Source organism: Oryctolagus cuniculus, chromosome 17 (assembly GCF_964237555.1).
Source record: "Oryctolagus cuniculus chromosome 17, mOryCun1.1, whole genome shotgun sequence".
NCBI classification, from domain to species: domain Eukaryota; kingdom Metazoa; phylum Chordata; class Mammalia; order Lagomorpha; family Leporidae; genus Oryctolagus; species Oryctolagus cuniculus.
The window spans coordinates 21500090-21621985 of record NC_091448.1 but is presented as its reverse complement, the minus strand read 5'-3'; the positions used below and the strand labels follow the sequence as shown (position 1 = coordinate 21621985).

At 45.0% G+C, this 121896-nt stretch overlaps 14 protein-coding genes across 14 annotated transcripts in view; all 14 read right to left on the bottom strand.

Annotated features, from left to right (window-relative positions):
• Positions 1 to 7778: 7778 nt before the first annotated feature.
• On the bottom strand, positions 7779 to 12858 carry KRT40 (keratin 40). Its single transcript, XM_002719141.5, has 7 exons — positions 12346 to 12858; positions 11587 to 11669; positions 11171 to 11327; positions 10360 to 10521; positions 10156 to 10281; positions 8801 to 9021; positions 7779 to 8321 (listed from the first exon to the last, which is right to left on the bottom strand). Exons 1-7 carry the CDS (start codon positions 12790 to 12792, stop codon positions 8222 to 8224), a joined length of 1296 nt encoding a protein of 431 aa, XP_002719187.2. The 5' UTR covers positions 12793 to 12858; the 3' UTR covers positions 7779 to 8221.
• Positions 12859 to 21956: 9098 nt separating this feature from the next.
• LOC100358719 (keratin-associated protein 3-2-like) lies at positions 21957 to 22732 on the bottom strand. Its single transcript, XM_002719142.5, has one exon. It carries the CDS (start codon positions 22654 to 22656, stop codon positions 22357 to 22359), a length of 300 nt encoding a protein of 99 aa, XP_002719188.1. The 5' UTR covers positions 22657 to 22732; the 3' UTR covers positions 21957 to 22356.
• Positions 22733 to 31735: 9003 nt separating this feature from the next.
• On the bottom strand, positions 31736 to 32585 carry LOC100358979 (keratin-associated protein 3-2). Its single transcript, XM_002719143.5, has one exon. It carries the CDS (start codon positions 32508 to 32510, stop codon positions 32211 to 32213), a length of 300 nt encoding a protein of 99 aa, XP_002719189.1. The 5' UTR covers positions 32511 to 32585; the 3' UTR covers positions 31736 to 32210.
• A 4925-nt stretch (positions 32586 to 37510) lies between these two features.
• Positions 37511 to 37810, bottom strand: LOC138846134 (keratin-associated protein 3-1-like). Its single transcript, XM_070060900.1, has one exon. The coding sequence runs from the start codon at positions 37808 to 37810 to the stop codon at positions 37511 to 37513; it is 300 nt and encodes a 99-aa protein (XP_069917001.1).
• A 6029-nt stretch (positions 37811 to 43839) lies between these two features.
• LOC100340949 (keratin-associated protein 3-1) lies at positions 43840 to 44482 on the bottom strand. The gene has a single exon (XM_002719368.4). The coding sequence runs from the start codon at positions 44409 to 44411 to the stop codon at positions 44115 to 44117; it is 297 nt and encodes a 98-aa protein (XP_002719414.1). The 5' UTR covers positions 44412 to 44482; the 3' UTR covers positions 43840 to 44114.
• A 13518-nt stretch (positions 44483 to 58000) lies between these two features.
• Positions 58001 to 59058, bottom strand: LOC100341207 (keratin-associated protein 9-3-like). Its single transcript, XM_017349329.3, has one exon. It carries the CDS (start codon positions 58988 to 58990, stop codon positions 58610 to 58612), a length of 381 nt encoding a protein of 126 aa, XP_017204818.1. The 5' UTR covers positions 58991 to 59058; the 3' UTR covers positions 58001 to 58609.
• Positions 59059 to 60856: 1798 nt separating this feature from the next.
• Positions 60857 to 61688, bottom strand: LOC103351567 (keratin-associated protein 1-3-like). The gene has a single exon (XM_070060720.1). It carries the CDS (start codon positions 61616 to 61618, stop codon positions 61187 to 61189), a length of 432 nt encoding a protein of 143 aa, XP_069916821.1. The 5' UTR covers positions 61619 to 61688; the 3' UTR covers positions 60857 to 61186.
• A 5965-nt stretch (positions 61689 to 67653) lies between these two features.
• Positions 67654 to 68736, bottom strand: LOC103351626 (keratin-associated protein 9-3-like). The gene has a single exon (XM_008271789.4). It carries the CDS (start codon positions 68665 to 68667, stop codon positions 68080 to 68082), a length of 588 nt encoding a protein of 195 aa, XP_008270011.2. The 5' UTR covers positions 68668 to 68736; the 3' UTR covers positions 67654 to 68079.
• Positions 68737 to 73791: 5055 nt separating this feature from the next.
• On the bottom strand, positions 73792 to 74618 carry LOC100341641 (keratin-associated protein 1-3). The gene has a single exon (XM_002719371.3). The coding sequence runs from the start codon at positions 74538 to 74540 to the stop codon at positions 74109 to 74111; it is 432 nt and encodes a 143-aa protein (XP_002719417.2). The 5' UTR covers positions 74541 to 74618; the 3' UTR covers positions 73792 to 74108.
• A 4530-nt stretch (positions 74619 to 79148) lies between these two features.
• Positions 79149 to 79875, bottom strand: LOC100337833 (keratin-associated protein 2-1-like). The gene has a single exon (XM_002719145.4). It carries the CDS (start codon positions 79793 to 79795, stop codon positions 79400 to 79402), a length of 396 nt encoding a protein of 131 aa, XP_002719191.2. The 5' UTR covers positions 79796 to 79875; the 3' UTR covers positions 79149 to 79399.
• Positions 79876 to 83841: 3966 nt separating this feature from the next.
• Positions 83842 to 84481, bottom strand: LOC100338086 (keratin-associated protein 2-1-like). Its single transcript, XM_002719146.4, has one exon. The coding sequence runs from the start codon at positions 84395 to 84397 to the stop codon at positions 84002 to 84004; it is 396 nt and encodes a 131-aa protein (XP_002719192.1). The 5' UTR covers positions 84398 to 84481; the 3' UTR covers positions 83842 to 84001.
• Positions 84482 to 91627: 7146 nt separating this feature from the next.
• On the bottom strand, positions 91628 to 92505 carry LOC100338342 (keratin-associated protein 2-1). Its single transcript, XM_002719147.5, has one exon. The coding sequence runs from the start codon at positions 92420 to 92422 to the stop codon at positions 92027 to 92029; it is 396 nt and encodes a 131-aa protein (XP_002719193.2). The 5' UTR covers positions 92423 to 92505; the 3' UTR covers positions 91628 to 92026.
• Positions 92506 to 97118: 4613 nt separating this feature from the next.
• LOC100338592 (keratin-associated protein 2-1-like) lies at positions 97119 to 97932 on the bottom strand. The gene has a single exon (XM_002719148.5). The coding sequence runs from the start codon at positions 97845 to 97847 to the stop codon at positions 97452 to 97454; it is 396 nt and encodes a 131-aa protein (XP_002719194.1). The 5' UTR covers positions 97848 to 97932; the 3' UTR covers positions 97119 to 97451.
• Positions 97933 to 116933: 19001 nt separating this feature from the next.
• LOC108175391 (keratin-associated protein 4-12-like) overlaps positions 116934 to 121896 on the bottom strand; it is a 7703-nt gene continuing 2740 nt past the window's right edge. The window contains exons 2-3 of the mRNA XM_070060719.1: positions 119644 to 119648; positions 116934 to 117861 (exon numbers count right to left, since the gene is read on the bottom strand). Of these exons, the coding sequence (XP_069916820.1) occupies positions 117385 to 117861; positions 119644 to 119648 (482 nt within the window). The 3' untranslated portion in view covers positions 116934 to 117384. The remainder of the gene's footprint in view (positions 117862 to 119643; positions 119649 to 121896) is intronic.

Here is a 121896-nt window from a genome sequence, read left to right as displayed (position 1 = left end):
TGTCCCGTGGCCCTCATATCCACCACACACATTCCAGCCAAACTGCCCCCTTTGCTACTCTGCAAGCTCTGCATACCTACCTGGTCCCTCCAATGTGTGTTTACTGCTGGGGTCCCTCTATGTGGCGGAGACTCTAGGGCTCACACCTGTCCAGCTCTCTCCTTTTGGGCACAAGGGAATGTACACTCCCTGGTCCCTTTGCAGTTAGGCAGGGTGTTAATCAGCCTTTAATTTCGGGTTCAAGACCCTCAGTCTGTCTCTTTTCTTGCCTTAGGGACCAGGGAGGCAGCATGTTCCAGATACTGTGTTATGCCTGCTTTTCTGTTTTTGTTGGTGTGTCATTTTGGGGCATCTTAGCTGGACAAACTTAAATTCACACTCTCTCCCAGAAGGACAAGTCTGGAGGTAATAGATGGGAGTTCTCTCTACAAATTTTCTTAGACAACAGAAGCTTCTGGGAAGGGGCCATGCAGGACAGAGGAAGGCTTTGGAGAGAGCTTGAGACCAATAGCTGAGGGACAGGAGCGAACACTTGCCAATGCAGAGCCAAGAATACATGAATTGCAAATACAGTCATACACAGAATGGTGATGTTTTGGCTAACAGTGGACTGCGAGCATGATGATGATCCATAAAATTATATTGGAGCGGAGATTCCCATGGCTGAGTGAAGCCAGAGTGATCGTAATGTTGTTTTACAGCACATTACTCATGTGCTGTAGTGATGCTGGTGTCAACAGACCTGCTGTGCTGCCAGCGACATACGAGGTTAGCACATACAATTATGTACCATACATAATCCTTGATCATGACCCTCAACAGCTGTTACTATTTCACCTAGTATACTGTTTATCGTTAATTTAGTTTACTCCCATATATGTAAGTATACATTTCCATATACATATGTGTATATATCAACAGTGTATTGTAAACAGCATGCCATATTATACTAGAAGAGCCTTGTACATCTTGTGTTCACTATGTCCCTTGACTATGTTGAAAGGCTACTTCAGGCGACTGGTCAGTACCCTCTAGGTTTGTATAAGTATGCACTCAGGTGTTCACACCAGGACCAACTTGCCTTATCATGCATTTTCAGCACATGGTCCTGTTGTCAAACGACACGTGACTGTACTAAAAGTACACTGTGAGGGGCTTGAGTCCCCAAGTCACGAATGCTTGTAGGTGAGCCTTGAGGCCAGTTTTCATGAAGTCCCTCATGGTGGGTTGTATAAAAAAAAATCTAGAATGCAAGAATTTTTTTTGTTGTTATTTCTTACAGATGAATCATGGTTTTAACTCTTTGTAATACTATAGGCTGAAGTTATTGGCATCTTGTCAAGTGAACTATTAAACGCACTCAAATATTAGATTCTTAGCCAAAAGTTAGGACTTTCCAAGATTTTACTGAGGAAGTTCTTATAATAAGGAGTTTAAAAAGTTCTGCTTTTTATTTATTTATTGATCTCTTTGAGGTAGAGAACAGAATAGTGATCACCAGAAGCTAGGAAGAGTAGGGAGAGGGGGTTAAAGAGAGATTGGGTAACAGGTACCAAAATACTTATGTTAGAAAGGAAGGTTCAGTTCTTGTGGTCTGCAGTGTGGTAGTTAACTACAGTCTACATAATTTGTTACATATTTCCAAATATCTAGAAGAGTTCAGAGATTCCCAACACATTTAGATAATAAATATTTGAGGGGATGTAAATGCTAATTACCATGATCTGATCACTGCACATTACATACATGTGTTGGTTCACCCCCCAAATGGCCGCTACAGCTGGCGCCTGCACCAATCCGAAGCCGGGAGCCAGGTGCTTCTTCCTGGTCTCCCATGCGGGTGCAGGGCCCAAGGACCTGGGCCATCCTCCACTGCCTTCCCTGGCCACAGCAGAGAGCTGGACTAGAAGAGGAGTAACTGGGACAGAATTCGGCGCCCCAACCGGGACTAGAACCCAGGATGCCAGCACCACAGGTGGAGGATTAGCCAAGTGAGCCGTGGTGCCGGCCCCTCTCTGACTTTCAAAATAAATAAATAAATAAACAAATAAATCTTTTTTTTTTATTAAAGTGCAATTGCCATTTCAGTGCTCGACAACTCAGGGAAATGCCTACTGCATGTATTCACGTGGAAAGGGCTAGAATTCCTCTCATGACATTGGGTAACGCTGGGTAAGATTTGTGCTTCCGAATCACTTGGCTTTGTGAGAAGTTCCTGACACTCTCACAGCCTGCCTGTGATTTTGATCCCTTATTCTTTCTTAAGCACATGGTTACCTCTTTTATTTAACTTTCTGTCTTGCTGTCGGCCATTTCTACTGGTTGGCTGTGCATGTCCCAGGTACCCTGCACCCTTTGCTGACACCACCCACACTGTTTCCCTCATCCTGTTGCCTGCAGCAGATCTCTCTTTAGTTGATGAGATTGTGTTTATCTCTGCTTATCCTGAGTGCTGTGCCATTGTGTGCCTTTGAAGTCTTTCCTCCTTCTTGTCCCGTGCTCTCTAAATAGTGATGGCGCCAAGCTGTGCTCAACACTCACCCTATAGAATGTTTCCTTAGGACTTTGCAGAAAACACCAAATCAAGATGCCAGTTGCAAAGATGTGTATCTTTTTTTTAAGATGTACACTCCGCAGGAGAGGGGACAGTGTTTCTGCATGTCTTATGGTGCATTCTTCTCTATAAATGCTCAGAGATATTGATGAGTGGATCTTGGTGATGGGGTGAGCAACTGAAACCCCAGACATTGTTTTGTTCCTTGTGGTAACTCAGATTAAATTGAGAAATACTGACTTTTTTTCACAATTGTCCCAAATATTGCCTTCATATAAAAGAGAGAGGGAGAGAAAAACAAGTTGGAATATCTGCAGTTTGGAGGAGGGCTTCTCAGAACTGCTCTGCAATCTCAGACCTGTAATGGCTGAAATTCTTGTTCTTTGTGTATATTGTACTCTTGCCTACCAGTGTAAATTACTCTGCTGCGGGATGCCTGACTGGAGAATACACAGTGATTCAGAATCATAGGAATAATTTTGGCCTACAATTTTCTAAAAACCAGACTTATAAATACCCATGAGTTAGTATTCAAATATAAATATATTGCATCACTGCTAAAGTAGCTGTATACCTGATGCCCCTAGATTTTAGAAACGTTTAATCTATGTTGGATGGTAGAAAGGAAAGGTCGTTTGGGCTGCACAAATGAATTACGGTCAAAAAAGCTTGAGCCGCCTGTCCCCCTCACCCCAGCCATTTGTACAGAGGTGGATCATCCAAGAAAAGCTCAGATCCAGGACTAACCTTTATCTGTGATGCATGTTGGGTAAAATACCACACAAAAGCAGATGTGGAGTGCCAAGAGTAAACGAGGGCTCCCAAATGGTCATCTTTTTATTATAAGGGTTTTTTTTTTTTTTAAACTTGGGTTTCATTTTGACTTTACATAAGGCTGAGAATATTCCTAACTCCTCAAATACCAGTAGGTTAATTGACTCACGAAAAAATGTCATATCTAAGAGGAGGTAGTCATGTGTATCTTTCTGATGGGAAACTCAGATATAGTTCAGATATAGTTACAGATGCTGAGAAAATGATTAAACCAAGGCATATTTTGCCACAATCTTAATCAAGGTAGAAAAGAAGACGTGGCAAAGGTTGAGGACAGGTGGGTGACAGGCAGACAGTTAATGAGATGTACGCGATGGAACCTTCCAGATGGCTGGGATTTGTGGTGCTATAGAACTATACCGTTACATTTATTCCCAATTCATTGTCAGAGGGGTAAATGGCATTTGAACAATATTTCATGGATCTGTTTATCTGGGAAATTTTTATTTTGAACAGTTTCACTCTTTCTAAATATTAAATAGAAAATGTGCTATATAAAGATACCAAGTATAACATTTTATATCTGATATTTCAGTTTTCATTAACTATTATTATTATGTGCTTTGTTTCTGAGTTTGCAAAAGAAAAAAAATAGGGATGTGAAGAGAGAACTTTTCTATAGCTTTGTATTTTTCTAAACTTAAATTTTTGAATAATTATAGATCCACAGGAATTTTGCTAAGAAGGAATGGTGAGGTCCTTTGTACCCTAGTTTCTTCTAATAGTTGCATCTAACTCAATGATGAGACTTTTGTCAAATCAGGAAGTTGACGCTGGAACACTGTGTAGGTTTAGTTGTCTATAAACTTGTTTTGTGCATATAGATTCATGTAGCCACACCTGCAATAAAGATGCAGGACTGTTGTCATCACAGAGGTCTCTCACACTATACCTAATTTGTCCTCCATCTCTGTAATCTTGGCATTTTAAGAATACAAGTAATATATGACCCTTCGAGTTGGCTGTTTTTCACTTAGCAAATTGACCCTTTAGATCTCGAGGACATTTTGGTTGTTTCTGGCTATTGATTCTTATTTATGGTGACAAATCTGCCATCATTCAAGTGTTTTTCTCTTATTAGTGAAGTGTCATTTCTTCTCCCTGGTTTCATGGTTTTTCTTTTTTGTCTTAAGTTTTAAAAAGTTTTGACTTTGAGGTGACTTCATGTAGATCTCTATGCATTTATCATTTTTAGGGTTTGCTGCTTCTTGTACTTATAATTTTTTTTTTGACAGGCAGAGTTAGACAGTGAGAGAGAGACAGAGAGAAAGGTCTTCCTTTCCGTTGGGTCACCCACCAAATGGCCACTACAGCTGGCGCACTGCGCCAATCTGAAGCCAGGAGCCAGGTGCTTCCTCCTGGTCTCCCATGCAGGTGCAGGGCCCAAGCACTTGGGCCATCCTCCACTGCCTTCCTGGGCTACAGCAGAGAGCTGGACTGGAAGAGGAGCAACCGGGACAGAATCCTGTGCCCCAACTGGGACTAGAACCTGGGGTGCTGGCGCCGCAGGTGGAGGATTAGCCAAGTGAGTCGTGGTGCCGGCCTACTTATAGGTTTTTGTCTTTTGTAAAATTTGGAAAAAAATTTTCAGCCTTTATTTTTTCAAATACATTTTGGGTTCCACTCTCTCTCTCTTCCTGTTATAGGACTACGATGACTGTTGGTTATTTTGACATAGATACAGAGTTCCCTGAGGCTCTGTTGACGGTTTTTGTCAGATTTTATTCCCTCTGGCTTTCTGATTAGGGGATAGCTTTTGTCTCATTAGTAAGGTCACTGGTCTCCTCCCCTTCTGGTCTGTCTGTCCTTCTGCTTAGCCCATCCATTCACATTTGTGTTGGGTTTTCTTTTTTCAATTCTGAAATTCCCATTTGATTATTCTTTGCTGAGATTTTTCCCTATGATTTCATTTGTTAGAACGGTTCATTGAAGCTTTGCATTTTGGAGCATTTTTGAACATTTTTAAGAAGGCTGTTTCAAAATCCTTGTCAGATAATTCTAACGTCTTTGTCATCATTGTGTTGGACTCTGTTGGTTTTCTTGTTTAAGATAAGGTTTCTTTGGGCCGGTGCTGTGGTGTAGTGGGCGAGGCCAACTCCTGCAGCACTGGAATCCCATGTGGGCACCAGTTTGTTGGCTGCTCCTCTTCTGACCCAGCTCTCTGCTATGGCCTGGGAAAGCAGTAGAAGATGACCCAAGTCCTTGGGCCCCTGCATCCATGTAGGAAACCCAGAGGAAGCTCCTGGCTCCTGGCTCCTGGCTTCAGATTGGCCCAACTCTGGCCATTGTGTCCATTTGGGGGAAATGAACCAGGGGATGGAAGACATTTCTCTCTGTCTCTGCCTCTCTATCCTTGTAAGTCTACCTCTTAAATAAATGAATGAAATCTTTTTTAAAAAATGAGGTTTCTTGATTCTTGGTATGGAGAGTGATTTTTGTGGAAACTTGGACATTGGGGGATTCTGAGATTCTGGATATTGTATTCCTTCTGGTTGTGCAGGTCTCCCCTGAGACTGCCTGGTAGGGGCAGGGATTGCTGCCTGGTTACTGCCAGGTAGGAGTGGAAGTCCAGGTTCTCCACTTCCCCTCCATTGCCATCCGAGGGGAGTCTTCCCCCTCACGGCTGGAGGGGCGGGATTCCAGGCTTCTCACTTGGCCTCCACCAGCACCACCATGACTGGGAGGGCCAGGAGCACCTCATTACTGCCTCCCTTGAGGCTTCTGCTGGCCCTGATGGGGTGGCCTTGCTGACTCTCCAGTAGTCCCCCTTAGACACTACCAGAGAGGAGAGAGAAGTGCCTCCCTTGCGGCCAGGTGCAGTTAATCCCAGGTTCCCCGAGTGGTCTTCACTGAGTCTGTGCTGATGGCAGCAGGGCCTAGTGTCTCACCACGGGCATGGAGACGCTGGGTTCCTGCCCCATCTTCTCAGCCTCTAGTGAGGGAGTTTGGCTGCCTTGCTGCAGCTTTGGGAGGATAGAAGTCTCCGAGACTTCGCACTTGGCCTTTCCTGCTGGGGATGGGTGGGCAAAACCATTCTTTTTTTCCTGTGGTGTTTGGTTAAGTGGTTATTGTCTGAGGGTTTTCTGTCTTTCTAGGCTGTGTCTTCTCTGGTTCTTTGGCTAGAGAGAGCAAGCTCTTGGGCTTGCTGCTGTGTCTGCCTCTGCTGGCGTTTCTGGGTTGTCAGTCTTTGCAGCTTTTACTCTGGGACAAATGAGGTGAAAAGAAAACCTAAGGAGCCCACCACAGCATCGTTCCTCAGGCCCCAAATCTCTACTTAGCCTGTTTTATTCTTTTACTTTTCAGAGTCTTCTTATATTTGTTTTATATGTAACTTCCAGGATTTTTAGCTATACAGAGGAGGAAGAATAAGGAACTGTGCACCCAGTTAATATTTTTTTGGAAGGTGAAATTCTTTACTTTGCTTTTTAAAGGTGAGACTAATTATTCTTATTACCTAAATGTCCAGTGACAGCTCCATGTGCCTGTGGTATATTATGCAACCACTAAAATGATGGTCATGAGATAATCATGTTATTTATTAGGACTGAAAATGCTTAGATGACATAGTGAAAAAGGGAAAGATTACACAACTGTTTATCTGCAAATGTGATTGTATCTAGGTGGAAAAACCTGTTTTAAAAAGGCTAACAATGATTGCTGGGTGGGGGATGGGAGGAAATTATGCAAGAATTTTCTCCCTTTAATGTGTTAATGTTTTAAAAAGTTAACTTAGTACTTTCCTAATAAAAATAAAACATGTTGTATTATGTTTTTTAATGTTTAAAATATTTGAGAAAAAGAGGGCCAGGGAGCAGTGCTGTGGTGCACTGGGTTGAAAGCCCTGGCCTGTAGTGCCAGTGTCCCATATGGGTACTGGTTCAAGTCCTGGCTGCTCTACTTCCAATCCAATTCCCTGCTGATGTGCCTAGGAAAACAGGAGGATGCCCAAGTCCCTGGGCCCCTGCACCCACAAGAGAGACCTGGAAGAAGCTCCTGGCTCCTGGCTTCCAATCAGCCCAGCTTTGGCCATTGCAACCATTTGGGGCGTGAACCAGTGGAGGGAAGACCTCTCTTTCACTCTTGGTCTCTACGTCTCTCTGCAATTCTGTCTTTCAAATAAATAATATAAATATTTAAGAGAGAGAGACAGACAGTGAATGAGCAGGTATGTCATTTGCTGGCTCATTCCCCAAGTGCTGGGAGCTGGGAACTCAATCCAGTTTCCCATAGCGACAACAGAGACCAAACACTTGAATACCCACTGCTGCCTCCCAGTGTGCACTTTAGTAGGAAACCGGAATTAGTGTCAGACCTGGAACTTGGACCCAGACACTTGGATATGTGATGTGGGTGTCACAAGTAGAGTTGTAACAATTGCACCGAATGCCTTTCCCAGTTTATTATACTTTATTTATAAGTTTTCTCTCAAAAAGATGCATACAAGTATCTTCCATGGTAGGTGACATTTTGCATGGATTTAATGTATTTGTATTTGAGGAGTTAGAGAATATTTGCAAATTCAAACTATGGTCATGGGTTTAAACAACTGCTTTGCCATCAGGCGGCTTTTATATTAAGAACAAGAAGTCACAGAGCTGTATTTACCATGCTAAAGCAATGAAACACATTGTATTTGGAGATTTGCAAGAAAGCTCTACTGGCTCCTAGAATACCAAAATGAGCTGAAAGGAGAGAAAATGATAAAGCAGAAATATCTAAGGATACTTGGAGGACAATTGAAGCTCTACAAGCCCTCCAGAGTTGCGTTTCTGGTTTTGACGTCCGTCATTGAAGCCCGTCTCCTGGCCTGCTGACATGCTGAGTGTTTAAGGATCACAAGTGGCAGTTTTCAATTGTGCAGAGAACGTAGGCTGAGCATGGCTCACAAGTGCTGTTTGATGTGCACGCTGTAGAACAGGGATTACAGGAAAGCCTGGGGAAAATTAAGGTGGATCCAAGCTGAACCAGGGAATCTTGATAACATGTCCAAGTTCAAGTTCACCCTACACATTGCATTCTGGAGAAAACTCCTTGTCAAACAGCCTTGCAGGGAAGCCTGTTTCAGCTGTGGACCCAGAGTGTTACATGGTGCTCCCTGCAGCAGTGGCTGCTGAATAATATGTTGGGGGTGTTTTCTTCATTTTGTAGTATACTGTCTTAGGCGTGTTCCTGATTAGTGGAAAAGAGGTGCGTGAAGAAGCCCCCAGCTTGGTCCTTGTTCTGCTCTGGGGCTTCAGAATATGCTAGGACTTTTCTATTGGTGTGTGCTTAGCCTCAGCTAGGTTTTCATCAGTCTTTCAAAAAGATCCCTCGATGCACTGGGGAGGTTTGACCTTGGCCCTACGGGGGAAACAGGATTCTTCACATCAGCCACTTTGACTGGGGGATTCCACGAGTCACTGGGGAACTCACCTGCAGTCCTCACTGTCCAGCAGGCCCCGGTACGTGCTGATCTCTGACTCCAGCCGGGCCTTGGTGTCCAGCAGCACCTGGTACTCCTGGTTCTGCCGCTCCAGGTCGCAGCGGATCTCAGCCAGCTGGTTCTCCACATTATCAATCAGGCATTGCATCTGGGCCAGCTGGGTGCCGTACTGGGCCTCGGTTTCTGCCACAGTGCATTCCAGGGATTCTATCTGCAGGAGGAAGACATTGTCCAAAGACTAGCACAGTCTCTGGGGCCAGACAACTTGTGTTCAAATTCTTGCTCTACCCTTTTCCAGCTATGTGACCTCGGGAAAGTTCCTTAGGTTCTCTGAACCTCAGTTTTGTTCTCTGTAGAATGGAGAATGCAAAGTCCCTATCTCATGGGAAGGCTGTAAGGATCAACCAAGTTGATATATGCCAGTGCTCGGAGAAGTGTCTGGAAGAATTTTAAGGGCTGTGGAAACGTTAGCTATTGCACCTGTGATTACTGCAACCGATGGGGTGTTTGTGTATCTTACGGAGTATCCGTAGCATTTGAGAAGAACTCTGAATTTGGGGTCCTGGTAGGAGGAGTGGGATAGTGTGGTTTACAGGAGGAGCTCCGGGTTGAACCACTTGGATTCAGCTTCCACTTCTGCATGACCTTCTGCAGATTTCTTAATTTGAATATCAGTTTTCCTTGTCATTGTTATGGGGTTAATAAAGGTTTCTATCCCATAAAGTTATGGTCAGGCTTGAATTAGCATGATGCCTCTCACAAGAAGAGTGCTCAGCTATTCTTCATCTAGAAATTCTGCAGGACCCCACACAGTCCACACTGCAGTGCTGGACTGGAACTGGCTAGTGTAATCTTGCCTGCGTGGTAGCCTTGCTGCCTGCGTGGGCTGGGTGGCGTGCAGTGAAGGATCAGGGTGAAGTGTGGATCCTGAGAAGTGTTATGATCATTGTAGGGTGAAAAGTTTAAAGTCTTTGTTTTAGTATAATGGTGATCTTGGCATATTGGCCTGATCAAAAGAGACTTAAAATCCTCTGGACTGCCTACGTGCTATGCTGCTGTGGCCTCTCCACTCCTGCCTGTCTCTGGGGGGTGCCGCAGGATCGCACTCAGGCCTGCGGGGAAGGTTAGAACACCCTGGTGGGCCGGTGCAAGCTGTTGACCTGTCACTTCTGCCTCTAGCTGGGTAAGCATGGTGGTTGGAAAGGCAAGGAAGCGGAATCCTTGCAACTTGGAAATCCAGACCTGCCACACGAACTGGGGATCTCTGCCTTGGGTTGTGGGAAAGGGTGTTTGTCAGAGCCCGATTTATCAGTGACAAGGCGGACACCTTCTTTGCCATACGCACCAGGCTTTGCTGTGCCTGAAGTTCAATTTCCAGCGTGTTGGCTGTGCGTTTCAGCTCCAGCATCTCCGTCTGGCAGCCCTGCAGCTGCTCTGCACTGGACAGCTGCTGCTGATTCAGCTCCTCTGTCTGAAACACAGGCATGGTTAGAGAACCCTGCCGAGGCACATGCGGGGAGTCCTGCTCCCATGTTGCTTCGGGCCTGACCTGAGCAGCGAACCACTCCTCCACGTCTCTGCGGTTGTTGGCGAGCAACGTCTCATACTGACAGCGCATCTCATCCAGGACCTCGTTGAGGTCGATGGTGGGGGCGGTGTCCAGCTCCACACTGAGTCGGTCACCGAGCTGGCCACGGAGCAAGTTGACCTCCTGAAAGTGGGAAGGGAGTGAAGAATGTCACAGAGCAGTAGGGCAAAATCCATCCGACACACAGTGGCATCCCATTCCCGAGTTGTGAAATACTGAGTAAAAGTGTAGGATTTTAATTCTGATGCCCTGGGCTAATTCTCTTTCCCCCCCCTTACAAGTGCCCAGTTTCTTCTGCAAAATTGGCATAGTAATTTTATTTTGTTCTGGGGGATTATTGTGAGATATGGAAGAGTTAATATGTGCATACATATAAAGAATTTAGGAAGTTGCTTCAAAGAGGATGTTCTCAGTAAATGTGAACTGTTGTCATCATCCACAAATGCCCAAAGAGAAAACACATCTATTACATGATTCTGCACTTCATTTTCTGGTTCATCAAAACGAGATCAACACTTTCGTATTTTATGATTTTAAAAAGTTCATAGAAATGGGATATTTAAAACTGGTCTGGATACCAGAGGCGTCTTCATGCCCTATCTGAGGTGGACGTCACAGTGGAGTGGTCAGGCTGAGCGCAGTAGAGCCTCGAGGAGTGTTAGTTCAGCTTCAGCAGCGTTCTCCCAGGTTCAGTTTGCACACATCAACTTGAACTCTACCAGTGTAACGTTTCCACTCTTAGACTCCTTCTGGGTTGCTGCCTCTTTCTCACCTCTTTATGGCTTTTCTTAAGGCAAAGGAGATCATCCTTCAGAGACTCCACTTGGGCTTCCAGATCAGATTTGCACAGGGTCAGCTCACCCAGGATCCCACGCAGGCCACTGATGTCATTCTCCACCAGCTGACGCAGGGACAGTTCACTGTCGTACCTTACACAGCAAGAGAGATACATGCAATGCTGCTTTCCCACACACCGTGTAAGTGCTGGGTGCACTGGGGGATTGACACACAGGCTCAAGGAAGCCGCATGCTGTCGTTTATTTTGTGTATGAAATAATTACAAATTTGAGCTTTTAGAATATTTTAGCTTGAAAAAATTATATAGAGAATATTCTGTGTGTGTGTGTCTGTGTGTAAGAGACACAGAAAGAAAACCACAAATTATATTCAAATTGCAGGTAAACTTACTTTGTCCGAAAGTCCTCAGCAGCCAGTTTGCAGTTGTCGAGCTGTACAGCAAGTCTAGAATTCTCTGCTTTCGTGCACAAGATCTGAGAAGCAAGTTATTAGGTAAAGTAAATGGTTCTTGGAAAGAAACCTGAACACCTGTACCCTTCATGGCTCTGCCATTAGTTGTCTGTGAGGGGATGTAAGAAAGAATCAAGCTGCTTTCAGCCTGCTTGCTTGTTAACTTTGTGACTTACTGAAGAGAAAAGGCAGTGCCAACTTAGAATCAAAGCACAGACATGAAAAGGGCTCAGGACATTTCCCAATATTGCTTGGCAGTTGAATGCTGTTCAGGTCTTCTGCATCAGTAGTTTGTATTAGAACTGTATCCCCACCAACAGTAATAGAAATTCATCCGTAAGAGAAGAAAATGATTTCTAGGTGAAATTGTATGATATAACAATGGCATTTCAATTCTGGTGTAAAAATTGATATAAATGTGCAGGGATGCATATGGAAGTGCCACACACACACTCTATAGGAGATACAGCTGAAGACCACCAGCCCCTGTCCCCATCATAGCCCCTTGGTGAACAGGGGCAGCTGTGGGGCTGCTGCTGACTCCTAACCTTCAGTCCTGTGCCCTCTCTTTCATATCTCATGAACTCACAGATTTCGCCTTTCCTTTGGTTTCTTTCCGCAAGAATGCCTCTTCTAAGGTAAAGGTAAAGCCAATCGTAGATTAGGAAGGTGGAACATTAAGGTGACGAGACACGGAACCTTTTGCTGGAGATCTTCAATGATGTTGAAGTAGCACTGACAGTCAGGGCACGGCAGTGGGATACTCTCTTGACACTGTTCTCGGATCTTGCACTCCAGCTCGGCGTTGGTCTCCTCCAGGCTGCGCACCTTCTCCAGATAGCTGGCGAGTCTGTCATTCAGGAGCTGCATGGTCTCTTTCTCGTTGCTGTTGAGCATCCCATCCTCACACCACGCGCAGCTCCCTGCCAAGCATGGACTGTCACAACTCCCAACCAAGTAGCATGGCGTGAGGCAACGGGTGGACAAGCAAGACCTGGAGAGGAAGCCGGGGCTCCGACATCTGCCTGCAGAGCCGTCACTGGGGAGACAAGTCCTTTCCAGGGAGTGGGCGGAAGCAGGTGCACAGCCAGAGGCTCTGGCACAGGACTCAGAAGAGCAGTGTGTGTGGGAAGCTTCGGAAGTCATTCTTGAAGTGATGAGCAGAGAGTGTCTGCAAAACTCCTTTGCTTTGACTCAAAAAGTCTCCTTCCTTCCTGAGACTTTTATATAGCACTTCCCTGCCCTGGGTATTTACCGGGGCACCAGATGTTTTCTGTACCCTGTCGGTACCAGTTTCCATACAAACGTTTCATTAGTGTTGTTTATTTATGGAGGAAGAGTTTCATGCCTCATAAAAGAGGGCTAACTTTAGGTTACTAAATCAGGCCCTACACTATTTCCACAGGTCAGTAGAACAAAATTCTTATTTCAAAAAATCATCATAGAAAGTATTGTCCTTTTGACAGAAAGAAAAAATTCAGCCAAGCAATAATGACAGGTACAACCCATCACCAGGAGGAAAACTACATGGCCCCAGAGTTTGATTCTGTGCACTGATCCTTGTGTCTACTTTCGAAAGCTAACCTGTAAGACCTGTGCCTGTTTATGGGGCACGGCGCAATATTTCAACACATGTACATGGTGTAAACAGCTCCCTTCAGCATTTCCACTTCCTTATCTTTGCTTTAAGTTTGGAGCCTATGGACTCCCCTCTTCTACTTTTAAAATGAGCACTACAACTCAGTAACGTTTATTTGTTTGTGTTACCGCCATAAAAATGGTGAGTGTGATGGGTAATATTGCCCTGCTTTTTGCGAACAGTGAGATGTGTATGGCTTTTAGTGTGTGTGCTGTGCACATGTGTGCCATCTCCCTGTATAGCAATAGAAGAATGCTGTGCACTGCTGATGGGAGCAAGTTGTTCCTGGCAGAAAAAAACATAAATTGGTCATCAAGACCTGGAATTGGATCTTTGATTTTCTGAAACTTACCTCCTCTGTGTTTCCTGCACATCATTTTTGATCAGTTATGCTATTTTTTAAACTTGTATTTTTTTTTTTTTTTTTAACAGGCAGAGTGGACAGTGAGAGAGAGAGACAGAGAGAAAGGTCTTCCTTTTGCCGTTGGTTCACCCTCCAATGGCCGCCGCGGCCGGTGTGCTGCGGCCGGCGCACCGCGCTGATCCGATGGCAGGAGCCAGGTACTTATCCTGGTCTCCCATGGGGTGCAGGGCCCAAGCACTTGGGCCATCCTCCACTGCACTCCCAGGCCACAGCAGAGAGCTGGCCTGGAAGAGGGGCAACCGGGACAGAATCCAGTGCCCCGACCGGGACTAGAACCCAGTGTGCCAGCGCCGCAAGGTGGAGGATTAGCCTAGTGAGCCGCGGCGCCGGCCCTAAACTTGTATTTTAATAAGACTGAAATGGAAGTTCTAAGTTACAGTCTTTCTTTCTTGGGAAATCCTCCTTGATTACACTTCAGGGTAGGGGAAAAGAAATCATGGAAGTCTTTTTTCTAGATATTGAATCTATTTTTAAAATTTAATCAAGTCCTAAATTCTGTGAAAATTAAAACTCCTGGAATTTGGAGAATAAAATTCTATCATATTGGTCCCAAACCAGCAGTTTCATTGGGAGAAGTCTCTGCTGCAAGAGTGGATGGACAGGGACTTGAGATGTAGCTTTGTTCATTGTCTCTTGGATTTAACTTCTATTATGAAGCATAATCTATTTCTTGGCTTTAATTGCATGTATTTCATTTTCAAAGATGCATAGAAAAGATTGACTTTAGAAACTTTAACATCTTTATAGAACAAAACCCTAAGAACCATACAAAGTTAAAAACTTTATGATCCAGAATAATCTGAATTTGTTTCCCTAACTGTGAGCTCTGCTTCCTAGGTAGCTGCACAGGAGGTAAAACTGGAAGAAATGTCTATAAATGGATTAAGAAAGACTCTTAGGATTTATTATTCACTGGGAAAATTTGCAGTTGAATTTAATGATTCCCTTTACATTTGAACACCTACGTTAAAGTTCCTAGAGTGTGTCTTGGTGTATGGATGCTGTTTTGCAAAGGGCATCAGTTCAAGTATTCAGAAATACATTTGAGAGTCAAAAATCTCTGAAAGAAAATTATAGCCCACAGTAACCCAGTGAGTCAAAAGAAGAAATATCTTGGGAGAGAACCCATGTCTTGGTTGTCCATCACAGGTTCCAGTTAATTAAAATATAGCACGTAATAGGTCATTATTTTAAAATCACTGTAGGTAAAATGAATACTTCCTTCTGTTTAGAGCTAGTTGTAAAATGTTGCTTCCTTGTCATTGATGTTTGTACAGGGTAGGACTACATACTTCGGTTTGATTAGTTGGGTAAGGTTGTATAACAACCTATAGCCGTAGTTCTCATCTTGGAACATGGAAATTGCCCAGAATTCATTTATTATCATATCATTCTGATAAGAAGGGAACATTGGGAACAGAGGGAAATGAATAGAGGCCATAGAAAGGTCACGACAGAAGCCATAATTATATACAAATATATATATGTAAATATGCTCCTATCAATACCAGTTTTTGTATAATTCAAGTCTTTTTTTTTTTGTCATGCTCTACTTTAGAAGTCCACACTTTCTGCCTGGAAAACACAACTTAATCTCTTGGCCCGTCTCCTGAAGTACTTCTCACAAACCTCAAGCGTTGTCGGGGCTGATCGGCTGCCATCCCTGTCCTGTGTGAACTTGCATGTTAGGGCTCGGCTGAGATGTTACTCAGCCACCTCACGTTGAGACAGGGGCTCTTCCCAGAGCATTCCACACATACCTCCACCAGAGTGCTGGCACTTTGCTTTTAAGGCTTGTTAGATAAGTTTAAGTTTATTGGTCCTTCTTGAACAATGTTCCTTTTAAAACAGGTGTTCTCTTCTTCTCCCTAGCACATGGGACATAATACAATAGGATCTTAATAAATGTCTGCTCAAAATAAATACACTTGCCTTACTGGAGGTTTCTGGTTTGGTAGATGACTCCTTAGGAGAAAGATCCTGTACTGAAGGACAAGGAAGCTCGAAGGAGGACAGAGGAGGCCCGGCAGCCATAATGTTTGCATTCTGGGTTCACCACTGCTACTTACTAGCTGTAGTTTTTGAAGTCATGAGGCCCCTTTGGACTTTACTTAGTCCATCCATGAAAGGGGAGTAATAGTATCTGTGTACAACTGTCAAATAATAAGCCATATGGATATCTTTGACTTTATGAAGAGTGAGATGTAAGACCATTTAAAGGTTTTCAGTTGATCCCTGTTGCTCATGTTCTTGTTCTGCTTGCACATGTTTTTTAAAAATGGCAACAACCAACCCCACTTACTGAGGTTCTGTTTTCCAGACTGGTTCATTTCTTCCTCATAGTCAGCCAGTGAGTGGGTATTATCTCTGTTGTACAGAGAGGATCACTGAGGCTCAGGAAGTTGATTTGCTTTCTGAAACCGAGTTAGTAAGTTTGTGTTTGTGTTTCCATTGAGATAAAAATGTGCAAATGGTTAAATGCAGTTTTGCCAACTGCACATAACTGTATAACTGTCACTCCAGTCAATATGTCAGAATTTCCATCACGTTTTCCTGTGCTCCTTTCACTCAGCGCTCTTCTTGGAAAGCTGTGACATGGACTCCTGTCACTGTAGATTGATAGTCTCTACTCTTGAATTTCACGTGTGAAGTCACACAGCATGCATATTTCTGTGTCTGGCTGCTTTCACTCAGTGCCAGTTTTTTTTTTTTAATCTTAAATTAAAGTTAATTTAATATTAATTTAATTTGATTTAAGTTTAATTTTTAATTTTAATCTTTAATCCATTCTGTCTTCATTAATTGTGGAGGAGTATTTCATTGCGTGCATGTACCACAACTTGTCTGTTGTTCTATGGGTGAACATTTGCGTTCTTTCTTGTTTGAGGCGATTATGAATGAAAGTCCTATGGACATTCTTTGCTGAATAGTTTTGTGGATACATGTTTTCATTCTGTTGGATCACTAGCTATGGGGTAGAACTGTTGATTCATAGGGTGGGTATGTATTTCTCTTTGTAAGAAACTATCATACTTTCCCCCCGAGTAGTTAGAGCATTTTATACTCTGACCAATAATGAAAGATTTAACCACTCCATATCTTCACCAACATTTGATGTCGTCAGACCTTTTAATTTTAGACATATTAGTCTTTGTGAGATGTAGACTTTAATTCACATTTCTGTGATGACAAATCATATTGAGCACCTTTTAAAGTATTTACTGGCCTTGTAGAGATCTTCTTTAATAAAACAATCACTCAGGTCTTTGCTTATTGTTCATTGGTTGTTTACCTTTTTATTACTGATTTTTCAAAAAGCTTTTTATATGTTGAGTGCAAGTCCATTTTAGATACATGTATTTTAAGTATTTTTCTCTGATAATGGCTTATATTTTTATTTTTGTAATGATGGGCGTAGATTTTAATCGTGAGAAGGTCCTGGTTATAATTTCTCCTGGTTAGGACTCTTTGTGACCTAAGAAATATTCCTGTTTTAGAAGTGATTTCTTGGCCGGCACCGCGGCTCACTAGGCTAATCCTCCACCTAGTGGCACCGGCACACCGGGTTCTACTCCTGGTCAGGGTGCCGGATTCTGTCCCGGTTGCCCCTCTTCCAGGCCAGCTCTCTGCTGTGGCCCGGGAAAGCAGTGGAGGATGGCCCAAGTGGTTGGGCCCTGCACCCCATGGGAGACCAGGAGAAGCACCTGGCTTCTGGCTTCGGATCAGCGCAGTGCACTGGCCACAGCGCGCCAGCCGTGGCAGCCATTGGAGGGTGAACCAACAGCAAAAGGAAGACCTTTCTCTCTGTCTCTCTCTCTCTCTCACTATCCACTCTGCCTGTCAAAAAAAAAAAAAAAAAAAAAAAAAAAAAAAAAAAAAAGAAGTGATTTCTTAGTTTATAGTTTGCTATCTTAATTCTTCTAGTATCTTTATAATTCTAGCTTTTATGTTTAAGTCTGTGAAAATCTTAATTTGTGGGTGTGATGCAGAGTTGAAGTTTTTTATTCCATTCAGTTGATCCAGCATCATTGACTGAAGTGACTCTTCATCAAAAATATATTGACTGTGCCTGTGTAGGTTCTGTTCATTTTTCTCCAAATCTTTTTTTCCTTTTATTTCTTATGTTTTGATATATCTTAAGATCATTTTGCTCTGTCCTAATAATTCACTGACCTCATCCCTAATTGGCAGTATGCAATTGCCTATTAAATCTGTCTTTTATATTCTTTATTTTTGATATTATACAACCTAATTTTAGAACTTTCATTTGCTTCTTTCTTAATTTAAATAATTTCAGTTTAACTTTTAATCTATTAAAGTTTAAAATTCTACTTTTCTTGTGAGGGTCTTTATCTTTTTAATAAATATTTTTATAAGTTTTTATTTATTTGAAAGAGTTACACAGAGAGAGAGAGGGAGAAACAGAGAGAAAGAGATCGTCCATCCACTGATTCATTCCACAAATGGCTTTAACAGCTGGGTCTGGGCCTGGCCAAAGCCAGGAGCCAGGAGCTTCATCTGAGTCTCCCACATGGATGCAGGCACATTAGCAGGGAGCTGGATTGGAACTGGAGCAGGCAGAACTCGAACTGATGCCCATATGGCATGTCAGCTTCGCAGGCTGTGGCTTAACCTGTCACTCCACAATGCTGGCCCCAAGATCTCTTATTTTGTCTATTCTTTTTGTTTAACATCTTGTACACTTTTTCCTTTAAATCCATGAAAACATTTTAACAACTGTTTTTCATCTTTTTGTACTAATTCCAGTATCTGCCTCTCTGGAATGGTTTTTATTGGCACTTTTTCTCTTCATGGTGAATGACATTTACCTGCTTCTTCACATGTCTGATAATTTTTGTTGTATGCTGTTCATTTTGCGTGATATATTTTAGGAAATCTTGATAATTGTAGATCTGAGCATTAACTTTTTGCTATGACAGGAAATATGCTCTGGCAGCTTCTCTTTTTATAAGCTTTAAAATTTGACACACAATAAATACACATGTTCGCAAGGTACAGTGTGTATAATGATCAGATCAGGGTGATCAGCATCTTTCTTTCCTACACTTATCATTTCTTTATGTTGAGAAGCTTCAAACTCCTCTCTCCTAGTTATTTATAAAATATGCTACACATTGTGAACTACCATTACCCTGCTGTGCTATAGACCATTAGAATCATTGCTCTGTGTAGCTGTGTTTTGGCACACATGAGGTCAAATCTCATTCCCCCTCCCTCTCCCTTCCTTCCCCTCCCATATATGAGTGAGAATGTGTGGTACTTGTTTGTCTGTGCCTGGTTATTTTGCTTAACATATCTTCCATTTCCATCTAAGATGCTGCAGATGACAGAACTTCACTCTTTTTCATGGCTGAATAATATTCCCTTGCGTACATTTTCCTTTTCTACTCATCCATTGAAGAATACCTCAGTTGACTCTGTATCTTGGCTATTTTGTTTAGTGCTACAATAAACATAGGAGTGCAAGTATCTCTTTGATATGCTGACTTCATTTCCATTGGGTATGTTCCTAGTGGTGGTATATGTAATGGATCATATGGCATTTCTATTTTTAGTTTTTTGAGGAGCCCCAATACTGTTTTCCATAAAGGCTGTATTAACTTACATGCCCACTAACTGTGTAAGAGTTCTCCTTTTCTGCATCCTCACCGGCATTTGTTGTTTTTCGCTTTTCTGATTAGAGTCATTCTAACTGGAGTGAGGTCATATCTCTTTGTGGTTCTGACTTGCCATTTCCCTGATGAGTGATGATACTGAGTAGTTTTTCATATACTCATCGGCTGTTTGTATATCTTCTTTTGATAAATATCAGTTAAATCATTTGCCCACTTAAAAATCAGGTTAATTTTTTGGTTGAGATTTTCAGTTCTTTGTATATTTGAGTGTTACTCTCTTGCCAGATAAATATTTTTGCAAATATTTTCTCCTATTATGCAAGTTGTCTGTTCTCTCCATTGACTGTTTCCTTTGCTGTGCAAAAGCCTCTTAGTTTGATATAATCCTGTTTGTCTAATTTTGCTTTTGTTGCCTGTACTTTCAGGGCCCTATCCAAAAAATCGTTGCCTGTATCAATGTCTCAAAATGTGTCCCTTGTGTTTTCTTCTAGTAGTTTCATAGTTGCAGGTCTTACATGTAGGTCCTTGATCCACTTTGAGTTGACTCAAATATGGTGATAGATAGGGGTCTAGTTTCATTCCTTATATGGATATCCAGCTGTCGCACACCATTTCTTGAAGGAACTGTCCCTTCTCCAGCGTATGGTTTTGGTGCCTGGATGCATGGATTTATTTCTGGATTCTCTATTCAGTTTCTTTAGTATATATCAATTTTTATGTAATACCATGCTGTTTGATAACTATAGTTTTGTACTATTTTTAAAAGATTTATTTATTTATGCATGTATGTATGTATGTATGAGATTGATTTCCCTCTGCTGGCTTACTTCCTAAATGACAGCAACAGCCAGGTCTGGGCAAGGAACTCCAAACACTTGGGCTATCATCCGCTGCCTTTCCAAGCACATTACCAGGGAGCTATGTTGGAAGTGGAGTAGCCAGGACTCAAATTGGCACTCTGATATGCAATGCCAGCATTACTAGCCATGGCTTCATCCACTGACACATTACTGGCCCCTATAGTATGTTTTGAGGTCAGGTATTATAATGTCGCCTGCCTTGTTCTTTTTGCTCAAGATTTCTTTGGTAATTTGGGGTCTTATGTGGTTTCAAATGAATTTTAATATTTTTTTTCTATTTATGTGATGAATGCCATTGATAGTTTGATGGGAATTGCATAGACTCTGCAAACCAGAGTAGTATGGACATTTTAACAGTGTCTTCCAATCCACGAACGTGTGGTTCTTTCCTTTTTTTTTTTTTTTCAATTTCTTTCATCAGCATTTTGCAGTTTTCATTGTAGATATCATTCATTTTTCTTGGTTAAATTTACTCCTAGGTGTTTTTTGAGATAGCTAATGTGAATGGGATTGTTTTCTTCATTTTTTCTCATCAAGTTCATGATTAATGTATAAAATTATCATTGATTTTGTATGTTGATTTCATATCCTGAAATTGTACTGGATTGATTAATCAGTTCTAAGAGTTTTAGGGTGGAGTATTCAGATTTATACACACACACACACACACATACATACACACACATACACACACATATAAATTTCCTTCAACAGATCCTCTTCATCTCTGGACCCTTTCAAGAGCTTGGTTTTAGACTTTGGGTGGGTGGGTATAATTCAGTATGTTGTCTACTCAACACTGTGATTCTTACTCTCTTGATGTGTCCTTTCTAGAACATCAGCTGAATACCAAGGTACCCAGAGAGCTTTTTCCACTCTCATAGGGCTGTAGCTTCCATGTGTGTTAGTGGCAAAGGGCCTCTGAAATCTCCATTCAACTTCTAGTCCTCTGGCAGCCACTCCCTGTTAGGCCTCAGGGAATTCCATCCTGCCTACATGCAACCCAGCCCTGTGAAGGACTTGAGAGGAACTTTCTTACAGACTTCTGCACCTGTCCACCCGCATCTTCTTCCTCTCCAGGACAGCTGTCCAAACTCCACGTAGACAGCCATTTGTGTCTAGAGCGGAATGGAGTTTTTTTTTCCTCTTGAATTTCCTCCTCCTTCTCACTTCCTTGCTCAGGAGGTGACATATTCCCACTATCTACTCTATCTCTAATACCACCTTCTCCCCCAGCTCCTTTTTACCACAAGCTGCAGCCAATTTGTCTTTGTGTCTTCTCTTTATCCTCATGCAACCACATTAATTGTTCTCAATGTTATGGTCCCTAACGCATCAGGACTAGTAAAACGCAGGACACATAATAGATATTTACTAAATGTTTGTTGAGTGAATAATGACATTCTTATATAATGAGATGTTTTTCTTATCCAGATCAGGTCACTTGGACTAGCTGATATTATTTGTTGTATTTGGTCTTTGGGTCATGTTCAGTATGGCCCAGCCTATATTAAACCCTTCTTGGGGTAAGACAATTCAAAGTAAGTCTACTTTTAACTATGCCAATATACTGGACCATCTCATAAGCAAGGATACCTAGTTTTGTAAGAACAGCCAAAGCAACAAATATTTCTATACTGCCACTATTTTCAGTTTTACTGATAACCCAAGTTTTTCTTAAGGTGCTGTCATTAGAAATTAAGAAACACAGTTAATGAATTAACAGAAATAAGCAAAAGTAGTCATAAACATTTGTGCTATGCCAGAGACACAAAATTTATTAGAATGATGATGAAGTTCTTCAGTTTCCAGAAATATACCACCTAGAACTGGAAACAGAATTCCCAAAGCACCCAAAGAATGATACCCTTTAATATGAAGGAATCCAACAAGTTTGGGAAGTCCATGGCCGTCGGCTACACAAACTACGCTTGATTACATGGTTACAGAGAACAGCTACATGGGCATTGAAGGTCTCTTGGTTTCTCTATTTTTTTAGGGAGTAGGGTGGGGAGGTTATCATTGATCCAGCATTTATGTTCCATCTTCTAAGACGGAGTAAATTAGTCACAGGTGCTGAGACAGGTGACCACTAAGACTTCTTCTGGGTTGACGTCTTCAGTATCAGGCACTGAGCAGAGCTGCCGTCCATCAGCAGTTTCTTGGGATGCAGGGATCACAGGAGTTGCTCTGGACATAGGTTGTGAGGTTGAGGGTCTCCAGGCTTGGGGTTGGCTGGGGGGAGTTGAGCAGGAAGCAGGAGGGCACACAGGGCTGAGGAATGTGGCAGGGTGGGGGGCAGTTGTCACAGCAGGTTGGCTCCAGCTGCCAAACCGTGTGGGGGCAGGTGCTGGGCAGGCAGACTCCGCAGCGGCAGCATTTGTCAGAGGTGCAGATGGTGGTGGCGGGGCCGGTGGGGACGCTGCAGCAGCGGGCAATACAGCAAGCCATGGTGTGGGGAGTCGGGTTTGCCTTTGGTTCCTAAGGACGGTGAGGTTTCTGAGGTGCACATGTCTCCTGCAGCCTTGGGCTTTATATACCCTTCCCAGTGGGCGTGGGTCCAACCAGAAGGCTTCTTTCCTGGTTCTTGTTCATGTTAGTGCGCCCATTATCCTGTAATTGTTTTAACATTTAGATGTCTGTCAAGAGTCTCTATTCTCCTAATTAACTTTTATTTGAGTTCTTTGCTAAATGGGAACTGCTGGCTCTTGCTATGGGTCACCGGAGCAGCTTTGTGATGAATCACCAAAGGCTCCTGCTGTGAGAACTCCAGCACCAGCCCTGCTGAGGAGCTGTGCCCGGCAGCCTGGTCCCGGCTGCTCAGCGCCCACTCCCTTTGCGTCCTCTGTGTCAGTTGGTCTGGTGAAGTGTTCGTGTTTTGATGCATTTGATTTTGGTTACCTTCTTTTAGATTTGAGCTTTTGGAAAACAAAATTACACTAATGTGGAAAAATATGCTACTGAGAAAACTGGGATGTTAAAAATATTATTTCTAGCTTCTTACTATAAAATATATTTATTTTAAAAATAGGTAATTGTAGAAAAGTCTAAAGGGAGCAACTCATCCATAACCCTGTCATCAGGAGAAATTCCTGGGGAAGGTGATATTTGGTGCAGCAATTCAGATGCCACTTGGAACGCCAGCATCCCATATTGGAGTGCCTCTGTTCACATCCCACTCTGCTTCCAATACAGCTTCCTGCTAATGTGCACCGGGGAGACAGCAGGTGAGGTCTCAAGTAGTTGCAACTCTGCCACCTGTATGGGACACCCAGATGGAGATCAGGCTCATAGTTTCCACCTGACCCAGCCCAGGCTGTTGTGGGCATTTGAGGAATGAACATGCAAATGGAATATATGTCTCGCACTCTCACTCTGCCTTTCAAATAACTAAAACACAGGTAGGCATTGTGGTACGGTGAATTAAGTTGCTGCTTGGACCCCCCCCCCCATTCCATATTGGAGTTCTGGTTCAACTCCTGGTTGTTCCTCTTCTGATCCAGCTTCCTGCTCGTGCACTTGGGAAGCAGTGGATGGTGACCCAAGTACAAGTACAGGCAATGGAAGCAAAATTAGACAGCTGAGATTATATCCAACTCAGAGCTTCTGCACAGCAAAGGAAGCTATTAACAGAGTGAAGAGACAACCTACAGAGTGGGAGAAACATTAGCAAACTATGCATCTGATAAAGTTAATATTCAGAATATACAAGGAGCACAAGAATCTCAACTATAGCAGAACAAACAATTCAGTTAAGAAATAGGCAAAAGATCTGAGTAGACTTCCTTCCTTCCCTCCTTCCTCCCTTCCTCCTTTCCTTCCCTCCCTTCCTCCCTCCTTCCTTCCCTCCTTCCCTCCTTCCTTCCCTTCCTCCTTCCTTCCCTCCCTCCTTCCTTCCCTCCTTCCTTCCCTCCCTCCTTCCCTCCCTCCTTCCCTCCTTCCTTCTCTCCTTCCCTCCTTCCTTCCCTCCCTCCCTCCTTCCTTCCTTCCCTCCCTCCTTCCTTCCCTCCCTCCCTCCTTCCTTCCCTCCCTCCTTCCTTCCCTCCCTCCTTCCTTCCCTCCCTCCTTCCTTCCCTCCTTCCTTCCTTCCCTCCCTCCTTCCTTCCCTCCCTCCTTCCTTCCCTCCCTCCTTCCTTCCCTCCCTGCTTCCTTCCCTCCCTCCTTCCTTCCCTCCCTCCTTCCTTCCTTCCCTCCTTCCTTCCCTCCCTCCTTCCCTCCTTCCTTCCCTCCTTCCTTCCCTCCCTCCTTCCTTCCCTCCCTCCTTCCTTCCCTCCCTTCCTCCCTCCTTCCTTCCCTCCTTCCTTCCTTCCCTCCCTCCTTCCTTCCCTCCCTCCTTCCTTCCCTCCTTCCCTCCTTCCTTCCCTCCCTCCTTCCTTCCTTCCCTCCTTCCCTCCTTCCTTCCCTCCCTCCTTCCTTCCCTCCTTCCCTCCTTCCTTCCCTCCCTCCTTTCTTCCCTCCCTCCCTCCTTCCTTCCCTCCCTCCTTCCTTCCCTCCTTCCCTCCTTCCTTCCCTCCCTCCTTCCTTCCCTCCCTCCTTCCTTCCCTCCCTCCCTCCCTCCTTCCCTCCCTCCCTCCTTCCTTCCCTCCTTCCTTCTCTCCCTTCCTTCCTTCCTTCCTTCCCTCCTTCCTTCTCTCCCTCCCTCCCTCCTTCGTTCCCTCCCTCCCTCCTTCCTTCCCTCCTTCCTTCCCTCCCTCCTTCATTCCCTCCTTCCTTCCTTCCTTCCTTCCTTCCTTCCTTCCTTCCTTCCTTCCCTCCTTCCTTCTCTCCCTCCCTCCCTTCCTTCCTTCCTTCCTTCCTTCCTTCCTTCCTTCCTTCCTTCCTTCCTTCCTTCTTTCCTTTCTCCTTCCCTCCCTCCCTACCCCCCTCCACCATTTCTTTTGTAGAGTTACAGAGAAGGAGGGAGAGAGGGAGAGAGAGAGAGAGAGAGAGGTCTTCCATCCACTGGTTCACTCTCCAAATGGTTGGAATGGCTGGAACCAGGTCGATACGAAATCAGGAGCTTCTTCCTCATCTCCAATGTGGGTACAGGGGTCCAAGCACTTGGGCCATCTTCCACTGCTTTCCTAGGCCATAGCACAGAGCTGTATCAGAAAAGGAGCAGCCTAGTAACAAACTGGTGCCTATATAGGAAGCTGGTACCACAGGCAGAGACTTAGCCCATCATGTCATAGCACTGGCCCCCTGAGTAGACATTTTTGAAATACAGATGGCCAACAAACACATGAAAGAAGTAAAAAAAAAATGCTGGCAAGGATGTGGAGAAATAAGAACCCTAATACACTGTTGCTGGGAATGCAAGTTAGTACAGCCATTATGGAAAACATTATGCAGATTCATCAAGAATATGATTTACCATTTAGTAGATTTACCATATGACCCAGCTATGCCACTTCCAGGGATATATCCAAAGGAAATGAAGTCAGTGTTTAAAAGAGATGCCTGTTTATTGCAGCCCAATTCACAATAACAGAGATACAGAACCAACCTAGACATCCATTAACTGGTGACTAGATAAAGAAAAAACACATATACCTACATACATACGTGTGTACACATACACATGCATACACACATAGAAACATACACACACACACACACACACACACACGATGGACTCTTAGTCAACCATAACAAAGAATGAAATCCTGACATTTGCAACAAAATGGATGGAACTGGAGACGATTATGCTAAGTAAAATAAACTGCAGGTCTTGGCGCTGTGGCGCAGTAGGTTAATCCTCTGCCTGGGGCGCCAGCATCCCATATGGGCGCTGGTTCTAGTCCCAGTTGCTCCTCTTCCAGTCCAGCTATCTGCTGTGGCCTGGGATAGCAGTAGAAGATGGCCCAAGTGCTTGGGCCCTTGCACCCACATGGGAGACCAGGAAGAAGCACCTGGCTCCTGGCTCCTGGCTCCTGGCTTTGGATTGGTGCAGCTCCGGCTGTTGCGGCCATTTGGGGAGTGAACCAATGGGTGGAGGACCTTTCTCTCCATCTCTCTCTCACTTTCTGTGATAGTGAAAATAAGCCAGACACAGAAAGACAAGTTTCACAAGTTTTCTCTCATAAGTGGATGTTCCTACATGTACATCGAGAAACATGGGATATGAATTTTTGTAAATGCTATCTTCACTAAGTTCACTGCTTATATCGTATATACCCTTCTTTTTCTCACTTTACTATCCTTTTCAAAAATCCCATGCTATATATTAATGTGCCTGTTTTCAAGAAAAACAGTATATATGTGTGTATAAAATTTACATATGAAGTAAATATGGCAAAATGTTAAACTGGAAAAATTCTGGGATTACAATACAATCAAGTGAGGGTGTTTTTATCCAGCTGTGAAGCTGTGGTCCCTGTTTCCGTGGGAGGCACTTTGGCCTGGGTTGCACAGTGCAGTAGTTAAGAAGGGGCAGGCTGTGACGTCAGAGAGCGTGTGTGCAAGCTACAGTCCACCATTTACTTCCTGTGTGATCACGGCTGCTACTGATTCTGAGACTGGAGAATGTAAAGGCTGAGTGAGACAAATGGGTAAGGCATTTAACAACGAGAACTGCATTTCTCACCTCCTGGAGGCTGGGAAGTCTCAGGCCCCGGCAGATTTGGGGTCTTCTGAGGGCCTGCTTTGTCCTCACGCAGTGGGAGGGGTCAGGCTGCTCTTAGGGGCCTCTCCATAAGGGCACCAATCCCACTTAGGAGGGCATCTGACTTAACCACTGCCCAAAGACCTCACCTCCTAACACCATGGCCCTGGGGGCCAGGCCTTCAGTGCATATGCCCTGGTGGGACACAAGCATGAGGCTCTACTAGGTGGACAGCACACAGTTGCAAACAATAATAAGATAGACACTATTCTTTAATTTTTAATCCCTTATAGCTAGTTGATTCTCACAGAATGGTTTTATTGCAAAACTTTTGTCTCCATTACCAACCTATCATTGCAGTTTTACCATGATCTAACAAAGGGAATAGCACTGCAATCTGCTACCACTTTACAGTAAATTTACTGGGAAATTAAGTCTGATACATATTTTACTGTTAAACTGTATCTTGCATGCAAAAAGTACCTTAATTAAACTAGAACTTATTTCAGCTCAGGAGAAAATAAAACTAAAATAAAAAAGAAATTCACTATTTTCTTTACATATCTACTAATTTTTTATAGATTCATTTATTTTACCACATTACTGGAATCATATATATATAACTTTTCATTTAAACATATAAAGGAATATTTTTATTATCATATATTCTTAAGTATACAGGGCAATTTTCCTTAAAAATATTTTGTAAAAATTTATTTGAGAGGCAGAGAGAGGGAGAGAGAAAGAACGAGAATGCTCTTACCTGTTGGTTTACTCACCAAATAACCACAGTGGTCATAGCTGGCCAGGTCACAGCTAGGAGCTGGAGCTCAATTCGAATCTCCCATGTGAGTGGCAAGGCTCCAACTACTTGGGCCTTCACCTGCCATCTTCCAGTATCTGCGTTGGCAAGGGAAGGAGACTCGGAGCCGGAGCTTGGGCTGGACCCAGGCACTCTGATAAGGGACGTGGACGTCCTGACCTCTTAAACTGGGCCACACGCCACTCCTCATAATCGTATTTTTAAGGTTTCCTAGTGTTCATCATATAATGTACTCCTCAGTTACTTAAAAATTTCATATTAAGCATTTACTTATTTTCAGCTTCTCCTTATAATTGTGGCAAAAGAAAGCAACTATATATACATTGTGTACATTTCCAATTATTTCAGAAGCAGAAATATTTATTGGATGTAATAAACAATTGTTAATTGGCAATATTTTAAGGCTTTTGATATTGTCTGCTGTACAGAATCATTGAATTGAACTATATTTTTCTATATATATCTATTTCCATCAGCTGTATTTGAAAATTCCAGTTTCCCTTATTTGAAGATTTATTTATTTATTTGAAAGGCAGAGTTAGAGAGAGAGAGAGAGAGAGAGAGATCTTCCATCCACTGGTTCACCTCTCAAATGGCCACAACAGCAAGAGCTGGGTCAGGCCAAAGCCAGGAACCAGGAGCTTCCTCCAGGTCTCCCATATGAATTCAGGGGCCCATGTACTTGGGCCACCTTCTTCTGCTTTTTCCAGGCCGTTGGCAGGGAGCTGGATTGGAAGTGGAACAGTCAGGACACACACTGGCATCCATGTGGATAGGTAGCAGCTCAACCCGCTGTGCTGCAACGCTGCCCCTGGATATTTTATTTTAAAGGTGTTTGCCAACTTGAAGGGAGAAAAATGAAATTTCATGGTATTTCTTTTATAATTAGTTTAAAACATTCCTCCTTATGTATATTGGCCATTTGTCATTCTATAAAAAATGGGCTTGCTTGGTCTCCTTCCCTGCCATTTGTGTGCAAGTTGAATGGTTAGCTTATGTCTTCATAGTTGAAGTAAAAGAAAAATGTAAGATCACAATGCTTAATTTCAAGTAAAATTTCTACCACCTGAAAGTTACAGGCCTGAGCTAGAAGAATTTGTTGACTTCTGATTTTATTCTGTTTTTGTCCCCTTACTGTAATGCGTTTTCTCCTCAAATCAGCTGTGGCTGTGATGGGAAAGACTTGGATTCTAGCTCCAGTTCAGCTGTTAGCCTTCAGCCACAGATCAGGGTTTAAGAGGGAGCGCCAGGTGGGCTGCTAGCCAGTGCCACCTTTGTGCCTCAAGCCATCTCCACTCAGCCTGCACCCACTCCTCCTTCAAGCCCACGATCCTCTCACATTCTTCCCACCTCCCCTGTGAAGTGTCTCTGTGTCTCAGTGATCCAGCTTCGTGTAATGCATCCTGGGAGGTAGCAGATGATGGCCCAAGTTCTTGGGTCTCCGCCACCCATGTGGAAGATTTGGATTGAGTTCCTGGCTCTTGGCTCTGGCTTGGCTTAATCCTGGCTGTTGCTAGCATTTGGAGAGTGAACCTGCAGGTGGAAGATCTCTCTCTTTCTCTGTCTCTCTTTCAAATGAAAATGAACATAAAAAAAAAAAAGACAAAAAGGAACAAGAAGGAAATTCTTCTGACATTTTGAAGAAAGGAAAAATGACTTGCAGACCTTCAGCATTAGAATTTCATGGCAGTCACTTATCTGAAGTGCTTTTATCTGAAGTGCTACTTTCATCCTAAAAGGTTCTGGAACTTCTTGCTGTTCCTTTAACTGTTCTATTGTGTAGAAAACTGTGCCTTCTACTTATCAGTAAAACTTCAAGTTGCAGATGAAAAGTAGTTATAAGTAACAAGTTTAGGGGCCAGCACCATGGCATAGTGGGTAAAGCTGCCGCCCGCAGTGCCGGCATCCCATATGGGTGCCGGTTCAAGTCCCGGCTGCTCCACTTCCAACCCAGCTCTCTGCTATGGTCTGGGAAGCAGTAGAAGATGGCCCAAGTCCTTGGGCCCCTGCAACCTGTGGGAGACCTGGAAGAAGCACTAGGCTCACGGCCTCAGATTGGCGCAGCTCCGGCTGTTGCAGCCATCTGGGGAGTGAACCAACGGATGAAGACCTCTCTCTCTCTCTCTCTCTCTCTCTCTCTCTCTGCCTCTCTGTAACTCTGCCTTTCAAATAAATAAATAAATCTTTACCAAAAGAAAGTAACAACTTTATGGTAGTGAACTTATCACTTTTATTGACAATACCTACAATACTTTATTAAAATTTATTTTCTCTGCCTTGGTCTAAGCGACCTGGGAATTACTCAGCTTTGTTTATAAACTAAGATAGTGCATCTAGAGAGGTGAGATAATGTACCTTAGACGGCCTGGTGACTCACTGGTTAAAAACTAAAAACAGCACCCCATGGAGTTGAGCTAGCTTTGGTGTGGTTGAAAATGAAACTCAGTGTCAGAGATAATAAACATGCTTTGTTTTCGGAAGCAAAGGGTCTCTTTGTTGTCCTGTAAGCTGTTGCAGGAGAAACAAATGATTCATGATTAGATGGGAGATTTTTCAAAGGGCCGAAAATCATGCATGCATGCATGCATCCAAGGACTTGTCCAGTTTTAATTACGCCTTTCCATAGTCAACGAGGACAGCTGCGATGGTGAAGATGCAAATAAAGGTTGATAATGAAAAGAAACAGAAGTGCAGTAGTGTTCCTGATTTACTAAGCCTTGTTCTGTTTCGAGCAATCGCTCCCCTCTCCTACTGCCGTCCCGTGTTGTAAGGCTTAGCCTGGACAGCTCCAGGGCTTTCCCTAACTCTGACAACCACTCACTGAAGGGGCATTTAGAGGCTCTCCTCCCCGTCACAGCAGGCTCCCACAGCCTGGGCATTGCACTTGTATGACACACATGTTACACATGTGTTGTGAGTACAGCCACTAGTCTGTCCCCATTGGAGGCCCTTTAGTAATAATGTTTCTTTTTGCTCTACTTGCTGCACAGGGGGTGCCTGGCACTGGAAGGCACTGAAGACATCCAGCCAGGTGCAGTAGTGACCTGACGAGTCTCTCCTTGAGAGTCTGCTGGGTTCCGTCTCTTCCACCGCCTGGCTTCTGAGTTCTGTTCATTACAGTGAAGCTGACAGTACCTGGGTGTCTCAGAGGGGCCCTCTCTGGGCACTTTGAGAGCATTTAAACCATGTTTGTTTAAATGCAATTGCTTTTCCCCTTCTTTGTTCTACCCTGCCCCCCCATACATTCTTTCCATTTTATCTTAATGTTTTTGACTCGTGTCTTTATGTATGTGTTGTACGTGTATATATATATTCTATATTCTATATATATATGTTTTGCATATTCAACATAACTTTATTTATATGACACACGCCCCTAATCTCTCTAGACTCAGAAAAATGGTAATCTGAGTAAGATAAAATTAGTAGGCTATTAAAATTAAGTAGGTTAAACCATGTTCGGTCAGTTTTAGGTCTAGCTCTCAACATATCCCGTGGGAAGTACAGGCATTCTGCTGATTGCTGGAGTACAACTTCTGAGTGTGGTGAAAAACAGAAAACAGGCTTCCATGCCCTGCGGCTGGAGCTGGGCTCCTTGTGTTCTCTCGAGAAGGAAGTGAAGCCAAAGCAGGCTCATTAAATGACACAGATCTTGAGTTTGAATCCATGCTCATTATAATCCATGAACCAACACGTGCTTCTTCTGTTACAATTGAATGTGATGATTTTGTTAAATAATCTCACCTTAATTTCTCCTGCATATTTTAAGTTAACGTTGTAGCCTTGTTCATTATGTCTCTGGCTCTGTGAGTTTGGGAAGCTTTACGATGGGACAGCAGGAACAGGGCTTCAGAGTCAGACATGCGGGGGGCTGCACTCTGGCTTTATGAGTAACTAACCTTGTGATTTTGGCAACGTTGAATACCTCTTACACCTGCCTCTTTCTCATCTATTAGTGCTGTTATAAGAATTAAATGAATTAGTGCATGTGAGTCACCTGGCAAAAGTAGGTCAATAAATGAAGCCTGGTCCCCAAATTATATTTGTGGAAAAGGGAGGAAGCAAAGGCGAACAGAAAAGATAACTAGTTAAAACTTAGCAAAAAAGTCACGTTAGCACGCTAGTTCCTGGCATTTGTTTAATCGTTTATTTCCTTAAATGTTAAAATGATATTTTTAAAAGGGAAGAAATATACCACAAACTCTGACATAAACAAGAACACATCTTGCCAGGGAATTAAAGTTTATTGGAGAAACTCATTGGGAAATTTCTTTAACCTCTATGAAAATACTCAATGCAAGAAATAAGACCCAGGAAGCATATTAAGCATATTGACTGAGAAAATAAAGTCTGAAATATTAAAGAATTCAATAGTATTTTGATATTAGAAGACATTCATTTGTCCAAATTAACCAAATAGTTAAGAGCCAAATAATCATAGAAAAATTCTTGGTTTTCTTTCCATTGAAATCAAAGGTGGGGTTTCCATATCTTGAGCTGCTGGTCTACCTGCACATCTGCTAGACTGCTGAGGCAAGTGGATCCTGGACAGGCAGCTCTGGGCTCTTCAAGGCAGGTGCTGAGCAGAGCCCCCATCCATCAGCAGTTTCTTGGGATGCAGGGATCACAGGAGTTGCTCTGGACATAGGTTGTGAGGTTGAGGGTCTCCAGGCTTGGGGTTGGCTGGGGGGAGTTGAGCAGGAAGCAGGAGGGCACACAGGGCTGAGGAATGTGGCAGGGTGGGGGGCAGTTGTCACAGCAGGTTGGCTCCAGCTGCCAAACCGTGTGGGGGCAGGTGCTGGGCAGGCAGACTCCGCAGCGGCAGCATTTGTCAGAGGTGCAGATGGTGGTGGCGGGGCCGGTGGGGACGCTGCAGCAGCGGGCAATACAGCAAGCCATGGTGTGGGGAGTCGGGTTTGCCTTTGGTTCCTAAGGACGGTGAGGTTTCTGAGGTGCACATGTCTCCTGCAGCCTTGGGCTTTATATACCCTTCCCAGTGGGCGTGGGTCCAACCAGAAGGCTTCTTTCCCTACTGTTGTTTATGACACCATTTTCCCCTAAGATTCTCTAATAAGTTTGGTATTTTCTTGTCTCCTAAGAGTTTCTGCCCTTATGAAATTCATCATATGTGTGACTCATTGACTTGCTATTCTTTTCATAAGATCATCACATTTTATCTTTACAGAGTTCTGGCATGCCAAGCATTGCATGAATTATGGGTAATCAGTCCGAATGACAGTTCTGCTGTAATTTTGAAGGCTAAAGTGTTTTTGTTTTTTTTTCCTGTTAATTTTAAATTATATGCATAACATGATATGATCTCTAATTACTAATTTTAGAACAAGCAACTAAAATGGTTAATTGGCCCATTTTCAACTCAATAAAGTCAATAAGAATTTTGGCTACTTATAGATGAATGTTTTGCCTATCTGCATTTCACATACATTTGCTTTACTTATTGATGATATAATTCAGTTCTACTGAGCAAACAAGGTGACAGAATGGTATAGGATGAATTCCCTTTTCACCACTTTTAATGAATCTATGATAAGTTTCCAAAGGTTGTATCACCTTATGAGTTGTTCCCTTTAAGCGTCTCTATTCTCAGAGTTATACCAATCTTACAGTGAGTCAAAGTGTAAACTGACTGGAAGGAAAGACCCACTCAGTTGCTGTCCTCTGTTAAGTGTCCCATTAAAGAAACCCAGGGGCAGACCTAGTGGTTAGGTTGCCAATTACACTGCCTGTGTCCCCTATCGGAGTACCTAGGTTTGATGTCTGACTCCAGCTCTGGATTTCCTGCTAATGCAGACAGAGGGATGCAGTGGTGATGACTCAAGTCGTTGAGTACCTGCTGCCCACATGGGGACTTGGACTCAATTCTGGCTGCCAGCTCCTGGCATCAGCCTGGCCCAGTCTTACCTACTGTGGACATTTGAGAGTGAATCACCGGATGGAATGTTCTCTGTCTGTCTGTCTGTCCTCTCTCTCTCTCAGCCTTTCAAAGAAAAAAAATAATCTATCTCAGTCTTCATTTTCATACGACTGATATGATATTGGTACTTTAAAAACAAGATGAAGAGGTGTATGTGTTGGGGGGTGTGTGTTTGGCCTCGTGGTTAGGATGCAGTGCCTACGATCCATACCCTAGTCTAGTCTTGATTCCAGCTTCTGCTAATGTAGACCTGGAAGGCAGCCATGATGGCTCAGGTAATTGGGTCCTGCTACCCACTTGGGAGACCTGGGTTGAGTTTTAGGTTCCCGGCTTCAGCCTCAGTCCTGCCCTGGCCATTGTAGGTATTTGGGGAGTGAACAGTAGATGGGAGCTCTCTGTCTCTGCCTCTGTCTCTCTCTCTGTCTCTGTCTCTCTCTGTGTGTGTCTTTATATCTTGCTATCTTTCAAATAAGTAAATATAAAAATTTTTAAAAATAAGATGAAACTGGTGCTTACAAGAAAAATCACAATTCACAGAATGATAGTGGGTTTTGGAAGGGGATCGGATCCAGTGTAATTTAGAAACTGTCACTGACTTCCTGCTTTGCTTATTTGTTTTTGTATCTTAGATCATCCATTAGATTGTAAATTTCTTTGAGGAATGCCTTATATAATATTTGTCCCCTCATTTGGCCGAGGTTTGCCTTAGGTTGGTAGATGGGTAATTGGACAGGATAGTCTCCAACGTGTAATATTCTATAATTCCTACATCTTCACACACCTCCCATGATCAGCACAAAATGATTCATGTAGTAGAATCTAAATTATACAATTTGTTGGATAGCAAATGATTATTGAAGAAATACAAGGTACAGGTTCCTCAGTGAGTTACTGGTTTTGGATATATTATCCAAAACCAATATGCTCTGTTTAAAAGAGAAAAAAAAAGCTAATGTAAAAAAAAGTGGAGAATACTAAAAATAAATTTCAAAAAGCAGTAAAAACAGTACAAAGAGCTTGTGAGTGCAGTTGGTTTAATTTTGGGTTGAATATTGATATTTGTCATATAGTACATCGAATAAATAAAACTGAAGGTTAGCATTTCCTAGACATGACACATGACACATGTGACCTTGCTCATCATGTTTTGTTGGCTTAAAACTTCCTCCCCACTCATCCCTGAAGCTTCAGCTCAAATATCTCCTTCACGAACAGACATTAGACAATTATTCCAGATGTTTTGATTCTTGGCTCACACAAAATGTGCGACCTGTCCTTTCATCCACCCTTGTTTCATTCTGCTGTGTGGGTGTGGGTGTGGGGTCTGCAAAAACTCCATGGAAAATGCATATTATGAAAAAAAAAAAAACTATGTATGGTTTCTAAATTTTTTTGCTCCCAAATAAATGTGTTTTTTATTTTTTATTTTTTGACAGATAGAGATAGACAGTGAGAGAGAGAGAGAGAGAGACAGAGAGAAAGGTCTTCCTCCCGTTGGTTCACCTCCCAAATGGCCGCCATGGCTGGCGCTGCACTGATCCAAAGCCAGGAACCAGGTGCTTTTCCTGGTCTCCCACGCTGGTGCAGGCATCCAAATGCTTGGGCCATTCTCCACTGCCTTCCCGGGCCACAGCAGAGAGCTTGGACTGGAAGAGGAGCAACCAGGACTAGAACCCGGCACCCATATGGGATGCCGGCGCTGCAGGCGGAGGATTAGCCAAGTGAGCCACAGCGCCGGCCCCATAAATGTGTCTTTTAATTCAATTTTCCAAAAATATTTGGAAGTCCCCTCATATTATACTTTGGCTATTAACATGCTTGTCTTTCTCACTCTAATGGAATAAATTCTCACAAGTGGGACTGTCTTTTTTTTTTTTTTAACAGGCAGAGTGGACAGTGAGAGAGACAGAGAGAAAGGTCTTCCTTTTTTGCCGTTGGTTCACCCTCCAATGGCCGCCGTGGCTGGCATACCGTGCTGATCCGAAGCCAGGAGCCAGGTGCTTCTCCTGGTCTCCCATGGGGTGCAGGGCCCAACCACTTGGGCCATCCTCCACTGCACTCCCGGGCCACAGCAGAGAGCTGGCCTGGAAGAGGGGCAACCGGGACAGAATCCGGTGCCCCGACCGGGACTAGAACCCAGTGTGCCGGCGCCGCAAGGCGGAGGATTAGCTTATTGAGCCACAGCGCCGGCTGGGACTGTCTCTTTATCTTGGTTTTCTCTTTCAAGCTCAGGCCTCTGCCTGGACCATATAGGCATTTGATAAATGTTTATTGAATTGGGTTAAAATATAGATGAGAATTTTTAAAAGGTATTTGCTTATTTTTATAATAGTGCTTATAATAGTCATACTTCACTTAAGCAGAGTGACTCATTTAATTCATAAAGTGCTTTAAAGTTGTCAAAAACACTTTTATATTTTGTATTCAAAACTTCACCAGAATGAGGTGAACTATCAGCTCAGTATTTTGGATCCCTTCTGTGAATATTTCGATTTCTAATTGCCAGGTTCTCAGACCTTTTAAGGCCATATGTGAGTTTGTTTAAAGAAGTAGTAAACAAACTAAAGTAAGTTTCTGACCTGGGAATTTAAAACAATGCTAAGTTTGGATCCTGTGTATTTTATTATCTGTGCCGTTTTCTACATATCTCTGGGAGGCCTATCATTGGAAAGTGTAATTCTGTGGCTATGTTTATGGGTTCATGCTGCATGTGTCAGCAGTAAACACTGCAATAGTATGGGGGTTGGAGGAGTGGTGGAGTTTATTTAGATTTTCAAAAAGTGTTTTTTATTTTGGGGTCGGTGCTGTGGCATAGTGGGTAAAGCCACCAACTGCAGTGTCGGATCCCATATGGGTGCCAGTTCAAGTCCCAGCTGCTCCACTTCTGATCCAGCTCTCTGCTATGGCCTGGGAAAGCTGTAGAAGATGGCCCAGACACTTGGGCCCCTGCACCTGCGTGGGAGACCTGGAGGAAGCTCCTGGCTCCTGGCTTCGGATCAGCACAGCTCTGGCTATTGCTGCCAGTTGGGGAGTGAACCAGCGGATGGAAGACCTCTCTCTGCTTCCCCTCTCTCTGTGTAACTCTGACTTTCAAATAAATAAATAAATCTATCTTTTAAAAAAGGTGTTTATTTAATTTTTATTTATTTGAAATGCAGGGATGGGGGGAGAGAGAGAAGAGAGAATAAACTTCCATCTGCTGGTTTACTTCCCATGTGCCTTCAATAACCAGGGCCGGGCCAGACTGAAACCAGAAACCCACATACTTGGGCCATCATCCCCTGTCTTCCCAAGCATATTATCTGGAACCTGGGTTGGAAGCAGAGTAGCCAGGACTGGAACCAGACAATCCTATGTGCAGGCAACCCAAACTACATCTTCACCTCCCCCCACTAATTAGTTTCAGAGTAAAAAGGTCCATGATAGCAATTCTTCCACTTTTCCTTTAAAAAAAATCCTTGTTCTTTTTTTAATATAAAGATTTTATTTGTTTATTTGAGAGATAAGAGTTACAGACTGAGAGAGGGAGGGAGAGGCAGAGAGAAAGATCTTCATTCTGCTGGTTCACTCCCCGCATGGCTGGAACGGCTGGAGCTGGGCCCATTCAAAGCCAGGAGTTTCTTCCTGGTCTCCCATGCAGGTGCTGGGGCCCAAACACTTGGGCCATCTTCCACTGCTTTACCAGGCCACAGCAGAGAGCTGGGTTGGAATAAGAGCAGCCGGGACACAAACCGGTGCCCATATGGGATGCTGGCAGCTCAGGCGGAGGCTTAGCCTACTACACCACAGCGCCGACCCCAAAATCCTTGTTCTAAACAGGGACGAGAGCATTTCTGAAAAACTGAAGGCACAGGATCAAAACATTTTCTTCCAGAGCATCCTATTGAAGGCCATTGACTAAGTAGTTTCACTGACCACTGAAGGCCCTTCGGGCTACTGGGCAAGCTCTTTGAGACGTCGTCAGCTAGCAGCGAGGTGTTTCACACTCACAAGGCTGGACGCAGGTGGTGACAGAGATGCTGCTCAGATTGGGAGGAGGGTGGCGGTTGTTGAGCAGCCAGGAGGATGGCACATAGGTGTCGGGAACATAGCATGGTGGAGGGCAGAAGTCGCAGCAGGTGGGCTGAAGCAGGTGGATCTCATGCGGGCAGGTGCTGGGCAGGCAGACCGCACACTGAGTGAGGACATCAGAGGAGCAAATGGCGGTAGCTGGGCCAGTGGGGATGCTGCAGCCTCTTTGGAGACAGGAATCACAGCAAGACATGGTGACAGTGGACTAGGTGGACGTTTTGTTGCAAAGGAAGGTTTTCTTCTACCAAGTTGACAAAGCTGTGCTCCGTGGGTCTTTTATACCCACCTATCTCAGGGAGCAAGGCTTCCCTCCATCAGAGTTTTCCTTGTTGTTGTTTGCATAATCCCACACAAATAACCCCTGTTTATGTGCCGGCTACAGGATGAGCTCCCTCTCAGGTTTATTTGGTTGTGTTGCTATGTTCGAACTCGCTTCCTGTTGCAGTTTCAAAATGGTCTAAGTGTGGTTCTCCACCTGCTCCATCAAGAGTGCACACATGCATGGCTTTCCGGTTCTCCGCCACCCGACCTTCTTCTTACAGGTGAACGCTGCTGAGTGTGAAGACTCAAGAGTGACTCCCTGAAAGCTAAGAAATGATTCTTCTCAAATATGTACCCAAGGTATACCTGAGCAGTCAAAACTTGTGGGACTGTCTTGTCTACCAGATTTCCCTCGGTACGCTTTCACGTAGAGGCATACATGGAGATGGAAGATGTGCCACATGATCTTGCGTGGGTGGGACAGAGCCTGCTAGATGATTTTCTATACTGATCTGCTGAGTTCTCTAGGTATAAACATAAATGATTGTCCATCTTACAGAAGACTGGTTGTTTTCTTTTTAAAGATTTATTTATTTAGAAGGCAGGGTGATAGAGGGAGAGACACACAGATCGATCTTCCATTCCCTGATTCGCTTTCCAAATGCCACAACAGCTGGGGCTGGGCCAAGCCGTAGCCAGGAGCCAGGGTCTCTCACGTGGTGCCATGGGCCCAAGCACTTCAGCCACTGTCTGCTGCCTACCAGGATGCACTAGCGGGAAGCTGGTTCAGAAGCAGAAGAGCAGCAACTGCAGCTGGCACTCCAGTGTGGGATGCAGGTGCTGTCAAATTCGGCTCAACCTGCTGGGCCACAAGGCCACACTCAATTGTTCCTCTTGCCTGCAAGCACCTAACTCTTCTAAGCACTTCTGAGAAAGCAAAAACAAACCAAACCAAACACTAACTCAAATATCCCTGAAGATGTCTTAGATCACTTCAACTCTGTCTCATAGTGTTTTCTCGTATGGGAATTTTCATAGTACCCACAGGAGAACCTGTCATTTATTGAATAACTCTGTTATGCCACACACAATGCTGAGTGACTTACACAAGTTGCTCTCATTTAATGCTTATACAACTCTTGTAATAAGACTATCATATGAGGAGATATCAAAAAGTTTGGGAAAAATGGAATTAAAAGATATATTTTGGTGCAAATTTTTTGATGTCCCTACATGGTTTCTTTGTAATATGCATTGTCCACAAACCATCTGAAGACACCCTTATGTGCAAATAGCTGTCTGGCCTCTTCCATCAGACCAGGAACTCCCAGAGGACAAGGTCAATGTGCCTTATTTCTTCGTCTCCACCACACTCTTCAGAGTATTTTCAAGATTCAATAAGTGCTTGATTAATAGTGAATGGATCTGCTGGCCAGTCTCCTTCATTGTCCTCACATCTTAGCTATAGCCACAACATGGTAGCACAGTAGCTCAATTCAAGAAGGGATTGAGAAAAGGTGTCAGGTGTTTGACAGGAAGTGATGATCAGCTTTGGTGGTGGTTTTCAAAAAAATGGAACAGCAGGTCAGGAGTTTGCTTTTCTTAAAAGAAAAAGTTTCCCATGATGTCTGCTGCAGGCTTTGGGGAGTGAACCAGAGGATGGAAGATCTTTCTCTTTCTGTCTCCCTCTTTATGCCATTCTGCCTTTCAAATAGATGAAAATAAACACTGCGGAAAAAAGAATAAAAGAAGAATGACTTCCTCTGTGACGCTGTACTGCCTAATCTCAGCCCTGCCCCGGGATTGGCCACTCCCACCTTTGTGCCTCTGTTGAGCTCCACGTCCAGCGATAACACTGTGCTGCATTTTGTTGTTGTTGTTGTTACGCATGTTGGTTCTTCACACTGGAATGCAGTCACCTTCGAAGCAGGCACATTGTTTTACCCGTCTTGGTTTTTAGTACCTATCTTAGGCACTGGAGGACTGAAACAGCAGGAAAAGGTAAACTGAGGTCATAACAGACGAGGCAGCTGCCAGCTCCAGAGCTGGAGAATGAAGGAAGAGGTCGGGGCTATTTGAATCGAGAAACTTGGAAGAGTGGGCTTGCAGGGCGAGGCTCTGACTTGTGCAGACTGCCCACTGCAGCCCTTCCCTCAGAGGCTCAGCGGAGAGCCCCGCTGGGGGCAAGGGTTGGGCCCCTGCAGGAAGGCATCACCGCTCTGTGGATGCTGGTGCTTCAGGAGGGGGAAAGACACTGGAGACTAGAACCTACCAGATAAAAGATTGTTGCCAAGACAGCAAGACCCCCCTTCCTTCCTGAGAACTGGCAGCCTCCTTGTGGTGCCCTCTGTGAGTGGAGAATCAGTCATTCCCCATCACCAGGAAGCAGAGCATGAAGTGGTGAACTCAGAGGTTGAGAATCAGCACACGCTGCTCTAAGTGCTGTACAGGTTTTAATTAATTGAATTGCCACTGGATTTTTATGAGATGTGTACTGTTTATAATCTTATTTAACAGCTGGTCACATAAAAAAGCCAGAGTCTTTCAGAGTGCACTCTCTAGACCACCATGTAGGAGGCATTGTTAGGACTGTGTGCCAACCACACACTGTCGCAAGATTAGTAGCAGGTAAGGTTTGGTGAGAACCACTCTGCCCGATTTTTGAGGGTCCTGAGAGCCACAATGAAGGGTTTAGCTTTGATTCAGCCGAGTGTTTTTGAGAAGTTCAATGTAAACAATACTCATAAAAGGTCAGGGTCGTGGTCTGCTAGGGGTGTCATTCAGGTGGATGGAGGGAAGCAGATATATTTGGCTCAGAGTCGACCAGGAGGCCATGGCTGTGATGGAGATCTGGATTAGCCAGGATCGATGAAAATAAGTCTGGGTACTAGGAACGCTTTGAATGGAAAATGAAATACAAGCCTTGGTTTTTTTAAATCCTATTATCAGTGGTTCACTTCAAGGGCAGTTTGTTTTACCTCGGTCTGGTTTACTGAAGCTCATCAGAAAATTGAAAATGTGTTTGAGTCGTCAAACGCTCCACCTTTCAATTCAAGGTTAATGACCCAGCCAGTAATTTTCCTGTGCTGGCATTGCTGGTCAGGATTTAAAGTCTGCCTTTCAAATAGATGGTATGTTCTCACCTTAGAAACAGAAATAGTTTTTCCTGTAATCATTGTAAATACTCATTTTGTCTTACACTGTAATCTCCCTCAGGGAAGGCTGAGTTACTGTGTACAATTCAATATACAGTTTGCCGGAACGTCGTGTGGCCTGGCCTTGCCAAGGCTACTGCAGGCAGGACTTGAAATTCAGTAGCAGGCTCATTTTTTGGTTGATAATTTCGTATGGCCAGCGGGTCATGTTATAAATATCCAAATGGCCCTTGGCAGGATAGAGGTTCTGCAGCCCTGATTTGGAGGGACAGTAGGGAATGCCCTGCCAGGCGGCACACTTGTTCTCCTGGGTCAAGAGTCCCATGTGATCACACTTCCTTCATGTGCTCCTTGCCGCACGGGAGGTAAAAGCTTTAGTATAGTGGAGAGAGAAAGGACTTTGGGTTCAGGAAGTTTTAGGTTTAAGTCCTCTGTCACTTATGACTTGTGTAACTTTTGCAGTAACTTACTCGTTGAGCCTCAGCAGCCTACAACATGGGAAGAATCAAGGTCGCCATCTTTTAGCTAGCTCTGTCCATAAAACGCCTGTGACAGTCAACGCATGCTCGCTGTTATTCATGAAAGCAGTAAAAATAGCAACGTGGAATGGAGTAGGTTGGTGCCATGGAGCACTTGTTAGAATGCTGCTGGATGATTTCAAACCGCAGAATGTTTTTTATTCATATTCATTTTTTTTTGACAGGCAGAGTGGACAGTGAGAGAGAGAGAGAGACAGAGAGAAAGGTCTTCCTTTTCCGTTGGTTCACTCCCCAGTGGCTGCTGCGGCTGGCACACCGTGCTGATCTGAAGCCAGGAGCCAGGAGCTTCTCCTGGTCTCCCATGCGGGTGCAGGACCCAAGCACTTGGGCCATCCTCCACTGCACTCCTGGGCCACAGCAGAGAGCTGGCCTGGAAGAGGGGCAACCGGGACAGAATCTGGCACCCTGACTGGGACTAGAACCCGGTGTTTCAGCGCTGCAGGCGGAGGATTAGCCTATTGAGCCGTGGCACCGGCCTCAGATTTGTTTTATTTATTAGAAAGGCATGGTTACAGAGAGAGAGGGGGGAAGGGAGGGGGAGAGAGAGAGACAGATTTTTCTTCAGCTGGTTCACTCCCTAAATGGCTGCAATTGCCAGGGCTGGGCCAGGCCAAAGCCCATAGCCTGGAACTCCATCCAGGTCTTCCACGTGGATGCAGGGGCCCAAGCACCTGGGCCATCTTCTGCTGCATTTCCCAGGCACATTGGCTGGCAGCTGGATTGGAAATGGAGCAGCCAAGAGTTGAACCAGCGTCACAGGTGGTGGCTTAATCCACTGCGCCACAACACTGGCCCCCAGAACCGTAGAATGTTGAAACTGAAAGCACGTGTGGCAGTGATCTGACTGACCCACTGTACTGCTTGGGGTCACAGGGGTGGTCTGAGACAGAGCCAGGACTAAACGCATCTCCTGCTTTCTGCTTGGTGCTTTTTAACCAGCCAAGGGCCTGTGAATACTAAAGGCCCACAGTGGTAATAATAGGATGCTTACGGTCATTTTCTGCATTAACAAGAAAGCCTGAGCATTTATCCATCATATGGAAACTCCTCTGCTTTTGACTAGAAAATGGGTAACTTGAAATGATAACAATGTTTCTCCTGCCTTAATCCTGAATTCTCATGAATGCCTATAAAAGTATTGATGAAGAAAATGAATGCATTAATAAGTCTTTATTCAAGGAAGTCAGTTGGGAAAGACACGTCTTTCAAGAACTGGAATGAAACCTTTTTGTGAGAAAGTGGGCACTGCTGGGCAGCAGTGGTGAGAGGGCCTCATAGGCACTGGTCGGTGCGGCAGACACTGCAGGTTCTTCTTTCTGGGTCATTTGATTCTCACGGTTCTCCTGTGGCCTAAACAGGGGGACAGGAAGGACAAGGAAACCAAGGCTAGAGACAGGAGACTCCTGTAATGGAGAGGAACTTGAAGCCAAGAGAGAAGCAACCGATCACAAATCCCAAGGCAAGTCCAAGAAAATACACATCTAGCCTGCACTTCTGGTACTTTCTGTAGAAACCATACTGTTTGGATTTTCCTAGGACGACTAAGTAGTTACAATAAGAGATTTGTTCCAAGAGAAATAGTGTGTTTTTGCTCTTATATTTGTGCAACAATTTCTGGTGGGTAGAAAATACTGCACCGTGATCTGCTGTTTGCAGTGGAGTCCCATGACATGCCGTGTGTCACGGGGACGAGTAGACTTATACACATGGTGATGACTCATGTGAACCAGTGTGTGAGCCTCATTTGAGTGAGCTGGAAATATTTAATAAATACTAGTATTCATTCAAAGGTGATTTTTCTGAAAGGGAGCATATAAGGAAAGGATATATACCTGAATATTTGTCAAAGTTGCCTTGCATTTCTGAGCTTGAGGTTTCATTTGGTTTTCATTTCCTAAGGGAATACAAATTATTTTTACATGGCACTAGTGATTAATTTGTTTAATAAATTAAGGAAGAAATAAAAATCAACATCAGAACTGATGGAAACTAAATTAAAAGCTTTTTAAACATTATCTTAACATGTGCTTGGCACAGTGGGTGCCTTCAAAAATCATTGTATAAAAATTTCACAAAGCCCACTGAAATTTTCAGTTTTCAACTTATCGCAGAGAACTAGTGTCTCATTTTTCACTAAATTCCACCACAATAGCTCTCATTCTGCTGGGGAAAATACTGAGTAGTATGATAACCTTCTGTTGAGTTTTAAGTAGGCATTCTGTTTTCCCTATGAAGGAACATGGAAAGAAATAATCACAAGACAATACTTTATATGTGCTAAAGAAGAATAAAGTTTATTAATGAATACCCAAAAGGGCTATTTCTCAAAAAGCAGTGAAATAGCCTAAAGGATAGAAATGATGTCTTCAGCTGTACCCAGAGGAGCAAAGAATTAAGCAGTTGAGCAATTTCGTTGCAAACATGGCCCCAGGAATTGGAACTGATTTATCCATGGTGTAGGCAGAAGCAGGTGCTGAAGCCCCGACAGCACGGAGCACATTTGAGCATTCATTTCCCTGAACCTGTGCAGAGACCTGGCTGGTTAACAGCGGGGCTCACAGGGGTTCTCACAGCCGGGCTGGACGTAGGTGGTCAGGTTGATGCCACTCAGTCCGGGAGTTGGGTGGCGAGAGTCCAGCAGCCAGCAGGATGGCACATAGATTTCAGGCTCACAGCAGGGTGGAGGGCAGGGGTCGCAGCAGGTGGGCTGAAGGAGGCTGATCTCATGGGGGCAGGTGCTGGGCAGGCAGACTCCGCAGCGGCAGCATTTGTCAGAGGTGCAGATGGTGGTGGCAGGGCCGGTGGGGACGCTGCAGCAGCGGGCAATACAGCAAGCCATGGCGTGGGGAGTTGGGTTTTTGCTGGGTTGAAAGGAGAGATGTCTTGGTGTCTCAATGCTTCTCTCTCCTGCTCTGGCTCTTATATACCCACCTCCCTGCGCGTCGGCCTATTAGCCAGATTTTTCCCCTGATGTTTCAGTTTATAGCTATCTCCATAAAAACCATCTAATTACTTAAGTGTTTATTACCTCGGATACACTCCTTACCTCATAAAAGGGATTTAGGTTGTTTTGTTGTCGAATTAGGACTCTTCAGACTGGCCAGGTGTCATCGCACGGAGAGCTTTGTGCCAGCCTTCAAAGGCGCCACGTCACTGTCTCCTACCATTACCCGTCGGTAATGACGGCTTGGCATGTGGCTATCTGCGGATCTTCCCCATGCTTTTCTGTCTACTTTTCAGATGAAGAGTTTGCAGGCTTTGCGAATGCTGTTCCACCAGCAACCAGAGATTCAACGTGATAACGTAGGCCCTCTGGCTGAAAAAGTGATTCAGGTTTTAGATTTATTCTTTGTGGCTCCAAGAGGCTGAATGAAGACAAGTGGCTGGGATCTATAGAGGATTAGATTGTGGACAATAACATGACAGGGACACAGAGGCAGGGGTCAGCACCTGAGCAGGTGACAGTGCCTGATGCCCCTTGAATGCTGTCGTGTTAGGTTATTTACTGGGGGAAGGCACAGAATTTTCCAGGGTAAGTTCTATGAGCACCTGTTCCAAAGGACTTGAAGGACTTCCCTGATAACTAAGTTTGGGAACTATCTCATTCTTCATTGGTGGGCCTCTTCAAGCCCTTAATGTGCTAAGATGCTCTGTGACTTTTTTTTTTTAAGATTTATTTATTTATTTGAAAGGAAGAGTTACAGAGAGGCAGAGGCAGAGGCAGAGAGGGAGAGAAAGAGAAAGAGAAAGAGAAAGAGAAAGAGAAAGAGAAAGAGAGAGAGAGAGAGAGAGAGAGAGAGAGAGTCTTCCATTCACTGGTTCACTCCCCAAATGGCCTCAACTGCTAGAGCTGGCCCAGTCAGCAGCCAGGAGCCTGGAGCTTCTTCTGGGTCTCGATTTGGGTGCAGGGGCCCAAGCACTTGGGCCATCTTCTACTCTTTTTCCAGGCCATAGCAGAGAGCTGGATCAGAAGTGGAGCAGCTGGGACTCAAACCAGTGCCCATATGGGATGCCAGCAAGGTGGCAACTTTACCCGCTGCACCACAGTGCCAGCCCCTGCTCTGTGACTTTTTACTAAAGATATGCAGTGAGTGCTTTTCTCCAAATTTACTTGACCAGGGACTCTGGTCAGTTTCACAGATGAGCTTCATAGTTCAGTGCTGCCTGGAGCACACATGGGGAGATTTAGCAAAACCTTACAGGTTCTGTTGTCTGGGAGAAAAAGAGACATCTTCAAGTTACAGTAAAACAGCTAACATCTTAATCATATGTTGAAATGGAGAAAGTTGTAAAACCTACTATGAGGTTTTAGAATTGCTTTAGAGCAGGATAAATACTAAGCTGATAAAAAATAACGTAGAAATCACATACTTTGAAAGGCTTAAACGCATGTACGTATTTTCTTTACTCATCTTTAGATAAAGTGGCACAAGTTCTAAAGTAAAAAAAGTTGTGCAATGTAGGAGTCAGAGAGGAAAGAGATGCAAACCAGCGAGATAGTGGATCAAATGAAGTGCTCCTCAGGACTCTGCTTTCATTTCAGCGTCCTCTTAGTGGGCTCATCCTGTGGGTTTGGATCAGCGTGCTGGATTCCCCTTATCTCTTAGACAAACACTCATTGACTGGATACCTGTTGCAGGTCAGACCTGCACAAAGAGGCAGCTGGGTTTCTGCCCTGGTGGAGGTCATGGGGAAGCAGGGATGCAGAGCAGCAGAGCGGCCAAGGACGCCTGGGGGATGATGTGTATTCAGATCTGAGAGGTGCGGTGCGGGCGCAGAGAGGGGCAGCCCCCAGCCTTACCTGGAAGGTTTAGGGAGAGCTTCACAAGAAGGGAACATTTTGGGGGGTCTTGATTGGTGAACAGGGGCTTAGCAGGTAGAAAGGGAATCTTTGCAAGTGAAATAGAAAAAGAAAATGCCCTGATGTGTTCACAGTATGGTAACAAGTGCTGATGGGTTGAGGCCAGATCTGGGTCTCATAGGACAGAGGATTTGGAGGGGAAGGGTGAGAAGCGAAAGTGCAAAGGTGGCTGCATACCACAGTAGAAGAATTCGTACTGTGCCTAGTATCCTAAATTCAGGAGTTTGAACTGTACTCTACGGGCAGTGGGCATCAGTGGAAGGTTTTTGAACAGATGTGTCATGACTGGATTTATATTTGGGACAGATATTATAGTTTCTGCTTTTTTGTATTAAATCTTTATTGTACCTAATCAATTTATAGTATTGCCTGTTTTTTGAGATTTGTTTATTTATTTGAAAGGCAGAGCCACTGAAAGAGAAGAAGAGAGGGAGAGAGCTCATCCATCTGCTGGTTCACTTCCCAAATGCCTGCAGCAGCCAGGGCTGGGCCAGGCCGAAGCCAGGAGGCAAGGAGTCCATCGGGGTCTCCCGCATGGGTGGCAGGGACTCAACACTGAGGCCACCCTCTGCTGCCTTCCCGAGTGCATTAGCAAGGAGCTGGATTGGAAGCAGAGCAGCCGGGACTCGAATGAGCACTCTGATATGGGATGGGGCATTGTAAGCAGTCCACAGCTCCGGCCCCAGGTACCATACTCTGGTCTTTGAGTGGAGGCTCATCATCACCACCATCATCACTGGGCCTTAGATACTGTGCTGAGTGCTTTCTACATGGTATCTCATGCGATTCTTACAGCAAGCCTATGATGTGTGCAACGTCATTGTCCTCACCGTTTGGACAGGCGAGGAACCTGTGGCATAGCAAGATGAAGTAACTCACTGGCGAGTGTCTGGCTCTTTGAAGCCGAGCAGTGTGACAGCATTCCGTGCTCCTAACAACTGTGCCTTATCCCTTCTTGGTGGGGTGGTGGTGGTGTTCTGAGTGGGGCGAGGAAGCCCCTGAGGATGAGCTGAGCCTAGGGTCGGTAGGAAAGGTCTTGGATCATAGGGGTGTGGATTTCAGAGGGAAAACACTGACTTGAGTGTGGGGCTGCAGAAACAGGCCAGGAGGCCTGGCACGGTGGCTGGGAGGCTGCTCGGGGGCTGTGCCCAAATGGTGATATTTTTGTGGGCATAGAAAAGAGGGACACGTAGAGAATTTCTCACTGTAGCAGTTACTGTTTGGGGCCTGCCATCTGGATATATGTCAATTTCTTTTTTTTTTTTTAATTTTTATTTATTTATTTATTTTTGACAGGCAGAGTGGACAGTGAGAGAGAGAGACAGAGAGAAAGGCCTTCCTTTGCCGTTGGTTCACCCTCCAATGGCCGCCATAGCTGGCGCGCTGCGGCCGGCGCACCGCGCTGATCTGACGGCAGGAGCCAGGTGCTTCTCCTGGTCTCCCATGGGGTGCAGGGTCCAAGCACTTGGGCCATCCTCCACTGCACTCCTGGGCCACAGCAGAGAGCTGGCCTGGAAGAGGGGCAACCAGGCAGAATCCGGCGCCCCAACTGGGACTAGAACCCAGTGTGCCGGCGCCGCAAGGTGGAGGATTAGCCTAGTGAGCCGCGGCGCCGGCCTGGATATATGTCAATTTCTGTAACTAAACTAATGTTCTTGTCTTGAATATAAGACAGACACTAATTCCCCACTAGTACTTAGCATCTGTTGAAGGTATTCCATGTGCCAGGCATAGTGCTACAACTTTGTGCGCATCTTCTTCTCTGTGTCTTACCACCCCATAAGCTCAGGACTGTTGATCAACCCATTTCCCAGATGATAAAGTTGAGAGGGATACTAAGTAACGAGTCTGAAGTCACATAGCTGGGGAGATGGCTCATCCAACAGCACTAGCTCATGCTTGCAAATGAAACCCGTGTTTCTGTGGCATGAAGTTTTATCTCCGTTTGGTTATTTTTTTCATTATAATGAAATTCAGCAAGATGCTGAGCACCGTGCTAGGTGCTAGGCATACAGCAGTAAACATCTGATAAGATCCTTGTTGTTAAAGTGTCTGTTGCAGTGGGGAAAACAGACAATAAAACCCAAACAAACAGGTGCATGAGAACTTTGAACAGCAGCAAATGCCCAAAGGGAACGGAGCAGGGGACTGTGTCAGAAAGGCAGGACACTGGTCTTGCGGGCAGAGCTCTGCTCTGGGGTGGTCGGGTGGGCTTTGCTCAATGCTGGCAGGCGGCAGGCCATGAAGAGTCTCCTAGTTGTTCTACAGAGTTTGGGTTTCATTCCAAGGGCACTGAGAATCCACCGGCTTATTTAAAGCAGGGAGTGACAGGATATGATTTGTATCATAAGGAAAATGAATCGTGGCGACACGCAGAACTAGCAGGTGGTCCAGGGAGAGGGTGAACAGTGCCATCAGTGGGTGCTTGACTGGTAATAGGTGGTAGGGCTGGCAGACGTTTTTGGAAGGGGAGATGGGAGGGCCAGGATCAGGTGTAGGTCTCAGATTGGCTCACAGGTGAGAGGGACTGAGGGAGGGCAGGGGCTGACATTGAGTTCATGTTGAACCTGCAGAGAGTGAGCGAGTGAGCAGCCTGTATCCCATGCGAGGGGTCAGGGCTAGAGATGAAGATCCTGGAGGCGCCAGCACACAGGTGAACATTCTACGTAGCGCGAGCCAGCACACAGGTGAACATTCTACGTAGCATGAGCCAGCACACAGGTGAACATTCTACGTAGCGCGACGCTCCTGGATTGAGAATGACCCGGTCACTGCTGTGTGTGTGAGGCACACTTTGCCATGAGCCTCTTTGTGCCTGATGAGCATCCATCTCCCATCAACGCAGTGGATCTGGGGGTTGCCGTTGGGAAAGCCCTCCCTCAGGGACACCTCCCCAGTCAGCAGCAGCCTTAGGAGGCGGCACTCTCCGGAGTCGCTCGGCTTTCTCCAAGCCTTGGAGGGCTTCACCCCTTCACCAAAGCAGGAAATAGAAACCTTTTAGTGTGTCATCCTGGTAAGAATGCTTGTAAGTGCAAGACATGTAGTCTGTAGTGCTTCCTAGTGGTGGACTTGAGAGGGAGGGAGGGAGGGAGGGAGAGAGGGAGAGAGGGAGGGAGAGAAAGGGAGGGAGAGAGAGAGAGGGAGGGAGGGAGGGAGAGAGAGAGAGGGAGGGAGAGAGGGAGAGAGAAAGGGAGAGAGAGAGGGAGGGAGAGAGAAAGGGAGAGAGGCTGCTCTTGGAGCTGCCCTTGATGCTCACCTGTTTGGTGCAGAATCCACTCTGCCCTTTGTCAGGCTTCTGTGCTGGGGATTCTGGGCTTGGCACGAATGGTGGGCCTTGGGGGTCTTTCACGGCTGACTCAGAAGGTATTTCCCCAGTTTGTGGTTGTGACAGTTGAGTCTCATACAACTCTCACCACCTTGGTAACCGGCACTGAACAAGGCCCTCAGGTTGGTGTCCGTTTGAGAAGAGGTCATGGGGTTTTGCACTGGAGGACAGCGAGTATTCGCAGTGGTTTTGTAGGTGTGCATGACCTGAGCAGGTGGCTCCTCCCCTGCCTCGCCTGCACACTGCTGACACAGTAGCAGTGCAGCACAGCCGGTCTCCCTGCACAGACAGGTGGCACCTATTTTGTAGCCATGTTCTGCTGTCTGGAAGTGTGGCCTATATTCCTTGTAAAGCAGGGACTTCCAGCTTAATTTTCTTGTATGAGTATAGATGTAGACTATACAGATAGTAACAGAATTATACACAGTGCAGCAATGCATAAACATATGTGTTAACTAAAATTGGCCTGGCAGTGGAGGTAGACAAGTCAATAAAAATTGAATGCCTGATAAATGTTAGGCATTGGGAAAATAAAATCTGCTATTTATTATGTGCAATCTAACATTGAGATAGTTTCATTTATTACTGTTCCATGGTAAACGAAGTTGTTCATCCTTAGAATTATTTGCTAACAGGCATTGCATCTTACAATTTTGCTTTGAATCAGATGTTTTTCTCCATTGGTTAGTCAAATCTGACTGTTGGATTTAATTAAAACCACTGGTTTTCCAAAGATCTCCTTGAAATTTTTTGAAACAGAGACTTAAATATAATGTATTAACTAATATTGTGACTTTAGAAATACATGTTCTGTTGTTAGTTTACTAAAAATATAGCTATATAACATAAAAATATAGGGGCTGGCACAGTGGCATAGGTTAAGCCTCCACCTGCAGTGCTAGCATCCATATGGGTGCCAGTCAAGTCCTGGATGCTCTGCTTCCAGTCCAGCTCCTTGCTAATGTGCCTGGTAAAGCAGTGGAAGATGGCCCAAGTCCTTGACCCCTGCACCTATGTGGGAGACCCTGATGAAGCTCCTGGCTCCTGACTTTGGCCTGGCCCAGCCCCAGCTGTTGCAGCCATTTGAGGAGAAAAGCAGTGGATGAAAGGTCTATTAAAAAATTATATATATATATATAAAACATAAAAATATAGCTATATAACATAAAAATAAAAATATAACATACAAAAAACATCACTGTGTAATATAAACGTAAAAATATAACAAAACATAGCTATATAATAACAAAATAAAAATATAACTATGTAATAATAACAAATGCATTCAGAATTTTCCATGTAACATATAAGGTCCTGAGTACTTTACATGTATTTTGTCATTAATTTTTGCTTTTTTTAAAAAAAAAAAAGATTTATTTTTGTTTATTTGAAAGACACAGAGAGAGAGAGAGATCTTCCATCTGTTGGTTCACTCCTCAAATGGCCACAATGGCCAGAGCTGGGCCAATCTGAAGCCAGGAGCCAGGAGCTTCTTCCAGGTCTCTCATGTGGGTCAGGGGCCCAAGCATTTGGGCCATCTTCTACTGCTTCCCCAGGCACATTAGCAGGGGGCTGGATCAGAAGCAAAAAGGCCAGGACACAAACTGGCACCCATATGGGATGCCAGCACTGCAGGCCGTGGCTTTACCCACCATGCCACAGCACCGGCCCCATGTCATTTAATTCTTACAACAATTCTATGAGGTTGGAATGAAAGTTATCTTCTATTTTGTAGATAAAGGAAATTGAGACATACAGTAGTTAAATCAGTCGCCAATTCCAAAGGCTAGTAAATGATAGAACTGGGGTCTGAGCCAAGGCCCGCTGGCTTCAGGGTCTGTGTTCTTAATCATTATACATTAATTATTTATCTCAACATTTTTATCATATTTTTAATGAGAAAATATATCCTTTGACTTATTCCAACAAATCTTCGTGGAGCACTGGATAGCTTCACCGCACTGTGCTAGGAGGGTTAGGGTGATCAAGGTCAAGCAGGACACAGGTGTACTCTGAGGTATCTTAGAATTGACTGGGGTTCACAGGGTGTCCAGGACTTGAACGCAAGCCAGAGGAGTAGGAAAGGCATTCTAGCTGTGGAGAAGAGCGGCAGCAAGTGCACAGAAGTGGCAGTGAGCACACTGTTGTCAGGGAGCTGTGATTAGTGCACTGTATCTAGAAAGCAACCAATCACGTGCGGTTAAAGCTAGAGGGAGGGTCTCAGTTCCCAGGATGAGGAATATGTCATCTCCAGTTCTTCTCAGTCTTCCTCACACTTCCTGACTTCAGTTACTCGAACATTCTAAGTTCCTTCACTATCATTGCACAATAAATATAAACCCACTATAATATCTTACACCGAGTACACACATCTTGTATTTTGAGCAAGTGCATGCTATCTTATAGATGAGATAGTTCTAACTCTTTACTCCAGCTCCGTTCAGACCAAGATTCTTCTGATTGTGTTGGGAAAAGATTTGGTTTATTGTGTCCAACTAAAATACTCTATTTAAAATTTAAGAAAGCGAAAGTCTTGAAATGTTGTCATTTAAATAGTAGCCCATTGAAAACTGAATTTGTATTTTAGGGTCACGTAGCATATCAACCCTGAACAAAGAAGGAAAGAGAATGTGCCTTGTAATGAATAGGCCCAACAGGGACTCATACTGGCTGTTCTGGACTGGTCTCTCTCAACCTCACAGGAACAATTTTATTTGACTCATAAATCACCAGACTTACCCAAACCTTTTGTTGTTTAGTTCATGTGATGATGCAACATTTTCCCCTTCAAGTTTCTCAAAATCACTTTATGGGCTCAAATAGGGGCTTTTAAAAAGCTACTTTTACCTATGGATATGTAATAGATGGATCAAAATGGAAAATAAACAGTTTCTTAAGTAAAATTATGGTTTTGTGGATAGGTCGGTAATTTGTAAAGGGCCTCTCTGCCATAGCTCACTCTCCTGGAAGGCTTTTGACAGAAATGCTGGAGCTTTCTTACCCACGGAGCTAAATGTTGAGAAATCTTCCTGTTTTCTCAATCAAGTGCTATCAGGTCTAAACTTTGATTGTCTGCTGAGCCTTTCCACACCATTCTTCTAGTTCCATAAATCCCTCTCTTCATGAGTTTGGGGATCAGAGATGAATTCCTGTGTGTGTGTGTGTGTGTGTGTGTGTGTGTGTTTTCCATGAGCTATGCGACTATAGACAAACTAAGCTCTTTTAGGTTGGACTTTCTCATCTATAAAATCAACATCAAATGTATTTCTTTAAAGCTCAGAGATGAATATTGTCCCCTATAATCAGCTATGGTGATTAATCAAAGAGAGCATGAACAAGTGGTTCACTGGATTTTTTTAAAGGCAATGAGAGTATGGCAGATAGGATCAGCAAAGAACTGCACCCATCATTACATGAAGAAAGTTTAACCAGGTTGCCAGCCAGGTAACTAACTCAAAGATGGCCCAAAGATAACGCTGATATAGAAATTGCAGAAAGCCCTAGTTTTAAAGGGAAGCTCTAAAGCCCTGAATTTGAAGGGAAGGGGGAAAGAATTAAAAGTTGGAAACCGTAGAGGGTTGCCCTGGCCCATCAGGAGGGGACTGACTGGCTGGCGCTGGTGACTGGGTGGGCACAATGAAGCTGCTTCTCTAAGTGCTGAGATAACTGCAGACTGCGTTCAGGAGCTGCCATGTAAGGACCTGCACCTGCTGGAGGGAACAAGTTCCTGGGGTGGAAATCCTGAGATCCACTAGCATGCAGGAAGTCCCAGCAAGTGGGAGGAGCAAGGAAGAAGTCCCTTTCCCTTCTTCCAGCCTTGCCGATTCCTCTCTCACCCCCTAGTGGCAAAGTTGAACCCAGCTGCTGGCAACGCAGCAAAGTGGTTTCCTGGGCACCATCACCACTGCCATCCAACGCTGAGCACCCAAGAGAGGGCATGAAGCTGAGAGCAATCGCTTAGCACCTGATGCAGAGAATAACTTAATCTGAAGCCCATAGCTTCCCAAATAGCCATCTTCAGATCTGCTGAGCCTTTCCACACCATTCTTCTAGTTCCATAAATCCATCTCTTCATGAGTTTGGGGATCAGAGATGAATTCCTGTGTGTGTGTGTGTGTGTGTGTGTGTGTGTTTATCCATGAGCTATGCGACTATAGACAAACTAAGCTCTTTTAGGTTGGACTTTCTCATCTATAAAATCAACATCAAATGTATTTCATAGTATTGATGTATTAAGTAGAATTAGGTTTATATGAAGTTTGGTCAGCCTGCGTACAGCATGTGATACTTTAAAAAGGAAGGAGAAAAGGAGAAAAACAAGGAAGAAAATATGCATAATTTCTGTAATTTTTGTTCCTGTAATTGGTCATGAGGCTTTGGTTTAAATGTTTCGTTCTCTTCTGTTAATACCCATTTCATGGTTCCTTTGCCCTCAGCCAGTATTTCAGTTAGTTGGGGTTCTTTCCCTTGTGCAGTGATTTAAATGTTTATTTTGAACCCACACTGGTGCTATAACTTATACCAAGTATAAAGACAATATCCTGATTATGGGTTTAATCCTTTGTCCCTCTGTTGTATCAAGTTACGCTCAACAAACCAAGGAATTCTTTGTACAAAGATTCTACCTCCAGAATCTGTTAAGTGTGACCATTTCAGTAAATTATGACAGTGTTATATTCCATCTTCCTTTGTTTAATACCCTAAAAATGTACTCTCACACATATATTCTCACACATATATTCCCCAGGTTTTTGTTAATGTATAGTAATACAATATTTCATGTTTTAAAAGGAGACTTTACTTCTTAAGAGCAGTTTCAAGTTCACAACTGTCATGTGTCCCCTGAAGCTCATGTGTTGAAAACTTCCCTGCAATGCACCTGCACTGAGGGGAGAGGCCCAGCAGGAGGTTGCAGGTCAGATATGTACAGATGTGTGTCTACCAAGTGTCATACAGAGAAGTTTCACTGCCCTAGAAATACTCTTCCCTCTGCTTGTTCCTCTCTTCTTTCTCCCAACCCATGGGACAGTTTTGTTTATTCCAGAACGGCATGCAGTTCTCAGCATTCGTTAATATTTATTTATCAGGATGCATTATAGTTTGCTTACCCATTCACCTTCTGAAGGACATTTTGGTTTCCTCCAGGTTTCAGCAATTATGGATAGAACTGCTATAAACATCTACATGCAGGTTTTTATGTGTAGATAAGTTTTTAACTCCTTGAGGTAAAGACCAAGGAGCATGCTTGCTGGGTCATACAATAAAAGTATGTTTGGCTTTGAAAGAAACCACAAAATTGTGTTCCAAAGTGGATGATATTATTCTTATTCTTGCTAGCATTTGATGTTGACGATGTTCTAGATTTTGGCCTATCACATGACTTTTTGATGTAAGAACTATTTCCTCATGGGTCACCTGAAGTTCAGTCCTAGATATGGAACTGGTAGTACATAGGGTAGTGTGATGGCTCCTGAAGACAATGGGTAGTCTTTACAAGCAAGTGAAGTTATTAGAGAATTTTTTCCATCAGTGGTCAACTGTTCTCATCAAACACAGAAGGGAAATGTATTTCTATGGGAAAGGGAACTCAGAGTGTGTCTGAGAGAGCTGGGATTCCCAGTGTACTTTGAATCCAACCAGTTCTAAGTCTCAGTACCCCACTTCTTTCTTATCAACCCCAACCAAACTTTTACCATAGAGCTTTGTGGAAGCTGTGAATCCAACTGGCTTTTCAATTATGCAACCCATACACTTACATTTAGTGTTTCAGTTGAGGCAATATCAGTTTGGTGGCCAAACAAATGCTCATGCGCAGGTTTTGTGTGAATTTAATTTTTCAGCTCACTTAGGTAGATACTCAGGAGCACAATTTCTGGATTGTATAGTAAACCTATGTTTATCTTTGTTAGAAAGTGCTAGAGTGTCTAAGTGGCTGTATGATTTTATATTCCCACCAGCCAGGGATGGGAGTTACTGTTTCTCTATATTTAACTAGCATTGGATGTTGGATGTTACCATTGCTTTGAATTCACCCACCCTAATAGATGTAATTGGACTCTTTCTGTTCTTCCCATTTGTAGTGACCCGTCAAGGCCTACCTCGACGTTTACCTCCCTTGTGAAGCTTTGTGCTGGTCCTGAAGTGAAACGGTCTCATCCATTTAAAACTCTGTTTCTGGCTATTTTGTCTTCTTCTTGTCCATATAACCCTGATGTCAGTTTCCACAGCACTGACAATGTAAAACTACTCCGCAACTTATTCAAGTTCTGGATATATTACTTTTTTTTTGTTCTCCTTCTCTGTCAGGCTCCTGGGTTGCCTTCTTTTGTTTTCCTGTGAAGAAACCTAGACATCAAATGCAGTTTCTTTACCGGTTTTCTCAGGAAAGTTACCCCAAGGACTGTGTGAGTTTGTTAAAATAGCGGGAGGGAATATTCATGACCTATATGAGAGGTCTCCAAAAGGTTCACAGAAAACACATATTTGGAAGAACTGTGAATGAATTTCAGAGTCCAGAGTGTTCACCCTTACGCCACAGAACCCATTTTTATGTGTAAATTTCATTTTTTTTGCATCCAATTGAACTCGTGCTTATTTGTGACATGTCTGAACAGGATCTAGGTGGAGGCACAAAGAAGGGTCAGAAGTCAGTTTGAAAAGAGTTCCTGTCAGAGGAACATGGATTCTGTAAACTTGAAGCAAGAACAAACATCAAACTTACGGTGAAGCTTGAGTGGAAGGATGGTAAAATCATGGATGCTTTATGAAAAGTCATTGAGCGAACGCTCCAAAGAACTCGGCAGTTTACAAATGGATGACTCATTTTAAGGAGGGAGAAGGTGATGTTGAAGGTGAAGCCCACAGCGGCAGACCACCCGCACCATTTGGAGGGGAAAAGTCAATCTCGCTCGTGCCCTCACTGCAGAGGACCGATGGTTCACAGCAGAAACCAGAGCTGCCCCAGATGGTTCAACTTTCACAGTTCTGACCAAAGAAGTGCAGCAAACTTTCTGCTCCACAAGTGACAAAACGCTTGTACCCAGATCAGCCAGACAAGAGCAGAGCTTTCAATGGGGATTGTCAACAAGTGGAATCAAGGTCCTGAGGAGTGACAGACTGGAACAGGAGATGAAACGTGGATTTGTGATCCTGAAGGCAAAGTATGATTAAAGCAGTGATGACCAAGACATGGACGTGTCCAAAGCCAAAGTGTCCAGTCAAGAGCAAAGGTCATGGCCACATTGATTGGGGGAAGCTCAAGATATAGTTGACTTTCTGGAGGACCAAAGAATCGTAACATCTGCTTGTTATGAGAACGTTTTGAGAAAGTTTCCCAGAGCTCTGGCAGGAAAACACTTGGAAAGCTTCACTAGAGAGTCCTTCTCCAGTAGACGATGTTCCCGTTTATGCTTCATCTACACAGAGGGCAATCTTGCGAGAATATCAGTGGGAAGTCGACTTCATAGTCCCAGCTTGGCTTCTTCTTACTTCTTTTTGTTTTCTAATGTTAAAAAGTATTTAAAAGGTACTCATTTTTTCTTAGTTAATAATATAAAAAACATAGCGTTGGCATGGTTATATCCCCAGAAACCTCAGTTCTTTAAGTTTAGACTAAATGACCACCACTTAAAAAATTATCTTCAACTTAATGCCATTGATGTTGAGAAATAAAAGTTATGTTTTTTATTTTTATCTTTTAATTCCATCTTTGCATGAACTTTTAGAGGTCTGCTCATATCACTCATCTCTGCTTTTTTTCTCACTCTCTTTTTAGAGCAAAACTATTTCTCTCTTTGTCTCACAGGTAGTTGTTCCACATTCTTCTCTTAGGCTTTTGGGACACCCACACGTGTGCCCCATGAGCATGTTTTTCCTTTCAGTTGGCCTAAGTAGGCTGCTGCCCAAAGTGGCACCTGTTCCTCTCAAGGTGAATTCAGCCAACTGCTATGGGGACACAATTTATCTTGTCACATTTTGTGCATGTGTTTTTACCATACCTTTTTTTCTTAACATCAATGGCATTAACTAATGTCCTCAGAGACAAGAATTAATTCTTCATCTTTCTCATTTTCTGTGTCCCTGCTTTAGGAGAAATAGTACTTTTTATTGAATGAATGAATGAGCTATGTATGACATTAGTCTCTCTAAAACAGAAACAAACACATTTCTTTTAAGTATACATTCTTGAATTATGGGCAGTTAAATCACTTGATGTACAATAAGAAATAAACACAAAGCATGGTTTCTTTGCCCAGTATATAACATTTATTTAAAAATGTCAGAAGGCACTGTATCAAGACACAATGAAACAGCCAGCAGGCCGGGTGATTATGATCCAGAGATTAAGGGGTGGATCAGATGTTGGCAGGTGGAGAAGTCCAGCCTACTTCTTAGAAGCTGAATCTTGGGTGAAGATTCTCTCTTGTGACATCTGAGTAATGTCATTTAGCAATACTCTGGTGCCTTTGAATGTTGAAAAAATTTAGGTGAACAGAAGATAAATATATATTACAAAGCAGGGAAAAAGTTAGACCTGTGTGTGGTTTTCACAGGAAAAAAATCCAAAGCTTGTCAGTAATTTTTGATTCTGCGAAATATCAGAAGTAGTATTTCCAGAGCAATTTGATGATTAGCAAGTGGACTGGCAGCACTTCCGTGTCCACAGTGGAAGGTCAGGGTATTCATTGTAAAATGGAATCAGAGGGAAATATGAGCTCATTTACTTGATGGCACCCTTAGCAGAAAACCAATAGAAGCCCAAGAACTTATAGTGGTCCCAGATGGTCAAAGAGATAGATGAACAGCTCAGAGATACTGTGTCCTGGGCAGTGGAGAATCAGCAACCTGACTTTTAGCAGGTGGGCTCACAGCAGTAGCAGCAGCAGGCAGGGCGGCAGCAGGACTGTCCACAGTAGGATGGGCGGCAGCAGGAGGCCTGGGCGTGGTGCAGCTGGCAGCAGGTGGGGGGAGTGCAGCTCACCACACAGCAGGGGGGCACGCAGGTGCCCTCCACGCGGCAGTCAGGGCGGCACCACCGGGTGCGGCAGATCACAGATCCAGAGCCACCCTCCTGGCCACAGCCAATGCCACCTCCAATGCCAAAGCTGCTTCCACAGCAGCTTGGCTGGAAGTAGCTGGTCTCACAGCAGCTGGGCTGGCCACAGCTGGAACCGCAGGTCCCACCGGTGGAGCAGCTGGGGAATCCACAGAAGCTGGTGGCAAGGCAGGCCATGGTGACCGGAGTTGAGCTGAGCCAGGGGCTGCTTGGAGGAGTTTCTGAGTTTTGGATAGTGACTGCCACGTTGGGCCTTTTATATATCTGAAATGGCTGCTCTTTGTAAAATTCTTAACATATTTTTCTTGCTTTTATTTAAATTTTTCCCTCGGTGATCCTCTGATTGGCTTACATTGAAGTGCTTATGACGCACCATGAGCAGCAGACTGGAAATGGCTTTGTTTTGTCATTTCATTGGGCTCATCATTCAACCTTTTGCTCTTTAGAATATGCTTGTGGTTTCCCATGTTCAAAGAGTCTCCCCATTTTAGTTCAAGTCAACGCCCTCATTTTGCATAGTAGTTATTCCACGTGACTATCCCGACTGCTAAGGCTAGTGCTGCTATTTTTAAACTATTATTTTTTTTCCTCTTGAAAATATAGACTGAATTCCTTTGGATTTAGGACATCAAGATATTTCACTGAATGGAGGGAGTACCTTTGGTCGTGCGTAAATCAAAGCTTCCACCTCATTTAGTCCCACCTCCAGTCAAACTCTCCTTGCAGTTCCTTTGACTTCAACCAATTTGAGGTGTGTAAATAGTAACATGTTGCAGGCCAGAAACCTTTTCTTGTGTACCAAATGGCATAGCATGTAGGAAGGTATCCAGCAGAGAACTGAGCTTTGGGTAAAACCTCACTCAATGTTTATTGAATGTGATTCAATCATTGTTTGCCGAATGGGTGGAGTCAAAGGCGTGGTTTGTGGGATGCCTGTACCGCTCATAAACGAGGAAATGCAGCTGGCAGGCTGCACAGCTTCTCATGAAGGGGCCTTGCTGTTTGTTGTCAAAAGAGACCAGAAAATGCTCTGTTGTTCTTTTTTGGATTTAATGGTTGAACCAAGACTCAGAAAAAACAAATGACATCGGGGAGTTATGGCATTTTGAAGAGCATGCTGTCTTCTACTTAATTCCTTTCTGGAATGTATCACCTTGTCTGTGACTCGTCAGTGCAACTAATTAAATGACAGAGGTAAGTGCCAGAACCTTGTAAATACTTCGGAAATATTTTTCCTAAAGTGTCCTGTATTTATATGCTATTTTATGCTATATTATACTTCAACCATTCATGAAGAATTTCAAAATTAAACGATAAAAGCAATATTTTTGTTCTAGATGTGTGTTAACTTCTTAAGAGAACAACTCTCTGGTTGGGTTGTGAAGTGCACTCTGTGACACAGCTCTTCCAGATTTTGAGTGCACCTCTCTGACAAAGGGTGATGGGAGAACTCACTGGGTGCCCTCTCTAGCCCTTCACTGCTCAGTTAGCCCAGATACGCCTAGCGCATGTGAATAGTGAATGGATGTGAATATTGGAGGTTGAAGCTTAGAGAGCCATTTGGGGATCAGTGGGAAGAATGTGCCAGACCAAAGCATAGAAATTAAACCCAAATTCTCTTGGGAAATAGTATGTGGTGGATGCTTAAAATACCTATTTAGTGATAATACAATTTCTTTATAGTGGGTATGAATGAAGGAGTACGTCTAGAATATTGAATGGAAAGAGATTAGAGATAGCGGTAGCTTTAGATAGGAATTCCTAGCTTTGATCCACATGAAAATTTAACTTCACAAAGGTGGCGTTATTGGTTTACACCTAATCATAATAGATTGGAGTATGTAAGTATTGTATTAGCTATGCAGACTATTTAATGCAAGGGGCATTTTATTAAAAGGTAGATTCAGTCATACAAAATTTTTATCTAATCTTTCTGGTTTAGACTCTATGTTTATGCCTAGGACGGTTATCAAAAGGCAGACCCATTCTAGCATTCCAGGTACCGGTCAACCAGCCTGCGGGTGGAAGGAGGACATAAGGCAGTTTGCTTTGCACATTAAAGCATTTTATTTGAAATTATCAAGGGGTATTCCAGGAGAAGGTAGGTCTGAAGAGTCGGAGGGTGGAGAGACTGGGAAGGTAGCACAGATGGCCCTGACGTGAAGAACTGCTCATCCCGGTGCCATGCTCCAGCGAGGCGGGGTCTCCAGGACAGGCTGGCTGACACTTCCACAGGGCTTCTAAGAGTTTCATTGTTTCCGAGTGGCTTAGCAACCTCAGAATACTTCACATCCAGGCAAAATTGGACCTTTTTTAGAGATCAGCATGGTTGTTCTGTGCTTGCCCTTTCATTCCTAAGCAGCAACCTGACTTTTAGCAGGTGGGCTCGCAGCAGTGGCAGCAGCAGGAGGGGCGGCAGCAGGACTGTCCACAGTAGGATGGGCGGCAGCAGGAGGCCTGGGCGTGGTGCAGCTGGCAGCAGGTGGGGGGAGTGCAGCTCACCACACAGCAGGGGGGCACGCAGGTGCCCTCCACGCGGCAGTCAGGGCGGCACCACCGGGTGCGGCAGATCACAGATCCAGAGCCACCCTCCTGGCCACAGCTGGTTCCGCAGCAGCTGGTCTGGGGGCAGATTGGCTGGCAGCAGCTGGGCTGGGGGCAGATTGGCTCGCAGCAGCTGGGCTGGGGGCAGGTTGGCTGGCAGCAGCTGGGTTGGCAGCAGCTGGGCTGGCCACAGCTGGAGCCGCAGGTCCCACTGGTGGAGCAGCTGGGAAATCCACAGAAGCTGGTGGCAAGGCAGGCCATGGTGTCAGGAGTTGAGGTGAGGTGTGTGTTGTCGAGAGAAGTTTCTGAGCTGTGGCTGCACCTTCCACACCTGGCCTTATATACATGCCGTAGAGCTTCATACTTACCTAACATTTAGCATCTTCCCTTGATGTCAGTTGCAAAGTCCATCTCTGATTGGTTGATCTCCGAGTTGTTTAGAAAATTATAAATAGCATCTCAATAGCCTGCAGACTTTGCTCATTATTCAATTAACTCTCATTATGTTTCTTCCTTGCCCTGTGGCCTAAGTGAAGGCACATCAGGGAAGTCAACGTGGCAGCGCCTCTTGGCCAAGCACTACCCTGGTCACTTTGTCATCTATGTCCTTTGGTAACTTAGGCAGAGTTTACCTGAACCGAATGTTTTCTTCCTCAGTGGTCATTCAGTCATGATCATGATTTCATAAACAATTGTCCACACCTGGAGAGACATGAGCTGTCAACTGATTCATCAACTCCAAACAGCATGTGCCTTTCTATGATCGGTTTTTACAGGTCACAGGATCCTTAGAGCTCTGGCCAGTGGGCATCCCTTCTGTCATCGTGCACATACTCTTATCAACAACTGAAGTCTTTAGTGACTTTTGCTTGCATTTTGTCTTCTGACTGCCAAAGTAGAAATATGTGCTAGTAATGGATACACATTGTAAGAAGTCAAGTAGTACGGAGGCATGTAAAGAAAAGTTAATATTCTTCGCCCTCCTCCAACAGGCACACATACCTTCCCAAACTAATATTCCAGACATAATATTAACAGTTTGGTACATATTCTTTGACACATTTATCCCTGATTTTGCAAATACAGGAGCATCTTTATATACATATCTTCTTTCCCAGTAATGTTTGAGTCTCATATATATTTTAATTAAAAATGTTTAATTGTCATTAAATATACATTATATAAAATTTATGTTAATCACTCAAGCCTTTTGTGTTAACAACATTAACCAATTTTTTTCAAGATGTATTTATTTATCTGAAAGTCAGAGTTACATAGAGAGAAGGAGAGGCAGAGAGAGAGAGAGAAAGAGGTCCTCTATCCTTTAGTTCATTCCCCAATTGGTTGCAACAGCTGGAGATGTGCTGATCCAAAGCCAGGAAGCCAGGAGCTTCCTCCGGGTCTCCCATGTGGGTGCAGGGGCCTGAGGACTTGAGCCACCTTCCACTGCTTTCCCAAGCCATAGCAGAGGGATGGATTGGAAGTGCAGTAGCCGGGACTCAAACCGGTGCCCATATGGGATGCTGGCACTGCAGGCGGCGGCTTTACCCGCTACACCACAGCACTGGCCCCCAACCTTAACCATTTTTAAACATATAAACCACTTTCAACATAACCCTTGTTGAAAATCTTTTGGCCATTTATATGAGGATATTTTGGGGGAGGGGGCTCTCTGTTCTATCCTGTTGGTCTATATGTCTGTCTTTACATAAGTACCACACTGTGTTAACTACTATAGCTTTGTAGTTAGGAAGCGTGAGACTAACTTTGTTCTTTTTAAAGATTGCTATGGTTACATAGGATTCCCTATGCTTCCATATGAATTTTTAGATTAATTTTTGTGGTTCTGCAAAAAATATCAGCAGGATATTGATAGACATTGCATTAGATCTATAGATTCATTGGTCAGTATTGCTATCTTAACCTTGTCTTCATATTGTCTTCCAATCAATATAGGATTTATTTTCATTTATTTTCCTGTTCTTTGATTTCTTTCAGCAATATTTTATAGTTCCCTGTGTACAAGTATTTCCTGTCTTTGTTTAAATTTATTCCTAAGTATTTTGTTCTTTTTGATGCTATTGCAAATGGAATTTTTAAAAATTTCCCTTCTGGACTATTTATTGTTGGTATATATAAGTAATCTTATTTTTTGTGTGTTGATTTTGTATCTACAATATTTATTAATACATATATTAGTTCCAACTGTGTGTACATGTGTGTATTGGTGGAGATATCTTTAGGATTTTCATCATATAAGATTGTGTTTATGAGCACTGATAATTTACCAATTACTTTGCATTTTGATTGCTCTTTATTTATTTTCTTGGCCTAATTGTTCTGGCTAGGACTTCCAGTACTATAAAAAAACAGAATGGGCAAAATCTGGCCTTCTTGTCTTATTTCCAGTCATAGAGAAAAAGCTTTCTATCTTTCATTGTTAGAGTGAGGTTAGCTGCAGGCTTTTCATAAATACCTTTTATTGTGTCATGGTAATTTCCTTCTATTCTTGGTTGAGTGGGGTTTTAAAAATTATTAGGAAAGGATTTTTATTTTGTCAGATGCTTCTTTTGCATCAGTTCAAGTGGCTTTGTGTTTTTTCCCCTTCATTCTGTTAATATAGTGTATTACATTGACTGATTTTTGTATTTCAGGATAAACTCTGCTTGGCCATGGTGTTTAATTCTTGTAATGTGCTGTTAAATTCTGTTAGCATTTTGTTGATGGCCTTTGCACAAGTATTCATCAGGAGGATTGTTCTGTAGTTTTCATTCCCTAGACTGGCTTTGGCTTTGGTATCAGAGTCATTTTAGCATCATAGAATGAGTTTGGAAGCTCTCCATCCTCTTAAATTTTTTGGTGGAATGTGAAGAAGGTTAGTGTCAGTGTTTCTTTACATGTTTGATAGAATCCACTAATGAAGCCATGGTTATTATTTATGTCTGCTTAGATTTTCCTATTTCTTTGTTACCCAGTTTTGGTGGATTGTGTGTCTGTAGGAATTTTTCACAGATAAACTTGTTTATGGGTAAGATTTATATAGATTATCCAGCTTGTTGGTGTATCATATCAAAATAGCATATTCTTATAAATAAATATCTATACAATATTCCACACTATGATCATAGCTCAGTTTATCTAATCATCTCTGTATTGATAAAACCTGTCATTTTTAGTTTGTGATTCTGAATTTTGTTTTAAAGATTTATTTATTTATTTGAAAGAGTTACAGAGAGGCAGAGGTCGGGGCGGGGGTCGGGGGGAGGGGCAGTGAGGGCCAGTCTTCCCTCCACTGGCTCACTACCCAAATGGCTGCAATGACCAGAGCTGGGCCAATCTGAAGCTAGGAGTCAGGAGCTTCTTCCAGGTCTCTCATGTGGGTGCAGGGGCCTAAGGACTTGGGCCATCTTCTGCTGCTTTCCCAGGTCATAGCAAAGAGCTGGATCAGAAGTAGAGCAGCCAGGACTCCAACCAGCACTCATACGTATGCTGGCAAGGATGCAGTCGGCGGCTTTACCTGCTATGCCACAGTGCCGGCCCTGTGATTTCGAATTTTATAACACTCATAGAATTTTAAGCTGAAAGAGACTTTGAATGGATCCAGCTTTGGGTGATGGGTGATGGTCACATGTTAAGGAGACTGAACTCTTACCTGAGAATTAATTAAATGGGCTTCTCATACTGGTTGTACCATGAAGTGACTGTGTGACCTCAGAAAAGTCACTTGATTCCTGTCAACTTCCACGTGTTCATCTGTGAAGTGAGGCCCTCTCTCAATGCCATCCAGGGCTGGAACCGTGTAATTCCTCTGCCGGATCATTCACCCCGGAAGGGCACGGTCTGCCCGCGTCTGGTTCACCTTGTTACCTTACATAATGCCTTCCTTCCCATCTTACATGTAGATGCTCAGCAGATGCCTTTTGAATGCAAGATGTATGGGAGTGATGAAAGGCTGAATTTGGGTTTCCCCAAAGTCACTTGTAGTTTTGTTCTCCTCTCAGCAGAGGTTGTTGGGGTCATGGCACCTGAAAGGAGTCAGAAGTTAGACTCGAAGGAGCAAGCGGCTAAAGTGTTTGTGCCTTTGTTCCATCAGTCAGGGATGCATTCTTGCTTGTGTCAGGTGTCTAGATGCTGGGTCAAGAAAATTCATTCTTTGCCGGCGCCGTGGCTCACTAGGCTAATCTTCCGCCTTGCGGCGCTGGCACACCGGGTTCTAGTCCCTGTCGGGGTGCCAGATTCTGTCCCGGTTGCCCCTCTTCCAGGCCAGCTCTCTGCTGTGGCCTGGGAGTGCAGTGGAGGATGGCCCAAGTGCTTGGGCCCTGCACCCCATGGGAGACCAGGAAAAGCACCTGGCTCCTGGCTTTGTATCAGCGTGATGCGCCGGCCGCAGCATGCCGGCCGTGGCGGCCAGTGGAGGGTGAACCAATGGCAAAAAGGAAGACCTTTCTCTCTGTGTCTCTCTCTCACTGTCCACTCTGCCTGTCCAAAAAAAAAAAAAAAATTCACTCTTTGCTTACATACTTTAATCATGCTTTCTAATTTCTTGATTTTAATTAACTCTTGAGTGAATAAAGTGTCTTAATTTGATCCAAAATAATAGTCTTGATTTTTATTTATTTATTTATTTGAAAGGCAGAAGAATTACAGAAAGAGAGGGAGAGACAGAGAGAGAAATATTCCATCCTGTGGTTCACTCCCCAAATGGCCATAGTGTCTATGGCTTGGCCAGGTCAAAGGCAGGAGCCAGAAGCTTCTTCTGGGTCTCCCACGTGAGTGCAGGGGCCCAGGGACTTGGACCATATTCTATTGCTTTCCCAGGCACATTAGCAGGGAGCTGGATCAGAAATGGAGCAGCCAGGTCTTAAACCAGCACCCAACTGGGATGCTGGCATCACAGGCTGTGGTTTAACCCGCTACACCATACCGCAGGCCCCAATAGTAATTTTTAAAAATTACCTTCATTACCATCCAGTTCTAAATCCAAGGACTCATGAATTAATCCTGATCCTTATCTGAAAAGCCACTCATATTTATGAAATATTTCCTGATATTATGTTTCAGTGTGCCTCAATTTATTATGTTTGTGTATTGCACATATGTATGTATATGTAGTAAATAGGTTTTATTAATTTTTTAGATCCATTTTATTTATCTGAAAGAGTTACAGAGAGATGTAGAACCAGAGAGAGAGAGGTCTTCCGTTCGTTGGTTCACATCCCAAATGACCACAACAGCCAGAGCTGAGCTGATCCTAAGCCGGGAGCTTCTTCTGGGTCTCCGACACAGGTGCAGGGGCCCAAGAACTTGGGCCATGTCCTACTGCTTTCCCAGGCCACAGCAGAGAGCTGGATCAGAAGAGGAGCAGCCAATACTCGAACCAGCATCCATTTAGGATGCCAGCGCTAGCCGGCACCGCGGCTCAATAGGCTATTCCTCCGCCTGTGGCGCCGGCACACCGGGTTCTAGTCCCTGTCGGGGTGCCGGATTCTGTCCCGGTTGCCCCTCTTCCAGGCCAGCTCTCTGCTGTGGCCCGGGAAGGCAGTGGAGGATGGCCCAAGTGCTTGGGCCCTGCACCCCATGGGAGACCAGGAGGAAGCACCTGGCTCCTGCCATCGGATCAGCGTGGTGCGCTGGCTGCGGCGGCCATTGGAGGGTGAACCAACGGCAAAGGAAGACCTTTCTCTCTGTCCCTCTCTCTCACTGTCCACTCTGCCTGTCAAAAAAAATAAATAAATAAAGGATGCCAGCGTTGCAGGCTGGGGCTTTAACCTGTTGTGCCACAGTGTCAATCCCTGTGTTATTTCTATTAAGCAAGCATTTTAAACCAAATAGGTAAGGTGATTATAAAAATTGAGATGAATCTTTGTCATCCTCACTTCCTGGTTGGAAGCTTGGAGTTGAAAACTCCATCTAATTGGAGCATATTTCCTCCAAGAGACTTCCCCATCTGACCTTTCTGTTCTACTCTGTGCATGAGAGAGTGTGATTCATTAGCATATATTACTGCTGTTTGAAGATTCCCTGGAGGGTCATTATTCTACCGAGGAAAACTACGTCATACTTTGGCTCCAGCTTCTGAGATCCTGGCTTCTCTCTGTGCTGCGTGAGGTCACGTCGTGGTGATACAGCCTGTCTGCTTCTGACGTTAGCTTTCTGTGAGGAATAACATGCCCTGGACTTCCTCAGATTTCACCACACGGAGAGAGCAGTGTGGAGCAAAAAGTAGGTTAAAATCTTTTGCATGAATTTCTATGAAACAATGATTATGAACACACTCAGTGAAATAAAGAGATATATTTGCTACACCAAAAGATATAATTTATTAGACCTCAGCATATTGTTGCCTTTTCATAGGAAGTATGATTTACAGGAGGGTGGAGAAGTGGGGAGGTCTCTGGAAAGTGCAGATGGTTCTTTCTCAGCCTTGGCGGCACTGGGTCTTGGAGAAGGGAGTTAAATGGTTTGCTGAGGCCCCCAAAGAATTATTTTTCCCCTTTCTTGGAATAAATTTCTATTTTGAAATCCACAGAGGAGAGTTCAAAGTCCTTCCAGTGTTGATTGGAATTAGAGTTCTTTTGGGCCCAATTTTTTGGTAACCCTCATGACAAAAGCCAAATAAAGTTCAAGAACTTGTTAGTGGTCCAGCAGTGGTTGAAGAGACCATTAATTCACGGGTTCAGTTGCAAGTTCAAATTTCAAGTTGAAAATAAGCAACCTAGCTTTTAACAGGTGGGCTGGCTGCAGGTGGGCTGGGTGCAGCTGGCCTGGCTGCAGGTGGGCTCACAGCTAGTGGGCTGGGTGCAGCTGGCCTGGCTGCAGGTGGGCTCACAGCTGGTGGGCTGGGTACAGCTGGCCTGGCTGCAGGTGGGCTGGCTGCAGGTGGGCTGGGTGCAGGTAGGCTCAGAGCAGGTGGTCTGGCTGCAGGTGGGCTGACAGCAGCAGGCAGGGCGGCAGCAGGACTGCCCACAGTAGGATGGGCGGCAGCAGGAGGCCTGGGCGTGGTGCAGCTGGCAGCAGGTGGGGGGAGTGCAGCTCACCACACAGCAGGGAGGCACGCAGGTGCCCTCCACGCGGCAGTCAGGGCGGCACCACCGGGTGCGGCAGTTCACAGCTCCAGAGACACACTTCTGACCACAGCAGGTTCCGCAGCAGCTGGTCTGGGAGCAGGTTGGTTGGCAGCAACTGGCCTGTGAACAGGTTGGTTGGCAGCAGCTGGCTTGAGAAGAGCTGAGCTGGCCACAGCTGGAGCCGCAGGTCCCACCGGTGGAGCAGCTGGGAAACCCACAGAAGCTGGTGGCAAGGCAGGCCATGGTGTGAGGAGTTGGGATAAGGGTTGGGTTGCTTGGAGAAGTTTTTGAGTTTTGGTGGCGACTGCATGGTGAGTCTTTTATAAGCCTTGGTCAGCTACTATTGACGTGATTCCCAAAGTCTCTTCCTTGTTTATGTTCAAATAATTTGCCTTTGAATGATAATTGACCTGTCTCTGAGTTACTTATTTAACCCTTTGAAAACTTTTAAAAGTTTATTTTATTTGGTCTTCAATTAAGGTTCTCTGCCATGGTTGAGTAGTTATTAGCGTTCATTGGGAACATTACCCTAGGACCCCCATGTTGGTTAAAATGTCCTCATTGCTCCAAGAATAATGAATCGATGCCCCTCACCTTTAAGGAGTGCTGATGTTACTCAATACTGATGCTTTTTATTGCACTCTTGGGTCTTACAGGCAGTTTAACCCCTGACAACGTGGCCTCCAATGCTGGTGGCTGCCCCTTCTCTTCCCTTCTCAGCTTTGCTTTACACCCAGGCAAGAAGTGTAAAGGGAATGTCAGAAAGGGATGATTTCTTTGGGTCTGAAATATAATGAGTTATTATTGTAAATATTTTGGAGCACTTCTTGTCTGCCTAGGCAGTTCTGAGTATCTTGTCTGGATCAATTTATTTAATTTTCACAGCAATTCATAGGGTAGATACCATTGCTACTCTTATCTTCTATGTGGGCAACTGAGCCGCAGAGTTATAAGTAACTTGTTCAAGGTCTCACTAACAAGTGATGAGCCTGAATCTATATATTCTGACTCCAGGCTAAACTCTGTTAACTACTACAGTCAATTTCCACTTTTTTTTTTAATGGAAGCAGTTATTCTAAGAAAAATCAAAAGATGGAAAGGAAAACGTGAAAATCTGCCTACTTTCTTCCAAATGTTTTTGAGAGTAACAGAAAGAAAGGCAGAGTTTAGGGTGAATGATAACACCATTTTCTAAAGATTTCCAGAAATTTAATTTGTTTGTTTATTTGTTTATTTGGAAGGCAGAGTGACAGAAAGGGAGAAATAGAGATCTTTTCAGCTCTATCCACTTTCATCCACTGGATCATTCTTCCTGATGCCCATAACAAATAGAGCTGGGCCAAGCTGAAGTCAGGAGCCAGGAACTTCATCTGGGTCTCCCACATGGGTGGTAGGGACCCAAGCACTTGAACAATCAGCAGCTGCCTCCCAGGTATCTTAAGAGGGAGCTGAATTGGAGGCAAAGGCAGGCCTCAGTCCCAACACTCTGGTATGAGATGTGGGCATCCCAAATGGTGGTTTAACTCACTGCACCACAAGGCCCACCCTTATTTATTTGTTTTTTTTTTTTTTTTCAACAGTATAAGAATAATTCAAGAAAATCTCACATGCTAAAATAGTAACCTACCTAACTTGAAGCTTCTTCTAGTTTTTTATTTTAGGATGTTCTGTATTTTTAAATGTTCTTAACTGCATAAAAACAATACTCTTACTAATTATGGTTTATGACATACTAGAGTATGTCATGCTATCACATTCTTACTAATTATAGAATGTGACATATATATTTTAAGCTATGTGACATGCTATAGTAAGTTAGAGCTGTACTATGCAGATTCATTGTAGATGTTGACTGGAAAGTTTATATAATTTGAATGAAGGTGAGGATGAAGGTCTTGTGTAGACCTACTGTGAGGTGATTTGACCTGCATGGAGCATGGGCTCTGCTACAGAGAAGTTAGAATGCCACTCCAGGGGTTTGAGCCAGAATGTTAAGTATTACTCTGTTTCTCTAGAAATGACAGTCTTAAGTTTGGGTCATAACTTTTCCTAAATCATATTTAAGATTTATTTTCAAATCCCACATCAAACTTGAATCGAAAGGTATCATTCTTTGTAAGGTTCTTGATTTTCTTTTTTCTTTTTTAAAGGATTTGTTTGTTTGAAAGTCAGAGTTACATGAGAGAGAAGGAGAGGCAGAGAGAGAGAGTTTTCCATCTGCTAGTTTACTCCCCAGTTGGCCGCAGCGGCCAGAGCTGCACCCATCCGAAGCCAGGAGCCAAGAGCTTTTTCTGGGTCTCCCATGTGGGTGCAGGGGCCCAAGGACATAGGCCATTTTATTCTGCTTTCCCAGGCCATAGCAGAGAGCTAGATTGGAAGTGGAGCAGCTGAGACTCAAACCAGCGCCCATATGGGATGCCAGCACTGCAGTTGGCGTTCTTACCCACTATGCCACAGCGCCGGCCCCATCTTGATTTTTCTTAAGCAAAGCTACTGTGCAGTTTCTTTGACCAGCTAATTTTTTTTATTACCTTAGATAACTGATATATGTGGATTTGTCATGATGGTAATCCCAGGAGCTATTTAATTCCTACTTAAATTTAGCAGAACCTTTGATACTGAAATGACTGCTCGCCCCTCACTCAAGTTCTGACAGTGGAGCAGCTGAAATCCTCACTGTGGACGGTGGAGACAGGCACGTTGCACGTTGCCAGTTGGCCTCCTTTTCTGTGCTTCTCAACTGGGCCGCTGTTTTCAGCATCTCCCTCAGTGCAAAACCCAACTCCATTTCTCTGCTTCTGGTCTAATTGCCCTCAGAGAATGGTTAAGAATAGGGTGTGGCACTTAAAGTTTGAGAATTTTACTCTTCTGCCACCAAAGACTAATTTGCACATTCCCTTACTTCCCCTAAATAAATCAAGGAAGTAGAATTTAACCAGAATCTTTTCTCCTGCCATTGGAATCCATTGCTTCTGCATTGATTCCCTTGAAAAGAGAGTAACAAGTTGCAGCATTGGTGGTGTTTCTCTGTGTACATTTTCTGTGCTGTTATCATGGGCACCTCTATCCGTAGTCAGAATTTTTTACATTTGCATCTTTTTAAAATTACTGTGCTTACTCTGTTTCATTATTTCATTTAATTTAGGAGGCCCAGACCATCCCAATACCATAAGAATGAATATTTTACTTCTGTTTAAGTTAGGTGCTAATGTTTTGAGTTATTTTTCCTGAAGGTGTCAGAGTTCCAGTGTTCTAGTTATAAGTGTTTGGGGCTCTCCCTGTTCTTCCATCTCCATTTTGCTAGTTCTCTAACACAGTTGCATCCCCCTCACTTAGGTCTGTGAGAGGTTAAGACGTGGATGCACCAGCCAGAGAAACACACCATTGCCACCAGGGCTTCTGTGCTTCTGTGCTTCTGTTTGGGCGTCCATCCTGGTGACCTGGACTGGACAACACATAAACTCCAAGAACCTTCTTCCACTCCCAGCTCCTTCATCCTACACCAACTAACAAAATCTCCCTTTTTTCTCCTGGTGGCCAGCCTAGCTTTTCTGGGTACTTTTGAGCCAGAGCCCTCCTTGGTAACCAAGTGCATACAACCTAAACCTTACGTGAGGGGAGGCTCGGGAGCAGTGTCTGGGGGCGCTAGCAGCTGCCCATGAGTGTGGATTTGCAGGTCCTGCCCTGGAGTGGGACTCTGTTCCCTCCGAGGAAAGGGCACATTGCTCTCCCTAATGGGATGCCATCAGCCCGCGAGCTGTGTGTCCCGGGTCCCCAACTACCTGAAGGTAGCACTTTCTCTAATTCTTGTAAAATCATGCTACTGGGGCCCTGATCTTTTGATTTTTTAACTGATATGAGATTCATATAACATAATTACCTATTTTAAAGTGTGTGATTGAGTGACCTTTGTGCACTCATCATGTTGTGTAACCACATCTCCCTCGCTTCCAAACTTGCTCATCTCCCCCCCCCCCCCCCCGCCCCAGGAAAACATCCGTAATCTTTGAGTAATTGCTCCCTATCCCCTGGACCCCTAGCTGCTGGCTCCCCTCTTTGATTTGATAAGCAAAGCTTTTATGCCATGGAGTGGAAGTCCTAAAATGCCTCTCTTATTTCATCCTTGCTTTATTCCAGAACTCTCTTAGAAAGGTCTTCCTTTGCTGTTGGTTCACCCTCCAATGGCCGCCGCAGCCAGCGTGCTACGGCCGGTGCACTGCGCTGATCTGAAGCCAGGAGCCAGGTACTTCTCCTGGTCTCCCATGCGGGTGCAGGGCCCAAGCACTTGGGCCATCCTCCACTGCACTCCCGGGCCACAGCAGAGAGCTGGACTGGAAGAGGGGCAACTGGGACAGAATCTGGCACCCCAACCAGGACCAGAACCTGGAATACTGGCGCCGCAGGTAGAGGATTAGCCTATTGAGCTGTGGCGCCGGCCTAAATTCATTTTCATTACAAACATGTATTTTCTGTTTCACAGCCCATGAGAAGATTGCATCAGCTGATATTTTCTCTCTCTCTCACCATGTTCCAAATGTAGTTTGAAAAGCTGTCGTGTTATGGGGTGTAACCAGGTAATAGAACAGTCTGGCCCGGTTCAGTCAGTTTAGGAGTGATGTCTTCATTGCAGGGCATTTCAGCTCCTTTAATAGTCTGATGTGCCTTATAATCCTTCAAGGTGGTAATAAAATGCACAGCATTATTTGACCATTGAATATTTTCCCATCTTTGGGCATCTAAATTGTCAGTATGATCTACTCTCCCATGCCCGGAAGGGACATTGTAAGCAATAAAACTCGGTTCCCTGATTTTCCAGATTAGAAATAGCTGCCCAGGCATGTGAAGGGACTTTCTCAATAATTGCTGGATTGTTAGCTGCAAAGCTGGGACTAGCACACATCTTACACTATTGTTCTACAGTCTTGTATTTATTGCCTTTCCCATTTGATTTTATGTTTTTGTATACCTGGGGTGATTGAAAGAATTGTACATAGACCCATATATGAATGAACAAATGAATGAATGAATGTGACAACACCTCAAAAATGTGAATGACAGGAGATTCCCTTCTGTAAAATGGGTAAACTTGGTATTTTGGAGCAGCCGGCCCAACACCTTGCACATGTGAGGACCTTGGAAAACATTCCCGTGCACTGTGGTGTCCTTTCATTCAGATTGGACATTTAATGGAAACACACACACACACACACACACACACAAACACACAAATCACTTTTAAAGGACATTATGTAAAGAACAAAAATAAAGAAAATCCAAGGTGTTATGTCATAGCCAGATTTTGAAAAATCTCAGTGTCCCAGTATTATTAACAAATAACATAGAAAAATAAATAGTTCTAACAATAGCTTCATTATTCAAAGATGAAATTCTTTATTAAGTCCCAGTGCCAATGAGCTGTTGGGTTATTTCAGGTGATATTCATAGTAAAGTCTTACCAATGGCTTTTTACATGGCAGGGCTTCTGCTGACACTGAGCTCTATGGGTGGTTTTTGGTTTTCCATTGCAAATGAATGTACATCCTAGGGAAGTTCTATAGATGTGTGACAAGTCTTCACGTTACAGGTGCTGGAGTTCAGAAGGTGTCGGGACTCTGCATTAGTTAGTATTGAGGTACCGTCATCTCAGGATTTCTGTTAGAAGGAGGTTTTCAACAGGTGGGCTTCTAGCAGGTGGGCTCACAGCAGTGGCAGCAGCAGGAGGGGCGGCAGCAGGACTGTCCACAGTAGGATGGGCGGCAGCAGGAGGCCTGGGCGTGGTGCAGCTGGCAGCAGGTGGGGGGAGTGCAGCTCACCACACAGCAGGGAGGCACGCAGGTGCCCTCCACGCGGCAGTCAGGGCGGCACCACCGGGTGCGGCAGATCACAGATCCAGAGCCACCCTCCTGGCCACAGCTGGTTCCGCAGCAGCTGGTCTGGGGGCAGATTGGCTGGCAGCAGCTGGGCTGGGGGCAGATTGGCTCGCAGCAGCTGGGCTGGGGGCAGGTTGGCTGGCAGCAGCTGGGTTGGCAGCAGCTGGGCTGGCCACAGCTGGAGCCGCAGGTCCCACTGGTGGAGCAGCTGGGAAATCCACAGAAGCTGGTGGCAAGGCAGGCCATGGTGTCAGGAGTTGAGGTGAGGTGTGTGTTGTCGAGAGAAGTTTCTGAGCTGTGGCTGCTTGCTCTGCCTTGGCCCTTTTATAAGCCTGGGCCAGCTCCTCTGTTTGTGACAAGCAGCATTTTTATCTTGTTAGTCTCTAAAGCAGCTTTTCTAGGGCCCTCTGATTTTACATGCTGAATTATCTTAAATTTACCTCCAAATTGGCTTTTCCTTATTGCTCAGCTAATAATATTCACCAAATGTGCTTGTCCTTGGCAGAAATGTGAATGTTTTGTTTCCAAACAGTGCTGTAATTTCCACCCCAGCCTCAGCCTTGGCTTCATGCTTGTGGTTACATCACCTGACCAGGTGAGTCTTACCCACGAGAAGATGCAGTCTGGGGCCGTACTCACCAGCCCACAGGTCTCTGGGAGAAAAGTGCTAACCATGCACTGCACTTCATGAAAGACTGTGTTTTTTCAGGTTGATAAGAATGTGGTCTTTATTATTAGCCAGATAGAAACTCTGATGAACTCAACATTCATAGAAATTCATAGACCTCTCCAGAAACGGAGTCTCTTTGATTTCTGTTTTCTCTAAGATTCAGACATTTGTACCTGAGAAAATGTTTATCACCTCAGAGGCTATATGGAACAAAACCTCTTCCATTCCAATTTAATTTAAATGCGGAGCTAAACATAATATCCAGTAATAGGGGAAAAATTAAATATTTTTTAAAAATTTTAAATGAGTTGCATTTATAAAAAATAAAATCAGCATTATATGGATTATCTGGACAGTATTTCTTGAAGGCAGGATTTCCTTTCCAGTGTGTGTCACTTTATGTTTCTATACACATATGAAAAGATCTTAGGTCAAGGAACAAGACAACCAAAGATATAAAGAGGGACCAAGAAAATAAAGGAAAGGCTTTTTTTTTTTTTTCTGGATCACAGTGCCTATAAAAGTAGATGAGGAAATGAATGATCAAGTAGGGCCCAGTAGGTAGAAAGAGATTAAGATAAATTTCAACAAAATAATAGCAGAAACAATTCGCGGTGACTTTCTAAGTATGTTTAGGGCTGGATGAGCAGAAATGAAAACCCTGGAGTGTAACACATGTGTTATTGTTACTTGTGGTAGGTTTACTTCTCTCTTCCAATCATGAAGAGCAGCATATAGTTAGCTTTCTGTGGAGAAGAGGCTTGGATTTGTACAGCGATAGAATTACTTGTAAATCTGATTTATACCAGTAAAGATGTTCATGCCATATGGGAATCATGGCTGTAGGTGTGAAGTAGAAAAGCAGTCATAGGTAATCATTGAATATTGGAGATCAAACAGTTAGTAAATTACCTTGTTCAACCACTTAGCATTATAGGTATAGAAGCTGACTTCATTATTACTACTAATAGCATGTGTTTGTTAAACCCTATCACTCACTCCTAGATTGTTAAGGTGTTATGCATAAAGTAAGATCCATTATATTTTTCTCATGTCTTGTTCTAATGCACAAATCAGTGTTACGAGTAGGAGGAATCAATCAAGGAAGTGTTGAAAATAGAAACATTTAGCTTTAAAATTCTAAATTGGGAAACTTCTGTTGTGGTATGGATCACTTTAATTTTTCCTCAGAATCAGTTGATGTCAGTCAGAACACTGCGGAGTCTGGCAATGGCTCTGTTTTTTAGAGGTTAAGTGATTTGTTATATTCACACAGTACATAGCCAGAAGAGCTGGGTATAAAACATATCCCTTATTCCTAGACCAGTTCTTTTCATTTTATGCCATGATACTTTCCAGGATTAATCAGTATTAGTAAACCTCTGTCTTCTGTTTTTAAAATATATTTTGTTTTTTTACTACACCTTTATTCATATATAGAGAATAGATTTAATGAATTTCATAGATACAATTCCAAGAATAGAATACTTTCCTCCCTTCTTCCCTCTTCCTTCCTTTCAAAAAGAATTTTTGTGATAACATACTTTCAGTTTTCTTTATAATCACAGGTTCAATGCTTCTCTAAACAAAGACCTGTACAAATATCTGTAGGTAGGCCGGCCACTGTTCCACAGGGATATGAACAACAATCAAATCACAAGATGTCAGTTTTGCTCAGTATACATTAGGGTTTTTTGTACTCTATATATTAGAGTTCTAGAATAGAAATATCAGATAGTATGAAGAATGTACTATGGAGTTGTGATTTTAAATACACAATAAATATGCGTAAATATGATAGAATTCTTTGAAATGTATTTGGACCAGAAAAGTTTCCTCCCAGAACTGCTCTAAGTTATATTTGCTCCCTAATTATTTCTGGCCTCCCACATTCAACTTAGTTGTGTACCTTCTGAGTTTCTAGATTTATCACATCAGCACTTCTTCTTAGTTCATGGCCATCAACTTATTTCAACTCTTATTGTCCATCTCTTGGACCAGGGCAGCAGCCTCCTAATTAGCTTCTGATAGAGATTTTATTCCTCTAGTTTTGGCCTCCTGTCTTTGTGAGGAATTGCCATAGCAATCACCCTGATGCCACACTTTTGTTATTCTGTTCCCTGCCCCCAAGCTTTCAAGAGCTCCTTACTGCTTACAGCATTAAGAGCAAACTCCTTTGGCTAATGTTTTCCTCTTTCTTTCTTTCTTTCTTTCTCTCTCTCTCTCTCTCTCTCTTTCCTTCCTTCCTTCCTTCCTTCCTTCCTTCCTTCCTTCCTTCCGGTATGAAATTGTGAGCAGTATTTCTTCTTCTTTTTTAAAGAAAGCTTTTATTTAATGAATATGATTTTGTAAACAAACTTTACAGTTAATTTTCATAGTACAACTCATTAAGGATAGAGGTCCTATCTGGGGAGTAAGTACACAGTGCCTCCTGTTGTTGACTTAACAATTAACACTCTTATTTATGATGTCAGTGATCACTTGAGGCTCTTGACATGAGCTGCCAAAGCTATGGAAGCCTTTTCAGTCCACAGACTACATCAGTATTTAGATAGGGCCATAAGCAAAATGGAAGTTCTCTCCTCCCTTCACAGAAAGGTACCTCCTTCTTTGATAGCCCCTTCTTCCTACTGGGCTCACACTCACAGAGATCCTCCATGTGGATCATTTTTTGGCCACAGTGTCTTGGCTTTCCATGCCTGAAAAACTCTCATGGGCTTTCAGCCAGATCTGAATGCCTTAAGAGCTGATTCTGAGGCCAGAGTTCTGTTTAGGGCATTTGTTATTCTATGAGTCTGCTGTGTGGCCTGCTTCCCATGTTGGATCATTCTCTTCTTTCTAATTCTATCAATTATTATTAGCAGACACTTGGTCTTATTTATGTGATCCCTTTGACACTTAACTCTATCTTTATGATCAGTTATGAACTTAAAGTGATCACTTCAACTAGTAAGATGGCATTGGTACCTGCCAATTTAATGGGATTTGGAGCCCATGGCAAGTTTTTAGCTTTACCCTTAGGGGTAAGTCTGAGGGAGAGTGTGCTGAACTGTACAGCTTCTCTCTCTCTCATTCCCACTCTTATTTTTAACGAAGATCAATTTTCAATTGGATTTAAACACCTCTGATTAATTCTATGTTAAGTAAAGAGTTCAACCAATGGTATTAAGTAGAAAAATAAAATAATAAACTGTTTCTTGACAGTCAAGACAAGGGCTGTTCAAGTCATTGCTTCTCATAGTGTCAGTTTCACTTCTACATGTTTCCTTTTAGGTGCTCAGTTAATTATCACATATCAGGGAGAACATATGGTATTTGTCCCTTTAGGACTGGCTTATTTCAGTAAGTATGATGTTTTACAGATCCATCCATTTTAAAAAATTAAATCTGGTCATTAGCAACAAATTGGCTAATATTTTCTAAATTATTCTTCCACTCTATTCCTCTGGATAACCGTTGTCGTCTCCTCCCTCCATACTTAGGCTGGCACTGACTCCATTGCTAAGAATGCCCCCTTCCCTCTGCTCTGGGCCCCAATTTTGAGCTTCTGTTAATCTGTATCATTCTTCCCAATCAACAGGACCTCTCTGGTGGCCCTATAGAGCATGTTCTGCTGTAAATTTTTCATATTCTACTTTTTAGGTGAATTATGCTGGATTTGACTCTTCCCCCTTCATGTATCTTGTGAGGGGAATATATTTTTTTTTTTTGGCAGGCAGAGTGGACAGTGAGAGAGGGACAGAGAGAAAGGTCTTCCTTTGCTGTTGGTTCACCCTCCAATGGCTGCCGCGGCCGGCGCGCTGCGGCCGGCACACCATGCTGATCCGAAAGCAGGAGCCAGGTGCTTCTCCTGGTCTCCCATGCGGGTGCAGGGCCCAAGCACTTGGGCCATCTTCCACTGCACTCCCTGGCCACAGCAGAGAGCTGGCCTGGAAGAGGGGCAACCGGGACAGAATCTGGCGCCCTGACCGGGACTAGAACCCAGTGTGCCAACGCCACAAAGCGGAGGATTAGCCTAGTGAGCCACGGCGCTGGCCAAAGGGGAATATTTTTAACTCAGTTTATATTTCTATTCTGTGTCATGAAATCTGTGACTTGCAGATATCAGGCAATCATACATTTTTGTCACTGTTGTGCTTAAATTTAATGAAAATAAAAGCGGAAAAATAAATCCAAAGCTGTACTTGCAAGGCCAAAGAAGAGAAGTTTATTAGGAAATAAGAAGTCTCAAGGATTCAGATCTAAGATGGAAATAAAGAAGTCATTTCTGTTACAAAGACTTGAGAATAGCCCAGGTCATTGCCAGATGAACCCGGATCTCTGTTCCCAGACTTGGGGTCTTCATGGCTCAGGGCAGGAGGTTTGTTAGGTAGAGAAATGGGAGCATTATCTTTTCAGAAAGTTGGCTGCTTATTCCAGGCAGTCAGTGCACTATTTAGTAGCAGGAGCCGCAGGGGGAGGTCCTGCAGACAGTGCGGCAGGGGGCCGGCTGGCAGCAGGGCGGCCGGCAGCAGGGGGCCTGCACAGACAGGAGCTGGCAGCCAGTGGTGGTCCAGCAGCAGGGCCTGCAGACCACGGCCGTGCAGGACGAGGGGCAGCAGCTGATGGGGCGGCAGCAGCCCTGCTGCAGGCCGCAGGGGTCGCAGCAGATGGGGCGGCGGCAGGGCTCGCAGATGGGGCGCGTGCAGCGGGGCACGCAGGTGATGGGGCGGCACACGGTGGTCTGGCAGGACACGGGGCGGCAGCAGCAGGGGTCGCGGCAGCAGCAGGGCTGGAGGCAGCCTCCCCCACAGCTGTGGGAGGAGAAGGAGCCGCAGCAGGAGCCGGTCATGGTGGTGTCTGGGGTTGGTGTGGGCTGGTGGGTTGAGGGGAGTTGGGTGTTGTCAGGTGTGAGTGCCTTCCTCCTGCCCTGGGCCCTTTATATACCCTGGCCGGGCACTGATGACCTTTCTTGTTTATATTTTGGCCAATTAAGTAGAATTTGGTTTTGACTAATGATGGCATGTGACTAATGGGTGCACATGATCTCATTAAATAACTCTTGCTGCATTTGTCAATATAGACATATTTACACTGTTCATCATGAAAACTGAAAAAGTTCATAACCATTTGAGATGACAGCAGCTCTTGATGTTTGAATAGCTACTATCCAGGTATACCTGGACAAAATAGTCCTAAAGGAACTTCAACTTGAAAAAGAAATTAAGCATAGAGTAGTGTGAGCCCTGACTAGGTCCTTGGCTGACCTGTGAATCAGATGTGTCCTTTCCACTTTTCTTAAGGCCTCTAATAATGACTTTGTCCTCAGTTTTAGATCCTGTGATTTTAATCCTGTGAGTTTAAACTGCTTGTTAGATTCCTTTTTCCAGATTTAAAAAAAAAATTCTAGGTGAAACCTCCAATGGAAGCAGTTTCTACAAACTGGCTCTGCATCCCCTGGAGAGAAGCCACCTCCTGCTGGAGCCGTTTTGACTCCCCTTCCCAAAGACGCCCCTTTCAGCATGAAGCAGCCAGAGCGCTCATCACCCAGTTCCCTAACAGATGTGAGGGTTTCCGTCTTCAGGAGGTGGGTGGGAATGTGAGGAGTCAGATGGGTTAATAGGTACTCAGGGGATCCCAGTGGAATTTGGGGTGTAAAATACTTGCTTCCTTCCCCAAAACATTATCTTTAGCAAGAACAAACAGGCCACCCTCCTTCCTTCAGAATCTCCAAATTTACCGTGAGAATAGCAAGGGAGCTCTTCCTGAGCTCACAGCTTATTGTGGATACAAGTCACCTATCCCACCCTTAGCAGGCCAGACAGGGTGGAGAACGGTAAATGAGGCCTTTGGATGGGTTTTGACCCAGGCTGGTAACTGAATGCCAATCTGGTTGTCAAGGTGTTTTTTTTTTTTTTTTTTTTGAAATTGTACTTAAAAAGCCCACTGCCACCCGTCCCTTTGGGTTTATTCCTCTCTTGGAAGCCCCCCCCCCCCCACGCCACTCTAATAAATACTTTTGTGGATTTCTTGGGAATACATTTGCTATCACTTGATATAGAAGAATATCTGGTCCTTGGATAGGACAGAAGCCCCTACACTTGTATGGGAAAGGCACAGGTGTTCTCCGTAGACTTGGTTAAATACAGGAATAAGGTGTCCGAGACTGCCATGGAGCTTCCTTTCCTGCAGTGCAGGTGGTGTGCAGCTGGTGTTGCATCTCTGAATCAGGACCTTTCAGCACTTGCCTTCCTGGGGCTTGCAGTGAAGAGTTTGAAATGGGAAACTTTGCTCTTATACACTGTGATGTGGATGCTGTAACTCTCAAGTGATGAGATGATGTAGGGTTGTTTTTTTTTGTTTTTTGTTTTTTGTTTTTTTTTTTTTCCAGCCAGCATTGCAGACACAGTCAGGATGCTGTTGAGATGACGCACACTGGGAGGACACATGGTGTTTCTCTCGTGGCACCTGCTAAACGAGTTTTATGTGCTTCTTCGGGAAGTGTCGCCAGGGGCAGGTTGGGAATGGCAGTAGAGAAAGAGACTCATTACTTTCCACTTTTACCACTTGTGTCATTCACCAGACAAGAGGAGGATTACTTTAGGATTGTCCTCATCCATCAAAAGAATGCCTGGGGCCCCAGGATCTCAAGCTCCTCAAATGGAATTTCAAACATAATTTCAAAACTCTGAAAGGAATGTAAATTGATTCAACACAGTCACAGCTAGGGAATCTGGAGGGAGAACTCAGCTTGGTCTCATGGTTAGGACCTTTGACTCTCATGTCTCCCATTCCTTCTTCTGTTCCCGGACACAGAGTTTGGTAGAGCATAACCAGAACCTAGATAGGAAGCCGCATGTTCTGCTGTAGCCAGGGCACGTTCCCTCATGATCAGTATTCGTGTGGCAATGGGGTCTTCACGATGATCCCAGTTTGTGCAATGGGAACCTCTTCAGAATGTATCTACTGAGCAATGCTCATGTCTTTAATGCAGACTCCCCTGACCCAAGTCCAAGGTGACTGCAGAGCAGTTTCTCTCCCTTGTATAAAGACCCGCAAGGAAAGTTCTGTAAGTCACTCAGGGAATCCCTGGGCATTTACTCCCCTAATACACGTATTCCCCCCTCCCTGGGGTGGGGGTGAGGGGAGGATTCTATATTCAGGTGGGGAAAATATGGTCCATGCTGCAGCTATTCATGCGACAGGGCTGTGAGAACACAGCTGCGTGTCTCAACACTGGGGGCACGGCCTGTGCTGTCTCCTGACGCCACTTGCCCTGAAACCAGGCACCGTGAATTTAAAGCCCTGCCGCTTACTGGCTGGGGACGCTTGGGCCATATTAATAATAGTGCATATCAGGATTGTTGAGAGGATTAAATGAACCAGTATGTGCCAAGCACTGAGAACAGTTCCCAACACTCAGTGTCTTGTATTGATTAAATAAATAAATATATTTAAATTATATTAGCACCTTGTAAACTCTAGAGTTTGAGTTTAGAACAAAGACCAACATTTTTGGCAGGGAAAGGGGCCAGTTCTCTACTATGCCATCACTGAATACACATTAAATCCGAGTATTCAGAGTTGATTTTGAGTAACAGAATAAGGTAAAATAAAAACACCTGAACAGAAGGTAGAGGGCTCCCTCTCATCAAGCTGTGACTTCTCAGGAAAATCAGGTGTTGATGAACATACGGGAAGTACAAGGTACTTCAAAAAATTCATTGGAATTAGAATTAAAAGATAAATTGATTAAAAAAAAAAACTATGAAATCCATGCAAACAAGGGGCCTTCAAAAGTTCATGGAAAATACTTATTATGATTCAATAAGTGACAGTCTTTTTTTAAGAAAAGTTTTTATTTATTTGAGAGGTAGAGATATAGACAGAGAGGGGGAGAGACAGAGACAGAGGTCTTCCACTCTCTGGTTCACTCTACAGATGGCTGCAATGGCTGAAACTGGGCTGATCTGAAGCCAGGAGCTTCTTCCAGGTCTCCCATGCAGGTGCAGGGACCCAAGTACTTGAGCTGTCTTCCACTGCTTTCCCAGGCCTTAGGCAGAGAGCTGGATTGGAAGAGGAGGAGTAACCAGAACATGACCTGGCACCCATAAGGGTGCTGGCGCTGCAGGTGGAGGCTTAGCCTACTATGCCACAGGACCAGCCCCTTAGTTAATCTTTCACTACTTGTTTTTCTTCAACTTCAAAAATAGAGGTGGGCAAACATTGTGTTGCCAACATCCCATATCAGAGCTGCAGTTCAAGTCCTGACAGGTCCATTTATAATCCAGCTCCCTACTAACATGCTTTTAAAGGCAGCAGAAAGTGGTCCAAGTGCTTGGATCCCTGCTACCCACATGGGAGACCCAGTTGGAGTTCTGGACTCTTGGCTTTGCCTGGACCAGTCCCGGACATTGTGGCCTTTTGTGAAGTGAACCGGCATATGGAATCTCTCTGCCTCCCTTTGCCTTTTAGTCAATCTGCCTTTCAAATCAATCTTAAAAAAAAAAAAAAAGCCAGAAGTGATTGGCCACGTGCTGTCTATGGTCCCTTCCCCTTCTATCCTACTGGACATTCTGTGATGTGCCAACAGGTGTCGGATCAGCAGTGAAACCAATAGACTGGGAGTGTGTGTGTGAACCCAGATGCGGCCAGCCAGCGTGTCGTTGCTGCAGGTGTTTGGTGTGGGTGTGGGAATCTGTACACCTGCTGGACGTGTGGTCATGCCCACTTTCCTCAGTTGCTGTGCTCTCTGAATGCTACTTCCGGTGCTTACGAGAAAGCCGCTGTGCTGACGTTATTTCAGAGAACACTGGAAGAGCACCGTTCTGCATCTTGCCTCAGAAATCTCTGGACAAAGAGACAATCTGCCGCAGGGAAGTATCACAAAGAGTACAATTTCAAGTTGACAGCGTTAGGTTTATTTATTCAACAACAGATAACATGGCATATGGAAAGGGTTTCTCAAGAAAGCGCACGCTGTTCTGCCACACAGCCAGCAAGGACATCTTGATGGACCTGGGCATATCCAGGGAGACCCCTAGTGGTAGTGGGCTGCTCAGTAGCAGGAGCCGCAGGGGGAGGTCCTGCAGACAGTGCGGCAGGGGGCCGGCTGGCAGCAGGGCGGCCGGCAGCAGGGGGCCTGCACAGACAGGAGCTGGCAGCCAGTGGTGGTCCAGCAGCAGGGCCTGCAGACCACGGCCGTGCAGGACGAGGGGCAGCAGCTGATGGGGCGGCAGCAGCCCTGCTGCAGGCCGCAGGGGTCGCAGCAGATGGGGCGGCGGCAGGGCTCACAGATGGGGCGCGTGCAGCGGGGCACGCAGGTGATGGGGCGGCACACGGTGGTCTGGCAGGACACGGGGCGGCAGCAGCAGGGGTCGCGGCAGCAGCAGGGCTGGAGGCAGCCTCCCCCACAGCTCTGGGAGGAGAAGGAGCCGCAGCAGGAGCCGGTCATGGTGGTGTCTGGGGCTGGTGTGGGCTGGTGGGTTGAGAGGAGTTGGGTGTTGTCAGGTGTGAGTGCCTTCCTCCTGCCCTGGGCCCTTTATATACCCTGGCCGGGCGCTGATGACCCCCAGGGGGCAGGATATTTCCTTGTTTTGTGAGTGACATTGGCATTTTGGCAAGTTTTCTAGACATTTTTTAGGTGCTCAGGTACTCCTGAAGACTATTTGCGTCCCTTATTTAATGGAGCCCCATTGTATTTGGCTATTTATGGCTCAAATATGAAGTTAATGACCCTACTTCAAAGTCTCCAATTACCTTTACCATTCAGTGATGCTTCTACGTCCCTGGGTGATGTTTTTGTAGCATGAAGTAGCTGTCATGCTCTCTGGGCCACTTACTAACAGTGGCCTTGGGCTCCCCAAGCCATGAGTGTGCTTTTCCACTGCCAAGCCAAACAAATTGGGACTAGTAAGTAGTATACGAATATTTTGAAAAAATCATGGCTTGTCAGGAAAAGAATAATTTTCCAGCCCATGTTTTGCTATTTATGTATTTGAGAGAGAGAGAGAGAGAGAGAATATCTCCCATTTGCTGGTTTATTCCCCAAATGCCCCTATAGCTGGGGCCAGGCCAGGCCACAAGCAGGAGTTAAGAATTCAATTCGATTCTCCCATGTCGGTGGCAGGAACCCATGCACTTGAGTCACTGCCTGCTGCCTCAATCAGAAGTGGAACCAGTACCTGAACCCAGGCCCTCTGATATGGCATGCAGGTGTACCAAGGAGCATCTTAACTACTAGGCCACATGCCCACCCTCCAGTCTACTTTTTGGAACCGTGGGCATACATCTTAGTTGGCCTGCATCGTCAGTGATTTTTGTCTTAGATACATGTTCATTGACTTCCATGGTTTTATTTTCCCAAACCAAGGTGACTTTCATTGTTTTTAATCTTCATGATAGCCACTGTTATTCATGTCTAAATATGCTGCAAGCATCATATCATTCTAAATAAAATAGATGGATTAATTTGTTCTTTATAGGATTCCTATGAGATAGGTATTATTATGTTCCTCATTTTATACATACGGAATCAGGGAAATAGCTTGTTCAAGGTCATACACCTACTCAGTATTGAGCCAATATACTGCTTCCAAAACCATCTATGAGAGCAATATTGTAAACCCAGAACAGACTGTGGGCATCACATTCCCAGCCATTAAGAAGTACCTTTCAGGGGCTGGTATTGTGGGGTAATGGGTAAAGCTATGACCACCAGCATCCCATATGGCTGCCAGTTTATGTCCTGGCTGTTCCACTTCTGATCCAGCCCCCTGCTAATGGCCTGGAAAAGCAGAGAAAGATGGTCTAGGGGCTTGGGCACCTGCCACCTACATGGGAGACCCAGAGGAAACTCCTGGTTCCTGACTTTGGCCTGGCCTAGCCCTGGCCATTGTGGCCATTTTGGGAGTGAACCAGGGATGGTAGATGGATCTCACTGTCTGTTTCTCCCCATCTCTCCCTTTACCCCTCCCTCTCCCTTTCTGTCTGTCTCTCTTTTTTCTCTGTAACTCTGAATTGAAATAAATCTTTTTTTTTTTTTTACAAAAAAGGAAATACTTTTATATAGGGATTTAAATTAAACATTCAGTTTTAAAGCAATTGTTATTTGTGGCATGGTTAGTTGTTAGAGTCATCTCTATATCTTACCAATGTCTTCAGAAATAGGAATTCCTAACTCACACTCAGCATTCAGAAAATTCCAAATATAACCCTAGGAGATAGTCTCACAGTTGGGCATGGTTGAGTGGTCATGGGCACCATGAGCAAAGCCACCAGGATGGTGAGGAAGTCAAGGGACCTGAGCCTGGCTAGGTGGAAGTGTGATCTTCCCAGAGTTCTTCCAGCTGGAGGTGTTTCAGACCCGGCCCAGTTCATACCCAGGGTCCCCTGCATCTCCGTGTGTGCTGTGCTTAGGCTCATTCCCGCTTATAATCCAATTGTGATTTTTCGGTGGTTTCAAACTGTCAGGACTTACAGGAAAATTATGTCACTCAGTCATTGTGTAGCCTTTGCCTCTTGATTTGCTTGGTACTGACCTTTCTCTTTACAACAAACTCCCTTCTAAGTACGTGGCCAAAGGCTCAAGTTCAAGCCTTCTTATTGGTCACAGCCCTCGTACAGTCTGTCATAGGCTCACCTGGATTTCCCCAGCTTCTGGGGCTCACTGGGGCATGGGGTTACCAGGGAAACAAACAAGATCCAACAATAATGGTGAATTTGGGGCAAAACAAGGCATTGCATGAAAAGTGCTGCAAGCTAAGGAAGTTACTCGAAGGCCATCAAAGAGAATTCTATAGGAGGAAAGCATGTAGTAGGAGAATTTAAAAGGGTGATCCATGTATGTAGAAAGAGACTGGACGTAGGAGTCTATCCGTGGGCAAGCTGTCAGACCCTTACCAAAGAGAAAGCTCTGCCGTGCACATACTGAACGTGCAAAGGTTTTGAACATGATGGGCTTTTTGTTAGAACCTTTTTTCTTTTTTAACGTGGTATTCCAACTTTTTCCCCCAAATAGTCGATGTAGTCTTCTGCAGACATGTTTCTGTAGTACTGTGTATCAGTGAAGTACTAAAAATGTCATTGGATTTTTTAATGTTCTTTTTTTTAAAAAAAGGCCTAAAATACTAAATATACACACACACACAATCTTAGTAGTGTAAAATGAGGTATTACTACACATATGATACTGGTAGGAATTTAAAAAGTGACGACACCTTTGATGACGGAGAGGTGGGAAAGAAAGTACTTGTGCATTGCTGCAGGAAGTAGGAATTGTTACAGCCGTCTGGCAATTTATTTTAAATACATAGACCTTTTAAATCAGCATTCCTATTACTGGGAATTCATCCCATGGAAATTAAGAATGCTATATAAGAATGATTAATGAGATTTTTAGGGGAGGGGCAAACAAATAAATGAATGTCAATTAATGTGTAAAATATTGAATAAGTTTTGGTAAAACCAGACCATGAGATAACATGCAACAAATCGCAGCAAATAATTTCAACTTATAATCAATAATTTGAAGCATTTCCACAATATGCTGTTAAGTAAAAACTAAGAGGCAGAGAACGATATAGAATTATGTTTCTCTAATAATAATATTTGATATATATGATTATTTTATTTATTTATTTATTTTTGACAGGCAGAGTGGACAGTGAGAGAGAGAGAAAGAGATAGAGAGAAAGGTCTTCCTTTGCCGTTGGTTCACCCTCCAATGGCCGCCACGACCGGCGCATCGCGCTGATCCGAAGCCAGGAGCCAGGTGCTTCTCCTGGTCTCCCATGCGGGTGCAGGGCCCAAGCACTTGGGCCATCCTCCACTGCACTCCCGGGCAACAGCAGAGAGCTGGCTTGGGAGAGGGGCAACCGGGACAGAATCTGGTGCCCCAACTGGGACTAGAACCTGGTGTGCTGGCGCCGCAGGTGGAGGATTAGCCTATTGAGCCACGGCGCCGGCCAATATATATGATTATTAAGTGTGTGAGTATATGAAAATACTTCATGGAAATGGACTTCAAAGGCAAGCTTCTTTTAATGTGAAAATTTTGAAATCCATGTGTGTAAGGAGTCTTCAACAAGTTAATAGAAAAATGTGTATATGGCAAAATTATATGTGGATTTCATTTTTTTGCATCAAAATAAATTTATCTTTTTATTCCATTATTTTTTCAAGTACCTTCACATATGTGTATGGGAATTAGATACAAATGTAACTCTATGGCCACCAAGGCAGTATCACCGACACCTGGGGTTATTCAGTGGTCAGGAGGAAAGGAGACCATCAGGGAAGCAAAAACTGCATTTTTAAAAGTTTGCGCAGTAAAAGCAGCATGCTAAAATGATTCTACATACCATCTTTGGAAAAAGAGGCGTATGTGTATGTTTATTTTAAAAAAACACTTGAGAGAAGGAGAGAAAGACGGAGCAAGTGAGTACATTCCCATCTGTTGATTCACTCCCAAATGCCTATAACAGTGGGGACTTGGCTACATCAGACTTTAGCCAAGAACTGGGAACTGCATCCAGGTATCCTGTGGGTGGCAGGGATTAGTTATTGAGCCATTGCCTGCTGCCTCCCAGGGTCATCATCCTCAGGAAGCCAGAGTTACGAGTGGACACGGACACTCCACTGTGAGATGCCAGTGTTGTAACTGGTAGGCCAAATGCCTACCCCAGAAACTTTCACTATATTTCAAGAAAAATACTTTTCTTCATGAGATAGTATGTTCTTTTGTGGTAAGAATCCACATGTCAAGTACCACAGCAGAGAGTTGGAGAGAAGTGATGGTATATTTTCTCTTCTAACCCCCCACCAGAACTTATTCATTCAACAAATAATTTTGATTACATTCTGTGTGCCTCATATGGTGCAGATTAGTGGGAATCCAGTAATAAGCAAAGTCAGTTAACAGCCCTGCTGTCGTATAGTTCACCTCCTCTCAACAGGCACACAGAAATGCCTAAGCACAAAGGCAGAATTTTTTTGCCATTTTATTTTCTTATAGAAAGCCTTTATTTAATAAATGTGAATTTTGTAAGTAAAACTTTTGGATTATAGTGGTTCTTCCCCCCATACCCGCCCTCTCACCCTCAAACATTCCCACCTCCTATTCCCTCTCCCATCCCATTCTTCATTAAGATTAATTTTTAATTATCTTTATATACAGAAGATCAACTCTATACTAAGTAAACATTTCAACAGTTTGCACCCACTCAGACACACAAAATATAAAGTACTGTTTAAAGACTAGTTTTACCATTAATTCTCATAGTACAACACATTAAGGACAGAGATCCTACAGGGGGAGCAAGTGTACAGTGACTCCCGTTTTTGAATTAATAATTAACATTTATGACATGATCACTCGAGGCTCTTGTCATGAGCTGCCAAGGTTATGGAAGCCTCTTGATTTCACAAACTTCAACCTTATTTAGACAAGGCCATAATCAAAGTGGAAGTTCTCTCCTCCCTTCAGAGAAAGGTACCTCCTTCTTTGATAGCCCCTTCTTTCCACAGGGCTCTGACTCACAGTTATCTTTCATGTTAAGTAATTTGTTGCTGCAGTGTCTTGGCTTTCCATGCCTGAAAAACTCTCATGGGCTTTCAGCCAGATCTGAATGCCTTAAGGGCTGCTTCTGAGGCCAGAGTTCTGTTTAGGGCATTTGTTATTCTATGAGTCTGCTGTGTGGCCTGCTTCCCATGTTGGATCATTCTCTTCTTTCTAATTCTATCAATTATTATTAGTAGACACTTGGTCTTACTTATGTGATCCCTTTGACACTTAATTCTATCTTTATGATCAGTTATGAACTTAAAGTGATCACTTCAACTAGTAAGATGGCATTGGTACCTGCCAATTTAATGGGATTTGGAGCCCATGGCAAGTTTTTAGCTTTACCCTTAGGGGTAAGTCTGAGGGAGAGTGTGCTGAACTGTACAGCTTCTCTCTCTCTTATTCCCACTCTTATTTTTAACGAAGATCAATTTTCAATTGGATTTAAACACCTAATATAATTCTATGTTAAGTAAAGAGTTCAACCAATGGTATTAAGTAGAACAAAAAAATACTAAAAAGAATAAAATAGTAAGCTGTCCCTCGACAGTCAGGACAAGAGCTGATCAAGTCATTGCTTCTCATATTGTCAGTTTCACTTCTACAGGTTTCCTTTTAGGTGCTCGGTTAGTTGTCACAAATCAGGGAGAACATATGATATTTGTCCCTTTGGGACTGGCTTATTTCACTCAGGAAGATGTTTTCCAGATTCCTCCATTTTGTTGCAATTGACCAGATTTCATTTTTTTTACTGCTCTGTAGTATTCCATAGAGTACATATCCCATAATTTCTTTATCCAATCTTCTGTTGATGGGCATTTGGGTTGATTCCATGTCTTAGCTATTGTGAATTGAGCTGTATAAACATGGAGGTGCAGATAGCTCTTTAGTTTGCCAATTTAATATCCCTTGGGGTAAATTCCAAGGAGTGGGATGACTGTGTCGTATGGTAGGGCTATATTCAGATTTCTGAGGAATCTCCAAACTGTCTTCCATAGAGGCTTTACCAGTTTGCCTTCCTACCAACAGTGGATTAGTGTGAGAGGCAGAACTTTAAAACAAAATCTCTTAGGGCAGGTGTTCAGAGCTCAAAGCATGTTTCTCAGGGAAAATATAGTGGTTACTTTTCCTACCAGCCTAATAGCGCTTCACAGGAAGAACACATCTATGGATTAGTTTTGCCACCTTTTCAACCACATTGACATTATAAAAATGCATGTGAAGTTCAAAATTAGGATGGTTCCAACCAAGGCTACATTTCCACTTCTCAGAAGTAGCAGTTCCACTGGGTTGGAATTGGCTGTGGTTTGCATAGGGTTTGGGTTTATACCCCAAGGGTTCATGTGTTGGAAGCTTGGTCCTGGTGGGGCTTTTAAGAGGCAGGGTGTAGGAGGAGGTCCCTGGAAGACTGGAGGCACTGGCCTTGAAAGAATTAGTGTCTTTCTTGCGCGACCCCAGCCAGTCCCCAGTCTGTCTCCTCTGATTCCCGTCTCACCACCTGAGCTCCCTCTCTTGTGTGTGCATCTGCCATGATGTCATCTGCCACAAGGAGATGTAGTCAGGGGCCCTAGCTGGAGTTGGTGCCTCCAGGGTGGTGAGCCCAATAAACCTCTTTTCTTTACAGGGACCTAGCCTCAGGTATTCTGTTATAGTAACAGAAAATTTGTACAGTGGTACTGGCGGGAGCCATGGAGGGTGGGATAGAGGTTCTCCCAGGATGGGGCTTTCAGAGTTCAGAGACTCCTGGGTGCTTTTCTACATCAATCACTACACTTTTCTGCATTGCAGAACAGTGTGGCTGTAGCTGAGGCTGCTTCTGCCTTCCTATGTGTGTGGATTATTCATGAGTCAAGCTCATGATCAGAGAGATCTGCTAAAACCTCAGTGTGTCCCCAGCATCATCGCAAAGCCTGGAGCTTGAACCACGAGGGCCACTGCATGGAACGAGCTGAGTTATTGCAGTAGCTCTTAGATTGCAGAGCTTGGCCTGGACTGTTTCCTTCTGAAAGCTCAAAATGCAGACCTTAAGCAAAGCTTTCCTTTCTTTCCTCTGAGTCTACATAGCATAACTTAAGCTAAAAATGAGCTTTTGAAGAGTAAGAAACAATAAAAAGAAACATCTGCTTTCCCAGAAATAAAATTTTAATTTTTTTTTACCATGCAAAAACACAGTATAAGAATAATGTTGTCCTGGTGGGAAGGTGGGAGAGGGGAGATTCCGTATGAGAACCTGGAAATGGTGGAACAACGGGTCTCTGGGAGAGAGTTCCATTCACATTCTTTGATCTTTGTTTACTCATTTCTTGTGAAGCCAATAATTCAAATGATGATAGCTGATGTTTTTCTTCGGATTCTCACTGAGGTCTGGGATTCTGCATAATTACGAGAGAAAAGCCATAGGCAGTTGGAGTTGACTTAGTTGTGGAACAGGTGGGCGGTACCAGTAGTGTTTCTCATCAGGGCAGGACTGGGAGGAGTTTACAGGTGCTGGACTCCTGGCAGTGTTTTGTATTCGGCTGCTCAGTAGCAGGAGCCACAGGGGGAGGTCCTGCAGACAGTGCGGCAGGGGGCCGGCTGGCAGCAGGGCGGCCGGCAGCAGGGGGCCTGCACAGACAGGAGCTGGCAGCCAGTGGTGGTCCAGCAGCAGGGCCTGCAGACCACGGCCGTGCAGGACGAGGGGCAGCAGCTGATGGGGCGGCAGCAGCCCTGCTGCAGGCCGCAGGGGTCGCAGCAGATGGGGCGGCGGCAGGGCTCACAGATGGGGCGCGTGCAGCGGGGCACGCAGGTGATGGGGCGGCACACGGTGGTCTGGCAGGACACGGGGCGGCAGCAGCAGGGGTCGCGGCAGCAGCAGGGCTGGAGGCAGCCTCCCCCACAGCTCTGGGAGGAGAAGGAGCCGCAGCAGGAGCCGGTCATGGTGGTGTCTGGGGCTGGTGTGGGCTGGTGGGTTGAGAGGAGTTGGGTGTTGTCAGGTGTGAGTGCCTTCCTCCTGCCCTGGGCCCTTTATATACCCTGGCCGGGCGCTGATGACCCCCAGGGCGCAGGGTCACTTCCTGCAGCTGTGGTTGCCATTGAAACAGAAACCTTGGATTCAGTTCCTGAGGCAGCATCTCCAGCGTTGCTGAGCTATGCTTCCCTTTCCACGAATATTTGATGATTTATGTCATCAGAAAAATTGCCCATCCGTCAGCCAGTCCTTCCAGACCGGGTCATGTGACAAGTTGCAGGTCTGAAGGCTCTGGTGTTGCCGTCACCACACTTTCCTCTTGTTCACCACTGGAGATGAGGCGTGGGGCCGGGATGCCCGTGACTCACAGGCCCGGTTCCCAGCTGGCGTGGTGATGAATCAGACATTTCTCGAAAACCACATGGGCTCAGAAAGGAGGATGTGTATTGATTCTGCTGCAGGCAACAATGGCCATTGCTTCTGTAAAACAGCATAGAGTTCACCTTGCTCTGGAAGGTATTTGTGATCACCCAGTCACTGAAGGGATTGTTGTGGAATCTGAGTCGGCATCTAAGTTGAATCACAGTAAGTGTGTGGAAAGAGACTGTGTGAATGGTGCTGGCCTATTTGGAGGCACAGGAGGAAAGGGAATAGAAGCAAGGTAGATTCTGGACAGTAATCACAAACTTCAGGAATGCAAGCTGAAGGGAGAGCAAGCAATCAAGGGGAAGAGCTTCTCCCGGAACAATAGCAGACAGGACAAGTCTTACCTGTCCTGTGTCTGTCTGCATGCCCGTCCCTGATCATGGGCAGTGAATGAAAATGTGGTATTTCTGCCTTCCGGGTGTGGCATGCGCTTCCTATTGGATTCTTCCAAAGGTATGGAAAATATTTGTGAAGAGACCAGTTATCTTTTGTAGACATTGGGGTTTGTTGGATGAGGAATTTGTTTATGAGGTATAAAAGGATTATGAAAAGACAGGGAAACCAGCAAGCTGGTGGTGGATACAATAGCCTCATTTTTTTCAGCTACAGCTAAGAAAGCTGGGGCTCGAAAGTACGTTCAGCGTTGGGAAGTCTGTTAGACAGCATTGCCCAAGGGCTGCTCGTGGCCTTCAGGCCACATTGGACGGCTGAGGCAGTTTGGGTGTGTGCTCATTTTATATACACTCTTTGATCGCCTTCCTCGTGAACGCCTGAGGTCTGAGCTTCTGTTCCATCGTAGGCCATTCCAGTTTTTGGAAGATCATATGTGTGAAGCGGTGTCTCCAGAGTCGCATAGATGAAAAAGTGGCCAAGCTTTCCCGGAACCACAGGGCTCCTGTCGGGTGTAAACACTGAGGAGCGACTCCTGGCCTCTTTCCAAATCTGAGTTGCCCAGGACAGTGACCGCGCAGCAGTAGCTACCATAGTCACCAACAATTCTGTTCCATCTCGTGGGACAGATGGCTTAGGACAGACACGGAGCTCCAGATGGCAGGGATAGGAAACGTGTGCGCACTCATCGCTGCTGTTAATTCACAGAATGGCGGACTAAGACGTCTGCTTTCTAAAGGCTTAGACCGTCAGAAGCTTTGCTGTTCAAAGTCGTGTTCCTGAGACGGGATCTCCCTCCCGCCTGCGCAGGACACGGAGAGGCGGCCTTCGTGTCTCACCCCCGAGGCAGGAGTTCAGATGATACGGTCTCAGACAAGCGTTGCCCGTGTACCTTAACCCTCAAGTCTCCAATGGAAGAGGCCCCACGTCTGTCCCACAGCCCGGTGCTGATGCTGAGTCCTTGGCAGGCAGCCCTTTGGGCAGACTTTGAGCTTACCCCTGCACCGCTTCACGTAGCGTTCTCAGAGCCACAGCGCTCCTCCAAGTGCTTCAGTGCCAGGACGGCCCCGCTGCTCGGCCGTGCTGTGGCCTTTGCTGCGGCACAGCAGTGACCTCAGCCTGAGGGCCAGGGATGTGCCCCTCGTCCAGATCCACACATTCTCCCAAGCCTAACGTCAGTATTAGCAAGTAGTTGTTAACTACGGTGATGACGGGTGTGGGAATTGTTGTGTTTGAATCAAAACAGAATGTGCTAAGAGTAACCTATGTGATTGTGAGCGATGCCCTGGTCTTGTTTTGTTAGGAACTAATTTGGGGACCAGTGGCTGTTGGGAAGGTGTAAGGATTCTGAGGACAGAATATGCACTGCCTGGGGCAATCCATTCTCAGAATCTTTGCACACACCCTCCAGTCCTGAGAGTGAGATGGGGACGGGGAGGGCTGAGGGGTAGGGACAGCAGGGGGGTGATCCAGGGGAAGTGGGATTCAGATCTGTGTGGTGTGACACAGAGCAAGGGAGCTGCACATTCCCAGTCCCACTTTCCTCATCTGTGAAATGGGCAGACTCTTCAGTGCCTGGTGTCCCTCATAGGCTAAGCCTAAAATCCGTACAAATGTGGAAGATGGACAGGCGATTATCAGTAATTGAAAGCAGAAAATATTTTACTTAGAACAGTCAGAAAAATTAAATAGGGAACTGATAGAAGTTTACTCAGAATTAAATAAATAAATAAATAAATAAATGAGTGAATAAATTTTCTGCTTAAAGACAAGGAAAACTAAACCAGGAGTCTCTTACAGCTTTTGCTATTTAATTCTCTTGGATTGTTTAGTGTGAAAGAAAGCATCTAATTACCAGAGATATAAATGGGTGCAGGGTTCCTCTTCTCTCTAATGCTGAACTCCTGTTCCCAAACCCTGCCGTCTAGGACTCACTACTACAGACTTGCAGAATCCATTTTGAAAGATCCGAGCCTGAATTTGAAGGTTTTTTCACTTGTTTATTATATTTAGTAGGAAATCGATCTCTTCAGTGTATCCCAGGGGAAAAAAAATCCTTCTCCTGAGTTCTTGCCTACTCTCAAAGCTCAGAGTGGAACAGGCAGCACGTCTCCTGCGGCTGTTTGATGCTGTGATGGTCACATGCACCACAGGGAATAGAAGGAACTGAACGGTGCTGGGCGCTCCCCAAGCGCCAGGCATTTGACACACATGAGGTCAGTTAGCTTTGCCAGCAATCTGCATTGCTGAGTGTTAGTTTTCCCATTGTGCAGATGAGAAAAGCTGAGGTTCAGAGTGGCTAAGCTATGCTGATGTTGAATTCTTGCTTGTGAATATCTACTGTTTGCACTTCGTGTCGTGAGGACAATTCCACTCCAGTTGAGTTTGACCCAACAAGTAGATATCAAGTTTCAACTATGTACTAAACATCGATCTCTGTACCAGGAACCAAAATAGGCAAACTGGTCCCTTCCTTGGGGACAAATAAATAGATGATTCAACACAATGCCTTATAAGGAGGGAGGTAAGCTCAGGATGCTGTTGGAAAACACTAGAGCCACCTAATGTAGCCTGGTGTGTGTGTGTGTGTGTGTGTGTGTGTGTGTTTTCACACGAATGTGCATTGGCATGCATGCATGTGTGTGGTGTAAGCATTAGTAAGGGTGTTAGAACGGCACTACTGGAAAAGGTGGAGCTGAATCTCGGAAGTGGATCAGTTAGGTAGATGCAGAAGGTGGAGGGAAGAAGTGGGTGGAAAAGCATTCCATATAAACAAAAGAACGTGTGCAAAAGCAAGGACATTTGGAACTGCAAGTATCCAGTAACTATGAAGCTTGAAGCAAAACAGTGAGGAGTGGGAAGCCTGGGTCTGCAGAGGGGGGCGGAGGGCGGTGGCAGAGGGCTGCATTTGCACAGATTTCCTGCCGACGTGAGCAGTCCGAGGAGGAGCCTTGGTCTCTTGCATCCCCTTCCGATGCTCGTAGGATTCCCAGCACCTGTCTCTTCCCCTTCTGTCTCCCTCATCTTCTGCGTCTCCACGCAGCGGCCTCTGCACCTTTCTCTCTTCTCTACTGTCTCCTGAGTCCCTCATCCCTTCCCTTTCTTGTCTCTTTTGGGTTATCATTGCCATTTTTATTCAAGTCCTAAAAAGCCCAAGATTTTTTCCTTTTGCACTTTAAGGAAAAAGTTTTCCCCTCTGAATTCATCCTGATGACAGTCCAGCAGGTGCTGTTGCAATCCTATGACCACATTTCGCCTGCTAGCTCCGGGTGTCTTCACTGTGGCTTGTTCTGGTGAATGCTCTTGGAAGAGTTTGGGGTCACGCTTGCCATTCCTCAAATCCAGATCGTCCCCTGAGGGGCAGATCCTGCAGTTCTAATCATAAAATAATGCACACTCTTGACCCCCCCCCCCATTGCCAGATATTTTGATTCCATGGATTCATCGGGGCCCTAAGGATGTGCATGGACCACACTTTGAAAAGTGCTGTTCCAGGCGCAGTGGTAAGAAGATGGGATGTGCTGGGCTGGTCAGTCTGCTGGGCCCACTCCAGGCTTGGTGTATTCTGTCCCCACTCCTTCTGCCCTTCTTCACTAACACCGTGTTTCCTTAGTTCTCTCACCTGACTGTGAGCTCCACTGCTGCAAGGGATGTAGCTCGTTTGTCCCTAGTAGGGCAGGAGCAGCCTTGGACAGTCCCTTGATAAGCAGCTACTCAAGGCGTGGGATTCCCTTGGATAAAGTTCTGCTTAGGCTGAGCTTTGGTTCCCTTGTGTAGATTCTAAAATCCTGCTCATCTGGGTTTACGAATGAACAGGTGCCAATGAGTGAATCAGGCAACGGGGCAGTCTGCTGTGCCAGGAAAAATCAGTTTATTGACAACAGTAAGCAGTACATTACAAAAGGCGACGCTGGGCGTCCAGCAGCTGGAACCTTCAGGGTTCAGGCTGCGCTGCAAAGTCCACACCAGGGACTTTACAGGTCGGTGTGCTGTCCATGATGACTTCTGCTGGTGCAGCCCACGGGAGTTCAGCTGAGGCTGGCGCTGGGCGTCTGCTTATATCAGGCTGTAAAACTACTGTCGCTTTGGGTTAGGGGTGAGGCGATTGGTTTTTCTTTCAACTTCATTTAAAGGCAAAGTAGATTCTTGGGCTCCAGGGAATTGCTCTGTGGAGACAGCAGCTCAGTAGCAGGAGCCGCAGGGGGAGGTCCTGCAGACAGTGCGGCAGGGGGCCGGCTGGCAGCAGGGCGGCCGGCAGCAGGGGGCCTGCACAGACAGGAGCTGGCAGCCAGTGGTGGTCCAGCAGCAGGGCCTGCAGACCACGGCCGTGCAGGACGAGGGGCAGCAGCTGATGGGGCGGCAGCAGCCCTGCTGCAGGCCGCAGGGGTCGCAGCAGATGGGGCGGCGGCAGGGCTCACAGATGGGGCGCGTGCAGCGGGGCACGCAGGTGATGGGGCGGCACACGGTGGTCTGGCAGGACACGGGGCGGCAGCAGCAGGGGTCGCGGCAGCAGCAGGGCTGGAGGCAGCCTCCCCCACAGCTCTGGGAGGAGAAGGAGCCGCAGCAGGAGCCGGTCATGGTGGTGTCTGGGGCTGGTGTGGGCTGGTGGGTTGAGAGGAGTTGGGTGTTGTCAGGTGTGAGTGCCTTCCTCCTGCCCTGGGCCCTTTATATACCCTGGCCGGGCGCTGATGACCCCCAGGGCACAAGGTCATTCCTTATTAATCTCTGGCCAATTAGGTGAGGATTTAGCATTGGTTAATGGTATTTTCGGTCATCCCTTACCTCATACTTATGAGTGTGCACACACCACAAATATTCTTTCATTTTTTTCTTATTGTGAATTCTTACCAAATTTAGACATTGGATTCAATTCTGGTGACTTTGCCTTGAAATATCCCTGACCTGAGAAGGGGGAAGCATGTGTGTTCACAACTAGGATAGTGCCTGATCACCCTGCTCCTTGGCCCTGAAGGGAACCTGTACTCTTTGCCTTCAAACACTCTCATGATTACCGCCCCGTGACTCGTCTTCTTGACAATGTGGATGTGACAGCAGCAGGCTAACAGCGTCACTCCAGCGGAGACAACAGCTGTGCTGCCGGGTGTCACCTTCTGCGGCTCACTTAAAGGCAGGTCTGTGGTTTTCCACGTGGGGTCCTGGGGCCTGCGGCACTGGCTTAGTCACTCTCCCTGAGCAGGACCCAGACTTGCTTGCTTTGGTTGTTGATGTCTCCTCCTTCACCTGGAATGCCCTCCTCATCCTTCCAATCTGAACCCAACTTCCTTGGTTGTAGCGCTGTCTTCATGGAGCCACCAGGGCTGTTAGCTTTGTACTTTATTTGGGTGAGTCACTGTGCCTGTAGAGTCTGTAGAGAATATATAGGCCTGTGCCCACCTCGCCGGCTGCAGAGGCTGGGAGGGTTTACCACGGCCACACAGTGAGGTCATAGCGTGGGGCTGGAGCTGCAGGCCTCCTCGTTCACAAGCGGCCTCTTCTTTGACTTTGACACTTGTGGACTCAGTAGACCCGCCGTTAGGCAGAGAAGAGAGCTGATCGAGTAGTTAGCAAGTTCTTTCCTTCATTTCAGCACCATCATTGGAAGTGACACTGAAAAATCAGGACAGCATTCTACCCCAGTGACAGAGCTCAGGACCTCAGCGCAGGGCCAGCATGAGGCTCTGCTGGGCACCTGCACTCATTTTCCTCTAAGAGAGGTTTCCCATAGTTCCCCTGGACGCAGTATTTCATTGGTTGATGCTGGATATTGGTTGCCATTTTTCTGTGTACTACAAAATAACTTTAAAGGACCACCTATTATTGAATATTTGGTGTGTTCCAGGGACTTCATATGTCTTATCTGGTTAATCATCATTCTAACTGATTGAGGCAGGTAGTGTTGTCCCCATGTTGTAGACGGGGAATCTGAAGCTTAGAAGTTAACTGGTCTCCTTGAGTTCTCACATTCTAGATTCAAACTAAACCATGTCTGACCTGTAAGTCTATTTTAACAAATGGGATTCTCCTTCAGTTTAACACGAATAGGTTTGCTTATACCAGCCATAAAAACAATTTCATCTCTAAACCTAGATATTAATTAACCTATGCCTGCCAAAAATTTATGAAAATTTAAAATAAAATCAATCATGGCCATTCCCCCATTTTTATTTTCACTGAAGGAAACCATCTGCTCATCTCTCACACTGATTGGAGCATTAAGCTAGTTTCTCACTGCCACCATGGTTGACACTCAGCTATTTCTGTATAACAAGCAACCACAAACTCTCCTCACATACAGTGACAAGTATTTATTTCTTGGTCACATGTCAGCAGGTCATTTGGTGTTTGGCAAATTAAGGCTGGAGCTGGCATCTGGTCATAGGTTGGTTTGAGACTTCCTTTTGGAGTCTAGTTGCCATTTTTACAAATAAAATACAAGGTTTCCCATTAAATTTGAATTTCAGATGAATAACAAATATTTTTTGTTATAGTCATGTTTGAATAGCATTGGGCATATTTACACTCTGTTTATCTGAAATTCCAGTTAAATGAGGTGTTCTGTATGTTAGCTAGCAACCCCACTTCTGGTAGCAATCCCAGGCATACAACACATTTCAAGGAGAGGAAAGGATACTTCTCTCAGCAGGGAGAGAAAAGGAGCAAGTAAATATTAATGAACAATAATCTAAAGTCCTAGAGAATCAATTATTTTAATAATCTTTGTTGTAAAACTTAGACAAAGGCTTTTAGAAAGTCAAATTAGATTATGTCTACCAGGTCTCCATTTATGTGGGTAATGTCTCTCCCTCTCCCCTTCTGTCTTCCTGGTCAACCAAGAAGTGTCATTGATTAACAGGGACTGCCTAATTTCTCTGTAAGAAGTTCTTGTTGTCAGTCTTATGTTAGTTTAGATTGGCTCAGTATTTAAAAGAGAAAAAATATCTTCTGGGAATATCACCAATTTCATGAAAGTAGATATTTATTTAATCAAATAGTTCATTAAGAATTCTATTTTATTGCTTAAAATAAGTATAAATTATTCCAGTGTCTAGCAGTTAAAAATTCCTCTTGGAGAAAATATAACTGAGAGACTTGAGTTAGCATGGATCTATCATTTGACTACATAGACGCAGGAATTCTGGATTCAATGTTTAAAGCAATAAATTTCTGAACTAAAATAAAATTAAAATCCCCAAATTCCAGAATGAAGAATATCAGCTGCTGTTTTGTTCAGTCTGTAACCAACTCAAGAACAGACTGTTCCATCTGGGATTTGTTGCTATACCTTCAGGATAGCCAGTGTGAGGGCTGGCTATGCCCTCCCGCAAAGCCAAAGGTATTACATAGGACCATTAAAAGCCAAGATTCTAGAAGGAATCCTAATCTGAGACGGGAAAAATTCAGCCCACTGACCAAGAGAAGTCTGAAGAATCTTACCTCCGAGCAGTGTTGATGGAAGGGTAAAAGAAAATCTGTATAGGCCAGCACCACTGCTCACTAGGCTAATCCTCCACCTGCGGTGCTGGTATTCCAGGTTCTGGTCCTGGTTGGGGCGCCGGATTCTGTCCCAGTTGCTCCTCCTCCAGTCCAGCTCTCTGCTGTGGCCAGGGAGTGCAGTGGAGGATGGCCCAGGTCCTTGGGCCCTGCACCCGCATGGGAGACCAGGAGAAGCACCTGGCTCCTGGCTTCGGATCAGTGCGGTGCGCCGGCCGCAGTGCACTGGCCATAGCGGCCACTTGGGGGGTGAACCAACGGAAAAAGGAAGACCTTTCTCTTTGTCTCTCACTGTCTGACTCTGCCTGTTAAAAAAAATCTGCATTCATACTGAAAGGTTATAGTTTATGTGGTTTAGAATTCAATTTTTTTTATTTATTTATTTATTTATTTATTTTTTTTTTTGACAGGCAGAGTGGACAGTGAGAGAGAGAGACAGAGAGAAAGGTCTTCCTTTGCCGTTGGTTCACCCTCCAATGGCCGCCGCGGCCGGCGCGCTGCGGCCGGCGCACCGCGCTGATCCGATGGCAGGAGCCAGGAGCCAGGTGCTTTTCCTGGTCTCCCATGGGGTGCAGGGCCCAAGCACCTGGGCCATCCTCCACTGCACTCCCTGGCCACAGCAGAGGGCTGGCCTGGAAGAGGGGCAACCGGGACAGAATCCGATGCCCCGACCGGGACTAGAACCCGGTGTGCCGGCGCCGCTAGGCGGAGGATTAGCCTATTGAGCCGCGGCGCCGGCCAGAATTCAATTTTTAGATTGATCTTAGGTGTGAAAATCCACAACTGAGAAATTCATTTGTCCCAGGTCAGAGAAACTCCTGGGGCTTCCGGCAGTAGCCAACTCAGAACTATAATGTGGAACAAGCAGTCGTGGTCCATTTCCTCGTGTGATGTGTCTTAATCTATCACAAGCCAATATTATGCAGGAATTGTTGGGGCTGGTGCTGGGGCACACATCCAGTTAAGCCACAGTCTGCAGTGTCGGCATCCCATATGGGTGCTGGTTCAAGTCTCGGCTGATTCACTTCCAATCCAGCTCACTCTTAATGGCCTGGGAAAGCGGCGGAAGATGGCCCAAGTCCTTGGGGCCCTGCACCCACTGGGAAACCCAGATAAATTCCTGGCTTTTTTTTTTTTTTAAAAAGATTTATTTATTTGAGAGGTAGAGTTATAGAAAGAGAGAAAGAGAAAGAGAAAGAGAAAGAGAAAGAGAAAGAGAAAGAGAAAGAGAAAGAGAGAGAGAGAGAGAGAGAGAGAGAGAAAGAGAGAAAGGTCTTTCATCTACTGGTTCACTTCCCAAATGGCCATAACAGCCAGAGCTGAGCTGATCTGAAGCCAGGAGCCAGGAGCTTCTTCCAGGTCTCCCACACAGGTGCAAGAATCCAAACACTTGGGCCATCTTCTACTGCTTTCCCAGGCCATTAAGAGAGAGCTGGTTTGGAAGAGGAGCAGCCGGGACATGCATGGGTGCCCATACTGGATGCTGTTGCTGCAGGTGGAGGCTTAGCTCACTATGCCACAGCATTGGCCCCGGCTTGTATTCTTTTTAGAATATGACTTTCCTCTACCCACTACATCTACCCACTACTCATCTACACGATTGTCTACCACCAGAAACCCTGTGGTTTGGTGAATGTGGTGGCTCCCAAAGCTGCAGCTTGGACATGACTCAGATCACTGTCAGGTGAGGTGTGGGTAGGCACTGGATGGTAATTTTCCCATAGTAAGAGGTAAGTTCTCTTAGGAGGAATGAGTAGAGAATTTGCTGAATGTCAGTACTTCCTCCTGAATGAAATAAAACTGTGCTTCACCAAGCCAGTAACACTAAACTCTGCATTTCCGGGGCCTCTTTTGATTTCTGCTGCAGTGTTTCAGTAGTCTTAGTTTGGTGATACAAGAAGAATTTTAGATGGCACCATCTGCCTCTTGGCATTTTTCTTTCATTTTTCTGCTTTTTGTTTTTTTCCACTATATTAAGTCCTCAGGTGTAAAGACATCATACACTCTCTGTGAGTGTAAGGAGCCAATCAGAAGTTCTCACAACCCACGAGTAGCTGGCTGCTGTCAGGGGTGCACAAGGGCCGTTCTGCAGTCTGGGATCCTCAGTCTCCCGGCTTCACGTTTGTCAGCACAAACAGCTGTTATTATCACAGCTCCACCTCAACAAATAATTGTAATTCATGGCGGTGAGATTTCAACTCACTGCATGCAGAAATGCCTTTAATTATCATTCAAGTAAGTGCAAGACAGCAAGGAAGGCATCCTCTGACTGCCAGTAACTTAGCGCTGCTTCCCTACTCTGCCTGCATGTCAGACCAGCAGTGGTTTGTAGCTCTTTCTGAAAAGAGGTTCTGTCTGTTCCCCCACTGCTTGCATGTGGTTCGGCCTAATAACTTGCTTTGATGAACAGGATGTGGTGGAAGTGGTGTGTAGGAGTCTGGAACTCAAGCCGCAAGCCCCGAAGCTTCACCTGTGTCCTCTTTGAAAATTTTTCCATCCTACAAAGAAGTTCAGGAGAGGCAACCAGAGAACAAGGGCCACGTGGATAAACAAACTGCAGAAGAAAAATCATATGATTATCTCAATAGATGCAGAGAAAACATTTGATAAAATACAACACCATTTCATGATGAAAACTCTAAGCAAATTGGGTATAGAAGGAACATTCCTCAACACAATCAAGGCAATTTATGAAAAACCCACAGCAGAATCCTTTTGAATGGGGAAAAGTTGGAAGCATTTCCACTGAGATCTGGTACCAGACAGGGATGCCCATTCTCATCATTGCTATTTAGTATAGTTCTGGAAGTTCTAGCCGGAGCCATTAGGAAAGAAAAAGAAATTAAAGGGATACAAATTGGGAAGGAAGAACTCAAACTATCCCTTTTTGCAGATGATATGATTCTTTATCTAGGGGATCAAAAAAACTCTACTAAGAGACTATTGGAACTCATAGAAGAGTTTGGCAAAGTAGCAGGATATAAAATCAATGCACAAAAATTAACAGCCTTTGTATACACAGACAGTGCCATGGCTGAGAAAGAACTTCTAAGATCAATCCCATTCATAATAGCTACAAAGACAATTAAATACCTTGGAATAAACTTAACCAAGGATGTCAAAGATCTCTACAATGAGAATTACAAAACCTTAAAGAAAGAAATAGAAGAGGATACCAAAAAATGGAAAAAAAAATCTTCCATGCTCATGGATTGGAAGAATCAATATCATCAAAATGTCCATTCTCCCAAAAGCAATTTATAGATTCAATGTGATACCAATCAAGATACCGAAGACCTTCTTCTCAGATCTGGAAAAAATGATGCTGAAATTCATATGGAGAAACAGGAGACCTCGAATAGCTAAAGCAATCTTGTACAACAAACACAAAGCCAGAGGCATCACAATACCAGATGTCAAGACTTACTACAGAGCAGTAGTATAGAATACTATACAGCAGTCAAAAACAATGAAACCCGGTCATTTGCAACAAAATGGAGGAATCTGGAAAACATCATGCTGAGTGAATTAAGCCAGTCCCAAAGGGACAAATATCATATGTTCTCCCTGATCGGTGACAAATAACCAACCAACCACAAAAAAAGGAAACCTGTTGAAGTGAAAGGGACACTATGAGAAACGGTGACTTGATTAGCCCTCACCCTGACTGTTGATGAGCAACTTAATATGTTATCCCTCTTAGTATTTTTTTTTTTTGCTCTAGTTAATACTATTGGTTGAACTCTGTAATCAACACACATTTATTCTTAGGTGTTGAAATTTAACTGAAAAGTGATCCCTGTTAAAAATAAGAGTGGGAATAAGAGAGGGAGGAGATGTACAATTTGGGACATGCTCAATTGGACTTAACCCAAATGGTGGAGTTAGAAATGTGCCAGGGGATTCCAATACAATCCCATCAAGGTTGCATGTACCAATGCCATCTCACTAGTCCAAGTGATCAATTTCAGTTCACAATTGATCACACTGATAGGTCTAAGAGTCAAAGGGATCACACAAACAAGACTAGTGTCTGCGAATACTAACTGATAGAATCAAAAAGGGAGAGAACGATCCAACATGGAAAGTGGGATACACAGCAGATGTCCTAAACAGAATGGCAGATGTCCTAAACAGCACTCTGGCCTCAGAATCAGCCCTTAAGGCACTCAGATATGGCTGAAGAGCCCATGAGAGTATTTTAGGCATGGAAAGCCAAGACATTCTGGAAACAAACAAACAAACAAACTAAATGAAAGGTCTCTGCAAGTGAGATCCCAGTAGAAAAAACGGGCCATCAAAGAAGGAGGTATCTTTCTCTGAAGGGAGGAGAGAACTTCCACTTTGACTATGACCTTGTCTAAATAAGATTGAAGTCAGCGAACTCAAGAGGCTTCCATTCCATAGCCTTGGCAACTCATGACTAAAGCCTAGGGAGATTACTGACACCATAAACAAGAGTGTCAAATTGTTAAGTCAACAAAAGGAGTTACTGTGTACTTACTCCTTATGTGGGATCTCTGTCCTTAATGTGTTGTCCAATGTGAATTAATGCTATAACTAGTACTGAAACAGTATTTTACACTTTATGTTTTGTGTGGGTGCAAACTGATGAAATCTTAATATATACTAAATCGAACTTCTGTATATAAAGATAATTGAAAATGAATCTTGATGTGAATGGAATGGGAGAGGGAGCAGGAGATGGGAGGGGTGCGGGTGGGAGGGGAAGTTATGGGGGGGGAAGCCATTGTAATCCATAAACTGTTAAAAAAAAAACAAAAAACACACACAAAAAATAAATTATATTATTGAAAAAATTAAAGAATTAAAAAAGGAGGGAGACTCAGGGAGGGAGGGGGGAAGCATGGTTATCTTCTTAGAATTATATCTATGAAATACATGAAATATGTTTTGTTTATATTAATAAAATCTTTAAAATAAAAAAATTTACTTTTATTAAATAAAAGTTAAAAAAAGCAAGAGCCACATGGAATATAACCGAGGCACTCCAGTTGACAACCAGCACCAGCTCGTGACAAGTGCAAGAGCTTGCTGGGAACATTTGAATCCCCTACTGGGCTTTTTGGTGAACGCAGTTGCATGAGTGAGCCCAGGCAAGATCAATAGAGAAATGCCCAGTTGTTGTACAAGACAATGGGAAGTAACACAGTTTTGTTGTTTTACGCCATTAAATTGTGGGTGTGGTTAGTTGTGCAGTCATACTCAGGTTGTCCATGCATGTGAGCAGCTGCCCTTCTGGAGAATGTGACGTGGGTGTCCCTGTCACATCAACCTGCTCACTGCCCTTCTCTCGGCTGGAAGCAGCCAGCACAGAGCTGTTTAAATAGCTGAGGTTGTATGATGCTGTGACGTCGCTTTAACTTTTAAAAGTTTTTTGTTTGAATGTGCTTACAGAAAATTATAGAACATTGCTTTAGGAAATAATTTCTGATAGTATAGAAAGTTGTTATAATTTCAGGCTCTCTGTCAAGACTTGAGGAACCTTGACGTTGCTTGCTTACTTTGGAGATTTTAAACTCCTATGTAGAATTCTCGTATCAGATCATCCCTCTGGGGAGGTAGAGGCTTGGAAAGGAGTAGATTCTCAGAATTCTGTATGGTAGGAAAGCTTGGAGGCCACGATATAAATAGGATCCCAAATTCTGTGGCTGATTAAGAGCTAGAAAGTTTGGTGTGCCCTTCAAGTCCCACCCAGGCATGGCATCTTGACTAGCTAGGCTGAGAAGGAGAATATGAGTTCCTGTTGCTGAAGGCTGAGTTTGGGGCCTGAGGGTTATTGATGATGGAGACTAGTATACCTTTTCTGGTGGGAAGAAGTTTAAAATGGCCAGATTGAAGTGGCCAACTACATGTCTAGTGGGACCAGGAATAGTTTGATTTGATATATAGTGGGCCTGGTTTGTTTTAAAAAGCTTATCAGGGTGGACCTATTACTGGATACATTTGCAAAGATAAGAGGAATTGGTGTAATAAGGTCCTATCTCAGATACCTGTTTCCCAAGCTGTTTCCAATCCAATAGTTCTCAACCCTGCCTGCACATGGAAGGAAGCCCCTTGGGCAACTTAAAGTTCTCATGCCAAGGCTTTCCCCCCAAGAAATCCAAGTTCACTTGTTCTCTAGTTAAGCCCAAGCATTGCAAAGCTTTGGAAGTTTCCCAGAGTAGAGGATCACTACTGTATGTTTAGAATTCTTGCCATGTTGGCCACAAGACCCCCTGCTTCAAGGTGAGAAAGCCAGCTTCACTCTATACCTCCAGGAGCTGGGATACCAACTGGGAGCAGCTCTGATGGAAGTGGACTTGTAAGTCAGTTAGTCTGATACTCTAATAGAGGGGCAACCCAAGTAAATGATACCTATGTGAGCAATGTAAAAGAACACCCCAGTTCTGTAGTTCACATGCCTGTGTGTGTGTGTGTGTGTGTGTGTGTATACAGAATAAGGATGTCTAGTCATGACACCCACTAGGAGAACAAAAATTGTTTGTCCAACTGGTTACTGGACTTGACCTCTTGGATATTTTTTTTAAAGATTACTTATTTATTTGAAAGGTAGTGTTACAGACAGTGATAGGGAGAGACAGAGAGAAAGGTCTTCCACCCACTGGTTCACTATCCAAATAGCCAGAGCGGCACCGATCTGTCGCTCCCCCTCTTCGTGGAGGAACGACACTAAACCCTGCCTAGGCTTCCTATCCGAGTCACGGCACCATTATGTCGCTCCCCTTCTTCACGGAGGAACGACACTAAACGCTGCGCTGTTCTTTTGTCTGCTTGGCCCTTCCCGGGTTTGCTGCTGGTTCTTCCCGGGTTGGCTACTGTCCTTCCACCTCCGTGGAAGGGCGGTTCCCCCTGCCACTTTCCCCACTTCCGTGGGGGAGCAGCACACCACCGGCCGGCTCTCTTGGGGGCTGCTCAGATGTTCCTCAGGTGTTCCTGGTGCATGTTGTCTCTCTCCTCCTTTATAGTCCTCTTCCACCAATCCCAACTCTGCTACCCACACGCCGAGTACGCTGCTCTCCTCCAATCAGGAGCAGGTCCTATAGTTTATTGGTTGAACTGGAGGCAGCTGTGTAGAAGCTGTTTCCTCCTCTCCCAGCGCCATATTGTGGGAGAGCAGATGTATAGAATAAGTCTTAATTCCAGTAACAGTCTAGTCCGAATTGCTCCCCACAATTCCCCCTTTCTTTTTATTTTTGGTGTTGATACGCGCCTGTCTTTGGTGCCCTGTGGCACACACTCTGCTCTGCTTGCTGGAGTTGCCCACAGGTGCTTACAAGCCCTACCAATCAGGCAAACCGAATCCGGGTCCTCTCTTCGCCATGTTGTGAGGAGGTTTTTAGGCGCTGATGCGTGCCTGTGTTTGGTGCCCTGCAGCGCATGCTCTGCTCTGCTAGAACTGCCTGCAGGTGCTTACAAGCCCTATCAGTCAGGCAAACCGAATCCAAGTCTTCTCATTGCCGTATTGTGGGGAGACCTATTGGTGTTGATAATGTGCCTGTCTTCGGTGACCTGCGGCGCATACTGCCTGCAGGTACTTATCGTCTTACTAATCAGGCAGACCGAATCCAAGCTCTCTCATTGCCATGTTGTGGGGAGGCCTTATTTTTCTCTATTTCTCTATCTCTGGGCATTCCTATTTCTCCTATTTTACTTCTATCTACCAGCATTCCTATTTCTCTCATTTTACTTCTAAACTTCTGTTTCTCTTATCCCCGTGGCTTCCCGGCGCCCGCCCTGAGGCTGCTTCTCGGCACCTCACCCCGCGGCGGCTTCCCGGCTCTGCGCTTCTCTTATCTACGCGGCTTCCTGGCTTCGCGTGCACTCCGCGGTCTCTGCGCCCTTCGCGCCCACACCATGGCCTTCGCACTAGCCCCGCGTTCCCTATCTACTTGCGCCTTGTGCACTCTCCCCGTTCGTGCCCCGCGCGCTTTCTCTGTGCGCGGCGGCTTCCGCGAGTCACACAGCCTAGCTCACGTTTCCACCACCGGTATTCAGTCTAAGTTCCCCAGGCTAACCTGGCGAATTCAACCTAGCTCACGTCTCCGCTTCGGTTTGGCTTCCCGTCTTTTGCTCCCTGGGCTAATCTGACAGATTCCAACCTAGCTTACGTGTCTCTGCCTCTGGTTTTAGCTTTTCGCCTTTTGCTCCCCGGGCTGACTTGACAAATCCCAAGCTAGCTTACGTCTCCACCTCAGCCTGCCCCCGCAGCTTCATTTTCCCTAACATTTTTCTCTACCCAGTATGTTTCCCTAAGTTTTCTTCCAACAATATTCCTCCCTCATTTCTCCTGGCTTCTCTCCACAGTCCGTATCCAAGTCTGTTCTAGCTTTCACTTTCGCTTTTAATCTCCTAGCTTCCCCGCCATAGTCCGCATCCGAGTCTATGTTTCCTCCAGCTTTCACTTTTGCTTTCAATCCTAACTTCTTCCGGCACTTTTTCCGTCCAGCTTTTCCCTAGGCTCTTCTAGTCTCTCTCTCTCCGGTATTTTCCCACTTTTTCCCGCTTCTTCCCTCCTAGGCTTCCTATCCGAGTCACGGCACCATTATGTCACTCCCCTTCTTCACGGAGGAACGACACTAAACGCTGCGCTGTTCTTTTGTCTGCTCGGCCCTTCCCGGGTTTGCTGCTGGTTCTTCCCGGGTTGGCTACTGTCCTTCCACCTCCGTGGAAGGGCGGTTCCCCCTGCCACTTTCCCCACTTCCGTGGGGGAGCGGCACACCACCGGCCGGCTCTCTCGGGGGCTGCTCAGATGTTCCTCAGGTGTTCCTGGTGCATGTTGTCTCTCTCCTCCTTTATAGTCCTCTTCCACCAATCCCAACTCTGCTACCCACACGCCGAGTACGCTGCTCTCCTCCAATCAGGAGCAGGTCCTATAGTTTATTGGTTGAACTGGAGGCAGCTGTGTAGAAGCTGTTTACTCCTCTCCCAGCGCCATATTGTGGGAGAGCAAATGTATAGAATAAATCTTAATTCCAGTAACAGTCTAGTCCAAGTTGCTCCCCACACCGATCCAAAGCCAGGAGCTTCTTCTGGGTCTCCCATGTGGATGCAGGGGCCCAAGGACATGGGCCATCTCCTACTGATTTCCCAGGCCATAACAGAGAGCTGGATTGGAAGAAGAGCAGCCAGGACTAGAACCAGTGCCCATATGGGGTGCTGGTGCCGCAGGCAGAAGATTAACACACTGTGCCAGCCCCTTTTAGATATCTTGTAGGCAACTCTTGTCTTCAAATCTGTGAACCAGGGGTGTTTGACCTTGTAGTTAAGCTCCTGCTTGGGATGCCTCCATTCAGTATTAGAGTGCTTGGGTTTGAGATCCAGCTCTGCTCCTGTTCCCAGCTTCCTGATAATGTGCACCCTGGGAGGCAGCAGGTGATAGCTCAAGTAGTTGGGTCCCTGTCACCTGTGTCGGAGACCTCGATTGACTTTCTGCCTCCTAGCTTCAACCTGGCTCATTCTCAGCTGTGGTGGGCATTTGGGGGAATGAATCAGTGGACAGAAAATCTGTCTCTGCCTTTCAAATAAATAAATAAGTAAAGTTTAAACCCTTTAAAAAATCTGTAAACCCTCCAATTTCCCCCTTTTCCCTAAATTACATCAATACCCACAAAATTCTGAGTCCCTTCTCCCCTCCCCCGCATCAATCCATTATCATTTCTACAGTTCCAGTAAACAGCACCCCAAAGTCTTCCACTTTTCTCCATCTGCACTGCTGCCACTTCCAACCTTCACCTTGACCATTCTATCACTCTTTTTAAAATTTATTTATTTTATTTGAAAGGCAGTTACAAAGCAAGAGAAGAAGAGACAGAGAGATTTTCTGTCTGCTGGTGAACTCTCCATCTGACTGCATCAGCCAAGGCTGGGCCAGGACAAAACCAGGACCCAGGAGCTTCATCCAGGCCCGCATGTGGGTACAGGGGCCCAAGCACTCAACCTATCCTCCACTGCCTTCCCAGGTGCATTAGCAGGGAGCTGGATTGAAAGTGGAGCAGCCAGGACTAGAACTGCTGCCCATATGGGATGCTGGCACTGCAGGCAGTGGTTTAACCTGCTATGTATGCCACAGTGCTGGCCCCACCATTCTCTCTTTCAATGGACTCTTGTGTCACATCCCTGGTTTCCTAGTCAGTTCTCCATCTGCCTATCGGGATACTTTTTCCATCAAAAATAGGAAATATATTTCAACATATAAATCACATAAATATAATAAACACATGTTCTAACCACGTAGTTTAAAGAAAACATTGCTGGCACATTGAAACCTGTGTGTTTCTCTTCTCATCTCTATTTTCTTCTCCTTCGCCTCAGTTACTTGTGTTCTGAATTGTGTGTGTCATTTCTATACAGTTCTTTATGCCTTCACTGTATGTGTTGTTCCTCTAACCCACACACAGGGCTGTGTGTTCAAGCACGCCACAGAAACGGCATCACGTTGTAACCAGTCTTCCGTAACTTCTGCTCAGTATCATGTGTAAGTTTCATCTGCATTCACGTTCAGTTCTGCTTCGTGCGGTTTTTCTGCAGTTACTTTATTGTGTGCATAAATACACTAGGCTTTAAATATCCATCCCCCACAGAGTTGGAAAACTAAACACAGACACTGAACAAGCGTCCTCTGGGAGTGTCGCCTTCCCGATGTGGATGGCCCTTCCTGGATCAAGTGAAGGCCTAATTAGGATAAAACGGTCTGGAGAAAGGAGCTCCTGCTGCCCAGCTGCCTCAACTTCGGTATTTCGCTGCCTTTAGACTGCAACGGGGAAACACTGACCCTCGGGTCTGGGCTGGAACTGCATCGCTGACCCTCCTGGGTCCCCAGCTTGGCCGCTGCAGATCCTGGGACTCCTCAGCTTCCATAGTCAGGTGCTGAGCCAGCCAGCCACAGTCCTGTGATCGCGCAGTTTTCTCCTTTGTGCTAGTATCATAAAATTCATTTAAGCATTTTTGTTTTAATTTTTGATCAGTTTTTAATAGATTCAATATTGTTCATGGGTATAATGATATTCTCTTCTTCCCTTCCCTCTTCCCCATCCTCCTTCCCTCTCCCTTTCTGTCTTTCTTTTTTCAGTGTTTGGGATGACGTTTTAAATTTACATTACAGTAAAAAGGCTTAAGACTTTACTGCTTTACTGCAAAAGAAGTTTAACAAGTAAAAAGCAAAAATATCCTAGTTTCATGGAAATATAGCCACAACTATAAACAATAACTGAATGGAAAAAAATGACCATTTCACCCATATACAGTGTATTTTAATGTAATAACAGATCATTAAAACTATAATAGTGTAACTTTTGAAAAAAGATTTATTTATTTATTTATTTGAAAGGGAGAGTTACAGAGAGACAGAGACAGAGGGAGAGAGAGGTCTTCTATCTGCTGGTTCACTCCCCAGATGGCCGCAATGGCAGGAGCTGCACCGATCCAAAGCCAGGAGCCAGGAGCTTCTTCCAGGTCTTCCACATGGGTGCAGGGTCCCAAGGACCTAGGCCATCTTCTGCTGCTTTCCCAGGCACATCAGCAGGGAGCTGGATTGGAAGTGGAGCAGCCGGGACTCTAACCTAACCCATATGGGAATGCGGCACTACAGGTGGCAGCTTTACTCTCTATACCACAGTGCTGGCCCCAGTATAACATTGTTAACCATTGGTTTGACAAAGATATAAAACAAAATTTCACAAAACTATAATTGAACCAACTACTTTTTTTTTTTTTTTTTTTTTTTTGACAGGCAGAGTGGACAGTGAGAGAGAGAGAGACAGAGAGAAAGGTCTTCCTTTGCCGTTGGTTCACCCTCCAATGGCCGCCGCGGCTGGCGCGCTGCGGCCGGCGCACCGCGCTGATCCGATGGCAGGAGCCAGGAGCCAGGTGCTTTTCCTGGTCTCCCATGGGGTGCAGGGCCCAAGCACCTGGGCCATCCTCCACTGCACTCCCTGGCCACAGCAGAGGGCTGGCCTGGAAGAGGGGCAACCGGGACAGAATCCGGCGCCCCGACCGGGACTAGAACCCCGTGTGCCGGCGCCGCTAGGCGGAGGATTAGCCTAGTGAGCCGCGGCGCCGGCCGAACCAACTACTTAGTTTCTAGGACAAACACTAGTTAGTTATGATATGGTATTCCATTTACGTATTGCTAAATTTCATTTACTAGTATTTATTAGATTTTTGTATCTGTGATTTTCAATAATATGGACCTATAACATTCCCTAACACCCTATTCTGGTCTGGTTTATTTTTATTTTATTTTATTTAAAGATTTATCTATTTTATTTGAAATGCAGAGTGACAGAGAGAGAGGGAGAAACGCACACACACACACACACACACACACACTCTCTGAGATAGAGAAAGACAGAGGGAGAGAATTTTCCATCCGTCCGGGTCTCCCACCTGAGTGGCAGGACCCCACGAACTTTAGCCATCTATTCCTGCTTTCCCAGATGCATTAGCAAGCAGCTGGATCAGAAGCAGAACAACTGGGACTCCAAGTGGTGCTCCAGATTGCGATGCCAGCATTGCAGGCGGTGGCTTAACCTGCTGTGCTACAAAGCCAGTCCCTCTGGTCTGGTTTTGAAATCATGGTTAGGCCAGCCTCAAAGGAATGAATTGGGAAGTTTGCCTTTTTCCCTACATTTCTTGTCCAGTTTAAATAGGAAGACTTCCTTTCAGGTTTAGTAAATTACTTCCAATCAATATTGTTATGAGCATAAATATCTTAGTTTTTATTCCATGTTCTTGCACCCACAGAGGTAAGGATTCAAAGCAGAGGCCACAGTACACATGGGAGAGCAGGGTTTATTTTAAAAAGAGAGTGAATATACATCCACATATGAATGATGAGAGACATCATGGTGAGTGGGCCAGAGTTACCTACGAGGAGGGCCAGTGGCAAGAGGCCAGAGAAGGACTTGCAGTATGGCCAAGAAGCCAAGAGAGACAGAAGGGCCTTCCTTGCAGTCAGTCTTTTTATGAGATGGGTGGTGCCTTAATTGAATATACAAACAGGGAGGAGTTGAGCATGCACGAGGCTTTCTGGGAGTCTCATGGCGCCTCTATGTGGGGTTTAACTTCCACATGGTGGTCATGGCATCTCCCCCTTCCTGGTCCTGGATGAGACGCAGGTGCATCATGGGAAAGTGGGCATACTGGACTGACAGGTAAGGGAATGGGGTTACAACATAGGGCTACCCCGCTTCCAGCTGTATTGATTCCCACCTAACTCCATGCCTGGTTACTCTGCATCAATGTTAGTTTGGTATCTTCAATATCAATATGCACAGAGGGTAGTTTCTTTAATGATTATAGCTTATCTATGTTTTCTATAGAGTCTAGAAGTGATGTTAATTTATATTTTCCTAGAAGTAATCAATTTAATAATAATTTTGTAAAGTGATGATATAAGCTTATTTATAATATTCTAGTTTGTTTTAAAAATCTCTTTCAGTCCTTGGCTACAGCCTTTTCCTACATGTAAATGTCTGTCAGCCTTTCAGTCACTCTTTTTCTCTACTTGCTCAGTTTGGTCAGACGTTTTCTACTTGATCAATATTTTTCTGTGTTCACGAAGTCTATTTTGCTAACCTCTTCCATTTAAAGGTCTTATTATTGGCTTTTCTGTTTGCTGGGCTGACCCTGGGTGGGGATGGGGTTGCAGGATGGTGGGCGTGTAGCAGGAGAGGGCGCCTCAAGGGCGGGAACAAGGCGGAACTCCAGTGCTCACCTCCAGGTCTCACAGACAAAACAAAGCAACCGGAACTACACCCTCTTCGTTTTGTTTTAAAATTCAGGTAATTCCTTTATTTGGATATATACGAGGATACGTTGCAAATTGAAAGGTGGAGTTACAGACAGGGAGAGGCAGAGGCAGAGAGAGAGAGAGCGAGAGAGCGCACTCTTCCATCCATTTGAGGGTCACTCCTCAAATAGCCGCAGTGGGCAGGGCTGGGCCAGACTGAAGCCAGGAGCCAGGAGCTATCCTCCTCTGCTTTCCAAGGCACACTAGCAGGGAGCTGGATCAGAAGTGGAGCAGCCAGGACTTGAACCAGCACCCATATGGGATGCTGGCACTGCAGGCAGTAGCTTTACCCACTATGCTCTTCGTTTTTTTTTTTTTTTTTTTTCCAATTGATGAACAGAAAAGTTTTGGATATGTAACATCCAGATGTTATTCTTTATAAGTTCATTTTTGTATTTTATGAGTTCACCCATGATTTCAGGGCTTACCGTATCACAATAATACTTCTAACTCTTCTAGGGCAAAGTCAAAGTATGTTTCTTCCTACTGTATTCCATCTTGATTCCCATCAGTGAAGGCAGATTCTAAATAATTTGTGTAATAGGAAAATGTATTATCTCAAGAAAGTGTTGTAACTCTGTGATTAAGATCTTGGCAACAGGCCGGCGCCGCTGCTCACTGGCTAATCCTCTGCCTGCGGTGCTGGTATCTCAGGTTCTAGTCCCGGTTGGGGCGCTGGTTCTGTCCCGGTTGCTCCTCTTCCAGGCCAGCTCTCTGCTGTGGCCCGGGAGTGCAGTGGAGGATGGCCCAAGTGCTTGGGCCCTGCACCCGCATGGGAGACCAGGAGGAAGCACCTGGCTCCTGGCTTTGGATCAGTGCAGTGCACCGGCCGTAGTGGCCATTTGGGGGGTGAACCAACAGAAGGAAGACCTTTCTCTCTGTCTCTATCTCTCACTGTCTAACTCTGCCTGTCAAAAAAAAAAAAAAAAAAAAAAGAAAGAAGAAGAAATGTGAAGTATGCCAGTGATATCTAAACAAATCTCACACCTGATTGTTTCAGTAGCTGAAGGTCATCTCAGAGCCTGGTAATCTTTTTTTTTTTTTTTTCAGATTGTTAAACAATTCTATTCAACATATTTATAAAGAATCCACTATGTGCAAGAGGTGCTTTTGAAATACAAAGATATAAGTCTATTTATTGTGAAGAATATAGTAAGATGAAACAAAATGTTAACTGCAACACTAGCATGAGGTGCCATGTGAGGAGAAAACTATTGTAGAGACTTAAGTAGGGGCAAAATGCAGGGGAGGTCCTGGAGGATGCAGCAGCATATGCAGCTTGAAGTCACTCAGGCTAGTGTGGATCCTTAATGTGAGTAAATCACCAAGAACAGGTGATCCTACCAGCGGGCTATGTCACCACCACTCATGTTTTGAACTTCAAATGCAAGCGCCATTCCTAGAGATTCTAATTCTGACTTGTACCCCACCTGAGAACTACCAAAGCTGTGAACTGATTCCAACGAAAAATACTTAAAAAGAGACAGTGAGTTTTGAAATTCCAGCCTTGGAAAGTTGGGATACACTGGAATGTTAGGTGTATAAGTGTCTGAATTCCAAGGAAAATCCCGACAACAACCTTCAGAAATCGCGTGCCATCCAGGTGAGGCATATTTCCTGAAGAATACAGTGAAATTTGTATTTCTTCTCCATAGAGCTCAGTGGGAAACGTAACCCCCTGTGATGATAAGTTCTGACATGTTATTTATTGAGTGGGATGAATTGAGCACATTAAATGCTTTTTGCACTCTTTTCCCTGAAATGTGATTTTATCCTTTCCTCTAAAGTAGAACCAGTGGTATTAAGAAGAACAATGTGTCAAGGATGTAATGTGCGTTAATATCCTAACATAAGATGCTAAGACACACCCATGCACGCAGGGGAAGTGCCCTTACTATAGCATCTTTATCTACGCTTGACATGGCATTTAACTTCAAAGTGGATGTTCTTGTGTCTTTGTGTAAAACAGAATTGACTAGTTACTCAGCAAAATGCTTATGGGCCGGCGCCGCGGCTCACTAGGCTAATCCTCCGCCTAGCGGCGCCGGCACACCGGGTTCTAGTCCCGGTCGGGGCGCCGGATTCTGTCCCGGTTGCCCCTCTTCCAGGCCAGCCCTCTGCTGTGGCCAGGGAGTGCAGTGGAGGATGGCCCAAGTGCTTGGGCCCTGTACCCCATGGGAGACCAGGAGAAGCACCTGGCTCCTGCCTTCGGATAGGCGCGGTGCAGATAGGCGGCCATTGGAGGGTGAACCAACGGCAAAAGAAGACCTTTCTCTCTGTCTCTCTCTCTCTCACTGTCCACTCTGCCTGTCAAAAAAAAAAAAATGCTTATGAACACAACAAAGAGCAGTAACAATGAATTCTTAAGTGCAGAAAAATTTATTAGAAAGCAGAGAAGCAATGAAAGAGAACAAAGTCACTTCAGGACAAAATTCGGGCTGCCTGGACCCCTGGTTCTGAGGATGTGAAGTCAGTACCCACGGGGGCTGCAGGTGGAGTCTGCCGAGCTGGGAAGGATGCTCCGTAGGGGATCCGTGAGAGATTTAGAGAATTGGGATGTTGTCTTGGCTGGAGGATGGCCAATGAATTCATATTTGGTGTCAACATTGGAAGGAAGATGGCAAGGGAGAGAGTTCAGATGACCCCGAATAGTCTCTTGGAGCCAGAGGACTGGGTTGAGCTGATTAGAATCACAAGGCCTGTCCCATTGAGTGACATCAAGCAGACTCCACGGGTCCTCAGGGTCAGTGCACAAGAAGGTCTGTGTCCAGGGACAGAGATGAAGGAGGAGGTGGGGCTAAGGCAGGGCTCTCAGCAGCAAGGGACGGCACAGCACATGGGGCGGGGGCAGGTGGAGATGACACAGGTTGGGCGATAGCAACTGGTGTGGCAGGAGACTTGGCCACAGACTGGGCGGATGCAGCAGCCAGGGCAGCAGCTGGGGCGGCAGCAGCTGGAGCCACAGCAGCTGGAACTGCTACAGGAGGGGCGGCAGCAGCTGGAGATGCAGCAGGTGGGGCGGCAGCAGGTGGGGCGGCAGCAGGTGGGGTGGCAGCACTGGGACTGGCAGCACTGGGGCCTGCAGCAGCTGGAGATGCAGCAGGTTGGGCGGCAGCACTGGGGCCTGCAGCAGCTGGAGATGCAGCAGGTTGGGCGGCAGCACTGGGGCCTGCAGCAGCTGGAGATGCAGCAGGTTGGGCGGCAGCAGGAGGGCTGGCAGCACTGGGGCCGGCAGCAGCTGGAGATGCAGCAGCTGGGGCGGCAGCAGGTGGTCCTGCAGCAGGTGGTCTGAAGGCAGCTGGGCTGGCAGCAGGTCTCCTGCTCAGAGCAGACAGAGCCACAGGAGCTGACCATGGTGTCGGAGGGTGGAGGTTCTGGATGAGTTTGTTTCCAGGAGAGTGAAGTTGTTGGGTTTGGAAGTCCTCATGTGCTGTACCCCCTCTTTATACCCTCCAAAGCCTGTGGTCACCACACCATTATTTCCTTGTTGTTATTTATCCAGCTGGAAAACATAAGTATTTAATTACTTAATTGTGTGCGTTTAGTTAAATATTCCAAGAGAGAGAAAACAACCCATTTCCTGTTCCAGGTGTGCTCTAGTGTTTCCATTTGAGATTGTCACATTTCCTCTTTACCAGATGCCACCTTTGCTTCTGGCCAGTGTGGTGTCTTTTACAGAGCCACTCACCACATGAGCCTCTGGAAACTTTGTTTTTGAATGGGACATTTCCTCCCCTCTTCATTTGCTTCCTGCTTGTCGTGTGGGCTGCTTTTCACAATGCTGCCATGTCTTTTATTATCAAAGAATGTTCTGGTCAAGTGACACGTGGGAAAGTAATTAGAAGGAAAGAGCTGTTTGGGGGAAGGTGTGTGATCCTGAGTGGATGACTTGGAAGGTGAGACCCCAAGGAAGTTCTGAGCTCTTATTCCATAGTCTCCAAGTACTTGGCAATGACTCACTGTTTTTAAATAGCAAAAACACGTTGTTGATGTGTGTCTTTCAGGTAGGCATTAAGAATGGGAAGTTCTGATTTATCTTTTGATTGTCAGATTGCACAGAGGATTGTTCATTTGCAGAAGCACTTGCTGCTTATAAACACTAGACTTAGCAGGGCTTTAATAATATGGTTCCAGGACATTCTGTTGGGTGCCCTGGGGGTAGGACAGCCCCCCGCATGCATAGGAAATGGTGGCCAGCAAAAATTTTAAAAACCATAATTGCTTTAACTGAACAACTAAATCTAACTCGATGGTATGAGGATATGTTCTTTATGCCCTCAGTATGCGTGTGGCATTTGTGAAGTATTTATTCTCTACCAGACACTGGGGGGTCATATCTTGTATATTCTATTTGTTTTGTTTTTGATCTCTAAAGCAGCCCTTTAAAGCATCTTCCACTTTCCTAGGGACATTAGCAGGAAGCTGGATTGGAAGTGGAACAGCCAGGACTCAAACGGGTGCCCATGTGGGATGCCAGCATTGCAGGCAGCAGCTTAACCTCTATGCTACACTGGCTCTGTATATTCTTATTTCTTGCTTGCTTGCTTATTTATTTATTTGGAAGGCAAAGTTAGAGAGAGAGGAGGAGAGATAGAGAGGTCTCCCACCCACTAGTTCACTCCCCCAGATGGCTGAAGCCAAGAGCTTCTTCTGGGTCTCCCACATGGGTAGTAGGGGCCCAAGTACTTGGTCTATCTTCTTCTGCTTTCCCAGGCACATTAACAGGGAACTGGATAGGAAGTAGAGCAACCAGGATTCAACCAGCACCCATATGGGATTCTGGCAGTGCAGGTGGCGGCTTAGAAGAGATGAAAGAAGCATGGAGAGGTTAAAAATAAACAAACAACAACCTTGTCTGAGATTGGACAGAAAGCAAGCCCAGCGTCTCAGCCAAGGAAAGAGTGAAGAAGAAAACCTGCCGACCTTTGCAGAAGCTGATTCTCCCGGGACTGTTTGTTCTTTCTCGGCTCTGCCATGTCCCACTGGTCTGCCAGGACCTAGGTGAGGAGTGGGCATCTGGCCTAGCGGTCAAGAGGCTGGCCATGCTGCCCGCATCCCACATCGGAGTACCTGGGCTCCTTACCTGGCTTCCAGCACCGGCTCCTGACCCTGGGAGGCAGCAGGAATGCCTCATGTTTGGACTCTTGCCATCCTGCAGGAGACCTGGATTGAGTTCCTGGTTCCCAGCTTAGGCCTGGCCAAGGCCCAGGCTTTGCAGGTGTTTGGAAGGTGAACTAGCGGATGAGAGTTCTGTCTGTCAGTCCCACGTTGTTGCTTTCTCTTTGCCTGTCAAAGAAACAGACCTTGTTGAAATATTTCCTCCTGAATGATAATCTCCCCTGATAAACTACCCTGTTGACATCAGCTCTTCCTCGCACAGTGCTTCACTTCAGTGCACTCTACCTTATCAGAGTTCCCTACTTCTGGCATGCTACCAGGTGCAAGGTAAGTGTCCTGAAGGTGTGGTCTGCACAGGGCCCAGACAGAGGACCTGGTGATAAGCACTTGTTGAGTAAATTAAGGCTTTCTCATGATGGAGGACAGGTATGGTCCTTTACAAAGCACTTGTCTGTGGGGAGCAACTCGGACTAGACTAAGTTACTGGAATTAAGACTTATTCTATGCATCTGCTTTCCCACAATATGGCGCTGAGAAGGGAAACAGCTTCTACACAGCTGCCTCCAGTTCAACCAATAAACTGTAGGACTTGCTCCTGATTGGAGGAGAGCAGCGTACTCGGCGTGTGGGTAGCAGAGTTGGGATTGGTGGAAGAGGACTATAAAGGAGGAGAGAGACAACATGCACCAGGAACATCTAAGGGGAACACCTGTGCAGCCCCCGAGAGAGCCGGCCGGCGGTGTGCCGCTCCCCCGCGGAAGTGGGGAATGTGGCAGGGGGAACCGCCCTTCCACGGAGGTGGAAGGGTCCGTAGCCAACCCGGGAAGAACCAGCAGCAAACCCGGGGAGGGCTGAGCAGACAAAAGAACAGCGCAGGGTCCTGTGTCGTTCCTCCACGAAGAGGGGGAGCGACACTTGTCCTTTGACTGCTGTAGAAGAGGAGAAACATTCCAGACTGCCATTCTGTTAGAGGGGAGCTATATTTATTTATGTGATAAGTAACATGCCGCCTGATAAATACTGCCTTGGAAGCTGTGGAGGTTAAGGTTTGATTTGTAGAGTTAGATTTGTTTCCAGATAACCATGACTCCTGTGCTTGACACACTGACCTAAATGTACACGGAGATGACAGGAAGGAGGTAAAGGCCAAATGGTAGCAGAGCTCTCCTTCGCCCCCGGGCTTCCCAGTTTTATTGTTAGAAATAACCACCGTTATATACTTACTATTAATCTGCTAGACACGTTTGCTAAACTTCAGTGGTCTCAGCTCGAGTTCTGTCCTTTGCAGAACCCGAGACAACCACTTGAGTCTACATGGAAGGGGACCCCAGGAGGCACAGGAGAGGAGGTGGGGAGAGTAAGATAGGAATGGAAGGAAAACCCCACCTGTTTGTGCTGCTGATGGGGTTCCCGCTGTGGGCATCTGGATGGGGGCTTGCTGGGGTTGGCTGCCCTGTTTGTAGAGAATCAGTTGAGTATTTGAGTTAGTATTAACCGTGAGGTCAGATAACTGGTGAATTGATAAAAGTCAGTGTTCTCATATACTGTAGTGGAAAAAATATACTCATGATTCTCAATACGATTTCTCATGTAAATAAATATGCCAAGCAATACACTTGGCTTGGCTGGGGAAGGTATTCACGTCTCCTGAAGTGCATACAAGATATCTGAATAAGTTAGCACAGGACATGTACAACTAGGGCGTGCGTTTGCTGAGTGGTTTAGGTGCCAGGTAGGGTGCCCACTTCTCGTATCAAGGTGCCCTGGTTTTGAGTCTGACTTCCACTTCTGATTCTAACTTCCTGTTAATGCATACTCTGGGAGACGTTGGCTGATGGTTCAAGTAATTGGGTCCTCATCACCCATTTGGGAGATCTGGATTGAGTTCCAGGCTCCTGGCTTGGGCCTGGCCCAGCCCTGGCTGTTGTGGGCATTTGAGGCATGAACCAATAGATGGAAGATGTGTCTCTGTCTCTCTTTCTGCTTTTCAAATACCATTAACTAAAGCCTGATTTGTGAATAAATGCCCATAAGTGGTACAGATACATTTATTAGGGTGTGTCACGATTTGTAACAATGGGTTTAAAATGGAATTAGCAATTACTAATGAAGTAAAACTTCTAGTCACATTATTTTTTGCTGTTTAAATTTTTAAAAGCATGTGTGTGTGTACAAATGACATAAAAATGTGTAGAAAGGAATAAA

What these genes read in the sequence shown, in the direction of transcription:
- KRT40 (XM_002719141.5), bottom strand. Translation starts at nt 12,792, where the DNA reads ATGACTTCCGAAGCTTCCCACACACACTGCTCTTCTGAGTCCTGTGCC. An exon ending in AGGAGTGGTTCGCTGCTCAG is followed by an intron (nt 10,282 to 10,359) that starts GTCAGGCCCGAA and finishes CCTGTGTTTCAG; the next exon opens with ACAGAGGAGCTGAATCAGCA. An exon ending in CTGGACAGTGAGGACTGCAG is followed by an intron (nt 8,322 to 8,800) that starts GTGAGTTCCCCA and finishes AATTTTCCCCAG; the next exon opens with GCTTTCCTGTAATCCCTGTT.
- LOC100358719 (XM_002719142.5), bottom strand. Translation starts at nt 22,656, where the DNA reads ATGGCTTGCTGTATTGCCCGCTGCTGCAGCGTCCCCACCGGCCCCGCC.
- LOC100358979 (XM_002719143.5), bottom strand. Translation starts at nt 32,510, where the DNA reads ATGGCTTGCTGTATTGCCCGCTGCTGCAGCGTCCCCACCGGCCCCGCC.
- LOC138846134 (XM_070060900.1), bottom strand. Translation starts at nt 37,810, where the DNA reads ATGTCTTGCTGTGATTCCTGTCTCCAAAGAGGCTGCAGCATCCCCACT.
- LOC100340949 (XM_002719368.4), bottom strand. Translation starts at nt 44,411, where the DNA reads ATGGCTTGCTGTATTGCCCGCTGCTGCAGCGTCCCCACCGGCCCTGCC.
- LOC100341207 (XM_017349329.3), bottom strand. Translation starts at nt 58,990, where the DNA reads ATGGCCTGCCTTGCCACCAGCTTCTGTGGATTCCCCAGCTGCTCCACC.
- LOC103351567 (XM_070060720.1), bottom strand. Translation starts at nt 61,618, where the DNA reads ATGGCCTGCCTTGCCACCAGCTTCTGTGGATTTCCCAGCTGCTCCACC.
- LOC103351626 (XM_008271789.4), bottom strand. Translation starts at nt 68,667, where the DNA reads ATGGCCTGCCTTGCCACCAGCTTCTGTGGGTTTCCCAGCTGCTCCACC.
- LOC100341641 (XM_002719371.3), bottom strand. Translation starts at nt 74,540, where the DNA reads ATGGCCTGCCTTGCCACCAGCTTCTGTGGATTTCCCAGCTGCTCCACC.
- LOC100337833 (XM_002719145.4), bottom strand. Translation starts at nt 79,795, where the DNA reads ATGACCGGCTCCTGCTGCGGCTCCTTCTCCTCCCACAGCTGTGGGGGA.
- LOC100338086 (XM_002719146.4), bottom strand. Translation starts at nt 84,397, where the DNA reads ATGACCGGCTCCTGCTGCGGCTCCTTCTCCTCCCAGAGCTGTGGGGGA.
- LOC100338342 (XM_002719147.5), bottom strand. Translation starts at nt 92,422, where the DNA reads ATGACCGGCTCCTGCTGCGGCTCCTTCTCCTCCCAGAGCTGTGGGGGA.
- LOC100338592 (XM_002719148.5), bottom strand. Translation starts at nt 97,847, where the DNA reads ATGACCGGCTCCTGCTGCGGCTCCTTCTCCTCCCAGAGCTGTGGGGGA.